General features: G+C 40.1%; 3 protein-coding genes and 1 long non-coding RNA gene across 6 annotated transcripts; 1 reads left to right on the top strand and 3 right to left on the bottom strand.

Moving 5' to 3' along the window:
• Positions 1-40118: 40118 nt before the first annotated feature.
• LOC125378190 lies at positions 40119-42793 on the bottom strand. 3 transcript variants are annotated; one of them, XM_048393161.1, is made up of 3 exons: positions 42479-42793; positions 41878-42088; positions 40119-41148 (listed from the first exon to the last, which is right to left on the bottom strand). In XM_048393161.1, exons 2-3 carry the CDS (start codon positions 41919-41921, stop codon positions 40119-40121), a joined length of 1074 nt encoding a protein of 357 aa, XP_048249118.1. In that variant the 5' UTR covers positions 41922-42088; positions 42479-42793. The 3 variants fall into 3 exon arrangements, with proteins under 3 accessions (XP_048249118.1, XP_048249119.1, XP_048249117.1); XM_048393162.1 differs by lacking the exon at positions 42479-42793 and having other exon boundaries at positions 41582-42230; XM_048393160.1 differs by lacking the exon at positions 42479-42793 and having other exon boundaries at positions 41878-42230.
• Positions 42794-45433: 2640 nt separating this feature from the next.
• On the bottom strand, positions 45434-49532 carry LOC124127510 (uncharacterized protein K02A2.6-like). Its single transcript, XM_048393177.1, has 4 exons — positions 49424-49532; positions 48476-49054; positions 46396-48228; positions 45434-45831 (listed from the first exon to the last, which is right to left on the bottom strand). The coding sequence occupies exons 1-4, from the start codon at positions 49530-49532 to the stop codon at positions 45434-45436; spliced, it is 2919 nt and encodes a 972-aa protein (XP_048249134.1).
• A 2032-nt stretch (positions 49533-51564) lies between these two features.
• LOC124127508 (basic leucine zipper transcriptional factor ATF-like) lies at positions 51565-60726 on the bottom strand. The gene is made up of 3 exons (XM_046490890.2): positions 60465-60726; positions 58596-58703; positions 51565-51885 (listed from the first exon to the last, which is right to left on the bottom strand). Exons 1-3 carry the CDS (start codon positions 60597-60599, stop codon positions 51727-51729), a joined length of 402 nt encoding a protein of 133 aa, XP_046346846.1. The 5' UTR covers positions 60600-60726; the 3' UTR covers positions 51565-51726.
• A 3016-nt stretch (positions 60727-63742) lies between these two features.
• Positions 63743-88980, top strand: LOC125378189. The gene is made up of 3 exons (XR_007220056.1): positions 63743-63871; positions 72902-72994; positions 86804-88980. It is a non-coding gene; the product is annotated as an uncharacterized LOC125378189 (long non-coding RNA).
• The last annotated feature ends 39327 nt before the right edge of the window (positions 88981-128307 follow it).

The raw sequence follows: 128307 nt of genomic DNA, 5'->3' as shown, positions 1-128307 counted from the left end.
TCAAGTTATCCCAAGCAACTTCACTAGTGTTTAAAGCCCAGCCCAAAAGGATGAGACAAATGACATTCCAACAAACTCATATCTAGCAGACATATCATTCAGCTAATGTTCCTTTAACTGATATAAAGGTCCATGAACAGTATGGCCAAAGACAAGGTCATTGGGTCTAAAACCTAGTGACTATTGAACTGACTCCCTCACAGCAAACAATTAGGAGATAAACCTACTGTGTTTTGAAATTTGATGTAGTCCCACTGTAGAGTAGATACCTGTTATTTTCATTTGGAACAGAGCGCTTTACATCAAATTTCAAAATACAGTAGGTTTATCTCCATTCTACTATGACAGCAACAAGGCTTTGAAAACGTCGCTCTCTCGCAATGCGTAACAACACAGGGTACAAAGGTCCACAATCTAAGAACATTCCGCAAAGTGGTCACAGATAGTTATATACAACAAATAGTACTCTTGTTCAAGATTAAGATCCCATAGTCTTGAGTAGGTCAAAATAAGTGTACAAAACACATAGTTTTTCACAAAGAAGTTGACAAATTACCCTCGAAACTTAGTCAAAAGATAGATGTTTTAATTTCATCACAACTTTTTGTGCACTGTTTAGAAAGCCATTGTGTGATAGCAATGAAACAGTTGTGGTGCAGAAATAGTGGGTCGTGTATGATTTTCTTAATTGCATGTGTTCTGAAATGAATTTCATCAAGTTTGACTTCAATAATGTTGGGACATTGTTTTCACCTTTCAGTGTTTTCTGATCGACTTTCATATAATCTGCAAAATCCTTATGATGGTGGTTGACGGAAATGGCAACGAATATCGATCACAAAAAAGTTTTTTTAACATGTTGTCATCAGTACAGTTTTTCAAAAAAAAATTATAATGTTATATTTTACTGTCATTTTCGGTTGTTTCAATAAGGAAATAGCTTCCGATTCTGGTCACCAAAAAATATGTCCCTATCAGATTCATAGACATTTTTTTGTATGCAAAAGATATGCCTTCAATAAATCTCTCAATGTAATCATCGAAGCAGTCAGGGTTGTGGCCTAGAACGCTCAAGACATCCGATTTCAAACTACCGTATTACCTCTATTGGACTGTATGCCGTCTATTCATTTCGCGAGAGCCGTTGACTCGGAGTGTATTTGAGACCTGGCTTGTATTAGAGACCCAGCGTGTAACAGAGGAAATAAAGATACGTTTTACAGTTCATATGGGGATGATCGATCGACAGCCATTTTTTATGAATCGCTATGTAGGCTATCTATGTATTCGTATGCACGTTTTTGTGTGAAAACGCTTAAAATATGTGGGTCTCGATCCGTAGCAAAAAGGAAACCCTTTTTATCACCAGTCAGAATCAAGCACTCATCAATGTCATGGTAGAATTAGGAGATAAACCTACTGTGTTTTGAAATTTGATGTGGTCCCACTGTAGAGTAGATACCTCTTTATTTTAATTTTGAACCGAGCGTTTTAGCCTTTTAATCTCTACCAAACTGTTGTACAATGTGGACTGACTCTCATTTTTCGGAATTTTGCGAGAGAGGTCATTTCTTGGAAATCGAACATGCCATGATTTCTACTGTAGGGGTGACGGGTTATAAAAAAAAGGTTTTGAAATGCTAAACGAATATATTTCTCAAACACACTTTATGAATTAACATTCTGTTATACCTTTACCACGTGTAAGTGTTATTAGTTAGTTAGAAATTACCCCCAGTCAACAATAATAAAATCAAAATAAATGCCTCTCCACCCCGAACTTGGACGTGGCAGAACTTGACCTTCATCACAATTACTCACACCTGCCAGCTGTCAATGGCTGAAAATCTTGTGTTTACATTCTCCGTAACGCGTTATAGAATGAAGCAAGATGACAACCCTGATCTATGATGTGGTTGAACATTAACATGTAGATTACCTGGGATTGATCGAGCCTGCTGGTACATCCATATGATTACCAATGTGACTGAGTATGACTGAACAGCCGCTTTGTAGGCTGCAGACGAGCCTGATATTTTGAAACGAGGAATCTGCATGGTGTGACCAGTCAATTTAAAGATTTCACGAATCCAAAGCCAGATTGTGACAGAACTTAGACATTTGTGGCCGAGAAAATGTAAATCGTGTATGATTATTTTAATTGTGCGTGTTCTGAAATGAATTTCATCAAGTTTGATAAGCTGTCATTTCAGTTGGGACATTGTTTTCGTGGACGTTCGAAGGGGGATGTTTTCTGATGGACTTTCAAATCCCCTCCTGCCAAATTCTAACGGTGGTGGTTGACAGAGATGGCAACGAATATCGATCACAAAAAGGTTTGTAAACAACATGTCATGAATAAAAACAATTTCAAACAATTTTTATAATGTTATATTTTACTTTCATTGTCGGTTGTTTGAATGAGGAAATAGCTTAAATTGTTCCGATTATGGTCATCATAGAACATTTCTCTAACAGTTTCATAAACATTTCATTTGTATGCAAAAGATATGCCTTCGTTAAATCTTTTAATGTTATCATCAAAGCAGTCAGGGTTTTGGCCTACAACGCCCCAAACATCCGATATCAAACTACCGTATTTCCTCTATTTGACACTACGCCATCTATTAATTTCGCGAGAGTACTTGACTCGGCGTGTATTAGAGACCTTGCTGGTATTAGAGACCCAGTGAGTTTTAAAGGAAATAAAGATTCCTTTTACAGTTTATGTGAGGGTGATCGATCGGCAGCCATTTTTTATGAATCGATATGTAGGCTTTCTATGTATTCATGCGCACGTTTTTTGTGAAAAGGCTTAATATATATGAAAGGGGTTTCCGTAGCAAAAAGGAAACTTTTTGTTAACCAATAAGAATCAAGAACTCATCAATGTCATGGTAGAATAACAAATGCATGCCTTCATCCCAATCCTTCTCGGTCTCAAAACCGTGAAGGTTCTTCACAAACTGTTATGGGTTTCAAAGGTGTCGCTGGGATTTTCTGATTAGGTTTGCCAACTATTTTATACACATTTTGCAAAATTCAGACACTTCAAGATTTGTGACCTTCCAAAGTTGTTTCATGTACCAAACTCAAAACATGTTTTCGATATACAGTAAACTACGGTTATAACGAACTCAAATGGACCACTAATTTTAGTTCATTATAACCGTAGTTTGTTATAAGCATATATGCAGCATAACTAGAGCAAATAGTCGGGACAAAAAAGTAAATTCGTTATATCCGTCAGTTCGTTATAAGCGTGGTCGTTTTAAGCGTAGTTTACTGTAAATTTGGAAAAACAATTTGATGGAAAACCTTCCATTCATTATCAGCAGGTACATTAGACGGCCTCCATTTCCTCATCAAAACACCAACCTTCAAATAATAGCAAACTGGAACCTTGTCAGCGTTTTCAAACCAGAGCTCTGGGTCTTCCCCCTGGACCTTAACGTACATCTCCCCTCCCAGAAATGGTTCTCAACAAACAAACTGTCAGAACTTTTAATACTCTCTGGAATCATCTCAGAAGAAGTTTGCTCTGCCATAGCATGAGTAACAACATTCGAAGGAAAAATAAGTGGAATTTCTTTTTCAAGATTTTCAGTACTTTCCGAAGTGCTCGTCCCAAGACAAACAACAGGACCAGCCAAACATCTTCCCTCTGCCAAATCATTCCCAAAGAGCAAGTCTACACCTTGAACAGGTAGAGGTTATACAACTCAGACATGCAATGGTTGACCAGCTTTATCGCCAGAGCTGAAATTTCTCTCTTGTGACTTTTTGTCATAATGTACGTTCATCTCCAACCCAGACATCAAATCTGTCTTCAAATTTTGAAAAAATGGAGGTGTGCACTGGTAAAACCAGATTAACCTTCTAACCAAATTTCAGAGTTCGCTGATGATTCCTCAAAAAGTGGTGAAATACCATCCAAAATCAGAGCACCCGTATCACTCAAAACGGTAGAGGACATTTGAACTGTCACCTCTAGCTGACATTAAACCTTTACTAATAAAAGGTAAGTACTCCTCTTTCACAACAACAGACTTTGATGACTGGTCTACAATAGCTAACTCCCCATTAGCTGAACCACAAAAAGGCTGTGACTTGACATTCACAAACGCATTCAGGGAAGAATTAAAATATCGATATTCCATCTGTGCATGTATAAATTGAAGGCTAAGTTACGTAATGGATTAGATGAGGCCATCCCGTATTAGCAGTATACATTTATTACTTGCCCGTGAAGAGATCACCTGTTAAATACACATACAGCTGTGTTACGACGTAAATTGTAATAAAAAGGTAAATTGTAATACTTGCAGTAAATTGTAATAATTTTGACGTAAATTGTAATAACAACGTAAATTGTAATAATATTTGACGTAAATTGTAATACGCAAATTGTAATAAAAATTGATGTAAATTGTAATAATCTCTACTTGCGGTAAAATGTAATAACATTTTACGTAAATTGTAATAACCTTATAAGTTTAGTGTCAAAGGCGTTAAATGACTATCCTTGTCAGGGTTGGTACAGGGTGTATCTTACAATCGTCATTAAAGTATGGGTGTGGGGGAAGGATTGAGGTCGTTATTGTACATTGTTGTATAATTATATGTATATATATAAACACATTGACATTTCATTTCTATGGTTGTCCAGAAGAGGATTAATAACTAGAATGAATTAGTTTTCTTATTTATTTGAGAAATACTTAATTGTAACATATCCTATTGACGATTTTCATCATAATTGTTCATATTAAACCTAATTGAATCATATTTCATTTGGCAAAGTAGGTAATATACACAATGGAACAATTATAACGTAACAAACTTACACAAATATATTGATGTGTAAATGTGGAAAGTCTGACTTTTACTGACTGAAGCAAATTTATTTATTTTGCAACTGTATATCTGTACATATTTTATGCGGGGAGGGGTTTACTAAGTTGCAAGAACTTGTCCCCAATACAGTTCTCATTTTGTTCTGTGAATAAAATATGTTTAAACTAAACTAAACTAGCAAATGGATGACACATGATGTCATTCTGCAATAGTCTGTGTGCAAGCTGATTTAAACATGTTCATATACATAATATCAATTTATTATTATTCAAGTTTCAATTTTTTAACGTTGCTCGGAGGATGTAAAGCAAATAATGACAATGTCCTGGGCGATGTACATGTGGATATGTGAACCCATAAGGACTACCTTTATCAATTATTTTACGTGCAGCTTGAGTCATGTCTGTATTGTTAGAATGATACTCTACTAACTGTACACAAATTTATGACTGAAAGATCCATCCTCGGGGACGTCTATTCGACAAATATGTGAATTGATTCATCATCCAATTGTAGCTTAGCTAGGAGTCCATTGCAATAACATTGAGTTACGAGTTACCGAAGAGAGCTCTGTGCAACCGGACCCTGAAATTATGTCGATTTGCATTGGAGGTTTACTTAATTTGATAAGGAACACATGACCGTTTCCTTGAAACAAACGAGACAATTCAATCATATTTATACATTATATTTTGACGAAGAATTCAAATACAACAAATGAGTGACAGATGTCAAAGGAAAAAAAAACAGTCGTCAGCAAATGCAGCATAGATTCCCCATGCATGGGAAAGGAGAATACTTAATACATACCATTATATACAATGTTTTTATTAATATCAAAAGAGGGGCGTGGATATTCTTTACCTACATTGCATATACTATTAGATATTGTGTATTCTCGATCTCTGTGAACTTCTCACAGATAAAGAAATAATAATAAATAAATGCAAACCATGTTAACTTATTCAATATTTGTAGCAATGTATGATTAACATATGGATCATTAATAGAGCATAAAATATTTGCTTTCATAGGAAGAAGTATATTTAATGAAATAAAAGAATAAATGTAACTGTCTGGATTCCTTTCATATTTCATGAAGAACTAACAACTTACTGACAACTATTGCTTGGATAATAACTCCTTGCCCCGACAACAAAAACAGAATCCATCATGATAACGGTACGAAATCATAATTCAAAGTATACACAAATAATATCCGGTATCTTCGGGCATGTATTGTTCAGTTTCAAAGAGCATCCGAATGTATAATAAATTTGTCGCAATCAATTATTGCTGAAATATATCTGTTTTGATCAAAATTGAAAGGATGGATAATCTATAATGATAAGGGTTTTGTCACTAACGTAAATATTCTCTTTGACCTTATACGAAGAGTATTCTAAGATCATTAAACTCGGCAATCGTCGGTGCATTGCGCCAAGCAACCTTAAAACCAAATTTGGTACCTCACGTATAATGCGGTACATAATTTTCGAAACAGATAATTACGTTTTTCATGTTATCACTAGTTTGTGACTTATATACGGACAAAAAATACCTCAGAAGATAATCTTCTCTGGGGTTTTAAGAGAATTAAAATAATTCCGGCTAACATCAAGCACTGTAATAAAATATTGAAATTATAGCATACCTTCTTAACATTCCAATGAAAAGAATAGTGACTAAGTAAGAAAACAAATTATATTTATCTCCGATACTATGCCCTCATCAGTATACACACACACATACATGTACATACACACATACACACAAACACACATATACACACAAACACACACACATACATACAAACACATACACACATAGGTATGTATGTATGTGTGTGTTTGTGTGTGTGTTTATGCATGTATGTATGTATGTATGTATGTATGTATGTATGTATGTATGTATGTATGTATGTATGGATGTATGTATGTATGTATGTATGTATGTATGTATGTATGTATGTATGCATGCATGTATGTATGTATGCCAGTAAATACGACCTCTATATGTCATTGGTATCAGATCTATGACTGCACTTCTACACATAGTTCCAAGTGAAAGATGAGTGACACTGCTATGTGAGAGGTCCCACAAAAATGCTGATTTGAGCAATTAAAGGTTATACAAAATGTAACAAATGAACAAAGTAAGATATTTTAAAAGATAAAATAGAAACACAAACCTGTAGATATACGAATTAGAATGTAGCAAATACATTAGATAAACGTATCTTCTACGTAGATAAAAGTATGTCCAACGAAGACATAAGTATATTCTTCGTAGATAATACCTTTTTAATTTTTTATCACTAATTTGAGACGGACAATAATCCCCTGAAAGCATAACGATTGTCGAGTTTAATGATCTTCATGTACGTTTCAAGGTCAAAGAGAAAATTAACTTTAGTGACAAACATCTTTTCATTATAAATGTTCAATTCCTTTCTATTCGGATACAAGCAGATATATTTCAGCAATTGATTGCAAGAAATTTATGATAATTCGTTTACTCTTTGAAACTGTACAAGAGTTATCCGAAGATACCGGATGTTATTTGTGTATGCACGGGATCTGTCAACTCATTTGTTGTATTTGAATTCTTCGTCAAAATAAAATGAATTGTATATATATGATTAAATTCCCTCGTTTGTTTCAAGAAAAGGATCATGCACTCCTTATCAACTCGTATAGCGTTTCCACTGCAAATCGACACACTGGTTGACCAGCCTGTGTTTGTACCCTTCGTCATCACTCGTTCAGTCGTGTCGGACTGGTCAAAGTACCGTTGAAGCAAGTCATGCAAAAAACATCTTTAATAGCCTTATAAGAGTATTGAACAATATGTCACAATTAAGTTATTTGTCGAATATACGGTTGTGTAACCCATCATTTTGAACCCGAGGATAGATCTTTCAGTCTTTTAAATTTATCGATGTTGACACCACCCTTCAATAACGATTGTACGATAAAGCCTATACCAACCATCCCTAACTTTACAGTTTTGTACGTTTGTCATCATACACAGTATTTTTCGAATTGTACATGTGAAACGCAAGCTCAACTGACAAAGATCATTTCTAGTCAATTGACGTCTTGGACACTACGGTAGTAAGGTTATTACAATTTACGTAAGAATTTATTACATTATACCACAAGTAGAGATTGTTACAATTTACGTCAGTTTTTATTACAATTCGCTCGTCAAATACCAGAACTATTCACTCGTTTCATAAACTTGGTATTACACGGGGGCTCGTTCAGTATTCTATATGGATCAACAATTGCCAAATGTGTAACACTTTTAAACACAGTATGTATCTAGACATCTTACCTTATGTGATTATGGCCTTTAAGTAACACAGAGTAAAATCTGGACATTGTTTCTTCTGCTACGAAGTCTGTGGTGCAGAGCCTTCAAGTTTCTCCCACAGCTTATGGACATGCCTCTAGAAGACCAGACAGTGTCTAGACAGATTCATAGTGCATTGGATACACGATACTCTATTGTACCCTGTTCTGTATCAAGTTACACCATTCTCGCCAGTCACACGCAATTCAAAGATTACCATGTCGTGCTCATAACTGATTTTCAGTCTATTCATATAATTTAAGCAGCTATTTGCCTTTTATGCACAGCGAAATACGGTTCTGTGAAAATAAGACTTAAAAGTTGCTAACAAACACGGTTTTACTTTTTAAATAAATAGCATAGAAGGACATAACTAAAGGGCCAATCACATGGTACAACTAGTTGTATACAATTTGCTGTATGCAATTAGTTGTACGTACTGAAGTTGTATACAACTCGGCATCCACACGGCGGCGAGTTGCATACAACTCGGATCTCGCGATATCTCTGACCACAAACTTGTGGATCACTACATTGCCGCTGGAATCCTGCTAGCGGAGGTAATTTTAAGACGTATAGTTTAGAAAAATCAACGCTGGTGCGAAAACTGCAGTCGCGCGGTACTAGGTCAACTATTGACTTTGCAATTTAACGGAATTGTATATTATTGCATTTTTAATCCCATGGTGGAAAATTAAAGACTGGTTTGAAACGCAAAATGTGCTAAATGTTCTTCAAGTTTCTGTTTTGCTAACGAGAAGGCCTGTAAAATAAATAAGGCGGCAAAAGAAAGTATAAGTCGAGTTCCATTATCGATAAAAAAATAACAAGAAGAGGTTTTGTTGTGAATTATAATATAATCTAGAGAGGGGTAACAGATGATTGATCAACAACAGTTTGAATGAAATTCTGCAATCACAGGTAATGTAAGCTCAAGGTAAACAATGGTGGGGTAAGAAATTTCATTTTCAAAAGTTGTCTGAAATGTCACCGAAACATTGTCAGACACACTACAAGTTCATTGTCAACACAGTTGCCTTCAATAGCATGTATGACCTCCAGCTGCCTCAATGCATGCTGTGCTACGCCGCCTCATCGATGACGTCAGTCTTCTGATGACGTGGACTGGAATCCGTTGCCACTCGTCTGCAATTCTTGTCTGTTGACGGGAGGCTGATGGCGTGCTCTAATCTGTCTGTCAAGATGGTCCCACAGACGTTCAATAGGATTCATATCGGGTGAGTGGGCAGGTCAGGGCAAAACGTCAACGTTCTGCTGGTTTAGAAAGTTCCGAGTCAGTCTTGTAGTAATAATCACAGCAAAAAAAATGCAGTTTCCGGTATCCGGATACCTGCCGGATACCACCGGACACTTACCCAAAACGCGTCCGGGTATCCGGTGGCAGATACCTTGCCGGATACCAGATCCGTGGTATCCGGCATGGACACCTCACCTGAAAGTATGCCACCTGGAATCCGGGTATCCGGCACCGGATACCTCACCGGATACCTCAATCTGGGTGTCCAAGGATCCGGCACCGGATACCTCATTCTGAGTTTCCAAAAACATGTCACAATTTGGGGGGTGCATTTTGTTCAATTAAGTGTGAAACACCTAAATATATATTGGAAACTAACCATGAAAATTGAACATTGCTGAAGGTATCCGGCAGGTATCCGGATGCAATTTTTCGAGATGTCTTATTTCTGGTAAATAATGTTAGCCTGGGCATATCAGATAGCTGTAGTAATGTTCTGTGTCATTTTAGTTGTAAGTATCCCCTTAAAGTTGAGATCTATGGGCATGTACTTTTGGAGAAGACAATTTTTTTCAATTTCATCTATAATTCTTTTTAGATGTTAAGCTGTTTAATGAACAAACATCAGTTCTAATACATGTATGATGATATCTTAAATTTCATGTTCAGACTTCCAGATTATTCTGAGTGAAAGTATAAACTCATCGACTGTGTGCTCACTTGGGCCTTTGGTCCTAGTGAGATGATAATATGATTATTTGTAAAGGTACAAGTACTTGTTATGAGCATACCAGCTTCATTTAAGTTTGAAACACAATATGCCTCACTCTGAGGGTGACATGTACCAGATTTCATCACACCACAGAGAGCTGTTCCTGTTACTGTGAACATTTTTACTGAAAGACATTGAAAGCTAATTTGACCTTCAATATCAGTTGCGACTATTTCAAAAACAATTGTAAAGTGCTTCATTCAGTGTAATATTGACAAACATATGACAATGATATACAACTACATGTATATGTATAAGAGTTATTTAGACTTCTGCAGGAAAAGGCACATTAGAGAACAAGAGTCATCAGAAAGATGACATATCCCCCCGGCAGCTGTCTGTAAAGTAACCACTAGTGCAATTCTGTATGTAATGAGTCAACAGTTGAATGTTCTTTAAGAAGCATACATTGTTTACCCACAAAAGATCCACCATGGTCGCATCCATATGAATGCCAAGTTTCGATCAAATACATTGAATGTTTTTCGAATTCTGCCCCAGAAATGAACCTCATCCCCAATTGAGTCTATGTCCAACTTCATTCCATAAAAAAAAATATAAAAAAAATATTAGAAAAATCCCAAAATTTGAAAGGCACCACTTCAGTATGTGCATGATAGCTTTGCCAAGTTTCGATCAAATACACTGAATGGTTTTCGAATTCTGCCCCGGAAACGAACCTCATCCCCAATTGAGTCTATGTCCAACTTCATTCCATAAAAAAAATAAAAAATAAAAATTAGAAAAATCCCCAAATATCAAAAGGCACCACTTCAGTATGTGCATGATACCTTTGGCAAGTTTCGATCAAATACACTGAATAGTTTTCGAATTCTGCCCCGGAAACGAACCCCATCCTCAGTTGAGTCTATGTCCAACTTCATTCCATAAAAATTTAAAAAAATAAAAATTAGAAAAATCCCAAAATATCAAAAGGCACCACTTCAGTATGTGCCTGATAAGAGTTGCCAAGTTTCGATCAAATACACTGAATGGTTTGGGAATCCTGCCCCGGAAAAGGAAATGATTACGGACAGACAGACAGGCTGATCGCTATATCCCCCGTATTATATGCAGGGGGGATAAAAAGTAAGTGTATGACCTGTTGCCAACTTCTATCCCTGCCCTAAGGAAGAGTTTGGCCATTAACATTTTTTTTGTCTGGCTGTGACATTGACCTTTGACATAGCAGATCAATGTGTTATTCCAAAGATGTCCAAGCAATGCATGGTTTCAAACTGAGGCAAAATATTGGAAAATCCCCATTTACACAGCTGGTTAAAGAAACAAACAACAAACAAATTATCAATTTCTTTCATTTATATGCATATATCACACATTGAACAGTGTTCACATAATGGTTCCTGATGCAGTATGCACTTTTCTCCTATTCTTCAATACTCATAACAGAGCGGGATAACTGTTCGCTTGAAAGCATCAGCAGACCATGCTCACCAGTTCAGAGTTACTTGCCCTCAAACATCCTTTTCCTTCTATATTGCCATGGAAAAACAGGAACCAGGATGAGGGGAGGCCAGATGGGCTCTATCCCTGTTGCATTGTGTTAGTAGAATTGTGAACATTCTATTTGGTGTTTGGGTCCACATTTATAGACAAGTAGTCGCAAACATCATTCCTTTCAAGTGATTACCACATGGCCAAAGACAATAATTCCTTCAACGTCCTTGAAGGGTCCCACTCCGACTTGGCATTGGTTGGTCTTCTCACATTAGCCTGACCACCCTTTGTGAGTGTGTCCCAGTGTCAATTGGCATATAACTTCTCGGTAGGCTCCCATTGAAATAACAGGACTCTCCTCATCGCTGTCTGCCAATCACTTCGGATATCTGGAAGGGTCCTTCCAGACTGTCAACCTGTCATCCGGGTATCTCAAGCTGGACTTCAGTTTCTGCAAAATTATGTATGAAGATTGTAGCAAAAGAAAAGAATTGTTGAAACATGTACTTACAGATAAAAGGCAGCAAATTCACTTAATTTATCATCTTTGAGTTTTGTTATATACCAAACATTTGAGATATATATTGTTCCATGCTGATGAGTTGAAACAATCATTAACTGACATCTCTTAAAAATGTTCCTAGCAACCTATGCTTGCCATACAAGCCAAAGTAATAGATGAGGTAGCAAGTTGGCTCATTGAAAGCTCGTAATCGTACCCAATAACGTGGGATGTTGTCCATAACAGTCATCATCGGTGCGTCTGGATCGAGCTCATAACATTAATCTCTGGTTTGTCTAGTTGAGATTTGAGATTTGATTAATTTATAATCCTTGTTATTTAGCCGAACTATTGCTGGATGTGGTGTTAAATGAGTGAAATGGGTTTAACGCCTCTTTGAACAGTATTCCAGTTATATCACGGCATGTCAGCTTGATGTGGGAAGAAAGCCCGAAGTGATGCAGGTCTTACATGTTTACCACTTTGATGAAACCCACAAGCAAGTGTATGATGCTACCCTCGATTCAAACCCACGACCATCGGTTTCTGTCAAGCCCAAGAGATACAACTATGCACAGCAAGTTGTGGTGCCTTTGATAATTAGGCCATCCATGCCAACAGGTGATAAAGAACAAGCAAACTGAAGAAATATTTGCAGAATAGCTACATGAACATGATGAACCAAACAGAATAATTTCAAATATTTACCACTCACTGCTACTCTTCTCTTCTCTTGTTCCTCATTGCTTCCCTTTTTCCATTGATGCTGTGCAGATGACTGACTCATTCATTCATCCAGACATTCTGCAAACATAAGTAGCATTCACATTACAGAAATGTCCAAACTGTACATGCTGTACATTGAATTCAATTGAAAAGGCCCCAGTTGAGTTTCCAACATAGAACTGCCCTTATTAAAATATGTCATCCCAAACATTCAGAGATAAAACATAACCCCATATTTAACAACTGTCAAACAATTATTTGACAACAAAGCCAGGGTCATTCAACATACACTTTACATAGGGAATCACTTGTTGCAAAAAAGATCCTCGCCAAGGTCAGAGTCATTCCTTGAAATATTGAAGTTATGAAGCTTATACAAAACAAGGACATAACAGTGTAATTATAACAATATCCTAAGCGTAAAAAAAATAAAGTCTTTGGTGGTCATTATTGTAAATTATAATCTGTATTAGCATCCCACGAAAGTTTAGAGTTAAAAATCGTTCCTAGATCTTGGTACTTTTCTTCATTAGGCTATCTATAAAAAAGCGGATCTAATTTGGATCATCTTGTTTTGACCACAAATCCATTACGCCCCTTATGCTAACAAACAGTTGACCATAATACTAAAAAAAGGACCCTTGGCGTTTACGGTAAAGTATGTAGAGCAGGAAAATATCTACATCAATGCGTTCCATAAGATCTCTGCACAGAAATCATAAGGTCTCGAAGCCCTGCTACGTACCTGGCAATGCCAATCGCCTTTCCAAATACTGTTGACTTCCGCGTTGTGGATGGCTGAGAGGAACTTCGGCCGGCACTTCCGTGGTGGAGGTGAATGAGAACAATGTATCGATACACGAGGTAAGCTTATCGTAATCAAGCATCACAGTGTATATCGATACGCGAGGTTTGTTTACATCCATGTTCTAAAATGGCGCCCTGGACCGTAGGGGAATATGGGTAAATGGCTTGTTCCGGGTTAACACTAAGCTGGGCCCCGTCTCTGATATCACATTATTGTTTGGCGCAAGTTGACGACGCGCATAGGGAGCCGGGAACCAGGTTAATACGACATAAGCTGGTTCCCGGCTCTCTATGCGCGTCGTCAACTTGCGCCAAGTTATATTAGAGACGAGGCCCAGCTGATACACTGAACACGATCGGTCATTTCGTCAAAACTGGCCAAATATTGAGATTGCAGCTGAGGTCATGCTGGCAGCTGAAGTGACACATTAAGGTAAGGAATATGTGAATATTACAATGATCACGTATTAAAGTAATTTACCACATGTAAGCCTGTCACATGTGACACATTAACTTTTATAGCCAACATGTAAGTAAATGTATAATTATATTTTTATATGACAAGAAGCCTGTCTATCATATGTTAGTATTTGCTTATGTATATAATGTAGAAATATGTTTACTTTAACTGGATAATTTGTATGCTAATGTGACTCACTGTCTTATTTCATATACTCCCTGTATTCTGAATGATTAATAGCCTCAACATATTTTTCCAGATGTGAAGAATCAAGAACAGCTTTAATAACAGGGAAGTTTTGCATCAGAGATCATCGTGAAGTGGAAGATAAGACATTTTAAGGGTATGAACATTTTCACTTGAACTAGTTGAACAATAACCATGATGACAACTTTATCATGGGGGAATTTTTGGTGGTGGGGTAGCCTAGCGGTTGAAGCGTTCACTCTTCGTGCTGAAGACCCAGGTTTGATTCCTGCCACATAGCTGCGTTATTGCTGAGTGTGGCGTTAAACATCAAACAAAGCTAACAGCCGCATACTTACTCACGTGGGGATTCCAGGTTGAAGTTAGTCCCCATCAACATGATCAACCTATGCTAGTTGTGAGAGATAACTTAATGGATCGGGTGATCAGGCTCGCTGACTTGGTTGATCCATGTCCCAATTGTGTGGATCGATGCTCATGATGTCAATCACTGGATAGACTGGTCCAGACTTGATTATTTACAGACCGCCGTCATATAGCTGGAATATGGCTGAGTGCAATGTTAAACAACAAACACCAACATGATTCTACAACCTGCTCTTGTGGATACCATTTTGAAGATCCTACACATAACTTCTTTTCGGGTCTTAACTATTGCAATATGTTCTACTACATGTGTTTTAAACATATATTTTTTTTATAGTGAACTGGAATTGCAAACAAGTCGATGGCTTATCTAAATTATGCTGAAATACAAAATAAGTATTAATAAAATACTAATTCTATACTATTGCAAACTATCAGTTGAGCAATAATGTAATCATCTGATTATAAGTAGATAATGAAGGAGAAGTCCATATTGATTAAATCTACCAGATTCTGAGATAAATGCACGTATTGATTGATTTATTTCAATGTTTTCCTGTACATAATTTTCAACAATTCCATATAAAGCTTTCTTATATCATATCCATGCTGTATAATAATACCTATTATTTCTAATAATAGCATAATTTGGACACACAAATAAGTAATGAATGGTATTTTTATAACAGGTCCCACACATGCGGGATAGGTCATTTGACATGAATAAGTTTTATGTGAATTTAAATCACTACAAGCTGATCTGAGTCATGAAAGGATATGCCTTCGATTCTGTGAAAATGGAAATGCTAAAACATCTCCCAATATACCATGCTATTACAGAATCTGTTCACTTGTTTTTGTATGTAAAATATTTTTGAACGATTCCATCCATCTAATGATTGTTTGTATGTGTGATATGCCAGTAGAGGTATATGTGTACAAGCATGTGCATACACGTAAAAAAATTATGTTTGTTTGGCCAGGTACCAGTATATGAATAGGTTGTTTTGTGCGACTTGTATATTAGCATCATCATAGTTTCAACAGACAGTATATGTATATCAAATGTTAAATGTCTTTGTAGGGAGAATTGCATATCAAAACTGTCATTATTTTATTACTTATGAGTAGAACTTTTTAAGTATCTGGCATGATACATTTCCTTGGTCCACAGAAACATGTTACCAGTAAACTGACTTGATAAGTAAAAAAATCGACAGAGTAATCACTAAAATCCAAACAGGACACACCAACCTAAATAACCACCTAAAATTTTTTAAAAAACACACTACAGGTAACTGCCCACACTGCAAACAACCAGAAACCCCAGAACACGCACTCATCCACTGCACACACTACCTAACACATCGAACCGCATTACAAACCACCCTCAATCTAAACAAGGCTCTAACTCTAGAAGCAATACTAAACCCACAAAATAAACTAGAAAACTTCAAGGCCTTAGGCGTATTCTTAATAAAAACGGAACTAATAAAACGCATCTAAAAACACAATAACCTACCAAATCAAAATCACATAAACAAACAAACATCCACCATACCCAGCTCCCTTAGTTCTCCTCCCCAATCCCATCGGCATCTATTCCAAATCTCAAAATTCCCAAATTCTATATAAGCAACCCCTAAAACCCCCCTCTTGGGTTGCACAGACCACCTTCGCCCCTTTCGGAAACACATTAAATGGCCTGGCCGGGCCCGTGTGCGAAATACGCATCAGTCGGAAAGCGCACGTTAAATCTCCAAAGTAAGTAAGTAAGTAAGTTGATAAGTAGCATAACAGTCAGTGTGGTTGGAAACTAACTAAGCCGTCACTACTCAATTAAGTAATTAACAGACAATTGCAAGTGATAATACCCACCTGACACTAATTGCCCTGTTAATCCCTAATCCACCATGAGTTGACATTGAGTTCATCTTGCTAATGAGCTGTTGTGAGCGTAACGAGATGATAAACATCAAAGGTGGGGCAGGCTTTGATCAAGTGTTCTGTAGAAGAGATTATGTTACTTGTTTAATGTTTATTTAGGATTAGCTACATCCCTTGATGCGACCAAGACCATACTTGAGATTATCAGACAGTTTGTCTGGATACAACCTGATGTCTCAACTGTAATTATTGGATTCTGCCTTGTAGCAAACTATGTGTGTGACAAGGGACTTTGACCACTCTGTGCAGATGCATAACAATGCATAATGAACTTGGGGTATGATTCAATTATGTCACACAAGTCAAAGATAGGTTCCACTGTATTTAGAAACAGACGATAGATGCAATACTGTGTAACTTTATAACAATCAAATGAGTATTCAAATAGGAATACACATATATTTACAATTACCCTTGAAAAGTTCCAAAACCAAATAGAACTACTTAAATTATCATTACACTTGACCAATATATTTGGCAGTTTTTGCCTTTATTGTTAATCTTAATTAAAGATAGGATAAATGATAAAAATATGACAATGCATATCACACACAAGTGTGTATTATACGCAAATAAATAAGTCTTGTATACATTGATTAATTGGAAAGTGTGCTAATTGGGATTGTTCACTAGCCAATATATTAGCAAATATTCCCGTGGGCGCTTATTAGAGCGAGGCGCTTATTACGTCAAATACGTTAGTTCTGTTTTTATGTATAAGAACCTATTTTATGCAATTTGCATTGCCTTGTTTACCTTTCCTTATGTTTTGATGTAATGCAAACATTTGAGAAAAATTATGGCACTACAGGAATTGTTTTCAGAAGATCAATTACAATTTTGTATTTCTGTAAAATTTACTGTTTGCTATGGCTTTTTTACATTGGTTAACATGGTTTGGTTAACAGTTGCTTGATAAATTGTCATTACCTTACTCATTGAGAAACCAACTTTTTACCCTTTGTCAATATATGTGTGTTTCTTATATTTTTAATAACAAGCTTTTAAAGATGTTATAAATTGTTTCAGGCACCTGGATTTCACAATGACACCAGATCAGACAAGTCATACAAAGGACTCTCCGGATGATGAATAATCCTCCCCAGAACAACTAACAGGTTCACCTCAGAAAGTGATGATTCTGAATGAATAATACCACATCAGTGTGATTCTGTAGGTTGTTTTATTACGACATTAATCAAGTATAAAGGAATTAATACCACAGCAGTGAGACTATGTTTCTGTGGTGTACACTGACGCTGACTATACAAATCTGAATAACTTTTGTGGTTTACTGCACAAACATAATTGACTTTAGATATTCTTCTACCTTGAAATTCTTCTGAGATTTGACTAATTTGTTTATTTAGAAAATGGCATTGAAGCATCTGTTTCTGTTTTTGAATGTTCTTGCAAACACCTCTGGTTACTGAACCAATGAAATGTCATAAAATCAATAAATATGATTTTTTATCTTAACAATTTTTTTGTTTTGCTTCTTTAAAGAAATATGATATTGATCATTCATAACATAGGTGCTAACATATATCAAATATACTAATGCCCTGAATGTTTTCCTACAATTAATACAGCTCACTGAACGAAGTTTTTAGTTCCATGTCAGTAGAAAAGTTACATTGATATTTTTATGTACCAGTACTTTATTAGGTGTTTTCTGTGGATGCCATTAGTCTTATGCACCCATTTGGGTTAATGATATTCTGTTTCGAACTTCAATGAAACTTGTCTGTCAAGATGTAACAAGTATTGATACAGTTCCAAAATAATCTTTTAATCTCACCAGGAACAAAGGCCCAAGTGAGCACATAGCCAATGACTTTCATTTTTTTGTCAGAGTGAGTATGGTGTTATGCCACTTTATGAGCAAAATTCAAACAATATCATGATGGGTGACACCAAGCAATGTACCGATGTGGTGAATCGAATGCTTCAACCACTAGGCTAGAACAAACTGGGAATATGAAGATGAAATGTAAGGATACCATCATACCAGGACTGAATGCTTTTCATTTAATACGCTGAACATCTAAATTGAAATATATATGAACTTGAAAAATGTTTTCACCAAAAGTACATGCCTATAGATCTCAACTTCAAGGGGATATTTACAACTAAAATAGCACCGAATATTACTACAGCTATCTGCTATGCCCAGGCTAACATTATTTACTAGGAGAAAGACATCTCGAAAAATTGCAGCCGGATACCTGCCGGATACCTTCAGCAATGTTCAATTTTCATGGTTAGTTTCCAATATATTTTTAGGTGTTTCACACTTAATTGAACAAAATGCACCCCCCAAATTGTGACATGTTTTTGGAAACTCAGAATGAGGTATCCGGTGCCGGATCCCTGGACACCCAGATTGAGGTATCCGGTGAGGTATCCGGTGCCGGATACCCGGATTCCAGGTGACATACTTTCCGGTGAGGTGTCCATGCCGGATACAACAGATCTGGTATCCGGCAAGGTATCTGCCACCGGATACCCGGACGCGTTTTGGGTAAGTGTCCGGTGGTATCCGGCAGGTATCCGGATACCGGAAACTGCATTTTTTTTGCTGTGAATGGGCCTGGCATTGTCGTGTTGAAACAATGTCCCCTGCTGCTGGTCTTGTAAGAACGGAAGCACAACTGACTGCAACACTTGGTCTCTGTACTGCACAGCGTTCAGGGTTCCCTGTATAATCACTAAATCAGTCTTCTGATCTCCACAAATACCGCCCCACACAATGACACCTCCCCCGCCGAATGGATGGACCTCTCGAATAAACGCCGGAGCCAAACGTTCCCCTCTGCGTCGATAAACTCGTTCTCTGCCGTCATTTCGAAACAAGTTAAACCGACTTTCATCAGTAAACAGCACTCGACGCCAATTTCTCACTTGCCAGCGTCGAACCTGCCTCGCCCATCGCAGTCTGAGGCGTCGATGTTGAGCAGTCAGTACCATTCCTCGGAAAGGACGATACACTCGGATTCCAGCAGCACGAAGTCGTCGTGGTACTGTACGTTTACCAATGGGATGTCCCAACGCTGTTGCTGCTGTCGCCGTCGCCTTTACGAATCTGTTTCGCAGGTGAATGAGCCGTATCTGACCGTCTTCCAGTGGTGTTGTCACTCGGGGTTGTCCGGTTCTAGGCATGTCCTGTGTCCTCCCTGTCTGCCTGTACCGTTGAATCAGCCTGGCAACTATCAATGGTGTACAACCAAACCTTCTGGCAATTTGGACCTGTGTTGTCCCCATTTCGGCCATACTGATGACTCTCTCTCTGTGCTCCTGTGACAGTCATGTGCTTTCATCACGTATGGTTATACCCTGCAGACGAACGCATTTATACAGCGAACATGCACGTGCAGTTTATGCCATAGGCGGGAAACCTGTTTCACCATTTTTTTGTCACCGCAAGAGCGACGTCAAAGGTGGTGGGTTCGGGTGAGGTGTTTTTTGGTACCTGTTCCTGGGCAGTCATATTCCAAATACCCACTTACCACTAGTTATCGCTGTTTTTAGGAAAATTACAAATTGCCAACCGATTCTTTCTTTTGCCGCTTAGTTTATGTAGCCACACCGTACATAGATAAAGTACAGTGCGAGAAAATGTTTCATTTCACAGCATTATGTAAACTGTGAGCAAACATAATACTGTCCTATATTCGAACAGCTTCATAACAAATATATTAGAAGTGTACGATTATGTATAACGTGACACATTCGATACGAAAACGTACTTGTTTTATGCGGCGAAAATTAGGTTTCCGCCATGACTTCAAAACACGAGCGGTCCACATGTACAAAAAGGGGCATAACTCCGCAATGCTTAACTGTAAGCCATCGTAACTCAGTATCCGTGTCCGTGGTGAGCATTTGAGCTCTGGTTCAGTACAATACATTCTAATATATGTTTGTTTATGTTTATCTACAAAGTTCCATCACAGCTATCGATTTTGATAACCACATCGGTTCCTTTTCTTGGACAATGAATGATGGTCATCCAAAATTTCTTGATGACATATTTCAGATTTTGTGATAATATAGACATATGTCCTGTAAAAATCCCGAAAGATTCCAATGGCCAGTTGAAACCAGATAATTTAGGTTTTATCCCAATTTATAGGAAACGTTAAAATCGGTACCACAAAAACGTAACAGTATATATGACTACTTATATTCGTTCATAATACAGATAATTTTTTATTAATGTTGGGTTTTATCAATAGAACAGCTCCACAACCCCACACCTAACAACCCCACACCCCACCAACGCACACCCAAACCCCAACTGACCAAGACCCGCGTCCATCCTTGAATCTCAAATGGTCGGCCCCAATTTTTTTAACGCGCACCTGATGCAATCTTTAGATGTTAATGTTCCGCAAATCCAACGATAAAATCAAAATGTGAAACAAAAAGTTTTGGCCACCCTTGTGTATACAATAATAATGATATAATGTAATGAATTTTCTTCAGTTAAACATTTACTTTACATCTAAGAAATGACGTGGCTATTTTATTTAACCTATCGATATAAATTTGCCACAATAAACAGTTCACGATTTTCCAAAGGAAATATGTATATGCTGCAGTGCGTTACATTCACAACGCATCTTATAGGAAGAAAAAAAGTGTCATCATGAATGTCATTATCTAGTTTCAAACAAACAGCTGATTATCAAGAGTTTAATTAATTCTAAGGCATTTTATATAATATCAGTAATAGTACAACATATATGTACCCATTTTGCAGCAGTGTATCATCTTACTGAGTGAAAAAGATATTCAAGCGATATCCAATTATAATTCAAGATTGAAACACTCAATGAATGCATTGTGTACTAATAGAGTTGTGGCCAGACCCTCAAACTGCAGCTGAACTGAATATTTATGAATACACTATTGCTGTCAGTACCCAAGGAGTGCACTAGTGTGATTATATTTGTAATTACATACATTATTCTTCATATGAGAAAGTCACTTAAACCACAAAACGCGTACAGTTCGATATGACTAGACTGTCAAATTTGTGACTACATTTGAACAACAAATGAATATGATCGAGATATAACCCTGTAGTGTCTCATGGCCTAAAAACAATATTGTGTCTATGTAGCCATGCTGCGTTCCAAACACACTTCTGCACTTGTAGTTCAAATTTAACATACCAAATTTATAGACTGTAATAATGTGTTATGGTATAAGACACGTTTAAAACATACTTAGCTGTAAACATGCTTCGGATTTATGTCGCTAAAAGGAACAAAGTCTTTGGGGTGTTTCAGCTCAACAAGTTAATGACATGTAGCACATGTCAGGGGCTCAATGTTCTAAATATCAACATGCTTTGAACATTACATGTTCATGAAAATTGTGGAATTTTGTTATTGGTGTCAATCATTAGTTACCCCCTCCCGCTCGCGAGACAACACGAGGTTTACATATATCTACCGTCGTAACAATCGGTATATCAAGAGGCTAGAAGAGTCAGAAGAGAAACGTCTACTGTTGTCCGATGTCCAATCGAAACACATTTAGACATTAAATACCTGATTATCTAAATATTTCATAACTTTGCTTTAAGAATAAAGCAGCAAGCAAAAGTCGAGCAAGGATTGTAGAAATGTTGAAGCTCTTGCTTGGGGTCGAGGTTGTCGTTTTGTAAACATCTCAGAGCAAGATACACCAAGTAACAAAGCTGTTTAGAGGGTTAGAGGGTTAGCGAGAGGGGTGGGTGGGTCGGTGGAGGATGCCCACCTCTAATATGAAGCCAGAGATCATATAAGATGACAAAATATTAGCTGAGATAATGATAAGGATAAGATCTTATGAAAATTATTTGAACTCACATTCTTGTATCACTTAAGAATACACTGCTTGGGGCCCAAGCTTCAATAGCGTAATTGCACTGAGTTGAGATAATCGAGAATGGGTGTTCTGTTATTTATTTGCAAGTGAATCGCGAAAGGCAGTTGCACGCTGGTAATTGTGATCTTGAAGAGCATTGTGAAACGTGATATTCTTATGGTGATGTTTGGTTATAAATTCAAAGAAGACAGCTTTCTCGACTTTGCTGACATATGTTAAAATGTTGAAGACCTTGTCAGTGTGGATTGAGCCCTCTAGAAGTGTTCCTTAACTCTGTTAGAGCATTCGTCCTCTTGATATACTTCCGAACACCCCGGGTGACTTAGGCTATGTACAGGCCTCCAACACTGACAAGGCAGTTACGACATTTCAAGTTTCAGACGACAATATGGCTGCAGATAAATCATTCATCTCATCTGCAGTGAGAGGTCATATGTCATATGAACCTGAAAGCTTGAGTGACAGTGGCAGTGGTGGCAGAGACTAAATGTATCTTACTATCTATCTTATTGGAGAAAAATGATGGATTTGTTTATGAATTACTGACAATATTGAAGCAATTGCATATAAGTGCTTCACATTGACAAGTTAGTCTAGTGGTAGAGCGTCTGCCCGGAGAGCGGAAGGTCCGGGGTTCGATCCCCGGTCGCGTCATACCAAAAGACGTTAAAAGATGGTACTTGTTGTTACCGTGTCTGGCGCTCGGCATTTAGGGGCTAAAACAAGAACTGGTCGGCTCGAAGTCAGTAAACTGTGTCTAAGTGGGATATTCATGTTAAACTGCGGCATGGTATCTCAGTGGGCTAGCACTATAAATCGGCATCAGTCCGGACTAGTACAAGCAGCCACACACACACACACACGTGCATGCACGTCGCTATATAAGTGCAAACATCTTGGACGCGACGTTAACCCCCATTTCACCTCACCTCACCACCCACCTGTGTGCAGCATTGTGAAGGTTGGAACTGAGGGCAAAGTGTTATTCGCATTCATGCATGGAGGCTATATTATTTACTCGTGTGTACGCACTTTCGTCAGAGACCAGCATCACTAAAGTAATCTGAAGAGCAAAAGAAAGTATACACCCTGGCTTGATGGTAGCTAAATATAAAACAAACGAAAAATGGTTATTCGATGGTGATGTACCTGGTATGGATATCATAGAAGTGTCTTGGTCCTACGTTTGCAGTGTTTCGCGGATGTTTCAGCCTCGAAACGTTTTGATAATGTTTGTAATAGTTTAACCAAATCCAGTTTTCAAGCGTATACTTTGTTTCTGCCGGCAGTTTATTTCAATTTATAGTAGATATAGTAATGAATAAAACATTACTTTAAAAACTACATAAAACTCAATGTTACTTTGGGTGTCTCTGATGGATGTGATTGGCAGTTTATTGACAGCGTTGATTAAAAAGGACAGAGTATTGTTACATAAGTTTTCACGTACATTCTTGCTCAAACAAAGAGTCCATGCTATACGCGGTTTAACTGCCTGTATCTACAGCTTCAACTAGCAAGACAACCGGCTTAAAGTCACATCACCCATCATTCAACTCTATTTCACAAACATACTGGCACTTTGAATTAAAGTTATTCTTAGAAATTATTTTCCTAATAATATTTTACAAACTGGTTATAATTGGTTGAGCTATATTGACAGCTTAATTCAATTTTTCAATTCCTTCTTTATTAATACTGGACCATCCCGTTAATGTTAAGGTAACAGTTTCTGGGCGATCTCCAAGGTTGTATACGTGTCTTTAAGAGGAAGACATGTATCCCTGCTGTATCCGTATGTTTGGAGGGAAACAATTAACAATGTATATCCGACACGTTTATCTTCATAATATGCATTCATGATAATCAATGTAATTGTCATTCCTAATTTGATGACCACGTACTTGTATTCGCGTCAAATCCAAATTTGCAAGATGGCCGACAAAATAATTTTTGAAACAATGCAAGAAGTAGTTGAAGATACTGACAATCATTTGTCAGTGTATAATCTGTATGTAATTCATTATGCGTTCTAGTTCATTCGACTGTACTTATAATTTGAAGTCCTTTAAAGTTTTCGTTATAAGAGTGTAGCAGGGCGTGGATTCTTTGGTCATGTGGACAAGGCGTTTGACCTCTGATCAGAAGGTCCGTGGTTCGAATCCCACGACGGGACTCGGAAAGTTCATGGCCGCTAAAAGAGTCAAGGAAGAATGGTGTGGTATAATGAATATAATTAAAATATGAATAGCGAAAACATTTAACAGTTAGTCATAAACCATAAGGGATATATATCTTGTCAACCTAAGTAGATAATTATTAATAACTAGAGCACCACCTAGGTGGTGCTCTGACGTCATCAAGGTAACGTGACTGTCAGTGTTTCATTAATATGCAGAATAACTCATTAATATTCAAATGTATGCATGACGTCACAGGTCAATTAGGTTAATAAAGGGTCAACTGACCAGATGCAATCATGCAATGAATGACTTGACCATTCGTTAATCGCAGAACATGGGATAGTAATGAATGTCCCTATATGGACATGTTACTACGACTGGGGTTGGGTTGGGTCTTGACTCACGCGGAATGGAATGTCATTGTGAGACCACTTTGGCACGAGAACATCTGGTGAACATTTGAACCTTTTGCTTTGAAGACATTTCTCTGTGCACATTCGGTGGCGGGCCATGTGTGGTAATATTTAAAAGCCCAGGAACAGGTTCATGTAGAAAGATCTCCCGATATTCAATTACGTTAATAAAGGGTCAACTGACCATATGCAATCATGCAATTAATTACTTGACCATTCGTTAAACGTAGAACAATACGTGTCTAAAAACAAGATGGCGGACGTTGCCATGAACGCTCACGGGCGTCACGTGTCCTCGGTTTGAATCTCGCGCCTGACCTACAAGTCAGTTCTATGGGGCCCCATTCCACATCTTAGGCTAAGTTGATCCATAAGTGCAATAACTCATTCATTGACAAATATAATCATGACGTCAAGGGTCAGAAAGAGTAATGAGAGGTCTGTTGTTCCAATGCAAGAAGGAAATGTGTTAATGAGTCCTTCATTAAGTGAGAACAAAGCGTAGTAATGAGTGTCCCTATATGGAAGTGGCTACTATTAGGTTCAAATGTGATTCACGGGGAAAGGAATGTCATTGTTAGACGTATTCCATTGACGCGTGTATTTCGCGTAGTAATGACTGTCACATGTGGCAAAGAGGGGTGTGAGTTGAATTTCTTAACTCTTCTAGTGTTACCTATTATAAGTTCCTTGTAACATTCAGTTGCCATGACAACTAAATAAAAAAATAAGGGTTAACAGTCTTGACTCCTAGCTAGAGGTCAGCTCGGAGAAATATAGAGTCGCTATCGTGAAACCGTGTGTTGAAGACTGTAATGTATGCCAGTCTGGTATAAGACGTTTTAATACTGCAAAATTCTATTCTTTTTCTAAAAGATGTTTGAGTTCAAAATGTCGGTTCAGTTTCATATTTCAATGGAAAAAATACTCGTTTAACCCTTACCAAGAATCATTTTCATGAGAGAAAATAGAGTGAAATAACATAGTTTCAAGAAATTTTATACGATATCCTTTCACATGTAAACATTTTTCAATGAAAAAGAAATCAAGACTCACGTTTATTTCATGGAAAAAAAATATACAAGCGTGTTTCAGTTTTAATGCTTAAAACTCTTGTTCTTATACAATCTGTGTGAAAAGAAACGGCTGTTTCAACAGGGGGCGTGTTAGGAGTATTGGGATGTAGCGGACACGCCTGTTGACTGAGCAATTAAATCACACGATGACTGATATTTCAAACATTAACCTTGTCAACAACAAAATCTAACAATGTAGTAATGTAAGTCCTTATATGGAAATTCGTTTACTACGCCTGTGTTTGGCCTCTACTCGCTAGAAAAGGGAATGGTTGAGAAACGTTTAACACTTTTTAGATTTCAAGTCGTTTGAGTGTTTTTTTTATGCATACTAAATTCCTTTAATTACTTGAGACAAATTCAGTAACTAACTTATAAATTTAAACCCACTTGTCACAACTCAACATCTAATTGATTTTCTTTTAAGTGAAACAGGTTTTCTAATACAGACTATACCATAATTTCGAAGTGAGATTCCAACTTAGATAACCTGAAAAAACACTGCGCTTGGTCGCAAGACCCCCTTTTCGTCTGTTTCATTGTTCCAAGCACTGTTTCACAAATGTATTGCTTTAATTGACCACACACACACATGAATATCCTTATATGGAAACTAAGGTCACCAATCACTCATTAATATGCAAGATAACTCATTAATATGTAAATATATGAGTGATGTATTAGGTTAATTAGATGAATATAGAGTCAACTGACCACATGGAATCATGCAATTAATGACTTGACCATTCAACTAACAAAGAACAATGGATAGTAATGAATATCCTTATATGGACACTTGACATCGTGCGCGAAATGGAATGTTATTGCGACTGCATTTTGCCGCCTTTTCGCACCTTTTCTCCACGCGCATTCGGGGGCTGCGTCTGCCATGGAGAAACTTTTCTGTTGGAAACTGTCAATTTCGGACAGGAAGTAGATGAAAATATCCTTCCCTTGATGAGATATATTAAAGTCTAAAATCTGATTTCTCAGACCTTGAGGATCATTGCCAATTTGAAATCTGAAATTCGATGTAGTATCATCAAAAGATTAATGTGAACGCCATGATTCGCAAATTCGCTCTTTTGAAAGAAACTTCCCTAAATCTTATTTAAAATATACGCAAAACTTATTATTATGCATGAGTCGAGATGAAATGCACCTTGTCGCCACCCATCTCAAATATATGAGAAAGTGTACAGATGTAAAGTGTTGCTTGTCTCAAGTTCTAGGGATGTGGATGCAAAGTCAAGATCCTTTCGACAGTAGGGAGCAGCAATAAGCTTCGAATTCGCAACATTTCAGAAAACACATCAGACGTATATTTACACGAACAAATAGGTTTGAAACAGTATACCCAATAAAGCAACAAAAAAAACACAACAAAACGTATGACAACGCTGCGGGGCTGTGTCTCCCGATATTCTTTACGACTCTTGAAAGCTGCAGGCTTACCGTATTTCCTCTATTTGAAGCCGAACAGCGAATAGAGTCAGCCTATAACAACTATAACCTACAATAGAACTCGGTTCTCTAATACAGACAAGCTTCTGATATTGAGGAAATCCGGTAGTTAGCGAATGTCAAACATGTAGTGTATACACATCTACACACATTAGGCTTGGGGCAGTCAGCACACTCATTACAGAGAGAATATTAAATTTGTGATTTTAGGAACAGACTAAGGGCTTTGCTAAGCATTGCAGGAGTTGATTTTTCTCAAAGAGTATAATATAACGGTTTCACTTATTTATCCGGTGATATAATCATGACGTGTGTCTGTTGTTGTTTATCCTTTTTTCTGTGTAGTTTGTTTTTGAAATTTTATTTATTTTTGTTTTGAAATAATTTGTAATTTTATCTTAATACATTTTATTTGAAAAACATGGATGGAAGGGAGATCAATTCTAAGCACGATTTGCATGGTGTACCCCTAAAAAGAATTGATTAATTCAAAAATGATATGAGTTTCCATGTTCATAACGATTTCATTCGAGGAGTAATTGGAAGAGGATGTGAGTACTATTTAGAATGTGTATTTGTAGTGAATACGTCACTGATCGCGACTGACTTTCGAACTAAAGAAATTTGTAAATATCTTATAGACACTAACGAAGGAACAAATCGAATTATTAACCAAAATTCAAACAAACCTGTGGCAATTGTTCCTCCATTCAGTGATATATATATATATATATTAATATTGTTTTACATAATTATATAGATATGCTACTGCAGCTGCGCCAGTGAGTTGCATGACTATATATATTATGCATCAAAGTGACCGTGTCGCTAGCTCTCCGTTGGGCTTCGATGACAGCACGTGGAGCCGTACAACCAATGTAAACAAAGGATAACTACGCAGAAACATGTAGATTTTCACGTATGAGGTTACTTTCCGAATGAACCGTAGCCATTCTTTGTCATTTGTTTATGAAAATGTGTAGACTTGTCAAACATGAAACGGATGAAAAGCATATGCAATATCTTGAATAGACTATGAAAGATGTGACGTTTCGTCACATGGCGCTGGCCTGTGGCAGAGGTACTATGTTGAGTGGCTACCGGCCGCTGTGTCTTATGAGAGCCGAGTCTTTTATAAGCGCCGGGTCTCTCTAATAAGCAATTTGAACAGTGTTTGTGACAGTTTTAATTAGATGCTGTTTCACAAAGCCGTCATAATGCTACGACAACATGATAAACTATGTCACTGGGCCAATGAATTCGGCTTACAAATACCAACCTTGTTATTAGCTGTGCACTTTTATAATAAGAACAAGTTCGACTTTAGCATTTGTAAACCAGACACAATGACCCAATATATCATAATACGTCCTTATTACATTGGGGGGTGTCTCTAGTTGTCACCCTCACTAAAAAACGCCTAGCATTAATTTCAGGGGTGTTAGCTGGAAACCTCGCCTCTGTGTGTTATAACAAAATCAAGTGGGAAACACGATATTCGGTGGGAAAATACAGCGTTGTGCACGAGAAATTAAAGTCAGAGAGAGGATGTCTTCCAAAGTATGTATCTATTATGCCTGATTCAGAGTATTTGTAATTACAGGAGAAACCAACGAACGACTATTTCACGAGTTGAAATTCGAGCATTTTACTTCAAACACTGCCCGAATGCATCTGACCCTTGACCTACTTACAGTATGAGTCTATATTCGTGTTAATTTGCAGTTATAAGAATAATTTTCATTAATAATGTTTATGTCTTATATCTTCCAAAGAGTATGTAGAAGTCAGGAGATCATCTCAGCAACATGTACATGATTTTCATATGCATCTTTCCCTAGTTTAGTTATCGAATAGCACTTGTACATCCGTACATACTTTTTTTGGATTTAATAAATACATCCATTTCGATTTTTAAACGAAAAGACTAATGCGAGTTCGTCTGCGAGTCGGAAAATGTAAAAAATCCATGCTATTTTACCTAATCAAAATTTCTTAAGTTTATTGATACCAGTTATTGTATATTTTTTTCTATTATTTCACAATGTCACATCACAGCGTTCATTACCTTTAACTCAAAACCTCTTGCAGCGAATATCACAAGGTTTATTGACTGTTTTGTATCAGGTTTGGGTATATGTTAAAAAACAAACAAAATGACAATACACTCACATCAAGAATATTTATTCCTTGCCTGTATACAAACGTGATTAAACAATAATATTTAACACTAAACAGTTTTACAAAGATTCCAATTTTCTAAAGTCTCCAGCACGCAAGATTCTCATTTGAATATAGTTCCAAAAGTTTAACCCCTTGAGTGCCAGGCTGGACATTTGTTCGTTTTAACAATCAAATTTCAGCCTAAATAGGCTATTGAAAACCTATCCTGTGACAATTTGTTGAAAAGAGCTCCACTTTTGTAAATGCTAACGTCAGAGCACCTCGAATGAAGTGGGATAGATCTATAATGTGAATCTGTACGGAGGGGCGGTCGGATAGCCTAGTGGTTAAAGCGTTCGCTCGTCACGCCGAAGACCCGGGTTCGATTCCCGACATGGGTACAATGTGTGAAGCCCATTTCTGGTGTCCCCCGCCATGATATTGATTGAATATTGCTAAAAGCGGCTTAAAACCATACTCACTCACTCACTGTAGGTTCACAGTTCTCGTTGAATTGAAGTGTTAACAGTGTGGTTTTACTATAGTTCGTGTTAGTAAATGTATGATACTAAAAAACGACAATAAAACCACAAGCAAACTGTCATGTGATCGACTTGTAGAGATAATTGCTTTCCAGAGGCACATTGACCATATGTATGACATCATAGAAATATGAATTAAAACAACAACAAAATATTAACTGTAATGAGGCTTTTATTAACAGCACAGGGTGTTATCTTTACAAGTGTAGAGTTCGAGTGATTTCAACGATTTACAAAATGATTAAAAACCTTGACGGTTCAATTGTTTTAGAAAAATTTTAAGTGTTTAATATCGACATGAAATACACCACTCAGATGCACCTGATGGAGACGACCATCTTTGTGACATTTATAGATGTGTGCGTCCCGGAGGTCCCAACTTGACCGGTCTCCTGATGTATACGACCAGGAGTTTCTTTGTCGCCAGGGAGCTGTCATTTAGAGAAATCTGTTTTGACTTAATGACAAGTCCTGTTTTCAATACATGGATAAGTCCAAATCTTCTTCCTTTACCTCGACTCGGTGACCGATTCTTCCGTGTCATTGCTTTGGGTAACACAAAATCTCAACTGAAGGGATGTAACACGAGAACAAGGTTTTTATTCTTGCTCGCTCTGCTCGTCATCGCCATCATCTGCGGCTGAGATAGATTCAGTGTCACTATCTGCTTCAGGTATGTCTACACGAGTCAGAATGTCTTTCATCACAGTTTTCGTGAAACGAGCGATCTTGTTTTTTATAATAGATTGATCAGTGCCAGGATCCATATCGCTCAGGCTGTCTTGGATGGGTTGAAATAGAGGCGCCTGTCTAAAATATTGGGAGAACTCTATGACACTTTTGAGACTGTCGGTCAATTCGCTTTCCCACATCTGTTTCATTTTTCTGTCAATCCATTCTTCTGTTCGACCCTGTTGTCTGTACTTTTTCCTCTTGAGTTTCATATCGTCGTGCTTGATGTTGTACACACGATTCCAGATGCGTTGTAAACCAACATTTTGCCTTTCCTCCGCATCCACGTCGGCGTTTGGCGGCTTCCAGCGACGACGTTTGACACCGAGACCTCCACCTTTCTTTTCAGGAAGTCGTTCCTCATTGTCATCACCGTTGTCGTCACTCTCGTATCTGAGACATTTTCTTTTGCATTTCAAGTCGTTGTTTGCTGGACACCATGATCTAATATGTCGCTGTAGATCATGCATATTGTCTATCAATACGCCGCAGTCAGTACACGCAGTGGCCATGGTAAAAGGTCCTATGTCGTCACTCGAGATGGATGCTGTTTCAACGTCGTCGTCGTCAGAGCTTAGAGACCTTTCTTTGGAAATTGAAGTGTGATCAGCACGAATGTCAGGAGCTGTCTGCACGTCTAATGCTAGTGAGACATCTTTTACCCGTTGTTGTTGTTGTTGTTGTTGTTGTAAAGCACTGTGATCAGGTTGATTGTCGTTGGTTGTCAAGACATTGACATGTAATCTGTTCTTCTCATTTGTACCGGGTTTGAGATCCACTGTAAGGTGTCCATAAGGGGTTTCAACAGCCCTTTCATAAATAGTCATAAATTTACCAATGTCTTCAGGAAATATTCTTCTGGCGAATAACTTCACCTGCTGTCTGTCCACTGGCGAATTGAAAAGTGTGACATAATGAGAATTTAGAGCAATGTCCCTGGATTCCTTACCTCTCGGGAAGAGGTTTTGCAATAGCAAAAAGATAATGACATTTTTGTGGTGGGAGGTTTGGGTAAACAGACGGGAAATCCGATTGTCATTCTTTGCTTCAGACAAAAAGTCATCCAACACCATCATGTTCTGATTACGGGCATCAAAGAAGTTTTCATCTTCCAGATTGTAAGGTATTCCTTTCACAAACCGTACTTGAGGTAAAGTTTGAAGAATGCTAGCGTAAAGCGGTTGCTACACAGTATAACACCAGACAATACAGTCGGGCAGGGGTTGAACGAATCCACGACGTAATAGGTTGAAGACAAACACCGACTTTCCACATCCACTGGGTCCAACAACGATGCTATTGGAGGGTATAAGGAACTTGAATCGTCCGTGTCGCTGATGTTCCCGAGATGAAAGCAAACGTGGAGATATTTCCTGATGAGGAGGAGGAGGGTGTTTATCGGGAGGAGGAGGAGTAGGAGGAGTAAGGTGTTTATCCAGAGGAGGAAGAAGAGAAGGCGAGTCTTGAGTTGATCTATGCACCTGCTTCTGATGTCTCTGTAGATTATCTTTTCGCGCAAAACTCTTGCCACAGTCTGGACAGTTGGTAACCTCCATAGTGAACAAATACAAGTGCGCGATAAGAGGGTCTGAACCATTCTTTAATACCCTTCACCCATGCAATGCTTAAAGACAGCTGGGGTTCATTTCACAGCAGCTTTTTATTTTCAACAAAGGTTTCCTGAGGAGGAGGAGGAGGAGGAGGAGGAGGAAGAGGAGGTGTTGGTTGTGGTGGAGGGTGTTTATCCAGAGGAGGAGGAGGGTGTTTATCCAGAGGAGGAGGAGGAGGAGGGTGTTTATCCTGAGGAGGAGGAGGAGGAGGGTGTTTATCCAGAGGAGGAGGAGGGTGTTTATGCAGAGGAGGAGGAGGAGGAGGAGGAGGGTGTTTATGCAGAGGAGGAGGAGGAGGGTGTTTCTCCAGAGGAGGAGGAGGAGAAGGGTGTTTATCCAGAGGAGGAGGAGGAGGAAAGAAGGGTGTTAATCCAGAGGAGGAGGAGGAGGAGAAGGGTGTTTATCCAGAGGAGGAGGAGGAGGAGGAGGAGGGTGTTTATCCAGAGGAGGAGGAGGAGAAGGGTGTTTATCCAGAGGAGGAGGAGGAGGAGGGTGTTTATCCAGAGGAGGAGGGGGAGGAGGGTGTTTATCCAGAGGAGGAGGAGGAAGAGGAGGGTGTTTATCCAGAGGAGGAGGAGGAGGAGGAGGAGGAGGGTGTTTATCCAGAGGAGGAGGAGGAGGAGGGTGTTTATCCAGAGGAGGAGGAGGAGGAGGAGGGTGTTTATCCAGAGGAGGAGGAGGAGGAGGAGGGTGTTTATGCAGAGGAGGAGGAGGAGGAGGGTGTTTATCCAGAGGAGGAGGAGGAGGAGGGTGTTTATCCAGAGGAGGAGGAGGAGGAGAAGGGTGTTTATCCAGAGGAGAGGAGGAGGAAAGAAGGGTGTTTAACCAGAGGAGGAGGAGGAGGAGGAGGAGGAGGGTGTTTATCCAGAGGAGGAGGAGGAGGAGGAGAAGGGTGTTTATCCAGAGGAGGAGGAGGAGGGGGAGGAGGAGGGTGTTTATCCAGAGGAGGAGGAGGAGGAGGAGAAGGGTGTTTATCCAGAGGAGGAGGAGGAGGGGGAGGAGGAGGGTGCTTATCCAGAGGAGGAGGAGGAGGAGGGTGTTAATCCAGAGGAGGAGGAGGAGGAGGAGGGTGTTTATGCAGAGGAGGAGGAGGAGGGTGTTTATCTAGAGGAGGAGGAGGGTGTTTATCCAGAGGAGGAGGAGGAGGAGGAAGGTGTTTATCTAGAGGAAGAGGAGGGTGTTTATGCAGAGGAGGAGGAGGAGGGTGTTTATCAAGAGGAGGAGGAGGAGGAGGGTGTTTATCCAGAGGAGGAGGAGAAGGGTGTTTATCCAGAGGAGGAGGAGGAGGAGGAGGAGGGTGTTTATCCAGAGGAGGAGGAGGAGGAGGTATAGTCATTTTCGCTTTCTTGGTTGTCATCTTTTTCTTCTTAGATGCAACCAGTCTCTTCGGCGACCCCTTTGATGCCATTGATTTTCTCCGATATGTTTTTCTCGACTTGGTCTTGCTATGCTTTGTGAAAATGACTGTAGGTCCAAATATATCCTCTGAAACTCTCTTCATTTTGAAAACGGACGTCTTATCTGTCAGCAAGGTTAGAGTGAAAATGTCAGTCACTCAACACTACCGTTGAGTTTTATAACACATATTGACATAGATCACACTCTTATTCCTGGGCTGATAATTTCAGCAGACACAGCCCCCCGAATGAGCATGGAGAAAAGGTGCAAAAAGGCGGCAAAATTCAGTCGCAATAACATTCCATTTCGCGTGCGATGTCAAGTTTCCATATGAGGATATTCATTACTATCCATTGTTCTTTGTTAATGTAAATAAATTGCATCTGGTCAGTTGACCCTGTATTCATCTAATTAACCTGATACATCACTTATACATTTACACATTAATGAGTTATCTTGCATGTTAATGAGGGATTGGTGACCTAAGTTTCCATATAAGGATATTCATTACTATCCATTGTTCTTTGTTAATGAATGCTCAAGTAATCTTATCTCTTAGAAGTTATCTACTAAACTACGTTATTTCACTCTATTTTTTCTCATGAAAATGATTCTGGGTATGGGTTAAACGAGTATTTTTTCAATTGAAATAGGAAACTGAACCGACATTTTGAACTCAAACATCTTTTAGAATAAAAAGAATAGAATTTTACAGTATTAAAACGTCATATACCAGACTGGCATACATTACAGTCTTCAACACACGGGTTTCACAATACCGACTCTATATTTCTCCGAGCTGACCTCTAGCTAGGAGTCAAGACTGTTAACCCTTATTTTTTTATAAAGTTGTCATGGCAACTGTTTGGTAAAAGGAATTTATAAGAGGTAACACCAGAAGAGTTAAGAACTGGACATGTGGTTTCTATGGAAATTTAACTCACTACCCTCTTTGCCACATGTGACAGTCATTACTACGCGAAATACATGCGTCAATGGCATATGTCTAACAATGACATTCCTTTCCCTGTGAATCACATTTGAACCTCGTAGTAGCCACTTCCATATAGGGACACTCATTACTACGCTTTGTTCTTACTTAATGAAGGACTCATGTCACAGGAACAACAAAGTTCTCGTTCTGGGCTGATGTTTTATTTATGATGAGTCCTGCAATTATAACAAAGCGACATGCTATATGGCTTGGTGGTCCGGCATGGTGTGTCTTGGGTTCCTAACACATGCTGACCATGTAGTTGTTTTTAACTACTATATTATTGATATTCATTTCAATAATTAAACAGTTATCTACTATATTATTGATATTCATTTCAATAATTAAACAGTTATCTACTATATTATTGATATTCATCTCAATAATTAAACAGTCATCTACTATATTATTGATATTCATCTCAATAATTATACAGTTATCTACTATATTATTGATATTCATCTCAATAATAAAACAGTTATCTGGTCTAATATAATTCACACAAGAATGAACCTATTTCAATAAAAAAAGATTAAAAGAGCATTCACACAACCCATTCAACATACCTGCAATTATAACAAAGCGACATGCTATATGGCTTGGTGGTCCGGCATGGTGTGTGCTGGGTTCCTAACACATGCAGTCTATATAGAGGACAGTCATGTGACCTGCCTCTACATCATTTGCAGGGACTGCATGTGCCAGGGCCCAGGATGTACCTGACAGACCACAGTTAAGGTGGCCTGTTCAAGCCAATATTAGATATGGGAACAAGTTGGTGACATAATTAACATATTAGTAAAACTTAACCTGCGACACCTTCCCCCCCTTCTGTAAAATGTCGTCCCCGACATTTCAAATACGAACAGCATCTGAAAATAAAAACCAACAAATTAGCACATAGATACAAAAAATGTCTGAACAACTTGAGAAAATCAGATAAAGATTTCAGTATCAGCCTGATGCTGCATGACCCAGTTGCCATCATTGAACCAGACAGGTGGTCTTCTTTCACGACTGGATCGCCGTGGAACAAATGGGCTTACATTTGAGTCAAGAGCCATATTCTGTTCCCGAGTTGTATTTCCAACATTGACCTCATTGGAAATCTGTGATGCAGTATTATCCGTCTCAGTGGAAGATGAAGTGATGGAAATATCATGGTTTCCATGACCACCCCCAACAGAGAAAACTACCATGTCTTCGCAATCACTGTCCTCCGTCGAGGAATGATCGGATTCAGGTATCTCACATTGACTTGGTTGACTTTGCCTAGGTTCCTGCTCATGTCGAACTGGAAGAGACATGTAAGGAAGCAACATATTTCTGTGCAAAGTTTTTGTGGGGCCTTTTCCATCTTCTCTTTTGACGATGTATACCGGGATGTCTCGGTTGGGCTTGTGAAGAACAACATAAGACTCACGAGACCAAAAATCTGCTAACTTATGTTTTCCCTTAAAACCTACATTTCTCACAAGAACCCTGTCACCTTCAGAAAGAACAGCTTCCCTCACTCTACGGTCATATCTCTTCTTGTGCCGACTGGCAGCCTTTCCCGATTCTGCGGAAGCAACCTTGTAAGCAAAATTCAACCTTTCCTTCAATTGTGAAACATAATCTGTCCCAGAACTTTCTTGCAAATCTTCAGAACCAATACCAAGAAAAGCATCCAAAGCTAAACGTGGATGGCGCCCGAACATAAGAAAAAAAGGTGAATAGCCTGTACTATCATGTCTGGTAGCATTGTATGCATGTACGAGAGCTGGAACATACATTGTCCAATTTTCCTTCTGATTGTCCTCCAAAGTACCTAGCATTTTGAGGAGAGTCTGATTAAACCGTTCTACCATACCATTTCCCATAGGATGATATGGTGAGGTGCTAGTCTTAACTGTACCTGCAAGCCTGCACAAAGCTTTAATGACCTTAGATTCAAAGTTGCGTCCTTTGTCACTATGCAGCCGAGCTGGAAATCCATAATGAAGGAAAAAATCAAACAATGCCTTGGCTGTTGTGTTAGCAGTCTGATTTCTGGTAGGAATAGCCTGTGCAAACCTAGTAAAATGATCAGTGATAACTAGGATATTACCACAGCCCCTAGCTTCCTCTAGTGAGAGATAATCTATACAAACCAACTCCATGGGTTGACTAGTAGTCACATTAACTAATGGAGCAGCAACTTGGTTTGGAGAATTTTTTCGTCTGATGCATCTCCCACAACAACGTACCTTTCTATCCACATCACTGGTTAAACCAGGCCAATAGAATCGTGATTGTGCTAAATCCAATGTTCTATGTTCTATCGCGTCCTTGGTGACCCATATCATCATGCAGTGCATCAAGAACAAGTTTTTGCCATTGCTTTGGTAAGATAAGCTGATGTCCTAAACTGTTTTGATGCCACCTCTTCCTGAAGAGGACACCATCCCTCAAAACAAACTTGGACCATTGTCCTAAGAGTCTACGAACGGTGTCAGTCTCCTTACTCAATTGACGTGACGTAGGTTTTCTCTCGTTCAAAACAAAACCTGCAACCCTAGCTATATCCGGATCCTTAGATTGTTCAAATGCCCAATCAACATGATTAAAAGGGACTTTGCTTTCCTCAACAGCTGGACTAACAGTCAAACACCTAACAGCATTCACGGTCTGACAGCAACAAACTGCTTTTACTACATCTGCCTGAATATGCTGAGAAAACTGAGGGTGACGAGATAATGCATCAGCATCCTTGTTGATTTTCCCTGCACGATAGACAATCTTGAAATCATAAGTGGATAAAGCAGCTAGCCACCTATGACCAGTTGCATCCAGCTTGGCTGTTGACAAAACATATGTAAGGGGATTGTTGTCCGTTCTTACTTCAAAACGACTTCCATACAGATACTCATGGAATTTGTCACACACAGCCCACTTTAGCGCCAAGAATTCCAACTTATGAGCTGGGTAATTTCTCTCAGGTTTCCTAAGTGCTCTACTGGCGTATGCTATCACACGTTCCCTACCATCCTGAACTTGATAAAGTATTACCCCTAGACCTTCCATACTTGCATCTATGTTAATGATAAAAGGTAAAGTGTAGTCTGCATAGGCTAGCACTGGAGGTGATGTAAGACACTGAATCAGTGTATCAAAAGCTTTCTGCTGTTCGCTATTCCAAGTCCATTTTCCCTTCTGTTTTGGCTTTCCTTTCTGCAGATTCCCAAGAAGTAAATCAGTCAAAGGTTTCGCTATCCTGGCATAGTTCTCGACAAATCTACGGTAATAACCAGTGAAACCCAGAAACTTCTGTAGCTCTTTAATATTCTTAGGAATTGGCCAATTTATCAGTGTTTCCACTTTCTCTGGATCTGTTTCTACACCCTGGGATGACACAATATGCCCTAGGTATTTAACCTTATTTCTGAAAAGCTCACACTTTGAAGGTTTCAACTTTAGACCATGTTCTCGCAACCTCTGAAAAACAGCCTCTACTCTCTCCAAATGTTGTTCAAACGTTTGTGAGAAAATAATGATGTCATCAATATAGATCAAGCATTCCTTAAGGTGTAAATCCCCCATACATCTTTCCATTAATCTCTGAAAAGTTGCTGGTGCATTTGTCAACCCAAATGGCATTCTATTACACTCATAGAAGCCGAGAGGACCTACAGAAAATGCTGTTTTTTCCTTATCCGGTTCTTTTAACTCTACTTGCCAGTAGCCAGAGCTAAAATCCAGCTTGGAGAACCACCGAGAACCAACAAGACAATCAAGAGTTTCATCTATCCTGGGTAAAGAATATGAATCTCTAATAGTCCTAGCATTAAGTTTTCTCATGTCAATGCATACTCTCAGACCGTTGTCCCTTTTGCGTACTAAGACAATGTTTGATGAATAAGGGCTACTACTTTCACGAATGGCTCCACACTCGAGCATGTTTTTAAGATGTTGCCTTACTTCTTCAAATAAGGCTGGGGGTATCCTACGGTATGGCTCCTTAAATGGTTTATCATCTGTGAGGTTTATTTCATGTTGGACTGTTGTAGTATGCCCTAAATCTAATGAATGTTGAGACATAATGTCTGACCAATGACTAAGCATACCCTCGACCTTGTGTTTCTGTTCACATGACAGTGGACTGCCCTCTAAATCAATGGTAACGGGAGGATTTTCTTTAACAGTACCAGAAGAAAACTTGTCTAAGTTCAACGGTGAACAATCCATCACCTGAACCTCCTGCAAATTACACAGCTTAGCTCTACCTGGGAGTGTAATAACCCTTGCGGATAAATTACAAACTTTTACATGAACTACAGTACTTTTGCCTTGAGCTCCTATTTCTACTACCCTTGGACAGATACCTAACCCTTGAGGTGAACTGCCATTATCTAACTGTTCGGTAACAGCGGTCATTCTGCCTGACTGGGTATGGACTATGCCTCTCAATGTAGCAACTGCCATGGGCTTAAGTGAAAAGGAATGCTTACTGGTAGACCTGACAATACCTACACTGGCATTCAAATATGCCAAGATTGCCTGCCAAGGTTCAGAGACAACATCCAGTGGACAATGGCGAAATAGTTTGAGAGCATTGGTACCGAGAATTACAGGAATTCTAGCATTAAACTCTGTATCCCCAACTACCAAGACTGGAATGTCATACGTTCTAGTATCAAATGCAACGCCAATAGGAACCTCAATATAACCTAAATATGGCAGCTTGTTACCAGTTGCACCACTCACTTCCAATTGAAACTCATCCAGACTGCGCAACTCAAGATCATTCATGTACGCATGATAAAACGTTTCTGCAACGGTTGTTACCTGTGAACCTGTATCAAGCAAGACCAAACATTCCCTGCCATTAACAAAGACATTAGCCTGTACACGTGGACCAACCATCCTAGAATACAAGTCGTTGGAGCTGGAAATATCAGTGACGTCTGTTTGCTCCTCAACAGAAGTCAAGACTGGTTTAAAGCCCGGTTACTGACCATACCTCTACCACGACCCTGGCCACTACAACACGAACTAGAATTTCCAGAGTTACTACCAGATTGAGTAACTTTTCCAACTTTGGACTCAAGTTTTGTTAATCTAGTTACAATCTCCCCAACATCCTTCTCCAATTTTGATGATTTATGTTGATTTGAACTTATCTGATTTTTCTCTAAGTTCTCTAATCTCTTGATAATATCCTTCAAGTATTGAGATATATCTGCATCAACAACCTGAGAATGAACTTGAGGCTTCTTCTGTTTAGAGTCCTTAACCCTATTAGACCCAGTGAGCTCTTGTTCTGTTTCTCGAACAACACGAAGCAGAGAATCAAAATCTGTACAATCATCAAATTTGTGACGCGTGGCATCCTTAAGCCTGTCATTTTTTAAACCACTCCAAAACTTTGTCTTTAGAATGCAATCCCCGGATCCTTCATTTATGAAGTCGCCCTTCATCTTAACTTTCATCAATGTGTCCTCAAGCCTACAAGCCCACGTTGCCACGGACTCACTATCCTTCTGACAATCAGTGAAAAAATCCTGAAGAAGTGTATCAGCTGAACTAACGACACCATATATGCTATCCAGTTTAGCCAAGATTTCCTCAACTGAGGCAGATTCTCCAAGTAAGAGAACAACTTTTCCAGCCTCCCCTTTAAGAGATTTCCGAACAGCCTGAGTTAGGATGGAAGTGGGATAATCTCTATCTCTAAGCAAGCATTTGACCTCAAAAACCCAACTCTCGAAGGATGATTCCCCCTTAGCATCACTGCCAGAAAATGTTGAAATACGAGGTGGCTGCACATAATGTGTACTAGGTGAAGAAGAAAAGGAATGACTTGCCACCTGGTGAGGTGTTGAACTTGGTGGAAGCACACGGTAGCCAGATGTTTCCATAAACCTGATCATTTTCTGGAGATCCTCACGGCCAATGTGTCCCTCTTCCTCCTTCAAGCCTTCCCAGTCCTCTTTCCCACCAGTAGCCATGGCTGCACTGGTAATCAACAAATAGAGTAATACAACAAAGACTTTCTCAAGCATTAGAAGTGAAAATATATCCATGAAGTTCACAATAATAAATGCTGGACCAAGCTGCTGTCTGAAAACAAACAAGTCATTATTAATGACATCAATTTGAATCAGTCAATATAAAATGTGTCAGTGAGTATTATTGCAATACTTGTTAAGGGATATTGAGTGAAAATGAAGTGCAGATAAACCTTCCATACAGTCAAAGATTCATTCTTTCCATTTTACTCACAGTAAACTGCTACCTGAATTTGTTTTAAACACCCAGATTATAGTACGCTAACCAAATAATCACACAAAGGTATTCCAAAAACGGAATTCATAGTCAAAAATTAACAAAATCGAACAACAAACATTTCAAATGGCCATGCTAGGTTCATAATCAAGAATGAACATACACAAACACAATCTTCACTTTGCCGACTAGAACAATGTCACATGCTGACAAAATTATCTAGCAAAGGTAATGCAAAGTCACATGCTGACATCACAATGTCAAGTAAACACAATGAAAAGTATAAAGTCACTTGCACCTCAGCGAAGTCCCTGAACAGAAAGTTATTGTCCTGGCACAAAAAGAAAAAAGAAAACCAAAAGAACAACAACCAACTTTGGAACGCGAACGCGATAACGCGAGTGTACACATGATGCCGGCGATGTCAATCATAATTTCCCCATGGGGTACGGGCCCTACCACTTCCAACTGAATATCTCAGCACGAGAAAAGAATTGCTCCATCCATGCGGAGACTGCAGCTGCTGTGATTACAACCACAGGGATACGATGACGTCACGGCCACACAAGCCACAGGTCTTCATTCCTACATCAGCCCCACGTTGGGCGCCATAATGTCACAGGAACAACAAAGTTCTCGTTCTGGGCTGATGTTTTATTTATGATGAGTCCTGCAATTATAACAAAGCGACATGCTATATGGCTTGGTGGTCCGGCATGGTGTGTCTTGGGTTCCTAACACATGCTGACCATGTAGTTGTTTTTAACTACTATATTATTGATATTCATTTCAATAATTAAACAGTTATCTACTATATTATTGATATTCATTTCAATAATTAAACAGTTATCTACTATATTATTGATATTCATCTCAATAATTAAACAGTCATCTACTATATTATTGATATTCATCTCAATAATTATACAGTTATCTACTATATTATTGATATTCATCTCAATAATAAAACAGTTATCTGGACTAATATAATTCACACAAGAATGAACCTATTTCAATAAAAAAAGATTAAAAGAGCATTCACACAACCCATTCAACATACCTGCAATTATAACAAAGCGACATGCTATATGGCTTGGTGGTCCGGCATGGTGTGTGCTGGGTTCCTAACACATGCAGTCTATATAGAGGACAGTCATGTGACCTGCCTCTACATCATTTGCAGGGACTGCATGTGCCAGGGCCCAGGATGTACCTGACAGACCACAGTTAAGGTGGCCTGTTCAAGCCAATATTAGATATGGGAACAAGTTGGTGACATAATTAACATATTAGTAAAACTTAACCTGCGACACTCATAAATACATTTCCTTCGTGCACTGGAACAACAGACCTCTCATTACTCTTTCTGACCCTTGACGTCATGATTATATTTGACTATGAATGAGTTATTGCACTTATGGATCAACTTAGCCTAAGATGTGGAATGGGGCCCAATAGAACTGACTTGTAGGTCAGGCGCGAGATTCAAACCGAGGACACGTGACACCCGTGAGCGTTCATGGCAACGTCCGCCATCTTGTTTTTAGACACGTGTTGTTCTACGTTTAACGAATGGTCAAGTAATTAATTGCATGATTGCATACGGTCAGTTGACCCTTTATTAACGTAATTGAATATCGGGAGATCTTTCTACGTGAACCTTTTCCTGGGCTTTTAAATATTACCACACATGGCCCGCCACCGAATGCCCACAGAGAAATGTCTTCAATGCAAAAGGTTCAAATGTTCACCAGATGTTCTCGTGCCAAAATGTACTCACAATGACATTCCATTCCGGGTGAGTCAAGACCCAACCCAACCCCGGTCGTAGTAACATGTCCATATAGGGACATTCATTACTATCCCGTGTTCTACGGTTAACGAATGGTCAAGTCATTCATTGCATGATTGCATCTGGTCAGTTGACCCTTTATTAACCTATTTGACATGTGACGTCATGCATACATTTGAATATTAATGAGTTATTCTGCATATTAATGAGACACTGACGGTCACGTGACCTTGATGACGTCAGAGCACCACCTAGGTGGTGCTCTAGTTATTAATAATTATCTACTAACCTAACAAGGCTTCAGGCTATCATAAAGTGACATGACAATAGCAATTAGTTTCGCAAACGTCCGCGGATATCTGCTGCAGTTCTGCGTCCTGTTGGCGAAAAAATAAACCTGGGTTTATGAAGCAGGGGAGATAACTCCATCAGCCCTAGTTCCCCACAATGTCCCCTTGCCCTGTCAGAGTACGTGAGAGGTGGAAAAAACAAGACGAAAGCATTGTGATGATTCTGGTCTGTTCGTTTACGTACCCACACTTTAAACAGAGCATGCATAAAGATTAACTGTCTGCAATATTTATTTCATATCAGTTTATTTTTGTTTTAATTAAAAACATCAACGCTAGACCTTTCATCCGACTAATCAGAGCATCGCTTACCAGATTATGAAAGTGACAGTCGGAATGTGATTTCTAATCATGCAACCTCTAAAACTTTAGCATGGGCCATTCCGAACGATAGTTACGGGGTTTAACGACTGAATCCATACAATCTAGAATATCTTTTATCCATTCCAGAATGTTATTTTGTTCAGGTTACAAATTTGTAATCGATAATTTGTCAAAATATGTTTCGAAGCGTAGTCGCCAATTTGAAATTAGTGCCGTAAAGCGCGAGAAAGCTCCCTTCTGATTGGTCAATCCAGTGGTCGGTCTGTCGTGCCCCATAATGGGATGTCCTCAGATCTTTGTTTAGCGGTAGCGAGAACTAAGATCCGATTTTAATGAGATTGCCTGCGATCTAAATAGAATAATCGAATCTGGACCGGGCAGAAAACAGAAGTTGATAAAATGATTACAGTCCTTGGCCGTTAAAGCAAACGACATCAACTATATCAACGGTTTTACTGACCAGCCGATCCAGTTACCAGTGGCAGCCCGGGACCCAGCAGGAGACAGGTTGGTAGATGCAATTAATCATAAAATTGTCAACTCAAAATAAAAATAACTCGACCATGGCTTGAGATGACCTTCCTTTGTCGAAATAATTTCCTGAGATTTCTAATCGATATGCATTTTCAAATGTTGATCTGTTATCTCTGGTTAGGAAACAGCGACGTATCATTTCTCCGGCTGCAGCCAGTTCTCGCTCCAGTGATGCGCGGGATAAAGCTGAGATGCTGGTCAGCGATTACATGTATGTTAAGCACACAGATTGGACATGTAAAGATCAGATTTAACATTAAGTTTCAATATTTGTGTAGTTAAATTACGGCCTGGCAGCATCATGTTCGAGGGAAGCCCATGTAAAGTTTGACATATTACCCTACGGCTTGATATGTCGATGGTGTTGTAAAAGTAGGTATGAAAAAAATAATATTTCAGTGACAAGTTTAAAATACGAGGGCTGGTCAAACAGTTTTTGGTAACCCTAGACTACATACAATCATATAATAAACAAGACAACCCAGTATTAGAGGGATAGTCAAGATGTACATGTATTTACTCTTCTTGAGTGTTTATATTCATGGCGGAAGCAGCCGTCGCGAGGGTTCCCAGAATTCCCTGCTAAGGGAGCAGTTATTATGCTTAAGTGGAAATCACGGGGAGTGGCTTATTGTTTAAACTGTTACTCTATGACACTCCTCCCCCATAGTTTTGTTGCACTTTAAACATAACTACCATAATGAATCTACACATGTTAAAAGAACTGACAATTGCTCCAGAAGATGTCATTAAAGTGTCTCTTCACACATCTCATTGGAACATTTTAAATGAAATTTAACCAATATTGTTCCAGATGTTATTTAGAGTCTCTCATGTCACACAATAACTGGAACACTTTAACTGAATATGCACTTGCATTAATGATTAAAGATAACTGGATATGCATCTGCTTATGTCTGAATAAGGGAACCAATGACAAGATCCAAAACTATCAATCACTGATGGTTCACTTAGGTGACAAATAGTGTGAAATACATCACATTCTCATTACAGTTCATAACTCAGCAGCAATCTTTAGATTAAGTCTATCCGGCGCTTTCCGGATTCTGGAAGAACGACGAAATTCTTGCGCACCACAAGAATCTGACTGAGTAGGAGATAGTGCCTCTGGTAAGACCTGCTGTGGCTCCGGCCTTGTAGAAGTTACTTCATCTTGCAGGTGAGGAGAACCCGGAAGTACTGGAATGTTGCCAGGTTCAGGCAACATAGGTAACTTGTCGGGTAGTTCTGGTAGAACTGATTGTTCATGTGTTGATGGAACTGTTTTATCATGTTGGCTTTCATGCGTCAGAACATGGCGCAACCGCAGGTGATCAATATGGCGCTTGACAACACTACCATTGTCAAGACGAACATGGAACGACACTGGACCGGTTCTCTCTGTTATGATTCCTGACAACCATTTGTCACCAGGACGAAAGTTTAAAACATACACAAGATCTCCAACTTGCAAGTGACGGTCCTTTGCATGTGCATCATGTACTGACTTTTGCTGTTCTTGTTTGTTCCTAACTTTACAGCTCATATCTGGATGAAAAAGATTGAGATGAGACTTCGGTCTTCTTCGAAGAAGTAATTCTGCTGGAGATAACCCCGTTGTAGTCTGCGGGGTAAGTCTGTATCTGAACAAAAACCGTGCAAGTTTTGTGTCCAATGTGCCCCGTGTCATATGTTTAATGCCAGATTTAAAGGTTTGTACAGCTCGTTCTGCTAACCCATTAGAGGCAGGGTGATACGGTGCCACACATGTATGAGTGATGCCATTACGTTTCATAAAGACAGAGAATTCCTCACTTGTAAAACAAGTGCCATTGTCAGTGACCACTTGGTCTGGCAGTCCATGAGTTGCAAACATATGTCTGAGACAATCAATTGTAGCAGTGGATGTGGCACTGTTCACTGGAAACACTTCCAACCATTTAGAATGTGCGTCAATACACACAAGGAACATTTTACCCAGGAAAGGTCCGGCATAGTCTAAATGCAAACGACTCCATGGATGTTCGGGCCATTCCCCAAAGTGAAGCGAAGCCTCGGCTTGTACTGGACGAGACTGTTGACACACAGAACAGGTTTTCACCTTGAGTTCCAATTCATCATCCATCTTTGGCCACCATACGAATCCACACGCTACAGACTTCATGCGCGAGATACCTGGATGAGCTTCATGCAACATGTTCACAACAATCTCTCGACCTTGTGGCGGCACAACAATACGATTGCCCCACAAAACACAGCCATCAAGGACACTCAATTCATGTTTCCTTTTCACAAAAGGAGTGAAAGACTCCTCTAGATTTATGCTTGGCCATCCAGAAAGAAGGAAATTTCTTACTCTGGAAAGGGTTGGATCTCTGTCTGTCCATTGTTTAATTTGCCATGATTTCACAGGAGAAGCATCCATTGCTTCCAGTAAGAGGATTGTGTCCCCTGGTAGAGGTGGATTTGGTGGTGTGTATGGTAAGGGAAGACGACTCATGCAGTCGGCATTCGCAAGGGAAGTACCTTTTCTGTACTCGATTGTATAGTTATATGCAGAGAGGGTTAATGCCCAACGTTGAATTCTGCTAGATGCCATCTGTGAAATGTCCTTGTCCCGACTGAAGATGCTCTCGAGGGGTTTGTGATCTGACAACAGAGTAAAGGAACGCCCGTAGATATACTGATGGAACTTCTTAGTTCCGAAGATAATTGCTAGAGCTTCACGATCCAATTGAGAGTAATTCTTTTCTGCTTGCGACAGAGACCTGGATGCGAATGCTATTGGTTTCTCTTCACCATCATCAGACTGATGTGAGAGGACGGCACCTACCCCATAGGGAGATGCATCACACCCCAATACAAGTTTCTTATGGGGATCATAATGCGTCAAGAGATCACAAGAAGACAAATGTCCTTTCACCATGTTGAAAGCTTTTTTCTGTTGAGCTCCCCATGACCAGGTAACTTCTTTCCTGAGAAGCCGATGCAAGGGCGCCAAGGTAGTGGCGAGATTAGGCAAGAAACGCTGATAATACTGCACGAGTCCAAGTAAGGATTTAAGTTCAGCAACATTGCGTGGAGCTGGAGCCGACGCTATAGCCTTCACCTTTTCATCAAGGGGATGCAAACCCTGCGCATCTATTTTGTGACCCAAATACTCTACTGAGACGACCATGAATTTGCACTTCTGTGCGTTCAATCTGAGACCATCCTTGCTAAGTCTGGATAGGAGTTCCTTCATGTTTTCCAAATGTTCCTGTTCAGAGGCCCGGGTGACGAGAATATCATCCAAGTAGACACAGACATGGGGAATGACTTTGAGCAAGCACTCCATAGTTCGCTGGAATACAGCTGGAGCTGCCGATATGCCAAAGGGTAAGCGCTGGTACTGATAGAGGCAACGATGAGTGTTTATGGTCGTGAGCTTTTGCGACTCCTCGTCAAGGGTTAACTGTTGGTAGGCTTGACTTAAATCCAGTTTCGTGAAAGTCTTTCCACCTGACAAAGATGCGAACAGATCTTCGATCCGTGGAATGGGGTAAACATTAGTACGAGCGACCTTGTTGACAGTTAATTTGTAGTCTCCGCAAATTCGTATGTTCCCATTGGATTTAACCACTGGTACGATTGGAGCAGCCCAATCAGAATACTGCACTGGCTTGATAATACCCTGTTTTTCAAGGCATTCAAGTTCATCGTCAACTTTCTGACGAAGAGCATAAGCAACATTCCTGTGCTTATAAAATCTTGGCACATTTGAGGTGATGTCAATAGTGACCTTTTGACCCTTGAATTCCCCTATATCATCTTGGAACACATCAGAATAAGAGTTCAAAATGTCTTGTAACCCTTCATTTCTCACATTCAAAATTTTCCCCCAATCTAATCTGATGGCCTGAAGCCAATCTCTGCCAAGCAAGTTCTCGCCATCACCTTCAAACCACTGTCAGCGGGAGAGTAGCCGACTGATTTCCATAATTTACTTGAACGTCTGTAGTGCCTACTATCGGTATTCTCCCTCGGTTGTAGGACCGAAGAATAGCATTGGTCTCACATAACTTGGGCCTGTCATCACCCTCCTTCCACACTGAATGGAAAGTACTTGAACTGATCACTGAAGTTGCTGCGCAAGTGTCTATCTCCATAGTTAGCTTTTTACCATTAACTAACACTTCAATGAGATAGGGCTCCACTCTGTGTCGCTTACCACTCAATCCGTTTTGAGCATGTTGAGTTTCTACCTTAAAAAGTCCATATTCATTGTTCTCGTCTTCCTGAGATACATCGTCAATACGATAAGCATGATTAGTGGAAGATCTGTTGTCCTTGTAATGGGTACCACGACCATGACAACGGCCCCTGTCGCGACCACGACTGTGACCACGACCTGAAGATCTATCATTCATGGCGCTTCGAGAGCGACAAGCACGCTGGATATGACCAACCTTATTACAGTTGTTACACACAGCGTTTTTGTAATAGCACTGACTACTGACATGATTTGAGCCCCCACAGCGATCACACTTCCTGCCTGCATTATTTCTCCTGTTAGCCTCTCTCATCTTGTGCACTGGCCTTGGCAACTGATCTCCCCCTTTAATATCATGCACTTCCTTAGCAGCCATTTCCATTCCTAAACACAAGGAGTAAGCCTTAGCAAAGTCCAATGTTTTCTCAGTTAACAGTCTTTTTTGCATTGCTTCATTGTTGATACCACACACTAGACGATCCCTTAACTGAGTATCTAAATCAGTGTATTCACATGTCGATGCCAAACGACGTAGCTCAGCCACATATGCCGAAACAGTTTCATTAGGCTGTCTATCACGCATATTGTACCTTCTCCTTTCCATCATAATAGTGGGTTTCGGGTGTAAATGTGACTTCATCAGGTGTACTAACGCATCATAAGAATGATCGCCAGGTTTCTGTGGCGTAGACAAGTTCCGTAACTTGTATGACTTCGCACCAATCACACTCAGCAGAATAGCACGCTTCCTACCCTGATCTGTAATTTCGTTTGCTTCGAAATAATGTCCAAGTCTCTCGACATATTCATTCCAGTCATCAGTCTGAGAATCATATTCATCTATTTTGCCGAAGGTAGCCATGTTGGTTTAAATACCGGGCGAACGCACGTGGTCTGACCAAGATCGTTGTTACTACTCGCCGGCACGACAAACGCACTAAATTGACCTCGTCACCAATATATGTGGTAACCCCAGACTACATACAATCATTTAATAAACAAGACAACCCGGTATTAGAGGGATAGTCAAGATGTACATGTATTTACTCTTCTTGAGTGTTTACATCCATGGCGGAAGAAGCCGTCGCGAGGGGTCCCAGAATTCCCTGCTAGGGGAGCAGTTATTATGCTTAAGTGGAAATCACGGGGAGTGGCTTATTGTTTAAACTGTTACTCTATGACACAGTTCTAAGCCTAACTTTCAACTATGGGCTTTTCAACAAAGTGAACAAGTGAATGTAGTACATTGTTTGAGTAGTTCATTGCAAATGTATTTGGTCTGTTAAACCGTTTGTATGTTAGTGAGAGCCACTTGAACGTGATAGGGGTCCAAATGGACACAGAAATGGAAACGAACGAGTACCGAGCAGTCACCATGTTTTTGACTTTAGAGAAAAGTACTCCCCAAGAAATTCACAAGTGATAGTGATAAGTGCCCTAGCTATTCATTCCACTGTTAAACGTTGGGCAGCTATGTCTAAGGCTGGGAGAACAAGCTTTGATAATAACCCTAGGTCTGGACGTCCCTCAACGTCCATCAATGAAGATTCAATGAAGGAGATCTTCTCAGATAGACGTATTACCATTGCTGAACTTAAGGAAGACACTGGTCTAAGCCATGGATCCATTAACACTTTTATCCATGAACATTTACAGATGAAAAATGTATCTGCTCGTTGGGTGCCTAGGTTTCTAACTTCTGATCTTAAGGAAAAACGAACTGACATTGCCAGAGAAAATATACAGCTAATTGAAGAGGATTGCGTCAAATTAAAAAAGAGATTAGTTACGGGTGATGAAAAATGGGTCTACCACTATGACCCCGAGTCAAAATGTCAATCCATGGAATGGCACTATTCCACTTCCCCGGCACCCAAGAAATTCAAGTCTTCAAGATCAGTGAAGAAAGTTATGGCCACTGTATTCAGGGATGCAAAAGGTGTGATCCTTGTTAATTATTTTGAGTCAAAAGACGATTACAAGTGCCTACTATGCTAATTTGCTTCGAAGCATGAGATATTCTATTGAAGAAAAGCGGCGAGGAATGCTGACTGCTGGAGTTCTACTATGTCATGCCAATGCCTCTTCTTACACCTCTCGGGGCGGTCGGGTAGCCTAGTGGTTAAAGCGTTCGCTCGTCACGCCGAAGACCCGGGTTCGATTCCCGACATGGGTACAATGTGTGAAGCCCATTTCTGGTGTCCCCCGCCGTGATATTGCTTGAATATTGCTAAAAGCGGCGTAAAACCATACTCACTCACTCACTCACTCACTCTTACACCTCTCAACTCGCAAAGGCTGCTGTGCGACAGTGTGGGCTCGCCGAGCTTCCTCACCCTCCATTCTAGCCAGACCTGGCAACAAGTGATTTCCACCTGTTTCCTAAACTGAAAGAACACCTTCGTGGCAAGCGCTACCACAACGATGACCTCAAAGCTGGCATGAATGGGTTGTCAGGGTGGCTTCGGAAGAGCTTCACTATCGATATGAGATTATGTTGAAAAATAAAATTAAAAACACTTTCACAATTGATGGTTTTGTTTGTTAGGCTTTGACCAGACCTCGTATCTGTGGCTGATATTGTGTAGGTTATTATTTATACATAAAAAAAACACATTTGCGAGACCAAGCTGGAAATGTGCAGCACAACATAGACAGTCGCATATACTGTACCGTTTTGTCAACCACGTCTTAAGCTGTGTCGGATACTCCCAGATAGGATCTTGTGATTATATACATATGGCAGGGATACAGTGCCCTATGTACACACCGAACTGTTCACAGAAGGCAAACGCGCTTGATGAACGAACATGGGTAAGGAACAGATGAATCCTGTCCTGAATAATAACCTAAGGTAACAACCAACTATTACAAGTAAGCATAATGCCCTATGATTTCGTTAACCATTTTATTGGCTTCTACATATCACAGAGAAGATACTGTATTTTTACAGTAAAATGGATGAACAGTCACGTGAACGTGTCACTTGCTATCTGGTGGTGCTGCCTTCTCAAAGATCTCCATGAAATGATTTCTGGCGTGTTCAGGTTTAATGTTTATTGATAAATGTCCAATTTCCTTTTGAGACAGTCACTGACACCGGGGCACGTGGTCGCGTGATGGAGCAGGAGCTGCTTCAACTTCTCCCGCTCCTGGTTCAGCCGCTGTCGCTCCCTCAGCAGCTGCATCCGCTGGGACTTCAGCTCCACAGCTCGCTGAAACACAGGGAGACATGATGAAACATAATCCCCGATCTACACTGAGAAGATGACGCCAAGAACAAGCTGTTGGGAACCAAGGCTGAGGGTCTGGGTAGGTGGTTGTCATACTTGTAGATAAGCTGGTTGGGTCCCAAGGCTGAGGGGCTGGGTAGGTGGTTGTCATACTTGTAGATAAGCTGGTTGGGAACCAAGGCTGAGGGACTGGGTAGGTGGTTGTCATACTTGTAGATAAGCTGGTTGGGAACCAAGGCTGAGGGGCTGGGTAGGTGGTTGTCATACTTGTAGATAAGCTGGTTGGGAACCAAGGCTGAGGGGCTGGGTTAGGTGGTTGTCATACTTGTAGATAAGCTGGTTGGGAACCAAGGCTTAGGGGCTGGGTGGGTGGTTGTCATACTTGTAGATAAGCTGGTTGGGAACCAAGGCTGAGGGGCTGGGTAGGTGGTTGTCATACTTGTAGATACGCTTGTTGGGAACCAAGGCTGAGGGACTGGCATGGGTTGGTGGTTGTCATACTTGTAGATAAGCTGGTTAGGAACCAAGGCTGAGGGGCTGGGTGGGTGGTTGTCATACTTGTAGATAAGCTGGTTGGGAACCAAGGCTGAGGGGCTGGGCAGGTGGTTGTCATACTTGTAGATAAGCTGGTTGTGACCCAAGGCTGAGGGACTGGGTAGGTGGTTGTAGATAAGCTGGTTGGGAACCAAGGCTGAGGGGCTGGGTGGGTGGTTGTCATACTTGTAGATAAGCTGGTTGGGAACCAAGGCTGAAGGACTGGGTAGGTGGTTGTCATACTTGTAGATAAGCTGGTTGGGAACCAAGGCTGAGGGGCTGGGTAGGTGGTTGTCATACTTGTAGATAAGCTGGTTGGGAACCAAGGCTGAAGGACTGGGTAGGTGGTTGTCATACTTGTAGATAAGCTGGTTGGGAACCAAGGCTAAGGGACTCGGTAGGTGGTTGTCATACTTGTAGATAAGCTGGTTGGGAACCAAGGCTGAGGGGCTGGGTAGTTGGTTGTCATACTTGTAGATAAGCTGGTTGGGAACCAAGGCTGAGGGGCTGGGTTAGGTGGTTGTCATACTTGTAGATAAGCTGGTTGGGAACCAAGGCTGAGGGGCTGGGTGGGTGGTTGTCATACTTGTAGATAAGCTGGTTGGGAACCAAGGCTGAGGGGCTGGGTAGGTGGTTGTCATACTTGTAGATAAGCTGGTTGGGAACCAAGGCTGAGGGGCTGGGTAGGTGGTTGTCATACTTGTAGATAAGCTGGTTGGGAACCAAGGCTGAGGGACTGGGTAGGTGGTTGTCATACTTGTAGATAAGCTGGTTGAGAACCAAGGCTGAGGGGCTGGGTAGGTGGTTGTTATACTTGTAGATAAGCTGGTTGGGAACCAAGGCTGAGGGCTGGGTAGGTGGTTGTCATACTTGTAGATAAGCTGGTTGGGAACCAAGGCTGAGGGGCTGGGTAGGTGATTGTCATACTTGTAGATAAGCTGGTTGGGAACCAAGGCTGAGGGATTGGGTGGGTGGTTGTCATACTTGTAGATAAGCTTGTTGGGAACCAAGGCTGAGGGGCTGGGTAGGTGGTTGTCATACTTGTAGATAAGCTGGTTGTGACCCAAGGCTGAGGGGCTGGGTAGGTGGTTGTCATACTTGTAGATAAGCTGGTTGGGAACCAAGGCTGAGGGACTGGGTTGGTGGTTCTCATACTTGTAGATAAGCTGGTTGGGAACCAAGGCTGAGGGGCTGGGTAGGTGGTTGTCATACTTGTAGATAAGCTGGTTGGGAACCAAGGCTGAGGGGCTGGGTGGGTGGTTGTCATACTTGTAGATAAGCTGGTTGGGAACCAAGGCTGAGGAACTGGGTGGGTGGTTGTCATACTTGTAGATAAGCTGGTTGGGAACCAAGGCTGAGGGGCTGGTAGGGTGGGTGTCATACTTGTAGATAAGCTGGTTGGGAACCAAGGCTGAGGGACTGGCATGGGTTGGTGGTTGTCATACTTGTAGATAAGCTGGTTGGGAACCAAGGCTGAGGGGCTGGGTGGGTGGTTGTCATACTTGTAGATAAGCTGGTTGGGAACAAAGGCTGAGGGTCTGGGTAGGTGGTTGTCATACTTGTAGATAAGCTGGTTGGGAACCAAGGCTGAGGGGCTGGGTGGGTGGTTGTCATACTTGTAGATAAGCTGGTTGTGAACCAAGGCTGAGGGGCTGGGTAGGTGGTTGTCATACTTGTAGATACGCTGGTTGGGAACCAAGGCTGAGGGGCTGGGTAGGTGGTTGTCATACTTGTAGATAAGCTGGTTGTGAACCAAGGCTGAGGGGCTGGGTAGGTGGTTGTCATACTTGTAGATAAGCTGGTTGGGAACCTAGGCTGAGGGGCTGGGTGGGTGGTTGTCATACTTGTAGATAAGCTGGTTGTGAACCAAGGCTGAGGGGCTGGGTGGGTAGTTGTCATACTTGTAGATAAGCTGGTTGGGAACCAAGGCTGAGGGGCTGGGTGGGTGGTTGTCATACTTGTAGATAAGCTGGTTGGGAACCAAGGCTGAGGGGCTGGGTAGGTGGTTGTCATACTTGTAGATAAGCTGGTTGGGAACCAAGGCTGAGGGGCTGGGTGGGTGGTTGTCATACTTGTAGATAAGCTGGTTGTGAACCAAGGCTGAGGGGCTGGGTAGGTGGTTGTCATACTTGTAGATAAGCTGGTTGGGAACCAAGGCTGAGGGGCTGGGTAGGTGGTTGTCATACTTGTAGTTAAGCTGGTTGGGAACCAAGGCTGAGGGGCTGGGTAGGTGGTTGTCATACTTGTAGATAAGCTGGTTGGGAACCAAGGCTGAGGGACTGGGTAGTTGGTTGTCATACTTGTAGATAAGCTGGTTGGGAACCAAGGCTAAGGGGCTGGGTGGGTGGTTGTCATACTTGTAGATAAACTGGTTGGGAACCAAGGCTGAGGGGCTGGGTAGGTGGTTGTTATACTTGTAGATAAGCTGGTTGGGAACCAAGGCTGAGGGCTGGGTAGGTGGTTGTCATACTTGTAGATAAGCTGGTTGGGAACCAAGGCTGAGGGGCTGGGTAGGTGATTGTCATACTTGTAGATAAGCTGGTTGGGAACCAAGGCTGAGGGACTGGGTGGGTGGTTGTCATACTTGTAGATAAGCTTGTTGGGAACCAAGGCTGAGGGGCTGGGTAGGTGGTTGTCATACTTGTAGATAAGCTGGTTGGGAACCAAGGCTGAGGGACTGGGTGGGTGGTTGCCATACTTGTAGATAAGCTGGTTGGGAACCAAGGCTGAGGGGCTGGGTGGGTGGTTGTCATACTTGTAGATAAGCTGGTTGGGAACCAAGGCTGAGGGGCTGGGTAGGTGGTTGTCATACTTGTAGATAAGCTGGTTGGGAACCAAGGCTGAGGGACTGGGTGGGTGGTTGCCATACTTGTAGATAAGCTGGTTGGGAACCAAGGCTGAGGGGCTGGGTGGGTGGTTGTCATACTTGTAGATAAGCTGGTTGGGAACCAAGGCTGAGGGGCTGGGTAGGTGGTTGTCATACTTGTAGATAAGCTGGTTGGGAACCAAGAATGAGGGGCTGGGTGGGTGGTTGTCATACTTGTAGATAAGCTGGTTGGGAACCAAGGCTGAGGGACTGGGTGGGTGGTTGTCATACTTGTAGATAAGCTGGTTGGGAACCAAGGCTGAGGGGCTGGGTAGGTGGTTGTCATACTTGTAGATAAGCTGGTTGGGAACCAAGGCTGAGGGGCTTGGTGGGTGGTTGTCATACTTGTAGATAAGCTGGTTGGGAACCAAGGCTGAGGGACTGGGTGGGTGGTTGTCATACTTGTAGATAAGCTGGTTGGGAACGAAGGCTGAGGGGCTGGTAGGGTGGGTGTCATACTTGTAGATAAGCTGGTTGGGAACCAAGGCTGAGGGACTGGCATGGGTTGGTGGTTGTCATACTTGTAGATAAGCTGGTTGGGAACCAAGGCTGAGGGGCTGGGTGGGTGGTTGTCATACTTGTAGATAAGCTGGTTGGGAACAAAGGCTGAGGGTCTGGGTAGGTGGTTGTCATACTTGTAGATAAGCTGGTTGGGAACCAAGGCTGAGGGGCTGGGTGGGTGGTTGTCATACTGTCAGATAAGCTGGTTGTGAACCAAGGCTGAGGGGCTGGGTAGGTGGTTGTCATACTTGTAGATACGCTGGTTGGGAACCAAGGCTGAGGGGCTGGGTAGGTGCTTGTCATACTTGTAGATAAGCTGGTTGTGAACCAAGGCTGAGAGGCTGGGTGGGCGGTTGTCATACTTGTAGATAAGCTGGTTGTGAACCAAGGCTGAGGGGCTGGGTGGATGTTTGTCATACTTGTAGATAAGCTGGTTTGGAACCAAGGCTGAGGGACTGTGTGGGTGGTTGTCATACTTGTAGATAAGCTGGTTGGGAACCAAGGCTGAGGGGCTGGTAGGGTGGGTGTCATACTTGTAGATAAGCTGGTTGGGAACCAAGGCTGAGGGACTGGCATGGGTTGGTGGTTGTCATACTTGTAGATAAGCTGGTTGGGAACCAAGGCTGAGGGGCTGGGTGGGTGGTTGTCATACTTGTAGATAAGCTGGTTGGGAACCAAGGCTGAGGGGCTGGGTGGGTGGTTGTCATACTTGTAGATAAGCTGGTTGTGAACCAAGGCTGAGGGGCTGGGTGGATGTTTGTCATACTTGTAGATAAGCTGGTTGGGAACCAAGGCTGAGGGACTGGGTGGGTGGTTGTCATACTTGTAGATAAGCTGGTTGTGAACCAAGGCTGAGGGGCTGGGTAGGTGGTTGTCATACTTGTAGATAAGCTGGTTGTGACCCAAGGCTGAGGGGCTGGGTAGGTGGTTGTCATACTTGTAGATAAGCTGGTTGGGAACCAAGGCTGAGGGGCTGGGTGGGTGGTTGTCATACTTGTAGATAAGCTGGTTGGGAACCAAGGCTGAGGGGCTGGGTGGGTGGTTGTCATACTTGTAGATAAGCTGGTTGGGAACCAAGGCTGAGGGGCTGAGTAGGTGGTTGTCATACTTGTACATAAGCTGGTTGGGAACCAAGGCTGAGGGGCTGGGTAGGTGGTTGTCATACTTGTAGATAAGCTGGTTGGGAACCAAGGCTGAGGGGCTGGGTAGGTGGTTGTCATACTTGTAGATAAGCTGGTTGGGAACCAAGGCTGAGGGGCTGGGTAGGTGCTTGTCATACTTGTAGATAAGCTGGTTGGGAACCAAGGCTGAGGGGCTGGGTGGGTGGTTGTCATACTTGTAGATAAGCTGGTTGGGAACCAAGGCTGAGTGACTGGTTGGTGGTTGTCATACTTGTAGATAAGCTGGTTGGGAACCAAGGCTGAGGGGCTGGGTTAGGTGGTTGTCATACTTGTAGTTAAGCTGGTTGGGAACCAAGGCTGAGGGGCTGGGTGGGTGGTTGTCATACTTGTAGATAAGCTGGTTGTGACCCAAGGCTGAGGGACTGGGTAGGTGGTTGTCATACTTGTAGATAAGCTGGTTGGGAACCAAGGCTGAGGGATTGGGTGGGTGGTTGTCATACTTGTAGATAAGCTGGTTGGGAACCAAGGCTGAGGGGCTGGGTAGGTGCTTGTCAAACTTGTAGATAAGCTGGTGGGGTTATGGATTGGTGATGATTGTATGGGAGTCTGGGTGATGATTGTATGGGAGTCTGGGTGATGATTGTATGGAAGTCTGGGTGATATGAGTATGGGAGTCTAGTGATGATTGTATGGGAGTCTGGGTGATATGAGTATGGGAGTCTAGTGATGATTGTATGGGAGTCTGGTGATGATTGTATGGGAGTCTGGGTGATGAATGTATGGGAATCTGGTGATGATTGTATGGGAGTCTGGGTGATGATTGTATGGTAATCTGGTGATGATTGTATTGGAGTTTGGGTGATGATCGTATGGGAGCCCGGGGGATGATTGTATGGGAGTCTGGTGATGATTGTATGGGAGTCTGGGTGATGATTGTATTGGAATCTGGTGATGATTGTATGGGAGTCTGGGTGATGATTGTATGGAAGTGTGGGTGATGATTGTATGGGAATCTTCTGATGATTGTATGGAAGTCTGGTGATGATTGTATGGGAGTCTGGGTGATGATTGTATGTGAATCTGGTGATGATTGTATGGGAGTGTGGGTGATGTTTGTTTTGGAGTCTGGTGATGATTGTATGGGAGTCTGGGTGATGTTTGTATGGGAATCTGGTGATGATTGTATGGGAGTTTGGATGATGTTTGTATGGGAGTCTGGTGATTATTGTATGGGAGTCTGGGTGATGATTGTATGGGAATCTGGTGATGATTGTATGGGAGTTTGGGTGATGTTTGTATGGGAGTCTGGTGATTATTGTATGGGAGTCTGGTGATAATTGTATGTATGACTGTGTGATGATTGAAAATTTGCACGATTGACTGGATGGGAAGCAATACACTGATGATGGTGTGGATGAATGGATGGATGGGTGGGAGATTGTGTGCGTATATCGGTAGACAGGTGACATTTGTGTGGTTAATTGCATACTACGATAGACGTTTGGATGGGTCAATAGATCACTGGCGTTTGCGTGGTTGATTAAGTTGATGGTATCAAAAGTGGCGTGATAACTTGATATTTATGTGAGAGACGAGTATCATGTTAACGTCACGTGATTAGTTTGGACGTGGCTAGATGGGCATTGCGCGACAGGACAAGTCTCACACACCTTTTCAAGACCGTCCAACTGATGTTTCTTCTTGAGACGACTTTTCTTGGCGGCGACTTTGTTGTTCTCCTTGCGTTGTTCTGACCTCTGCTTATCATCTTCTGTAGACTGTAGACACGCAAAGCAACACATTAGAAAACAGGAGCATATGGACACAACGCACGGAACAGTCAGACATACACCCTTCCCGTCGTGGAGGTGCGACCAGGTAGTGACGTCGTTGGCACCGACTTCCCATCTTTTACAATACGTCTGGCATTCCGAACCTCATGTCACAGAGCGACATTAAAATACAACTGTCGGAGATTTGTTTGTTTGTTTGTTGTTTAACACCGCACTCAGCAATATGATAACGAAATCTGGCCACCCGATCCCCTTAATCGCCCTTTCGACAAGCATCAGGTCAATGTCAGCGTCTAGATTTTGTTTTGTTGTTTGTTTGTTGTTTAACACCACACGCAACAATATTCTAGCTTCATGACGGCGGTCTCTAAATAATCGAGTCTGGAAAAGACAATCTAGTGATTGATACCATGAGCATCGATGTACGCAGTACGGACACGACAACATGCATCAACCAAGTGGGCGGGCCTGATCACCCGATAGCGTTATTCACCTCTTACGACAAGGGTAGGGGCCTGGGTTGTTGATGACTAATTTTAACCCGGATCCTCACGGGTCTGTGAGCACACTGAGAAATACGGTCAAACCGAGACAATGCAAGTGCCATCTAAACACAACAACTAATACCATGTATTTAGACTCTCTCTCTCTCTCTCTCTCTCCCTCTCTCTCTCACACACACACACACACACACACACACACACACTATTATCTTTTTATCTGTAGCGTACGTAACAGGACAACAATGCATGATCACATTAGCTTTAGATATACATATTTACTGTACATATATTTGGAATGATTGTGTTCGGTCAACTGTCAACACGTCGATGACTGTCAGCTGAATTCCGCTGATGTCAATTTTACTAGAAGTAGGTCATCTCATGATGGTATGCTTAGGTCCATAAATAGTGCTGACGTAACAAACAGAGCACTTCGGTAAACATGTAATCAGTGTGCTGGGCGGTTAGTCGAAGTGTTGACAGCTGATATTGACAAGAGTATAGCGCTTGGTAGTGACGCTACTGTGGGACACTCCCTCAGTCTAGACGGCGTGGTGTAGGGTGCTGGGTCGACTTTTAAACAATGTATTTCATTATACTAAATTCATGAATGATCTATTCATGACAGATTCATGACACTAACCTTATTCTTACATTTAACGTTTTATACATATATAGCTTTAAATAGATTATTATTTCCTGTGCTAAAGTAATAATACGTCTAACGATCAAATATCATATACAATGCTGTATAATACATTGTTACCTTGCAGAAACTGTACTTTGGAGTGTGTGTGTGTGTGTGTGTGGTTACACATGAGTTAGACGACATCAAGCTTGCATATGCAATATTGAGTTCGGCCCTTACTGCAGGTGCATGCGTTAGTAGCAAATGCATTTATTCTTTTGCATTTCAAACGCCTTCTTTCAAGCCGATATCACAGCAGGTAGAGTGTGCAGTGCCTGTGGCGTCAGGACGCTTGCGAGAAGAACGACACAAGTCATAACACTGCACACGACGCTATATTTACAACACGGCGTTCGTTTTCAACACAGCGACCGCCATTGTAGACCGCATCAATACACACCGGGAAACAACCAACAGCGATATGGAGGTCACAGTGATCGGGTCCCCGTGTACCGTTTACGGCAACAATCACTGGCTTCTCCATCCCTCCAAACCCGCCTTCCTAAAAATGACACGGGAACGATTTGTCCCCTCACTGTCCAACCGCATCCTTACCTCGTACTCCGGTGGTTTCCGCCATAATTCTTCCGTGTCGTATGTCCCGCCGCGTTGGTGTATTAATGATTTCAGATCTGTTCGCAATTCATCCCCAGAACTTGAACTAAACTCCTCAAGGTTTGGAAGGGACATAGTGGTTCGTAGGGTTTGCCTCGCCGGCCGGTATCCGAACGATAGGAGGTGACAGCTATTGCCTGGCGAGTTTTATATCGCCAACGCACTTGCGGATCGTGATGTGTTACTAAGAATAGACTATGATACAAACTCAGCGGCCGAGGTCACTGTCGGTGTAGTGAGTTGTCGGTGGATGTATACTTCCTGGGTAAACGGTTATGTTCTTAACAATTGTGTTGTGGTTTTGAGGGGACAGCTAATATTGTGAAAGAATTGAAAGCTAGGAAATCCCCTTGTATCGGGTTGGCTGTTGTGCTGTGCGCGTCATGTGAAGCAATCGATTCATCCCTGACTTGATGCTGAGCTGGAAATACTGAACCGGCCCCATGAACAGGATCTAACTGTACTCACAACAACTGAACAGGAAGTTTGTTCGAATTATTTTGAGACAATCACGATATCGATAGAAGTTGATTTGATATGATATTATTTGGGTAATATTATCTTCGTGAAGCGTATTTCGGGGAATTGTGGCTGAACTTTCGCACATAAATAAACAAAGAATTAACTTTCTCTGTCCATTTGGATGCAATGATTTGGTGAAACACACACATACACGCACACACGCGCATAGTGATTATCACTATTTGACTGCTTCGTTATCACTATTTGACTGCTTTGTTATCACTGTTTGACTGCTGTGTTATCACTATTTGACTGCTTCGTTATCACTATTTGACTGCTGTGTTATCATTATTTGACTGCTGTGTTATCACTATTTGACTGCTTCGTTATCACTGTTTGACTGCTTTGTTATCACTGTTTGACTGCTGTGTTATCACTATTTGACTGCTTCGTTATCACTATTTGACTGCTTCGTTATCACTATTTGACTGCTTCGTTATCATTATTTGACTGCTGTGTTATCACTATTTGACTGCTTCGTAATCACTGTTTGACTGCTTTGTTATCACTGTTTGACTGCTGTGTTATCACTATTTGACTGCTTCGTTATCACTATTTGACTGCTGTGTTATCACTATTTGACTGCTTTGTTATCACTGTTTGACTGCTTTGTTATCACTATTTGACTGCTTCGTTATCACTATTTGACTGCTGTGTTATCACTATTTGACTGCTTTGTTATCACTATTTGACTGCTGTGTTATCACTGTTTGACTGCTGTGTTATCACTGTTTGACTGCTGTGTTATCACTTTTTGACTGCTGTGTTATCACTATTTGACTGCTTTGTTATCACTATTTGACTGCTTCGTTATCACTATTTGACTGCTGTGTTATCACTATTTGACTGCTTTGTTATCACTATTTGACTGCTGTGTTATCACTTTTTGACTGCTTTGTTATCACTTTTTGACTGCTTTGTTATTACTATTTGACTGTTTTGTTCTCAATATTTGACTTTTTTGTTCTCAATATTTGACTGCTTTGATATCAATACATGTATTTGACTGCTTTGTTATCAATATTTGTCTGCTGTGTTATCACTATTTGACTGCTTTGTTTTCACTATTTGACTGCTTTGTTATCACTGTTTGACTGCTGTGTTATCACTTTTTGACTGCTTCGTTATCACTATTTGACTGCTGTGTTATCACTATTTGACTGCTTCGTTATCACTATTTGACTGCTTTGTTATCACTATTTGACTGCTGTGTTATCACTATTTGACTGCTTCGTTATCACTATTTGACTGCTTTGTTATCACTGTTTGACTGCTTTGTTATCACTTTTTGACTGCTGTGTTATCACTTTTTGACTGCATTGTTATCAATATTTGTCTGCTGCGTTATCACTATTTGACTGCTTTGTTATCACTATTTGACTGCTTTGTTATCACTGTTTGACTGCTTTGTTATCACTTTTTGACTGCTGTGTTATCACTTTTTGATTGCTTTGTTATCAATATTTGTCTGCTGCGTTATCACTATTTGACTGCTTTGTTATCACTATTTGACTGCTTTGTTATCACTATTTGACTGCTGTGTTATCACTGTTTGACTGCTGTGTTATCACTATTTGACTGCTTTGTTATCACTATTTGACTGCTGTGTTATCACTGTTTGACTGCTGTGTTATCACTATTTGACTGCTGTGTTATCACTATTTGACTGCATTGTTATCACTATTTGACTGCTGTGTTATCAGTATTTGACTGCTGCGTTATACGAATCCTGTTGAGTGATTGTTGTTGTTTTGACATGTTCAGTGCATCCTGTTATTGTTGTGAAGTCATCACGTGTACAGCTGAACACTGACAAGTTATGTACCAATTACGTGGCACTCAAACACAACAGAACTTGCAGTGCTCCTTTGGAAACCAAGAAATATACCAGTATCTATATTAAATATGAAACACTTAAATACTTAATAACGTCGACATTTAAGGGCACACTCAACTCGTATATGAAACAAAAAATGTTTAAATCAGTGCACTAGACCCAAAAGTAATTCTTCACTTGTGTAATTATTCATCACAACGGGACGATTTTTATTTAGTTCTTTGTGCCAGTACAGTAAACGTCGTAAACTCGAATACCTGAGGACTACCGAATATATATATATGTCGACTATCCATTTTCTACTTATCCATCTTTTCGAGACAAGCGGAGATGTCAGAGCTCGGTGGCGGTGCTTGGCTGGTTGCATGTCATCCTACCCCGACGGCGTTTGACGTTGCTCATAATATCAATCACTGGATTTTGTAATCCAGTCTCGATTATTCACAGGTAGGCGTCATTCTGCTTGGATATTTCTGAGTGTGGCATTTAACAAACAAACAAACAAACAAACAGCTGGTTAGTAGGAATCAAAATTAATCCAGATGGCCTGGCGGCAGTTCTGCTTTCTCTTCCCGTGTGTCAGTGTACAGCGTAGGGCGCTACGTGTCATGATCACATCTATGTTTGATATCTCATATACATGTAGGCAGAGCGTCATGTAGATAAAATATGCATTCAACCCAACATTCAAAATAAGCGTTGACGTCAGCAATTACTTGTTTCAGTATGAAAAACAGCTAGTTAACTGCATGAAGAAACATGTTCAAGGGATCAAAACATGTTATTGTCTCTGGCTATATCAACGACGGCTACACAAAACTGACCGACTTAGCAAGTCTATTGATAGTAACACGTCAGGAAAATTTGCTGGCGTGTGGTGGCGCTATCCTCGGCCTATCAATGACTTTCAATACCATATCGGACGGCAAGGTGACTGCGGGTTTGAATGAATGGATTCACTAAAACAGTTGGATTGTCATATCTTCAGGTAAAGCAATAATCTAATTTAGTTAATACCATTAAAAGCTAAGACCTTGATGTCTGATACAAGTTAACACACAAGACATGTTTCTATTGGTATAAATACGGAAGTTGATAGAGACGGTATTGTTCATCGCTCGATACTGGCATTGCGACACGACTGACGACACGTGACAAAAACTTCACACCTCCCTCCGTCCTTATTCAAATGTTGAATCACTGGTGATTTGAATTTTTTAGCCTTTTCCACTTTTTCCAAGTATTTCCACTCCCACGTGCATTGAGCAACTCATCACAGTGCACCCGTGGTTCTATTGTTGAGTCCACCGAATCATTCTCAGGGAAACTAATTCGTATGGGAAATCATTCTCGAGATGTTTTGTGTTTATTCAGGAGCTTAATTGTGTAAAATGGAACTAAGGTGTGTCAAGTACTCACGAACCGCAGGTGTTATATCTGTAGTCAGAGTGATCTGGAATATGGAAGATTGTAATGACGACAAATGTTCATGTAACTTTGATACCCGTGTGTTGTCCTGTAACTTTGTGTTACAGATGCGTATGTGTGTGTTTCCCTGTAACTTTGTGTTACAGATGCGTATGTGTGTGTTTCCCTGTAACTTTGTGTTACAGATGCGTATGTGTGTGTTTCCCTGTAACTTTGTGTTACAGATGCGTATGTGTGTGTTTCCCTGTAACTTTGTGTTACAGATGCGTATGTTTCCCTGTAACTTTGTGTTACAGATGCGTATGTGTGTGTTTCCCTGTAACTTTGTGTTACAGATGCGTATGTGTGTGTTTCCCTGTAACTTTGTGTTACAGATGCGTATGTGTGTGTTTCCCTGTAACTTTGTGTTACAGATGCGTATGTGTGTGTTTCCCTGTAACTTTGTGTTACAGATGCGTATATGTGTGTTTCCCTGTAACTTTGTGTTACAGATGCGTATGTGTGTGTTTCCCTGTAACTTTGTGTTACAGATGCGTATGTTTCCCTGTAACTTTTTGTTACATATATCAGTGTTCGAAATACCTGCCTGCCCGACCGTCCGAGACGGGTTGATTTCAACACGGGCTGCCAGATTTTCAAATCCCCCTGCCCGACGGTCGGGTTATATTTCATATGTGACAATATTCTAAATATTTCCCGATGATAATCATTAATTCACATGTAAAGATGAATGATAAAATGTAACCAAAAAGAAATCCCGTTAGCTAATCCTGAGAAACATATGATTATAGTGGGCAGGTAGGTTTTGGTCAGGGCTGGCAAGTATTTCAGCTATCCAGTCCTGTGGTCTGGCTGAAATGTTTGGGAGTTTCATACCCTGCATATATATATGTGTGTTCCCGTGTAACAATGTTACAGATAGCCGTCTATGGTCCTGTGTAACAGTGCTACAGATAACTGTCTGTGTTTCCGTGTAATACAGTGTTACAGATAGCTGTCCGTGTTCCCGTGTAACAATGCTACAGATAACTGTCTGTATTTCCGTGTAAAAGTGCGTGAGTGAGTGAATTTGGTTTAACGCCGCTTTTTACAGTATTTCCAGTTATATCACGTCGTGTCAGCTTAATGTGGGAGGAAAGCCCGAAGTGATGCAGGTCTCAGACGTTTACCACTTCGGTGAAACCCACGAGCACGGGTATGGTGCTGACAAACCTAGAAACATAATCGGGCCAAACCGGGATTCGAACCCACAATTCTAGGTTTCTCTCGTGCCCAAGGCACGCAACTCGGCACAGCGATTCCGTGTCATACATTGTTACAGATAGCTGTCTGTGTTCCCGTGTAACAGTGCTACAGAAAGCTGTCTGTGTTTTCGTGTAACAGTGTTACAGATAGCTGTCTGTGTTCCCGTGGAACAGTGTTACAGATAGCTGTCTGTGTTCCCGTGTAACAGTGCTACAGATAGCTGTCTGTGTTCCCGTGTAACAGTGTTACAGATAGCTGTCTGTGTTTCCGTGTAACAGTGTTACAGATAGCTGTCTGTGTTTTCGTGTAACAGTGTTACAGATAGCTGTCTGTGTTCCCGTGTAACAGTGCTGCAGAAAGCTGTCTGTGTTTTCGTGTAACAGTGCTACAGATAGCTGTCTGTGTTTCCGTGTAACAGTGTTACAGATAGCTGTCTGTGTTCCCGTGTAACAGTGTTACAGATAGCCGTCTGTGTTCCCGTGTAACAGTGTTACAGATAGCCGTCTGTGTTCCCGTGTAACAATGTTACAGATAGCTGTCTGTGTTTCCGTGTAACAGTGTTACAGATAGCTGTCTGTGTTTCCGTGTAACAGTGCTACATATAGCTGTCTGTGTTTCCGTGTAACACAGTGTTACAGATAGCTGTCTGTGTTCCCGTGTAACACAGTGTTACAGATAGCTGTCTGTGTTCCCGTGTAACAGGGTTACAGATAGCCGTCCGTGTTCCCGTGTAACAGTGCTACAGATAGCTGTCTGTGTTTCCGTGTAACAGTGTTACAGATAGCCGTCTGTGATCCCGTGTAACAGTGTTACAGATAGCTGTCTGTGTTTCCGTGTAACACAGTGTTACAGATAGCTGTCTGTGTTCCCGTGTAACACAGTGTTACAGATAGCTGTCTGTGTTCCCGTGTAACAGTGTTACAGATAGCTGTCTGTGTTCCCGTGTAACAGTGTTACAGATAGCCGTCCGTGTTCCCGTGTAACACAGTGTTACAGATAGCTGTCTGTGTTTCCGTGTAACAGTGTTACAGATAGCTTTCTGTGTTTCCGTGTAACAGTGCTACAGATAGCTGTCTGTGTTTCCGTGTAACAGTGTTACAGATAGCCGTCTGTGTTTCCGTGTAACAGTGTTACAGAGAGCTGTCTGTGTTTTCGTGTAACAGTGTTACAGATAGCCGTCTGTGTTCCCGTGTAACAGTGCTACAGATAGCTGTCTGTGTTTCCGTGTAACACAGTGTTACAGATAGCTGTCTGTGTTCCCGTGTAACAGTGCTACAGATAGCTGTCTGTGTTTCCGTGTAACAGTGTTACAGATAGCTGTCTGTGTTTCCGTGTAACACAGTGTTACAGATAGCTGTCTGTGTTTCCGTGTAACACAGTGTTACAGATAGCTGTCTGTGTTCCCGTGTAACACAGTGTTACAGATAGCTGTCTGTGTTCCCGTGTAACAGTGTTACAGATAGCTGTCTGTGTTCCCGTGTAACAGTGTTACAGATAGCCGTCCGTGTTCCCGTGTAACACAGTGTTACAGATAGCTGTCTGTGTTTCCGTGTAACAGTGTTACAGATAGCTTTCTGTGTTTCCGTGTAACAGTGCTACAGATAGCTGTCTGTGTTTCCGTGTAACAGTGTTACAGATAGCCGTCTGTGTTTCCGTGTAACAGTGTTACAGAGAGCTGTCTGTGTTTTCGTGTAACAGTGTTACAGATAGCCGTCTGTGTTCCCGTGTAACAGTGCTACAGATAGCTGTCTGTGTTTCCGTGTAACACAGTGTTACAGATAGCTGTCTGTGTTCCCGTGTAACAGTGCTACAGATAGCTGTCTGTGTTTCCGTGTAACAGTGTTACAGATAGCTGTCTGTGTTTCCGTGTAACACAGTGTTACAGATAGCTGATTGTGTTCCCGTGTAACAGTGCTACAGATAGCTGTCTGTGTTCCCGTGTAACAGTGATACAGATAGCTGTCTGTGTTCCCGTGTAACACAGTGTTACAGATAGCCGTCTGTGTTCCCGTGTAACAGTGCTACAGATAGCTGTCTGTGTTTCCTTGTAACAGTGTTACAGATAGCTGTCTGTGTTCCCGTGTAACAGTGCTACAGATAGCTGTCTGTGTTCCCGTGTAACAGTGTAACAGATAGCCGTCTGTGTTTCCGTGTAACACAGTGTTACAGATAGCTGTCTGTGTTTCCGTGTAACAATGTTACAGATAGCTGTCTGTGTTTTCGTGTAACAGTGCTACAGATAGATGTCTGTGTTCCCGTGTAACAGTGTTACGGATAGCCGTCTGTTATCCCGTGTAACAGTGTTACAGATAGCTGTCTGTGTTCCCGTGTAACAGTGTTACAGATAGCTGTCTGTGTTTTCGTGTAACAGTGCTACAGATAGATGTCTGTGTTCCCGTGTAACAGTGTTACAGATAGCTGTCTGTGTTCCCGTGTAACAGTGCTACAGATAGCTGTCTGTGTTCCCGTGTAACAGTGTTACAGATAGCCGTCTGTGTTTCCGTGTAACACAGTGTTACAGATAGCTGTCTGTGTTTCCTTGTAACAGTGCTGCAGATAGCTGTCTGTGTTCCCGTGTAACAGTGTTACAGATAGCCGTCTGTGTTTCCGTGTAACACAGTGTTACAGAAAGCTATCTGTGTTTTCGTGTAACAGTGCTATAGATAGATGTCTGTGTTTCCGTGTAACAGTGTTACAGATAGCTGTCTGTGTTCCCGTGTAACACAGTGTTACAGATAGCCGTCTGTGTTTCCGTGTAACACAGTGTTACAGATAGCTGTCTGTGTTTCCGTGTAACAGTGTTACAGATAGCTGTCTGTGTTCCCGTGTAACACAGTGTTACAGATAGCTGTCTGTGTTTCCTTGTAACAGTGCTGCAGATAGATGTCTGTGTTTCCGTGTAACACAGTGCTGCATATATATGTCTGTGTTTCCGTGTAACAGTGTTACAGATAGCTGTCTGTGTTTTCGTGTAACAGTGCTACAGATAGCTGTCAGTGTTCCCGTGTAACAGTGTTACAGATAGCCGTCTGTGTTTCCGTGTAACACAGTGTTACAGATAGCTGTCTGTGTTTCCTTGTAACAGTGCTGCAGATAGATGTCTGTGTTTCCGTGTAACACAGTGTTACAGATAGCTGTCTGTGTTTCCTTGTAACACAGTGCTACAGATAGCTGTCTGTGTTTCCGTGTAACACAGTGTTACAGATAGCTGTCTGTGTTTCCTTGTAACAGTGCTGCAGATAGATGTCTGTTTTCCTGAGTAACTTTGTGTTCCATTCAGTTTTTTTCACATATAACCGTAAGGCCACGGGTCCATAGTACAGAATACGTGACACTGTGGAAGCGGTTCTATATTTGTACAAAGATTAATTTCTTGATAACATGTCATGATGTAAAATAGAGATAGATTATGTTCATTCGTCATTCTGACACGTGACATTATACAGATATCCTTTATGCTTTTGGATGTACATTTTTGTTCAACATAATGTTTCCTTAAATTATCATATTTTCAACATTTACGAGCAAAAAGTACAGTTTCACCTTCGTCGACATTTAAGGAACATTGTCTACATAATCTTAAACATTTTGGTAGTCAAAAAATGTCTGTCTTATTGACGATATAAATACAGCATGATTCTCTAAAAAACGCTGGTTGTCTCAATTATAACCATACCACTGATGCACTAGACATCCCACTGATGCAGTAGACATACCACTGATGAAGTAGACGTACCATTGATGCAGTAGACATACCACTGATGCAGTAGACATACCACTGATGCAGTAGACATACCACTGATGCAGTAGACATACCATTGATGTAGTAGACATACCATTGATGCAGTAGACATACCATTGATGCAGTAGACATACCATTGATGCAGTAGACGTACCATTGATACAGTAGACATACCACTGATGCAGTAGACATCCCACTGATGCAGTAGACATACCATTGATGCAGTAGACATACCACTGATGCAGTTGACGTACCATTCCGTGTAACACAGTGTTACAGATAGCTGTCTGTGTTTCCTTGTAACAGTGCTGCAGATAGCTGTCTGTGTTCCCGTGTAACAGTGTTACAGATAGCCGTCTGTGTTTCCGTGTAACACAGTGTTACAGAAAGCTGTCTGTGTTTTCGTGTAACAGTGCTATAGATAGATGTCTGTGTTTCCGTGTAACAGTGTTACAGATAGCTGTCTGTGTTCCCGTGTAACACAGTGTTACAGATAGCCGTCTGTGTTTCCGTGTAACACAGTGTTACAGATAGCTGTCTGTGTTTCCGTGTAACAGTGTTACAGATAGCTGTCTGTGTTCCCGTGTAACACAGTGTTACAGATAGCTGTCTGTGTTTCCTTGTAACAGTGCTGCAGATAGATGTCTGTGTTTCCGTGTAACACAGTGCTGCATATATATGTCTGTGTTTCCGTGTAACAGTGTTACAGATAGCTGTCTGTGTTTTCGTGTAACAGTGCTACAGATAGCTGTCAGTGTTCCCGTGTAACAGTGTTACAGATAGCCGTCTGTGTTTCCGTGTAACACAGTGTTACAGATAGCTGTCTGTGTTTCCTTGTAACAGTGCTGCAGATAGATGTCTGTGTTTCCGTGTAACACAGTGTTACAGATAGCTGTCTGTGTTTCCTTGTAACACAGTGCTACAGATAGCTGTCTGTGTTTCCGTGTAACACAGTGTTACAGATAGCTGTCTGTGTTTCCTTGTAACAGTGCTGCAGATAGATGTCTGTTTTCCTGAGTAACTTTGTGTTCCATTCAGTTTTTTTCACATATAACCGTAAGGCCACGGGTCCATAGTACAGAATACGTGACACTGTGGAAGCGGTTCTATATTTGTACAAAGATTAATTTCTTGATAACATGTCATGATGTAAAATAGAGATAGATTATGTTCATTCGTCATTCTGACACGTGACATTATACAGATATACTTTATGCTTTTGGATGTACATTTTTGTTCAACATAATGTTTCCTTAAATTATCATATTTTCAACATTTACGAGCAAAAAGTACAGTTTCACCTTCGTCGACATTTAAGGAACATTGTCTACATAATCTTAAACATTTTGGTAGTCAAAAAATGTCTGTCTTATTGACGATATAAATACAGCATGATTCTCTAAAAAACGCTGGTTGTCTCAATTATAACCATACCACTGATGCACTAGACATCCCACTGATGCAGTAGACATACCACTGATGAAGTAGACGTACCATTGATGCAGTAGACATACCACTGATGCAGTAGACATACCACTGATGCAGTAGACATACCACTGATGCAGTAGACATCCCACTGATGCAGTAGACATACCATTGATGTAGTAGACATACCATTGATGCAGTAGACATACCATTGATGCAGTAGACATACCATTGATGCAGTAGACGTACCATTGATACAGTAGACATACCACTGATGCAGTAGACATCCCACTGATGCAGTAGACATACCATTGATGCAGTAGACATACCACTGATGCAGTTGACGTACCATTGATGCAGTAGACATACCACTGATGCAGTAGACATCCCACTGACGCAGTAGACATACCATTGATGCAGTAGACATACCACTGATGCAGTAGACATCCCACTGATGCAGTAAACATACCATTGATGCAGTAGACATACCATTCATGCAGTAGACATACCATTCATGCAGTAGACGTACCATTGATGCAGTAGACATACCATTGATGATGTAGACGTACCATTGATGCAGTAGACATCCCACTGATGCAGTAGACATACCATTGATGCAGTAGACATACCATTGATGCAGTAGACGTCCCACTGATGCAGTAGACATACCACTGATGCAGTAGACATACCACTGATGCAGTAGACATACCATTGATGCAGTAGACATACCATTGATGCAGTAGACATACCATTGATGCAGTAGACGTCTCACTGATGCAGTAGACATCCCACTGATGCAGTAGACATACCATTGATGCAGTAGACATACCATTCATGCAGTAGACATACCATTCATGCAGTAGACGTACCATTGATGCAGTACACATACCATTGATGATGTAGACGTACCATTGATGCAGTAGACATCCCACTGATGCAGTAGACATACCATTGATGCAGTAGACATACCATTGATGCAGTAGACGCCCACTGATGCAGTAGACATACCACTGATGCAGTAGACATACCACATTGATGCAGTAGACATACCATTGATGCAGTAGACCTACCACTGATGCAGTAGACATACCATTGATGCAGTAGACATACCATTGATGCAGTAGACATACCATTGATGCAGTAGACGTACCATTGATGCAGTAGACATACCATTGATGCAGTAGACGTACCATTGATGCAGTAGACATACCATTGATGCAGTAGACATAATGTCAAACATTTTGGAGAAAGACTTAGAAGCACAGTTGCTTTAGTGTTCAAATGTTTGTAAAATTCCCCATTGTCCAATTGTAACGCTGTGTTACAGCTAGCTGTGAGTGTCCACATGAAACGCTGTGTTACAGCTAGCTGTGAGTGTCCACATGCAACGCTATGTTACAGCTAGCTGTGAGTGTCTACATGTAACGTCGTGTTACAGCTAGCTGTGAGTGTCCACATGAAACGCTGTGTTACAGCTAGCTGTGAGTGTCCACATGAAACGCTGTGTTACAGCTAGCTGTGAGTGTCCATATGTAACGTCGTGTTACAGCTAGCTGTGAGTGTCCACATGAAACGTCGTGTAACAGCTAGCTGTGAGTGTCCACATGAGACGTCGTGTTACAGCTAGCTGTGAGTGTCCACATGCAACGCTATGTTACAGCTAGCTGTGAGTGTCTACATGTAACGTCGTGTTACAGCTAGCCGTGAGTGTCCACATGAAACGTCGTGTTACAGCTAGCTGTGATTGTCCACATGAAACGCTGTGTTACAGCTAGCTGTGAGTGTCTACATGTAACGTCGTGTTACAGCTAGCCGTGAGTGTCCACATGTAACGTCGTGTTACAGCTAGCCGTGAGTGTCCACATGAAACGTCGTGTTACAGCTAGCTGTGATTGTCCACATGAAACGCTGTGTTACAGCTAGCTGTGAGTGTCCACATGAAACGCTGTGTTACAGCTAGCTGTGAGTGTCCACATGAAACGCTGTGTTACAGCTAGCTGTGAGTGTCCACATGTAACGCTATGTTACAGCTAGCTGTGAGTGTCCACATGTAACGATGTGTTACAGCTAACTGTGAGTGTCCACATGTAATCTTGTGCTACAGATAGATGTGTGTGTCCCCATGCAACTTTGTGTAACATACAGTTGTGAGTTATCCCGTGTAACGTTATGTTACAGGTGGTTGTGAGTGCGATGGACAGGCCTGAGGCCACGCATGGCGCCTTCCGGCTGGAGGAAGCCGACACATATCGAAGAGAGGGCTGGGGTAGAGTAAGAATGATGTTTTAACTCAAAAATACCCTCAATCACTTCTTTACTGGGTGCACGGGTGACCCAATTGTCTGCGACGCTTCAGTTCCTTTTGCAGAGTTGCTTCCCCTAACAGATCGAATCCATATTCGCCTGGATTATGTCTCCAGCTCGCGATGTTAACGGAAGTAGTAAACGTGCACCGTCCACATCAACCCGACAAGCTGTGATATGACTGAAATACTGTGAAAATCCGGGGTAGAATAGGTCTTCAGCAACCCATGCTTGTCTAAAGGGCGACTAACGGAATCGGGTGATCTTGTTCGCTGACTTGGTTGATGCATGTGATCGTATCCCATTTGCGTAGATCTATGCTCATGATGTCAATCACTGGGTTGTCTGGCCCAGACTCTATTATTTACAGACTTCAGTCATAGAGCTGGAGTATTGCTAAAAAACAAACAAACAACAAGCAGCAAACAACAAGCAGCGGTAAATCTCATTCACTCATTTACCCGTTTCTTTAACCCTAAGCCATGTCCGTAGCTCTGACTGTGGATAGTGTCATGTGTCACAGCTTATTGTGCATTGGCGATTAACCTAGTCTAATGTGACGAATATCTAAGCGCGGATGTGACAAACAGCGGCATACCAGGTACCATATTATGCATCGTTGACGTGTTTTTTAGCCGTTGTGTACGTGATATTATGAGTCATTGATCTTTTTTTCGGATTTTATGTAACCATCATCGACATTCAAGGTCGTGTTGGTACATCTAGACGTACAAATAGTACATGAAAAAAACCCGGCAAAACTCGTCAACGTTTTGCACGATGCTCACTGAATGACAGTTACGAACACATCTCGCTTTCACGTGGAATGTCCAGTTATCGGGCCAAATATACGTATGTTCATCTCCAACAATGTAATTTATCTTGCCAACTCAACCGGTAAGCAACAGCTGGCACATTAAGTGCATACAACTGTCTAATTTTAGGAACACGTTAGTGGGTGCCGCGTGAGAATGACGTGTATGCAAACACTACAACACTGTGAACACGGGCATGCTGTGCCAGTTTGTTGTAGTACCGGTTGGAGCCGGTTGAAACCGGTTAAATAAGTTTTATTGAATATCATTGACGTTTATTATACCTATGGGTTTAAGGGGATACAAAGGACTGATCGTCTCGGAGTTAGTATACTGCGTCTCAATAGGGAATCTATGATAAACTACTGCACGGTATCACAGTATGCTAAAAGCTGGCATTGCCTAAAAGTCGGGCCGGGCCGGGCCAAGACGGGCCAAAGTGTTACTGGCTAATTACGTCATTATCGGCGATCATACCTACATATAATTGATGCACCATCAAACATGACATTAATGCACAACAATGACCAAACAAAAAAGTGCACCATAAATAAGTAATTCGGAGTAAATCGCTTGAAAACCAGAAAGTGGAGCTGTGTGTAAGCGTCGCTGATCTTGGTAACATGTAAAAGAGCAATCGTCGAACGAAATATGATTTGAAACGTATCAAATACTTCTAGCTATCGTGATACAATTTCCACCTGTCAGAATAGCGTTTATATTTATAGGAACGTACTATATCTAAGTAAATACCACTTTATAATGTCAGTGATCGTCGTATTTAAAGCAGACACGTTGGTTAAAGTCCTCGGCTTGGACACTCGCCCTGTGCAGACGTGTCCTCCCAAGCTCGCTAACCAACGCTCTACAATGAGAGACTGCCGAGGGAGCTAGTTGCCACCCTGGAGCCCCTGCTGGCCTACAGGGTTTGGGACTACTCCCTCAGGACTTTCTACAAGTCCAGCACCTCCACACTCTCCATCTCCTTTGACCTCGGACAAAGGAAGAGACCTCTGGTCAAGACCAAGTCCCAGGAGAAACCCACCCCGGCCCCTACCCTTGCTGCACCAAGCCCGGTGCAGAAGGCTAGGCCACCCAAAGCAAAGAAGAATTCACCAGTCTCCGTCATGGAGATTGAGGAAAGCCTTCCCACTACCCACTACTAATCTAAAGATGTGAATCCAATTGATGATACATCTGTGAGGTTTAAGTTGATTTTGACAGCCCGGGCCAAGTCAGACCGAACACTTCTGGCATAGATTTTCTTAAGAAAATACAGTAAAAATGCTTCACTGTGAGCACCTTGTTTTCTTTAAATACGATGTACCGTGACATTATAAAGTAGTATATAGGTAGATATAACACTAATCTATAGATGTAAACATATTTGAAGATACATCTGTGTGTTTAATGTTGATTTCGTCGGCCCGGGCCAAGTCGGACCCAACACAAGCCAAACACTTCTGATAGAGACTATGTTGAAAGTGTAGAGGGAAAAGGGCTTCACTTTGAGCACCTTGTTTTCTTTAAATACCATGCACCGTGACATTATAAAGTGGTATATAGGTAGATTTAATACTAATCTATAGATGTAAATACATTTGAAGATACATCTGTATGTTTATAGAAGAGTTTGACCGCCCGGACCAAGTCGGACCCAACACAAGCCAAACACTTCTGATAGAGAGGAAAAGGGCTTCACTTTTGAGCACCGTGTTTGCTACTGCAATATGAGACACTAAAGTGTTAAGGTAGATATAATACTAGTCTATAGATGTAAAGTATGTGTTGTAAAGAAGCGCTTTGACAGTTATTAACACGTGTCCTGTCAGCCTTATGACATTCGCGAATATCCACTTGCAGAAAACATCCTGTGTTGGTTTAACATGAATTAGTAAAGGTTAATTAGGGATGCCAAACACGTTAATTAATGAAAGAAGAGTAGTCAAAACACTGTCATTTCCTGCCCAGGACATCACACCCCTACACGCTAAGGTCGGTGAGAAACCTTCTCATCAAAGAAAAGACACTGTCAAGACACTGACTTTTCGGTATGCATTTCGATTCAAACTCAATTAAATGAGCAAAACTATACGTTTCTGGACAATTGAGATATCGATCTGCCTAGATATGCACGTTTCGTGTTATTATTCTGCAATCCATTTTTAGTATTACCCGCTGGCCCGGCCCGGCCCGACTTTTCTTGGCCCGACTTTTAGGCAATCCCCTAAAAGCTGCTGTATAAGTCCAATAATGATGAACGCGACTTTAAACCGCATTTCACCTCACCTCACTAAGTATTTGAGTTTTGGGAGAGGAAGGTACTAGCCGACTTGTTCCCGGAGGAGTGTGTTTCTGGGCCTGCAGACCTATACATAGCTTCCCCATAGATGCATTTGTAGGTTTGGGTCCGCGTGTTCAGTCTCGAATATCTGCTGCATTATATCAATGGATCCCTGACTATCAGTGACGACACCCGGGGTTCGCGACAAAGGTACGCATATTCTTCTCTACCTGTTGCACCCACCACTCGCGCAATGTCCATGGAAATATTAGTTTGTTTGTTTGTTGATTAACGCCACAGTCAGCTTAATTCCAACTGTGTGACGGCTGTTTGTCAATAATCGAATCTTGTCAAGACACTCCAGTGACTGACATTGTGAGCTTCGATGTACATAATTGGGATCGATGACATGCATCAACCAAGTCGGGGAGTCTGACAACCCGATCTCCTTCTTCGCCTTTGCCAGTTAAACATTGGTTGAAAAGCTTAGTTGCAGGCAAAAAGGTGATTTTCCTTGAAATTTAGATGAAAGTACCTAAACAATTTGCGCATTCATCTGATGCTAAAAGTATACTGCTCGACACGAAGGGGAAATTCGCCTGGAAAATAGAAATCAACCCTTTTGTATATAGGCTGCCATCATATTGAATTTATATGTATACAACCAGATATGACACTGTCTTTGATTTCCAACAGGTTACATGAGGAGAAGATACTTGGCATTGTTGAAATAATAGACAGACATATACATCTATATATCTGAATTTAAGGCTGAATATTTTGGCACCAACCCCTTCGCAAGTCCGTATCACATTTGTAGCCTTGCAAACACGTTGATTATATCAGACGGAAGCTGTTAGTTGGTGTTATCAGCGCTGCTGCTGCGACACTTTCATTGGAAACTCCTATCGCTGTGAGTTCCTGCTGCCCATCGATCAACGTGTTCCTCCATCAGCTGACATGGCAACCGTTTGTAAATCTATTTCACGCTGGATACAATATATAGCCGTCATATCACGACATCTGGAAAGGGGCATGCACAGAGAGAACCTCACTGATTGTCTTTTGATATCAAATATAGCAATTCAAGGCGATACAAATTTAAAGGTTCAAAGCTTATTGAAGAATAGTGATATAAACAGCCGAGTAAAAGAAAGCTTACACCCATGTTTAATGGTAGCTTAAATGAAACAAACACTACGTCGTTGTGACGTATTTGATACGGATATCAAAGGCGATATCACATGAATCATGTTAATACAATTATACAAGGATATTGGATACAAATGAATTTCGAGTGGAATTCTATTTATCATCCATAATCGCCCTTCCAAATATTTCAGTTTATAGATAATAAGAACCAGTGTCTTGAAGCGAAGCAACCGGATGCAATGGCCGACAGATAAGTGATGTAATTGATTGTGACGTCAGGGTAACCGATGACGTCACAATGATTTGTAAAGCCTAGGGGAGATCACTTGATATCCATCCAAGTGATATCGCATATGGAAGCCAGTTTTAGATGATAATGTAGCTGTAACGGTTTAGGGGGTGGGTATTGGGGTACAGCTTTGGGTAGCGAATTGTGGATCACTCCCAATACCACCAACCACACAGTTTTAATTATATAATTTTCAAGAATAATTTCACAATTAAGAATTGCACAATAACATTTATTAAATTACAAGAATATAATTATTCTTTTCAGTATTTCATTCAGTTAGGAAGATGTACATTAAATATAAAATACTTGAATGTCAACCCACATCTCTCGGCTTTCACTCTCGTATCAGAAAATCTACAACCGATCAAACTGTCAACAAAGTGACGTCATCCCTGAAGTAGTCTCTCGCACGAGGATACGGTCGGTGGAACGTGGGGAAATTGCACTCCACCAGTGACAGAAGTTATTTTACTTCGTGTCACGGCTATGTAGTAATATAGAATGCATTCAGATGGACTAGATGCACTTTTGTAGCCATACAAGGCTGATTTAAGCCATTATGCTACAAGAAGTAGTTTCGTGGAACAGACTCACGAATATAGGTGACGTCACACGAACTATCACATTGCAGGTGATTTAGAACGTGTTCACATTTTGTTTTTGCACATTAAACAAACAGTCAGTAAGATCAGTGGTGATATACGTTAATTCATGTAGCAATAACGTATATCTTTACGGTAGTATGCTGTATCACATACAACATATGCAATATGATTCATCTCACTGTCTACTGACCGAAATGTACAAAAGGCTTGTACATTACAATATTCCCCGTTTTTAAAATGTAACTTGACCGCGAGTTAAACAACAATCTAATGATAGTGGATATATGTCTAATACAATTGATATTACACAACAATATAATATCACGGAATATTCGTCTAATACCCTTCCTATTTCACATAGTGAAACATAAATTTTAGTATATACCTGTTACATACCAGTATACTTACGTATTCACTTACATTTCCACAAGAACATCCATGAATTAAAATACAGAAGAATAAAACATTTTACAAGTCCAATATCACAGTCTGAGAGACAATCCCAGAGTTCAACAGATACACTGTCTCACTTCTGCATGCTCAGGATATACGCATCAGCTTGATGGCGCAGGTTCAGCTATTCCATGAACCTCTGGTCTTTGGCCATGTGAAGAACTGACAGGGCCTCCCTGCCAGAATTGATGAAGATGTCCAGAGCTGGTCGTGACCGCGGGATGTCAGCTGCAGTAGGCCATGAGGGCGTTGCTTTGGCCAGTCGTCGTTGCAGATGCTCGACTTCCTGCCTGAGCATCTGAATATCCAGTTGGGCCCTGTCATAAGCCACCTCCCACTGCGTGGACTGGTCCGCCATCTGTTTGGATCTCGGCTCTGTGGCCGGAACTGCCTCTCCAGTGCTGAAGTTATGCTCAGCTTTGGGTATATGGTCTCCAGGTTTCACGGTTGCAGGTACCTGGGTAACCTGTGATCGTATCTTCTTCCCCGTTACGTTCTTCGTTGCGCTCTTCTTTGCTGAGTTAGTTGGAAAGACAAGATTGCCTGGGTCGACAAAGAATCTATTCACCATCACCTTTGTCCGAGCTCTTCTGCAGACCTGCATGGGGTTGGCCGGATTCCCTTTATGTCCGGCGTGCACCACACCACAGTGACGGGTCAGGTCAGCGAACCTGTTATAAACTGATCGGCACTCCCTTACGGGGCAGAAGAATGTAGTCAGGTGCTGAGTAGGGCGCATTAACCAGTGCCTGTCAAAAGCCTGTACATTTACAAACATCTCCTTATCAGGGCATGCCAGGCATTCCATTCCACTCCTGAAAGTAACAACTTCCAGGGATGTTGGCGACTGAGACGAAGCATCTTGATCAAAGCTCATATCCTCATCATCAAGGTCAAGAATATCCTCGTCTGGAACATTGGTCGCCCTGGGAGAATTTATAAGTTTGAATTTATTAAGTTAATTATGAATGTTTACATTTCGATATGATTGGCATAGGTGTAAATCAGAGATATCCATTTCCTATGTTATTACAACAATAACATTTCATATAAGTCTCGTTAATACTAACGGTTGATCCAACATCTACCATTTGGTAAAATAAGACATTAAGTCTCATGCGTTCTAAATGGTCATTCTCTGGAATATCTACTGGAAAGCGTCCAACACGCCCAAATTTTAAATCCAGATAGCATCCAGGATAAATAATCAATAAGAACCAATTAACAGAACATACCATATCTCATCAATGTTTACACCTTGGCATAGGCTATTGTAACTGCATTTGAATTGTTTATTTTTACACAAACTAATTCTCATCTCTGAATGTTTCAGGATGGCTCACTGGGAGGTATTCACTCAATCTTTATACTCAGGAGTCCACCATGTTGGTGGGTCATTACCATTGTACGGTAACAACCGGTCAACATGAACAACCCTGGAGGATCTATTTGGACCATTTTGAATATGATATGTGATGTCATCAATCTGCTTAGTGACAACCCAACCTTTACACCACTTCGAAATTAATTTGTAACTCAGTTTTGAGCCTTTGTGGGGGTTAAACAACCATACTGGCTGTCCGACTTTAAGTCGTGATTCCTTGCTCCCCAGGTCATATCGTTTCTTACGCACTTTGGAAGAATGTCTGAGATTTCTCCGAGCAGACTCAAAAGCATGTTCAAAATGTTGTTTGACCTCGTCGACATAGTCATTTCTCGTCACAGGATTCTCGATAGGATTTCCTGTGACCAGGTGGTAAGGCATTCGCACTTGCCTACCGAGCACCAACCTGTTTGGTGTATAACCTGTCGACTCATGCTTTGAGCTTCGATAAGCAGCCATTACGAAGGGGAGATGTTTGTCCCAGGACCTTGGTCTCCCTTCAGTATAAATGCTAAGCATGGCTGCTAATGTTCGGTTAAACCGCTCGACCTGGCCATTGGCCTGTGGTCGGAGAGAAGTTGTCCTAGTTTTAACAACTCCCAGCAATTTACATAGTTCCTGGAACAGGTTAGCCTCATACTGTCTACCTTGATCACTATGTATAAGAGCAGGGGTACCATAGCGACAGACCCACTGCTCGACAATCTTCTTTGCCACTGTTTTTGCCTCGATATTTGAAATCGCATAGGCCTCAGTCCACTTAGTGAACGAATCAGTGACAACAAGTATGTACTTGTTGCCACTGGCGGTACGGTCCAGTGGGACCATGATGTTGGTGGTGAGTCTCTCCATGGGTGAGCCTAGGCCTGTTGTATACTCTTTCATGGGTGCTTTCTGTTTCCTAGGACTCTTCCTGGCAACACACTTGTCACAACTGATGCAGTGCCGACGCACATCAGTTTTCATACCAATCCAGAAGTAAGACTGTTCAAGCTTGGCAAAAGTCTTGGAAACCCCAAGATGGCCTCCCAAAGGTGAGTCATGACACGCTTTGAGGATAATTCGCCGCTTGATGGATGGTACAACTATCTGCCAATGCCAATCCTTTCCATCCTGACTCTCCCATCTTCTGTGTAAGACACCCTGTCTTATCGACAGTCGATGAAACTGACCCCACAGCGCTTTGCATGCCTCAGAATATCCTGAAACAGTTTCCCATTCTGGTCGGGTATTTTGATCTCTAGCCTTGTATATTAGGCTGATATCGGGATCTTGAAGCTGCAGGTCGTGAATCTCCTCAGGACTGAAGGAATTTTCCTCAACTCTACCCAATTGGTTTGAGCTGGTACAGGAGGTATCTTTATCCTGTTTGGCAGTTTGTGGGCAGGTGATGGCATAACAACTAGGATTCGACTCTACCAACCCTATGCTGCACGGTCCACTCTCCCTCTTACATTGGGGACAGGTAGCCTGAGGTCTGCGACTTAGTGCGTCAGCATTCCAATGCACTCGGCCTGGCCGGTGTACCTCGGTCAAATCATAGTTGCCTAGCTCTTGTAGCCAGCGAGCCATCTGGTTGACAGGCCTCTTAATTCTTTTTGCCTAGACCACTGCAGAGTTGTCAGTTCTGATAGTGACAGGCCTACCAAAGACATATGGATGCCAATGGCGACATGCAGTTACTACTGCCAGCAATTCTCGACGTGTGACAGAGTGATTCTTTTCTGCCGGTGTGAGACTTTGGGTGTAGTAGCCAAGAACGACTTCTCTGCCATCTTGATTTTGTGACAGGACTGCACCTATACCTTCACCGGATGCATCTGTGTAAACAGTTATCTCGCCTTCACGCCTTGGAACCCGAGAACTGGTGCTGAGGTAAGTGCTTCCTTCAGGCTGATGAAAGCTCGATCAGTCTCCTCAGTCCAAAGAAAATCAACCAATGGACTGGTAAGTTTGGTCAGTGGCCTGGCAATTTTAGAGAAATCTTTTATGAATTTCCGGTAGTAGTTAGCCAGACCCAAAAACTGTAGTATCTCCTTTCGAGACTTTGGGGTAGGCCAACATCTTACTGCCTCTATTTTCTCTGGCTGGGTGTGAACACCATCAGCCGAAATAACATGGCCTAAGAAATCGACTCTCTCTTTAAAAAGGTGACATTTTTTAGGCTTTAATTTCAGGCCAGCTGAGGTCAGACGGTCGAAAACTGATTGAAGCCGGAACATTGTTTCTTCGAAAGTACTTCCAAAGACAATGATGTCATCCAGGAAACACCGACACTCATTCAACTGGAGACCTCTAAGCACCATTTCCATAAGTCTCTCGAACACACTTGGGGCGTTACATAGGCTGAAGGGCATGACATTCCACTCAAACAGTCCGTAACGTGTGACAAAGGCTGTTTTCTCTCGATCACAAGGATCCATTTCTACCTGCCAGTATCCTGCTTGCAAATCCATTGTGCAGAACATTTTGGCACCACCCAGACTGTCAATACAGTCTGCAATGCGAGGTAGGGGGTAGGAATCTTTCCGAGAAACCTCATTTACAAGCCTAAAATCACAACAATATCTCCAACGGCCATCCTTGCGTTGCACAAGAACTGTCGGGGAAGCCCAAGGAATATTCGAGGGACTGATTACACGTGCACCTTGCTCTAACATGCGAGCCACTTCTTTCTCCTCCGCCTCTTGCCTCGCCAGCATCTGAGGACGTGGAGCCTGTTTGATAGGTATCGCATCACCAGTATTGATGCGGTGTTTAACAAGGTTAGTTCGACCAAGATCATCATCATCTTTTGCGAATGTATCTCTGTATGAGCACAGGAGATCTCTCCGCTAATCCTGCTGCTCAGAGCTGAGGTTTGTTTTACTGCGATCAAATAAATCTGTTAAATGATCAGGCACCTCCAAGTTTTTAACACTAACTCGTGATACTTTCTTTATTTGCCTATCTGGTAATACATTGACACACTGACACTGACCAATAATTCTTCCCTTAGCTAAAGTGTATTTGGTATCAAGAACATTGATAACCTTAACTGTAGCTGCTTTAATACTATTTGTGACTACTGATTGTACCATGTGTGAATAAAATCTCCCTGCAGGGTTCTATCAGGATCGAGGACCGTTCCCGATGAAGTTGTGGCAAGCTCACTTGGATAAAAGATACAGACTGGGGCAGCAAAGAGACTGCAACGATAAAAGTGGTTTCAGCTCTCACAGTTGGTAACAACCTGCCCATCAACCGGACCCTTGACCCAGGGATGTCGATCAGACCCTCCAGTCTATCCAGTACATCTATACCCAGAATGCCATCACAATCATGGGAATGATCAACCTCTGCAACCCGGAATTCCTCCACAGTGGGGTTCATGTCATCACTAATGTGAACAGGTCCTTTGAATATTCGATGAGCCTCCAGAACCATGTCAATTGAGTTGACAGCTACTGAAGACGGCAAGCGCTTGCTTGAGGCTGGGGAAAGTAAGGTCACCTGACTACCTGTGTCAACAAGCAAAGTGAAGTAAATGTTGCCAATCTTGACATTCAATAATTGGCCCTTATCTCCTACTTTAAAACAAGCCTGGAAATTTGCATTCACCTTGACTGGGTCAGATGGATTAAGGGAGGAATCATGGGTTATCTCCCCTTGACCAGAAACCAGACAAATCTTTCCCTCTATCTGACCACTTGCTTTACTAGGTCTCACTTCCTTAGGATTTGAGGTTTCTATTTCAGAACTCTCCACCGAAGCCCGACCTAAGTCCGGGGCGGTGGGGTACCGTTTCCCTGACAACTATTTGTCTTGGAATTCTGAGGGCACTCGGAAGCCCAATGACTTTTCTCACCGCATGTGAAACAGGCAGTGGTTCCTCTCCTAGAAGCACTAGGGGATCGCGAATAACTACGCCCATTGGAATGCTCTCTCCTATTTTGAGAGGATTGAGGTCGCCCCTCATTCTTCTGAAATGTGTTGCTCTTATTGTTCTCAACAGGTCTTCCTCTACCAATGCGTCTTTGTGAGCGAGCTGACTGTACCTGCATTGATGCAAGCTTCTCTACTGTCGTTTGAAGATCAGCCAGCTGACTGGTCAGAGGAGTAAGTCTCTGGTTGACAGATTTCACCTCCAACTCTGAGTCAAAATGAACTCTCCTTCCTTGTGAAGGGTAGGGACTCAGTGCCTGCACCGACCTCTGTTAACCAGGTTTGCCTACAATTGACTCGTACAGCTCAGCTACATCCACCGCCTCCTGTAAGGTACGTACACCTCGGTCCATGAACCGGAGTCTCAAGTCTTGATCCCCAGCCCTCTTCAGTGCATCCAGAGCCAACCTCTCCTGAAGTTCATAAGGAAGATCGGCGTATGCACCTTGAGCAAGATGCCAGAGATCATCTCGTAAGTCGGCAATTTTCTCACCGGACTTAAGGCTTCGCCTCATCAACTCTTCACGTTTAACATCTGAAAGACTGGTTCCATACCGCCTGTGCAGAGTGTGTGAAAGCCACTGGTAATCCAGTCGCTCATGCTCAGGAAGGCCTGCATAAAACTGCTGGGCTACACCCTCCAGAGCACATCCCAACATTTGGGCTGCCTGGGTATTATCCCAGCATGACTGTGCAGCCAGATTATACTGTGCTTCGAAAGCACGATAATCTCCTTGGCCATTAAATTTAGGCAATTGGAAAGATATTCTTCCAATTGAATGATCTCCCCATGGGGGGTATCTGTCCAGAGTGTCAATCCTTTGTGCAAGACCCAGCACACTACTAGACAATTGTGACACGAGACCAATTAGATTTTGGTCTGAACTCACCATTGGTGGTGGAGCAAGTACTGGGTACCCGGTCTGACCAGTGTATGGGTAATCATGACTAGTCTGTGAAAACTGATTCTCAGGGTACACATTAGGAACATTTGGCAAACGATCTTCACTGTGTGACTTGGGTGGCAAGTAGTCACTGATCCTAGGGTCAGAATATTCTGGTCGTCTTGCTACCTGCAGATCATTTTGAAACCTACCTACTGAATTAACAGCAGGTGAATTTGCTGGACTCACAGCATTGAGCTGCTCAGACAATTCATGTCTGGATGGTTGACCAAAGTCAACATCTGGAAACCGAGTACTAGTATTTTCACCAGAACTTAGCTCCGAAATATTGGACTCTTGGCGAGAGCGTAAATTTCCAGCCGGACCATTAACATGATCCACTCTCCTTGACAGGGAATTGATAGATGAATTATTTTCCATTTTATAAAAAAATTGTCACAAAACTTTTATCTTATGGAATCTTATCAATTTGGAATTTTTGTGAAATATTATTCTTACTTTATTTATATATATGAGATCCCCCACGGATCCCACAGCTGCCACCATAAAACTGTAACGGTTCAGGGGGTGGGTATTGGGGTACAGCTTTGGGTAGCGAATTGTGGATCACTCCCAATACCACTAACCACACAGTTTTAATTATTTAATTTTCAAAAATAATTTCACAATTAAGAATTGCACAATAACATTTATTAAATTACAAGAATATAATTATTCTTTTCAGTATTTCATTCAGTTAGGAAGATGTACAATAAAAATAAAATACTTGAATGTCAACTCACATCTCTCGGCTCGAACCGGCTTTCACTCTCGTATCAGAAAATCTACAACCGATCAAACTGTCAACAAAGTGACGTCATCCCGGAAGTAGTCTCTCGCACGAGGATACGGTCGGTGGGACGTGGGGAAATTGCACTCCACCAGTGACAGAAGTTATTTTACTTCGTGTCACGGCTATGTAGTAATAATGCATTTAGATGGACTAGATGCACTTTTGTAGCCATACAAGGCTGATTTAAGCCATTATGCTACAAGAAGTAGTTTCGTGGAACAGACTCACGAATATAGGTGACGTCACACGAACTATCACGTTGCCAAATCGAAACAGGTGATTTAGAACGTGTTCACATTTTGTTTTTGCACATTAAACAAACAGTCAGTAAGATCAGTGGTGATATACGTTAATTCATGTAGCAATAACGTATATCTTTACGGTAGTATGCTGTATCACATACAACATATACAATATGATTCATCTCACTGTCTACTGACCGAAATGTACAAAAGGCTTGTACATTACAGTACCTATCACCGATGTAGAGCTTTAATAGTTGTCACTTTGTCATCCCAGATTTCATAAGGTCCATATGTCTGTCATAAGAACAACAAAGTTCGTGCTCTGGGCTGATGTTTTATTGATGATGAAGAGTCCTGTAATTATAACAAAATGACATGTTATGTGGATTGGTGGTCCGGCATGGTGTGTCCCCACACTGACCATGTAGTTGTTTTTAACTACTATATTATTGATATTTATTTCAATAATTAAACAGTTATCTACTATATTATTGATATTCATTTCAATGATTAAACAGTTATCTGGCCTAATATAATTCACACATGAAGAATTAACCTATTTCAATTTAGATAAAAAAAAGATTAAAAGAGCATTCACGCAACTCATTCAACATACCTGTAAATATAACAAAATGACATGTTATGTGGCTTGGAGGTTCGGCATGGTGTGTGCTGGGTTCCTAACACATGCAGTCTTTATAGAGGACAGTCATGTGATCTGCCTCTATATCATTTTCAGGGACTGCATGTGCCAGGGCCAAGGATGTACCTCACAGACCACAGTTAAGGTGGGCTGTTCAAGCCAATATTAGATAGGTATGGAAAATATTTGGTGACATAAATTATTAACAGATTAGTAAAACTTAACCTGCGACATGTCCCCAGAGCAGCAACACGAGAAGAAGGAACAGTTCTCAGATTGCCACTAGCAACAACCATGGCAGGACCTGGTCCATGTGTTACCCGTGACAACAGTTGAGTGGACAATATGAGAAGCAGGGCCTGGCCGACATGTTACCCGTGACAACAGTTCAGTGGACAGCATGAGACCAAGGACCTGGTCCATGGTTACCCATGACAACAGTTGAGTGGACAATATGAGAAGCAGGGCCTGGCCGACATGTTACCCGTGACAACAGTTCAGTGGACAGCATGAGACCAAGGACCTGGTCCATGGTTACCCATGACAACAGTTGAGTGGACAATATGAGAAGCAGGGCCTGGCCCACATGTTACCCGTGACAACAGTTGAGCGGACAGCGTGAGAAGCAGGACCTGGTCCACGTGTTACCCGTGACAACAGTTGAGTGGACAGCATGAGAAGCAGGGCCTGGTCTACGTGTTACCCGTGACAACAGTTGAGTGGACAGCATGAGAAGCAGGGCCTGGCCCATGGTTACCCGTGACAACAGTTGATTGGACAGCATGAGAAGCAGGACCTGGTCAACGTGTTACCCGTGACAACAGTTAAGTGGACAGCATGAGAAGCAGGTCCTGGCCCATAGTTACCCGTGACAACAGTTGATTGGACAGCATGAGAAGCAGGACCTGGTCGACGTGTTACCCGTGACAACAGTTGAGTGGACAGCATGAGAAGCAGGGCCTGGCCCACGTGTTACCCGTGACAACAGTTGATTGGACAGCATGAGAAGCAGGACCTGGTACACGTGTTACCCTTGACAACAGTTGAGTGGACAGCATGAGAAGCGGGACCTGGTCTACATGTTACCCGTGACAACAGTTGAGTGGACAGCATGAGAAGCAGGACCTGGTCCACGTGTTACCCGTGACAACAGTTGAGTGGACAGCATGAGAAGCAGGACCTGGTCGACGTGTTACCCGTGACAACAGTTGATCGGACAGCGTGAGAAGCAGGACCTGGTCCACGTGTTACCCGTGACAACAGTTGAGTGGACAGCATGAGAAGCGGGACCTGGTCCACATGTTACCCGTGACAACAGTTGAGTGGACAGCATGAGAAGCAGGACCTGGTCCACGTGTTACCCGTGACAACAGTTGAGTGGACAGCATGAGAAGCAGGACCTGGTCGACGTGTTACCCGTGACAACAGTTGATCGGACAGCATGAGAAGCAGGGCCTGACCCACGTGTTACCCGTGACAACAGTTGATTGGACAGCATGAGAAGCAGGACCTGGTCCACGTGTTACCCTTGACAACAGTTGAGTGGACAGCATGAGAAGCAGGACCTGATCCACGTGTTACCTGTCGCGACAAGCATGTACTGCTTGACTGTATTGATTTTTCCATTACAAGGAATAAGTATTTCAAAGTTTCATCCATCAAGGATCTTTTTAGTCAAATACGTGCTCATTTAATCATCGATTTTTTAAAAGAAATAGACTTAATAGATAAATTTTGATTATAATATATATAGCATAAAATACGTGATTTTTAATTTGGTAGAATGAATTCATTACTGAGATTGTTAGTGGCTGTATCTTCACAAGGGGTTGAAGTATCGTAAAACAATTGTACCCCTGGGTATCATTCAAAGTATCTTTTCCTTCTCTGTCATTTGAATCGTGGTATGACCATCGCCAGTAGACAGAGGGATGGTGTAAATCCTGCTGGGGCACCATGTAAATAGCAGAAGTACCGTACGTTTCCATGACCCCTAGTATGGTGGCCTAACTTTGGTTGCTGGCGATCTGAAGCCCGTTTTTATAATGTGTCGTCTGTTATAATCTGATCATTATATTGTTCCAAAATTAGTTTTACAATTATAATCTGTGATGTATTGCTAGTTGTTGTACTGTCCTTCGACGACAGGTTTTTATATATAATATAAATGCATAACTTGCTCAAGTCACGATATGGCTGAAATAGTGCCGATGTGACTTTAAATATTAACTTACTCACTATTGACTGAAAAGTAAGACTGCATTTTAGACAGACTGACTGAAATGAATTAGGCTCATTTATTCGATCTCCTCATTTTAATTTGGATCTATTTTGATCTTATGAAGATCAAAGTCAGTCATGTAAGTAATTAAAAATGTTTCCACCATGAATTGATTGGTTCTTCAAACTTGATAAATTACTAGAGTCCTTTTCTTATGTTGCTTACCATTATTGACATAACATGCAGTTCAGTAACAGAAAATGACTGCTAAAAAGTCATGCACGTGTAATCAAAACCTTGTACACATGCAAAAGTACACAAATATATATAAAAAAGATAATAACATTGTGCAATCCAGATATCTGTTGGTGTAAAGAGGAAAAAAATAAAACATTAATAATTTGCTTGTGTGGGAATAAGAATCATCATTTTTGAATACGGAAACATAAAAAGCAAGACCTGAAGAAATTAAGAATGAGCTTTTTCTGTATTACAATCACCTTATGAGCAAACCGGATGTAGACACTGCTGTGTTAATACAATCACCATTATAGAGATTGAAACTAAGTATGAATATAATCTTTTCACTTTATAGGATGAAAAATTGTAGTTGCTATAAGTACCCTTAAATATGTATCTAAACTCATATAGGTCTTCTGTGGCTGTAAAAAAAATATAATTTTCCAATCTTTTAAATTCCACAAATACCAATGTAATACATAAATAAATATGTATATATATATCTTTTATTTATCATATTGAAATATAATCATGGTAGTATTTGGCAACATCCAGTAACTATTCATCCATGCACCAATTAACCCTTAAATAACAAAATAGATTTTAGTGGTTTTCTTTTGATCTTGACTCTAAAACCTGAAGACATGTCCATTCCGCATTTGTACTGATTTCCAAAGCTCCATAAAAATCCGTACAAAGAGAGATACATGCTGGGTTCAGTAAATGTACCACCAAATCCCTGTCTCAAAGACTAATCATGATCCTTAATACAATCAAGGATGGACTTTCTTTATATTCAGATAAAGTATTTGAGACAAGTGGAATTAATACCATGTGGATTCTCAAAAACTCAAAAGATTTGCTTGACTTTTTGCAATCTCACAAAAGAACCAAGTTCCATTCTGTAATAACATTTTCTTCCTCATTGATAACATCTACGTATAATTTGGGGGTAAGACAATTATGCAAGAGGTAGGCATCCCCATTGGCACCAGTTGTGTTCACCTTCTTGCGAATATATTTCTTTATGCATATGAATTGAAATATTAATCGAGACTTACCTGTAAGGTGAAGTTTGATATAAATTCCACCGACCTATGGAGTACTGAGGGATTACGTGAGATGTGCGCATGCGCTGATTCATCAGTCTTTAAATTGGAAATGTGATTCCTTGTCATACCTAGGGTTGGGAGTGGAGGGCACGTAATCCCTCAGTACTCCATAGGTCGGTGGAATTTATATCAAACTTCACCTTACAGGTAAGTCTCGTTTAATATTTAAATTCCACCTCTCTATTCCGTACTATCGGAATCACGTGAGATGTTTAGAGTTGGAATCATATTTCCATATGGTAAACAACAGAAACGTGGTATGAAAATATACCTATTTAATGCTCAACCATGTTCATCAAAGTTTACAAAAGTAGCAATGTCAAAAATGTCACATAATATCTGGCTGGGTGCCAAGATGAATTAACCAATGTCACTGTATTATAGGCTAAAGTCTATGCCTTGCTAGGATCACATAGCTTTTATCACATAGTTTTCATTATGCACACTGGAGCTAGGCTACACACAAATTTCAGTTCAAATAGAACGATCTACACATTTCACTTCAAAATAGCTCTACTAAACTGACTAGCATATGAAACAGGTTTGTTGTAGTATTTCCCAAACACACAATCAGTGCTCCAACCTGCAGTATTAAGAATTGTCTTTAGAGGCACTTTTTGGCAACTCGCCTTACTGGTAGATGCTGCCCTAATGCTATGTGGCTTGAATATGTCCATGTTTATTCCAGCATTCTTAAGAACAGTTTTCACCCATCTTGCAATAGTGTCTTTTGAGACCCTTTGATATGGTTTCTTCGTTGTTAGGAAAAGTGCAGTTTCTGTGCCTCGGAATTCTTCTGTCCCCTTGATGTACAGACTAAGAAGGTTAACAACACAAAGCTTCTTGTCAGGAAAACTGTCTAAAGTCAGTTCCTCTTGGTGATATCCCGGCCGAGTTTGTTTTAGTAAATCTCCGAACCTGATCTTCACAGAAGTTTCTATCATATCAACAGTTCTGCAATCAATCATATGAAGTGCCTGAAGCCTTTGTCCTGACAGTAACAACAGAAGAGTTGACAGCTTCCTTGAAAGACATTTTAACGACACACTTTCATCAAATTCTCTCAGATAAGTGATCCCACATCCCAGGTGACGTTGTATCGAGGAAGTGCAGGTCTCTCATTAAACACACCATTCATGAATCGTGACACTGTGGTATGTTGTCCAAATTGCACATTCTGAATCTTCACTATTGTTGACAAGGCTGACCTGGCTGTATTAATTGCTGAGTAACTTAAGCCTTGCTTGTACAGCAATGCTAGAAAGTCTAGCCCCTGCCTCAAAGAGGGTGAAAAGGTATTGATATGCCATTTACCGCAACAAGACACCCACTTCTTGAGATATGACCCATATTGTTTGTGAGTGGAATTTCTCCATGACTGCAATATGATGTCCTCAGCTGGTTTTGAAATGTCTTCACTTTGTTGTCCTTCCCTGATAATTTCATGGCTGTAAGGCGTAACTTCTTGTGCAGTGGATGAGTCGCTTCTGGACGATTTCTCAGTTTCAGCAGACTGGTTGACCTGGGCAGCAATCTGGAGCAGTCTGTTAACAAATGTAGTAGCTTGCTGAACAAGGGTTGTGTCGTCCAAAGTGGTACTATCATTAGTACATCTGCTGCCTCCTCCTGAATCTTCCTCAGAGCTGGTCCAATCACACTAGAAGGGCAAAATATGTAGTTATAAGAATTGCCCCCAAAAAAGAGAAGGCATCAATTGCTGCTGCAGCCGGGTCAGGGTGCCAAGAGACATAACACTCAAGTTGTCTGTTTAGCCTTGAAGCAAAAAGGTCAATAGATGGGGTACCATATACTTCAGTCAGTCTGTGAAAAACACCACAATCTAGTTGCCATTCTTTGTCATCTGAAACATTTCTTGAATGCCAGTCAGCTTCACTATTACAAATCCCTGGCAAATGAGCTGCTGAAATCCATAGGTCCCTTTATGAACACCACTGCCATATCTCTCTAGTAATATTGTTGCATATCAACTTGGTACCCCCCATATGGTTTATGTAGGCAACTGCTGTGGTATTGTCACGCATAAGTCTGATATGAGCATGTGTCATATGCCAACACAGTGACTTGAGTTCTAGCCCCGTTGCTAACAGTTCTAAATAGTTTATATGCATTTTACTTTCCTCACTAGACCAGTGTTCTGATGCACTTTCACAATCAAGTACTCCCCCCACCCCCCACCCTGTTTTTGAGGCATCTGTTTTGACAACTATGTCAGGCTGATGTGGTTCTTGTGACACTCGACTTTTTCCCACATTGTCTATCCACCAGTTGTAGGTATTACCATCCCACTAGTAACTATAGACTGTAATGCTACAATCAACTCACTGTATTCAGCTGTAGGTATTACCATCCCACTAGTAACTATAGACTGCAATACTACAATAAACTCACTGTATACAGATGCAGGTATAACCATCCCACTAGTAACTATAGACTGTAATACTACAATCAACTCACTGTATACAGATGAAGGTATTACCATCCCACTAGTAGCTATAGACTGTAATACTACAATCAACTCTCTGTATACAGCTGTAGGTATTACCATCCCACTAGTAGCTATAGACTGTAATACTACAATCAACTCACTGTATACAGCTGTAGGTATTACCATCCCACTATTAGCTATAGACTGTAATACTACAATCAACTCACTGTATTCAGCTGTAGGTATTACCATCCCACTAGTAACTATAGACTGTAATACTACAATCAACTCACTGTATACAGCTGTAGGTATTACCATCCCACTAGTAACTATAGACTGTAATACTACAATCAACTCTCTGTATACAGCTGTAGGTATTACCATCCCACTAGTAACTATAGACTGTAATAGTACAATCAACTCTCTGTATACAGCTGTAGGTATTACCATCCCACTAGTAACTATAGACTGTAATACTACAATCAACTCACTGTATACAGCTGTAGGTATTACCATCCCACTAGTAACTATAGACTGTAATACTACAATCAACTCACTGTATACAGCTGTAGGTATTACCATCCCACTAGTAGCTAAAGACTGTAATACAACAATCAACTCACTGTATTCAGCTGTAGGTATTACCATCCCACTAGTAGCTATAGACTGTAATACTACAATCAACTCACTGTATTCAGCTGTAGGTATTACCATCCCACTAGTAACTATAGACTGTAATACTACAATCAACTCACTGTATTCAGCTGTAGGTATTACCATCCCACTAGTAGCTATAGACTGTAATACTACAATCAACTCTCTGTATACAGCTGTAGGTATTACCATCCCACTAGTAACTATAGACTGTAATACTACAATCAACTCACTGTATTCAGCTGTAGGTATTACCATCCAACTAGTAGCTATAGACTGTAATACTACAATCAACTCACTGCATACAGCTGTAGGTATTACCATCCGACTAGTAGCTATAGACTGTAATACTACAATCAACTCTCTGTATACAGCTGTAGGTATTACCATCCCACTAGTAGCTATAGACTGTAATACTACAATCAACTCTCTGTATTCAGCTGTAGGTATTACCATCCCACTAGTAGCTATAGACTGTAATACTACAATCAACTCTCTGTATACAGCTGTAGGTATTACCATCCCACTAGTAACTATAGACTGTAATACTACAATCAACTCTCTGTATACAGCTGTAGGTATTACCATCCCACTAGTAGCTATAGACTGTAATACTACAATCAACTCTCTGTATACAGCTGTAGGTATTACCATCCCACTAGTAACTATAGACTGTAATACTACAATCAACTCACTGTATTCAGCTGTAGGTATTACCATCCCACTAGTAGCTATAGACTGTAATACTACAATCAACTCTCTGTATACAGCTGTAGGTATTACCATCCCACTAATAACTATAGACTGTAATACTACAATCAACTCACTGTATTCAGCTGTAGGTATTACCATCCCACTAGTAGCTATAGACTGTAATACTACAATCAACTCTCTGTATACAGCTGTAGGTATTACCATCCCACTAGTAACTATAGACTGTAATACTACAATCAACTCTCTGTATACAGCTGTAGGTATTACCATCCCACTAGTAACTATAGACTGTAATACCACAATCAACTCACTGTATACAGCTGTAGGTATTACCATCCCACTAGTAACTATAGACTGTAATACTACAATCAACTCTCTGTATACAGCTGTAGGTATTACCATCCCACTAGTAACTATAGACTGTAATACTACAATCAACTCTCTGTATACAGCTGTAGGTATTACCATCCCACTAGTAACTATGGACTGTAATACTACAATCAACTCACTATATTCAGCTGTAGGTATTACCATCCCACTAGTAACTATAGACTGTAATACTACAATCAACTCACTGTATACAGCTGTAGGTATTACCATCCCACTAGTAACTATAGACTGTAATACTACAATCAACTCTCTGTATACAACTGTAGGTATTACCATCCCACTAGTAACTATAGACTGTAATAGTACAATCAACTCTCTGTATACAGCTGTAGGTATTACCATCCCACTAGTAACTATAGACTGTAATACTACAATCAACTCACTGTATACAGCTGTAGGTATTACCATCCCACTAGTAGCTATAGACTGTAATACTACAATCAACTCTCTGTATACAGCTGTAGGTATTACCATCCCACTAGTAACTATAGACTGTAATACTACAATCAACTCACTGTATTCAGCTGTAGGTATTACCATCCCACTAGTAGCTATAGACTGTAATACTACAATCAACTCTCTATATACAGCTGTAGGTATTACCATCCCACTAGTAGCTATAGACTGTAATACTACAATCAACTCACTGTATTCAGCTGTAGGTATTACCATCCCACTAGTAGCTATAGACTGTAATACTATAATCAACTCTCTGTATACAGCTGTAGGTATTACCATCCCACTAGTAGCTATAGACTGTAATACTATAATCAACTCACTGTATACAGCTGTAGGTATTACCATCCCACTATTAGCTATAGACTGTAATACTACAATCAACTCACTGCATACAGCTGTAGGTATTACCATCCCACTAGTAGCTATAGACTGTAATACTACAATCAACTCTCTGTATACAGCTGTAGGTATTACCATCCCACTAGTAGCTATAGACTGTAATACTACAATCAACTCACTGTATTCAGCTGTAGGTATTACCATCCCACTAGTAGCTATAGACTGTAATACTACAATCAACTCTCTGTATACAGCTGTAGGTATTACCATCCCACTAGTAACTATAGACTGTAATACTACAATCAACTCTCTGTATACAGCTGTAGGTATTACCATCCCACTAGTAGCTATAGACTGTAATACTACAATCAACTCACTGTATTCAGCTGTAGGTATTACCATCCCACTAGTAGCTATAGACTGTAATACTACAATTAACTCTCTGTATACAGCTGTAGGTATTACCATCCCACTAGTAACTATAGACTGTAATACTACAATCAACTCACTGTATTCAGCTGTAGGTATTACCATCCCACTAGTAGCTATAGACTGTAATACTACAATCAACTCACTGTATTCAGCTGTAGGTATTACCATCCCACTAGTAGCTATAGACTGTAATACTACAATCAACTCTCTGTATACAGCTGTAGGTATTACCATCCCACTAGTAACTATAGACTGTAATACTACAATCAACTCTCTGTATACAGCTGTAGGTATTACCATCACACTAGTAACTATAGACTGTAATACCACAATCAACTCACTGTATACAGCTGTAGGTATTACCATCCCACTAGTAACTATAGACTGTAATACTACAATCAACTCTCTGTATACAGCTGTAGGTATTACCATCCCACTAGTAACTATAGACTGTAATACTACAATCAACTCTCTGTATACAGCTGTAGGTATTACCATCCCACTAGTAACTATGGACTGTAATACTACAATCAACTCACTGTATTCAGCTGTAGGTATTACCATCCCACTAGTAACTATAGACTGTAATATTACAATCAACTCACTGTATACAGCTGTAGGTATTACCATCCCACTAGTAACTATAGACTGTAATACTACAATCAACTCTCTGTATACAACTGTAGGTATTACCATCCCACTAGTAACTATAGACTGTAATACTACAATCAACTCTCTGTATACAGCTGTAGGTATTACCATCCCACTAGTAACTATAGACTGTAATACTACAATCAACTCACTGTATACAGCTGTAGGTATTACCATCCCACTAGTAACTATAGACTGTAATACTACAATCAACCCACTGTATACAGCTGTAGGTATTACCATCCCACTAGTAACTATAGACTGTAATACTACAATCAACTCACTGTATACAGCTGTAGGTATTACCATCCCACTAGTAGCTAAAGACTGTAATACAACAATCAACTCACTGTATTCAGCTGTAGGTATAACCATCCCACTAGTAGCTATAGACTGTAATACTACAATCAACTCACTGTATTCAGCTGTAGGTATTACCATCCCACTAGTAACTATAGACTGTAATACTACAATCAACTCACTGTATACAGCTGTAGGTATTACCATCCCACTAGTAGCTATAGACTGTAATGCTACAATCAACTCACTGTATACAGCTGTAGGTATTACCATCCCACTAGTAGCTATAGACTGTAATACTACAATCAACTCTCTGTATTCAGCTGTAGGTATTACCATCCCACTAGTAACTATAGACTGTAATACTACAATCAACTCACTGTATTCAGCTGTAGGTATTACCATCCCACTAGTAGCTATAGACTGTAATACTACAATCAACTCACTGTATTCAGCTGTAGGTATTACCATCCCACTAGTAGCTATAGACTGTAATACTACAATCAACTCTCTGTATACAGCTGTAGGTATTACCATCCCACTAGTAACTATAAACTGTAATACTACAATCAACTCTCTGTATACAGCTGTAGGTATTACCATCCCACTAGTAACTATAGACTGTAATACCACAATCAACTCACTGTATACAGCTGTAGGTATTACCATCCCACTAGTAACTATAGACTGTAATACTACAATCAACTCTCTGTATACAGCTGTAGGTATTACCATCCCACTAGTAACTATAGACTGTAATACTACAATCAATTCTCTGTATACAGCTGTAGGTATTACCATCCCACTAGTAACTATGGACTGTAATACTACAATCAACTCACTGTATTCAGCTGTAGGTATTACCATCCCACTAGTAACTATAGACTGTAATATTACAATCAACTCACTGTATACAGCTGTAGGTATTACCATCCCACTAGTAACTATAGACTGTAATACTACAATCAACTCTCTGTATACAACTGTAGGTATTACCATCCCACTAGTAACTATAGACTGTAATAGTACAATCAACTCTCTGTATACAGCTGTAGGTATTACCATCCCACTAGTAACTATAGACTGTAATACTACAATCAACTCACTGTATACAGCTGTAGGTATTACCATCCCACTAGTAACTATAGACTGTAATACTACAATCAACCCACTGTATACAGCTGTAGGTATTACCATCCCACTAGTAACTATAGACTGTAATACTACAATCAACTCACTGTATACAGCTGTAGGTATTACCATCCCACTAGTAGCTAAAGACTGTAATACAACAATCAACTCACTGTATTCAGCTGTAGGTATAACCATCCCACTATTAGCTATAGACTGTAATACTACAATCAACTCACTGTATTCAGCTGTAGGTATTACCATCCCACTAGTACCTATAGACTGTAATACTACAATCAACTCACTGTATACAGCTGTAGGTATTACCATCCCACTAGTAGCTATAGACTGTAATGCTACAATCAACTCACTGTATACAGCTGTAGGTATTACCATCCCACTAGTAGCTATAGACTGTAATACTACAATCAACTCTCTGTATTCAGCTGTAGGTATTACCATCCCACTAGTAGCTATAGACTGTAATACTACAATCAACTCACTGTATTCAGCTGTAGGTATTACCATCCCACTAGTAGCTATAGACTGTAATACTACAATCAACTCTCTGTATACAGCTGTAGGTATTACCATCCCACTAGTAGCTATAGACTGTAATGCTACAATCAACTCACTGTATACAGCTGTAGGTATTACCGTCCCACTAGTAACTATAGACTGTAATACTACAATCAACTCTCTGTATACAGCTGTAGGTATTACCATCCCACTAGTTACTATAGACTGTAATACTACAATCAACTCTCTGTATACAGCTGTAGGTATTACCATCCCACTAGTAACTATAGACTGTAATATTACAATCAACGCTCTGTATACAGCTGTAGGTATTACCATCCCACTAGTAACTATAGACTGTAATACTACAATCAACGCTCTGTATACAGCTGTAGGTATTACCATCCCACTAGTAACTATGGACTGTAATACTACAATCAACTCACTGTATTGAGCTGTAGGTATTACCATCCCACTAGTAACTATAGACTGTAATACTACAATCAACTCACTGTATACAGCTGTAGGTATTACCATCCCACTAGTAACTATAGACTGTAATACTACAATCAACTCACTGTATACAGCTGTAGGTATTACCATCCCACTAGTAACTATAGACTGTAATACTACAATCAACTCACTGTATACAGCTGTAGGTATTACCATCCCACTAGTAACTATAGACTGTAATACTACAATCAACTCACTGTATACAGCTGTAGGTATTACCATCCCACTAGTAGCTATAGACTGTAATACTACAATCAACTCACTGTATTCAGCTGTAGGTATTACCATCCCACTAGTAGCTATAGACTGTAATACTACAATCAACTCTCTGTATACAGCTGTAGGTATTACCATCCCACTAGTAACTTTAGACTGTAATACTACAATCAACTCACTGTATTCAGCTGTAGGTATTACCATCCCACTAGTAGCTATAGACTGTAATACTACAATCAACTCTCTGTATACAGCTGTAGGTATTACCATCCCACTAGTGACTATAGACTGTAATACTACAATCAACTCTCTGTATACAGCTGTAGGTATTACCATCCCACTAGTAACTATAGACTGTAATACCACAATCAACTCACTGTATACAGCTGTAGGTATTACCATCCCACTAGTAACTATAGACTGTAATACTACAATCAACTCTCTGTATACAGCTGTAGGTATTACCATCCCACTAGTAACTATAGACTGTAATACTACAATCAACTCTGTATACAGCTGTAGGTATTACCATCCCACTAGTAACTATGGACTGTAATACTACAATCAACTCACTGTATACAGCTGTAGGTATTACCATCCCACTAGTAACTATAGACTGTAATATTACAATCAACTCACTGTATACAGCTGTAGGTATTACCATCCCACTAGTAACTATAGACTGTAATACTACAATCAACTCTCTGTATACAACTGTAGGTATTACCATCCCACTAGTAACTATAGACTGTAATAGTACAATCAACTCTCTGTATACAGCTGTAGGTATTACCATCCCACTAGTAACTATAGACTGTAATACTACAATCAACTCACTGTATACAGCTGTAGGTATTACCATCCCACTAGTAACTATAGACTGTAATACTACAATCAACCCACTGTATACAGCTGTAGGTATTACCATCCCACTAGTAACTATGGACTGTAATACTACAATCAACTCACTGTATACAGCTGTAGGTATTACCATCCCACTAGTAGCTAAAGACTGTAATACAACAATCAACTCACTGTATTCAGCTGTAGGTATAACCATCCCACTAGTAGCTATAGACTGTAATACTACAATCAACTCACTGTATTCAGCTGTAGGTATTACCATCCCACTAGTAACTATAGACTGTAATACTACAATCAACTCACTGTATACAGCTGTAGGTATTACCATCCCACTAGTAGCTATAGACTGTAATGCTACAATCAACTCACTGTATACAGCTGTAGGTATTACCATCCCACTAGTAGCTATAGACTGTAATGCTACAATCAACTCACTGTATTCAGCTGTAGGTATTACCATCCCACTAGTAGCTATAGACTGTAATACTACAATCAACTCACTGTATTCAGCTGTAGGTATTACCATCCCACTAGTAGCTATAGACTGTAATACTACAATCATCTCTCTGTATACAGCTGTAGGTATTACCATCCCACTAGTAGCTATAGACTGTAATGCTACAATCAACTCACTGTATACAGTTGTAGGTATTACCGTCCCACTAGTAACTATAGACTGTAATACTACAATCAACTCTCTGTATACAGCTGTAGGTATTACCATCCCACTAGTTACTATAGACTGTAATACTACAATCAACTCTCTGTATACAGCTGTAGGTATTACCATCCCACTAGTAACTATAGACTGTAATATTACAATCAACGCTCTGTATACAGCTGTAGGTATTACCATCCCACTAGTAACTATAGACTGTAATACTACAATCAACTCACTGTATACAGCTGTAGGTATTACCATCCCACTAGTAACTATGGACTGTAATACTACAATCAACTCACTGTATTCAGCTGTAGGTATTACCATCCCACTAGTAACTATAGACTGTAATACTACAATCAACTCTCTGTATACAGCTGTAGGTATTACCATCCCACTAGTAGCTATAGACTGTAATGCTACAATCAACTCACTGTATACAGCTGTAGGTATTACCGTCCCACTAGTAACTATAGACTGTAATACTACAATCAACTCTCTGTATACAGCTGTAGGTATTACCATCCCACTAGTTACTATAGACTGTAATACTACAATCAACTCTCTGTATACAGCTGTAGGTATTACCATCCCACTAGTAACTATAGACTGTAATATTACAATCAACGCTCTGTATACAGCTGTAGGTATTACCATCCCACTAGTAACTATAGACTGTAATACTACAATCAACGCTCTGTATACAGCTGTAGGTATTACCATCCCACTAGTAACTATGGACTGTAATACTACAATCAACTCACTGTATTCAGCTGTAGGTATTACCATCCCACTAGTAACTATAGACTGTAATACTACAATCAACTCACTGTATACAGCTGTAGGTATTACCATCCCACTAGTAACTATAGACTGTAATACTACAATCAACTCACTGTATACAGCTGTAGGTATTACCATCCCACTAGTAACTATAGACTGTAATACTACAATCAACTCACTGTATACAGCTGTAGGTATTACCATCCCACTAGTAACTATAGACTGTAATACTACAATCAACTCACTGTATACAGCTGTAGGTATTACCATCCCACTAGTAACTATAGACTGTAATACTACAATCAACTCACTGTATACAGCTGTAGGTATTACCATCCCACTAGTAGCTATAGACTGTAATACTACAATCAACTCACTGTATTCAGCTGTAGGTATTACCATCCCACTAGTAGCTATAGACTGTAATACTACAATCAACTCTCTGTATACAGCTGTAGGTATTACCATCCCACTAGTAACTATAGACTGTAATACTACAATCAACTCACTGTATTCAGCTGTAGGTATTACCATCCCACTAGTAGCTATAGACTGTAATACTACAATCAACTCTCTGTATACAGCTGTAGGTATTACCATCCCACTAGTAACTATAGACTGTAATACTACAATCAACTCTCTGTATACAGCTGTAGGTATTACCATCCCACTAGTAACTATAGACTGTAATACCACAATCAACTCACTGTATACAGCTGTAGGTATTACCATCCCACTAGTAACTATAGACTGTAATACTACAATCAACTCTCTGTATACAGCTGTAGGTATTACCATCCCACTAGTAACTATAGACTGTAATACTACAATCAACTCTCTGTATACAGCTGTAGGTATTACCATCCCACTAGTAACTATGGACTGTAATACTACAATCAACTCACTGTATACAGCTGTAGGTATTACCATCCCACTAGTAACTATAGACTGTAATATTACAATCAACTCACTGTATACAGCTGTAGGTATTACCATCCCACTAGTAACTATAGACTGTAATACTACAATCAACTCTCTGTATACAACTGTAGGTATTACCATCCCACTAGTAACTATAGACTGTAATAGTACAATCAACTCTCTGTATACAGCTGTAGGTATTACCATCCCACTAGTAACTATAGACTGTAATACTACAATCAACTCACTGTATACAGCTGTAGGTATTACCATCCCACTAGTAACTATAGACTGTAATACTACAATCAACCCACTGTATACAGCTGTAGGTATTACCATCCCACTAGTAACTATGGACTGTAATACTACAATCAACTCACTGTATACAGCTGTAGGTATTACCATCCCACTAGTAGCTAAAGACTGTAATACAACAATCAACTCACTGTATTCAGCTGTAGGTATAACCATCCCACTAGTAGCTATAGACTGTAATACTACAATCAACTCACTGTATTCAGCTGTAGGTATTACCATCCCACTAGTAACTATAGACTGTAATACTACAATCAACTCACTGTATTCAGCTGTAGGTATTACCATCCCACTAGTAACTATATACTGTAATACTACAATCAACTCACTGTATACAGCTGTAGGTATTACCATCCCACTAGTAGCTATAGACTGTAATACTACAATCAACTCACTGTATTCAGCTGTAGGTATTACCATCCCACTAGTAGCTATAGACTGTAATACTACAATCAACTCACTGTATTCAGCTGTAGGTATTACCATCCCACTAGTAGCTATAGACTGTAATACTACAATCAACTCTCTGTATACAGCTGTAGGTATTACCATCCCACTAGTAGCTATAGACTGTAATGCTACAATCAACTCACTGTATACAGCTGTAGGTATTACCGTCCCACTAGTAACTATAGACTGTAATACTACAATCAACTCTCTGTATACAGCTGTAGGTATTACCATCCCACTAGTTACTATAGACTGTAATACTACAATCAACTCTCTGTATACAGCTGTAGGTATTACCATCCCACTAGTAACTATAGACTGTAATATTACAATCAACGCTCTGTATACAGCTGTAGGTATTACCATCCCACTAGTAACTATAGACTGTAATACTACAATCAACTCACTGTATACAGCTGTAGGTATTACCATCCCACTAGTAACTATGGACTGTAATACTACAATCAACTCACTGTATTCAGCTGTAGGTATTACCATCCCACTAGTAACTATAGACTGTAATACTACAATCAACTCACTGTATACAGCTGTAGGTATTACCATCCCACTAGTAACTATAGACTGTAATACTACAATCAACTCTCTGTATACAGCTGTAGGTATTACCATCCCACTAGTAACTATAGACTGTAATAGTACAATCAACTCAATGTATACAGCTGTAGGTATTACCATCCCACTAGTAACTATAGACTGTAATACTACAATCAACTCACTGTATACAGCTGTAGGTATTACCATCCCACTAGTAACTATAGACTGTAATACTACAATCAACTCTCTGTATACAGCTGTAGGTATTACCATCCCACTAGTAACTATAGACTGTAATACCACAATCAACTCAGTGTATACAGCTGTAGGTATTACCATCCCACTAGTAACTATAGACTGTAATACTACAATCAACTCTCTGTATACAGCTGTAGGTATTACCATCCCACTAGTAACTATAGACTGTAATACTACAATCAACTCTCTGTATACAGCTGTAGGTATTACCATCCCACTATTAACTATAGACTGTAATATTACAATCAACTCACTGTATACAGCTGTAGGTATTACCATCCCACTAGTAACTATAGACTGTAATACTACAATCAACTCTCTGTATACAACTGTAGGTATTACCATCCCACTAGTAACTATAGACTGTAATAGTACAATCAACTCTCTGTATACAGCTGTAGGTATTACCATCCCACTAGTAACTATAGACTGTAATACTACAATCAACTCACTGTATACAGCTGTAGGTATTACCATCCCACTAGTAACTATAGACTGTAATACTACAATCAACCCACTGTATACAGCTGTAGGTATTACCATCCCACTAGTAACTATAGACTGTAATACTACAATCAACTCACTGTATACAGCTGTAGGTATTACCATCCCACTAGTAGCTAAAGACTGTAATACAACAATCAACTCACTGTATTCAGCTGTAGGTATAACCATCCCACTAGTAGCTATAGACTGTAATACTACAATCAACTCACTGTATTCAGCTGTAGGTATTACCATCCCACTAGTAACTATAGACTGTAATACTACAATCAACTCACTGTATACAGCTGTAGGTATTACCATCCCACTAGTAGCTATAGACTGTAATGCTACAATCAACTCTCTGTATTCAGCTGTAGGTATTACCATCCCACTAGTAGCTATAGACTGTAATACTACAATCAACTCACTGTATTCAGCTGTAGGTATTACCATCCCACTAGTAGCTATAGACTGTAATACTACAATCAACTCTCTGTATACAGCTGTAGGTATTACCATCCCACTAGTAGCTATAGACTGTAATGCTACAATCAACTCACTGTATACAGCTGTAGGTATTACCGTCCCACTAGTAACTATAGACTGTAATACTACAATCAACTCTCTGTATACAGCTGTAGGTATTACCATCCCACTAGTTACTATAGACTGTAATACTACAATCAACTCTCTGTATACAGCTGTAGGTATTACCATCCCACTAGTAACTATAGACTGTAATATTACAATCAACGCTCTGTATACAGCTGTAGGTATTACCATCCCACTAGTAACTATACACTGTAATACTACAATCAACGCTCTGTATACAGCTGTAGGTATTACCATCCCACTAGTAACTATGGACTGTAATACTACAATCAACTCACTGTATTCAGCTGTAGGTATTACCATCCCACTAGTAACTATAGACTGTAATACTACAATCAACTCACTGTATACAGCTGTAGGTATTACCATCCCACTAGTAACTATAGACTGTAATACTACAATCAACTCTCTGTATACAGCTGTAGGTATTACCATCCCACTAGTAACTATAGACTGTAATAGTACAATCAACTCACTGTATACAGCTGTAGGTATTACCATCCCACTAGTAACTATAGACTGTAATACTACAATCACCTCACTGTATACAGCTGTAGGTATTACCATCCCACTAGTAACTATAGACTGTAATACTACAATCAACTCACTGTATACAGCTGTAGGTATTACCATCCCACTAGTAGCTATAGACTGTAATACTACAATCAACTCACTGTATTCAGCTGTAGGTATTACCATCCCACTAGTAGCTATAGACTGTAATACTACAATCAACTCTCTGTATACAGCTGTAGGTATTACCATCCCACTAGTAACTATAGACTGTAATACTACAATCAACTCACTGTATACAGCTGTAGGTATTACCATCCCACTAGTAACTATAGACTGTAATACTACAATCAACCCACTGTATACAGCTGTAGGTATTACCATCCCACTAGTAACTATGGACTGTAATACTACAATCAACTCACTGTATACAGCTGTAGGTATTACCATCCCACTAGTAGCTAAAGACTGTAATACAACAATCAACTCACTGTATTCAGCTGTAGGTATAACCATCCCACTAGTAGCTATAGACTGTAATACTACTATCAACTCACTGTATTCAGCTGTAGGTATTACCATCCCACTAGTAACTATAGACTGTAATACTACAATCAACTCACTGTATACAGCTGTAGGTATTACCATCCCACTAGTAGCTATAGACTGTAATGCTACAATCAACTCACTGTATACAGCTGTAGGTATTACCATCCCACTAGTAGCTATAGACTGTAATACTACAATCAACTCACTGTATTCAGCTGTAGGTATTACCATCCCACTAGTAGCTATAGACTGTAATACTACAATCAACTCACTGTATTCAGCTGTAGGTATTACCATCCCACTAGTAGCTATAGACTGTAATACTACAATCAACTCTCTGTATACAGCTGTAGGTATTACCGTCCCACTAGTAGCTATAGACTGTAATGCTACAATCAACTCACTGTATACAGCTGTAGGTATTACCGTCCCACTAGTAACTATAGACTGTAATACTACAATCAACTCTCTGTATACAGCTGTAGGTATTACCATCCCACTAGTTACTATAGACTGTAATACTACAATCAACTCTCTGTATACAGCTGTAGGTATTACCATCCCACTAGTAACTATAGACTGTAATATTACAATCAACGCTCTGTATACAGCTGTAGGTATTACCATCCCACTAGTAACTATAGACTGTAATACTACAATCAACTCACTGTATACAGCTGTAGGTATTACCATCCCACTAGTAACTATGGACTGTAATACTACAATCAACTCACTGTATTCAGCTGTAGGTATTACCATCCCACTAGTAACTATAGACTGTAATACTACAATCAACTCACTGTATACAGCTGTAGGTATTACCATCCCACTAGTAACTATAGACTGTAATACTACAATCAACTCTCTGTATACAGCTGTAGGTATTACCATCCCACTAGTAACTATAGACTGTAATAGTACAATCAACTCAATGTATACAGCTGTAGGTATTACCATCCCACTAGTAACTATAGACTGTAATACTACAATCAACTCACTGTATACAGCTGTAGGTATTACCATCCCACTAGTAACTATAGACTGTAATACTACAATCAACTCTCTGTATACAGCTGTAGGTATTACCATCCCACTAGTAACTATAGACTGTAATACCACAATCAACTCAGTGTATACAGCTGTAGGTATTACCATCCCACTAGTAACTATAGACTGTAATACTACAATCAACTCTCTGTATACAGCTGTAGGTATTACCATCCCACTAGTAACTATAGACTGTAATACTACAATCAACTCTCTGTATAAGCTGTAGGTATTACCATCCCACTAGTAACTATAGACTGTAATATTACAATCAACTCACTGTATACAGCTGTAGGTATTACCATCCCACTAGTAACTATAGACTGTAATACTACAATCAACTCTCTGTATACAACTGTAGGTATTACCATCCCACTAGTAACTATAGACTGTAATAGTACAATCAACTCTCTGTATACAGCTGTAGGTATTACCATCCCACTAGTAACTATAGACTGTAATACTACAATCAACTCACTGTATACAGCTGTAGGTATTACCATCCCACTAGTAACTATAGACTGTAATACTACAATCAACCCACTGTATACAGCTGTAGGTATTACCATCCCACTAGTAACTATAGACTGTAATACTACAATCAACTCACTGTATACAGCTGTAGGTATTACCATCCCACTAGTAGCTAAAGACTGTAATACAACAATCAACTCACTGTATTCAGCTGTAGGTATAACCATCCCACTAGTAGCTATAGACTGTAATACTACAATCAACTCACTGTATTCAGCTGTAGGTATTACCATCCCACTAGTAACTATAGACTGTAATACTACAATCAACTCACTGTATACAGCTGTAGGTATTACCATCCCACTAGTAGCTATAGACTGTAATGCTACAATCAACTCTCTGTATTCAGCTGTAGGTATTACCATCCCACTAGTAGCTATAGACTGTAATACTACAATCAACTCACTGTATTCAGCTGTAGGTATTACCATCCCACTAGTAGCTATAGACTGTAATACTACAATCAACTCTCTGTATACAGCTGTAGGTATTACCATCCCACTAGTAGCTATAGACTGTAATGCTACAATCAACTCACTGTATACAGCTGTAGGTATTACCGTCCCACTAGTAACTATAGACTGTAATACTACAATCAACTCTCTGTATACAGCTGTAGGTATTACCATCCCACTAGTTACTATAGACTGTAATACTACAATCAACTCTCTGTATACAGCTGTAGGTATTACCATCCCACTAGTAACTATAGACTGTAATATTACAATCAACGCTCTGTATACAGCTGTAGGTATTACCATCCCACTAGTAACTATACACTGTAATACTACAATCAACGCTCTGTATACAGCTGTAGGTATTACCATCCCACTAGTAACTATGGACTGTAATACTACAATCAACTCACTGTATTCAGCTGTAGGTATTACCATCCCACTAGTAACTATAGACTGTAATACTACAATCAACTCACTGTATACAGCTGTAGGTATTACCATCCCACTAGTAACTATAGACTGTAATACTACAATCAACTCTCTGTATACAGCTGTAGGTATTACCATCCCACTAGTAACTATAGACTGTAATAGTACAATCAACTCACTGTATACAGCTGTAGATATTACCATCCCACTAGTAACTATAGACTGTAATACTACAATCAACTCACTGTATACAGCTGTAGGTATTACCATCCCACTAGTAACTATAGACTGTAATACTACAATCAACTCTCTGTATACAGCTGTAGGTATTACCATCCCACTAGTAGCTATAGACTGTAATACTACAATCAACTCACTGTATTCAGCTGTAGGTATTACCATCCCACTAGTAGCTATAGACTGTAATACTACAATCAACTCTCTGTATACAGCTGTAGGTATTACCATCCCACTAGTAACTATAGACTGTAATACTACAATCAACTCACTGTATTCAGCTGTAGGTATTACCATCCCACTAGTAGCTATAGACTGTAATACTACAATCAACTCTCTGTATACAGCTGTAGGTATTACCATCCCACTAGTAACTATAGACTGTAATACTACAATCAACTCTCTGTATACAGCTGTAGGTATTACCATCCCACTAGTAACTATAGACTGTAATACTACAATCAACTCTCTGTATACAGCTGTAGGTATTACCATCCCACTAGTAACTATAGACTGTAATACCACAATCAACTCAGTGTATACAGCTGTAGGTATTACCATCCCACTAGTAACTATAGACTGTAATACTACAATCAACTCTCTGTATACAGCTGTAGGTATTACCATCCCACTAGTAACTATAGACTGTAATACTACAATCAACTCTCTGTATACAGCTGTAGGTATTACCATCCCACTGGTAACTATGGACTGTAATACTACAATCAACTCACTGTATTCAGCTGTAGGTATTACCATCCCACTAGTAACTATAGACTGTAATATTACAATCAACTCACTGTATACAGCTGTAGGTATTACCATCCCACTAGTAACTATAGACTGTAATACTACAATCAACTCTCTGTATACAACTGTAGGTATTACCATCCCACTAGTAACTATAGACTGTAATAGTACAATCAACTCTCTGTATACAGCTGTAGGTATTACCATCCCACTAGTAACTATAGACTGTAATACTACAATCAACTCACTGTATACAGCTGTAGGTATTACCATCCCACTAGTAACTATAGACTGTAATACTACAATCAACCCACTGTATACAGCTGTAGGTATTACCATCCCACTAGTAACTATAGACTGTAATACTACAATCAACTCACTGTATACAGCTGTAGGTATTACCATCCCACTAGTAGCTAAAGACTGTAATACAACAATCAACTCACTGTATTCAGCTGTAGGTATAACCATCCCACTAGTAGCTATAGACTGTAATACTACAATCAACTCACTGTATTCAGCTGTAGGTATTACCATCCCACTAGTAACTATAGACTGTAATACTACAATCAACTCACTGTATACAGCTGTAGGTATTACCATCCCACTAGTAGCTATAGACTGTAATGCTACAATCAACTCACTGTATACAGCTGTAGGTATTACCATCCCACTAGTAGCTATAGACTGTAATACTACAATCAACTCTCTGTATTCAGCTGTAGGTATTACCATCCCACTAGTAGCTATAGACTGTAATACTACAATCAACTCACTGTATTCAGCTGTAGGTATTACCATCCCACTAGTAGCTATAGACTGTAATACTACAATCAACTCTCTGTATACAGCTGTAGGTATTACCATCCCACTAGTAGCTATAGACTGTAATGCTACAATCAACTCACTGTATACAGCTGTAGGTATTACCGTCCCACTAGTAACTATAGACTGTAATACTACAATCAACTCTCTGTATACAGCTGTAGGTATTACCATCCCACTAGTTACTATAGACTGTAATACTACAATCAACTCTCTGTATACAGCTGTAGGTATTACCATCCCACTAGTAACTATAGACTGTAATATTACAATCAACGCTCTGTATACAGCTGTAGGTATTACCATCCCACTAGTAACTATACACTGTAATACTACAATCAACGCTCTGTATACAGCTGTAGGTATTACCATCCCACTAGTAACTATAGACTGTAATACTACAATCAACTCACTGTATTCAGCTGTAGGTATTACCATCCCACTAGTAACTATAGACTGTAATACTACAATCAACTCACTGTATACAGCTGTAGGTATTACCATCCCACTAGTAACTATAGACTGTAATACTACAATCAACTCTCTGTATACAGCTGTAGGTATTACCATCCCACTAGTAACTATAGACTGTAATAGTACAATCAACTCACTGTATACAGCTGTAGGTATTACCATCCCACTAGTAACTATAGACTGTAATACTACAATCAACTCACTGTATACAGCTGTAGGTATTACCATCCCACTAGTAACTATAGACTGTAATACTACAATCAACTCACTGTATACAGCTGTAGGTATTACCATCCCACTAGTAACTATAGACTGTAATACTACAATCAACTCACTGTATTCAGCTGTAGGTATTACCATCCCACTAGTAGCTATAGACTGTAATACTACAATCAACTCTCTGTATACAGCTGTAGGTTTTACCATCCCACTAGTAACTATAGACTGTAATACTACAATCAACTCACTGTGTTCAGCTGTAGGTATTACCATCCCACTAGTAGCTATAGACTGTAATACTACAATCAACTCTCTGTATACAGCTGTAGGTATTACCATCCCACTAGTAACTATAGACTGTAATACTACAATCAACTCTCTGTATACAGCTGTAGGTATTACCATCCCACTAGTAACTATAGACTGTAATACCACAATCAACTCACTGTATACAGCTGTAGGTATTACCATCCCACTAGTAACTATAGACTGTAATACTACAATCAACTCTCTGTTTACAGCTGTAGGTATTACCATCCCACTAGTAACTATAGACTGTAATACTACAATCAACTCTCTGTATACAGCCGTAGGTATTACCATCCCACTAGTAACTATGGACTGTAATACTACAATCAACTCACTGTATTCAGCTGTAGGTATTACCATCCCACTAGTAACTATAGACTGTAATATTACAATCAACTCACTGTATACAGCTGTAGGTATTACCATCCCACTAGTAACTATAGACTGTAATACTACAATAAACTCTCTGTATACAACTGTAGGTATTACCATCCCACTAGTAACTATAGACTGTAATAGTACAATCAACTCTCTGTATACAGCTGTAGGTATTACCATCCCACTAGTAACTATAGACTGTAATACTACAATCAACTCACTGTATACAGCTGTAGGTATTACCATCCCACTAGTAACTATAGACTGTAATACTACAATCAACCCACTGTATACAGCTGTAGGTATTACCATCCCACTGGTAACTATGGACTGTAATACTACAATCAACTCACTGTATACAGCTGTTGGTATTACCATCCCACTAGTAGCTAAAGACTGTAATACAACAATCAACTCACTGTATTCAGCTGTAGGTATAACCATCCCACTAGTAGCTATAGACTGTAATCCTACAATCAACTCACTGTATTCAGCTGTAGGTATTACCATCCCACTAGTAACTATAGACTGTAATACTACAATCAACTCACTGTATACAGCTGTAGGTATTACCATCCCACTAGTAGCTATAGACTGTAATACTACAATCAACTCACTGTATTCAGCTGTAGGTATTACCATCCCACTAGTAGCTATAGACTGTAATACTACAATCAACTCACTGTATTCAGCTGTAGGTATTACCATCCCACTAGTAGCTATAGACTGTAATACTACAATCAACTCTCTGTATACAGCTGTAGGTATTACCATCCCACTAGTAGCTATAGACTGTAATGCTACAATCAACTCACTGTATACAGCTGTAGGTATTACCGTCCCACTAGTAACTATAGACTGTAATACTACAATCAACTCTCTGTATACAGCTGTAGGTATTACCATCCCACTAGTTACTATAGACTGTAATACTACAATCAACTCTCTGTATACAGCTGTAGGTATTACCATCCAACTAGTAACTATAGACTGTAATATTACAATCAACGCTCTGTATACAGCTGTAGGTATTACCATCCCACTAGTAACTATAGACTGTAATACTACAATCAACGCTCTGTATACAGCTGTAGGTATTACCATCCCACTAGTAACTATAGACTGTAATACTACAATCAACTCACTGTATTCAGCTGTAGGTATTACCATCCCACTAGTAACTATAGACTGTAATACTACAATCAACTCACTGTATACAGCTGTAGGTATTACCATCCCACTAGTAACTATAGACTGTAATACTACAATCAACTCTCTGTATACAGCTGTAGGTATTACCATCCCACTAGTAACTATAGACTGTAATAGTACAATCAACTCAATGTATACAGCTGTAGGTATTACCATCCCACTAGTAACTATAGACTGTAATACTACAATCAACTCACTGTATACAGCTGTAGGTATTACCATCCCACTAGTAACTATAGACTGTAATACTACAATCAACTCACTGTATACAGCTGTAGGTATTACCATCCCACTAGTAGCTATAGACTGTAATACTACAATCAACTCACTGTATTCAGCTGTAGGTATAACCATCCCACTAGTAGCTATAGACTGTAATACTACAATCAACTCACTGTATTCAGATGTAGGTATTACCATCCCACTAGTAACTATAGACTGTAATACTACAATCAACTCACTGTATACAGCTGTAGGTATTACCATCCCACTAGTAACTATAGACTGTAATATTACAATCAACTCACTGTATACAGCTGTAGGTATTACCATCCCTCTAGTAACTATAGACTGTAATATTACAATCAACTCTCTCGTATACAGCTGTAGGTATTACCATCCCACTAGTAACTATAGACTGTAATACTACAATCAACTAACTGTATTCAGCTGTAGGTATTACCATCGCACTAGTAACTATAGACTGTAATACTACAATCAACTCACTGTATTCAGCTGTAGGTATTACCATCCCACTAGTAACTGTAGACTGTAATACTACAATCAACTCACTGTATACAGCTGTAGGTATTACCATCCCACTAGTAGCTATAGACTGTAATGCTACAATCAACTCACTGTATTCAGCTGTAGGTATTACCATCCAACTAGTAACTATAGACTGTAATACTACAATCAACTAACTGTATACAGCTGTAGGTATTACCATCCCACTAGTAACTATAGACTGTAATGCTACAATCAACTCACTGTATACAGCTGTAGGTATTACCGTCCCACTAGTAGCTATAGACTGTAATACTACAATCAACTCACTGTAATCAGCTGTAGGTATTACCATCCCACTAGTAGCTATAGACTGTAATACTACAATCAACTCACTGTATTCAGCTGTAGGTATTACCATCCCACTAGTAGCTATAGACTGTGATACTAGAATCAACTCTCTGTATACAGCTGTAGGTATTACCATCCCACTAGTAGCAATAGACTGTAATACTACAATCAACTCATGGTATTCAGCTGTAGGTATTACCATCCGACTAGTAACTATAGACTGTAATACTACACTCAACCCTCTGTATACAGCTGTAGGTATTACCATCCCACTAGTAACTATAGACTTTAATACTACAATCAACTCACTGTATACAGCTGTAGGTATTACCATCCCACTAGTAACTATAGACTGTAATACTACAATCAACTCACTGTATACAGCTGTAGGTATTACCATCCCACTAGTAGCTATAGACTGTAATACTACAATCAACTCACTGTATTCAGCTGTAGGTATAACCATCCCACTAGTAGCTATAGACTGTAATACTACAATCAACTCACTGTATTCAGCTGTAGGTATTACCATCCCACTAGTAGCTATAGACTGTAATACTACAATCAACTCACTGTATTCAGCTGTAGGTATTACCATCCCACTAGTAGCTATAGACTGTAATACTACAATCAACTCACTGTATTCAGCTGTAGGTATTACCATCCCACTAGTAGCTATAGACTGTGATACTAGAATCAACTCTCTGTATACAGCTGTAGGTATTACCATCCCACTAGTAGCTATAGACTGTAATACTACAATCAACTCATGGTATTCAGCTGTAGGTATTACCATCCCACTAGTAGCTATAGACTGTAATACTACAATCAACTCTCTGTATACAGCTGTAGGTATTACCATCCCACTAGTAACTATAGACTGTAATACTACAATCAACTCACTGTATTCAGCTGTAGGTATTACCATCCCACTAGTAGCTATAGACTGTAATACTACAATCAACTCTCTGCATACAGCTGTAGGTATTACCATCCCACTAGTAACTATAGACTGTAATACTACAATCAACTCACTGTATTCAGCTGTAGGTATTACCATCCCACTAGTAGCTATAGACTGTAATACTACAATCAACTCTCTGTATACAGCTGTAGGTATTACCATCCCACTAGTAACTATAGACTGTAATACTACAATCAACTCTCTGTATACAGCTGTAGGTATTACCATCCCACTAGTTACTATAGACTGTAATACTACAATCAACTCTCTGTATACAGCTGTAGGTATTACCATCCCACTAGTAACTATAGACTGTAATATTACAATCAACTCTCTGTATACAGCTGTAGGTATTACCATCCCACTAGTAACTATAGACTGTAATACTACAATCAACTCACTGTATACAGCTGTAGGTATTACCATCCCACTAGTAACTATAGACTGTAATACTACAATCAACTCACTGTATACAGCTGTAGGTATTACCATCCCACTAGTAGCTATAGACTGTAATGCTACAATCAACTCACTGTATACAGCTGTAGGTATTACCGTCCCACTAGTAGCTATAGACTGTAATACTACAATCAACTCACTGTAATCAGCTGTAGGTATTACCATCCCACTAGTAGCTATAGACTGTAATACTACAATCAACTCACTGTATTCAGCTGTAGGTATTACCATCCCACTAGTAGCTATAGACTGTGATACTAGAATCAACTCTCTGTATACAGCTGTAGGTATTACCATCCCACTAGTAGCAATAGACTGTAATACTACAATCAACTCATGGTATTCAGCTGTAGGTATTACCATCCGACTAGTAACTATAGACTGTAATACTACACTCAACCCTCTGTATACAGCTGTAGGTATTACCATCCCACTAGTAACTATAGACTTTAATACTACAATCAACTCACTGTATACAGCTGTAGGTATTACCATCCCACTAGTAACTATAGACTGTAATACTACAATCAACTCACTGTATACAGCTGTAGGTATTACCATCCCACTAGTAGCTATAGACTGTAATACTACAATCAACTCATGGTATTCAGCTGTAGGTATAACCATCCCACTAGTAGCTATAGACTGTAATACTACAATCAACTCACTGTATTCAGCTGTAGGTATTACCATCCCACTAGTAGCTATAGACTGTAATACTACAATCAACTCACTGTATTCAGCTGTAGGTATTACCATCCCACTAGTAGCTATAGACTGTAATACTACAATCAACTCACTGTATTCAGCTGTAGGTATTACCATCCCACTAGTAGCTATAGACTGTGATACTAGAATCAACTCTCTGTATACAGCTGTAGGTATTACCATCCCACTAGTAACTATAGACTGTAATACTACAATCAACTCATGGTATTCAGCTGTAGGTATTACCATCCCACTAGTAGCTATAGACTGTAATACTACAATCAACTCTCTGTATACAGCTGTAGGTATTACCATCCCACTAGTAACTATAGACTGTAATACTACAATCAACTCACTGTATTCAGCTGTAGGTATTACCATCCCACTAGTAGCTATAGACTGTAATACTACAATCAACTCTCTGCATACAGCTGTAGGTATTACCATCCCACTAGTAACTATAGACTGTAATACTACAATCAACTCACTGTATTCAGCTGTAGGTATTACCATCCCACTAGTAGCTATAGACTGTAATACTACAATCAACTCTCTGTATACAGCTGTAGGTATTACCATCCCACTAGTAACTATAGACTGTAATACTACAATCAACTCTCTGTATACAGCTGTAGGTATTACCATCCCACTAGTTACTATAGACTGTAATACTACAATCAACTCTCTGTATACAGCTGTAGGTATTACCATCCCACTAGTAACTATAGACTGTAATATTACAATCAACTCTCTGTATACAGCTGTAGGTATTACCATCCCACTAGTAGCTATAGACTGTAATACTACAATCAACTCACTGTATACAGCTGTAGGTATTACCATCCCACTAGTAACTATAGACTGTAATACTACAATCAACTCACTGTATACAGCTGTAGGTATTACCATCCCACTAGTAGCTATAGACTGTAATACTACAATCAACTCACTGTATTCAGCTGTAGGTATAACCATCCCACTAGTAGCTATAGACTGTAATACTACAATCAACTCACTGTATTCAGATGTAGGTATTACCATCCCACTAGTAACTATAGACTGTAATACTACAATCAACTCACTGTATACAGCTGTAGGTATTACCATCCCACTAGTAGCTATAGACTGTAATACTACAATCAACTCACTGTATACAGCTGTAGGTATTACCGTCCCACTAGTAGCTATAGACTGTAATACTACAATCAACTCACTGTAATCAGCTGTAGGTATTACCATCCCACTAGTAGCTATAGACTGTAATACTACAATCAACTCACTGTATTCAGCTGTAGGTATTACCATCCCACTAGTAGCTATAGACTGTGATACTAGAATCAACTCTCTGTATACAGCTGTAGGTATTACCATCCCACTAGTAGCAATAGACTGTAATACTACAATCAACTCATGGTATTCAGCTGTAGGTATTACCATCCGACTAGTAACTATAGACTGTAATACTACACTCAACCCTCTGTATACAGCTGTAGGTATTACCATCCCACTAGTAACTATAGACTTTAATACTACAATCAACTCACTGTATACAGCTGTAGGTATTACCATCCCACTAGTAACTATAGACTGTAATACTACAATCAACTCACTGTATACAGCTGTAGGTATTACCATCCCACTAGTAGCTATAGACTGTAATACTACAATCAACTCACTGTATTCAGCTGTAGGTATAACCATCCCACTAGTAGCTATAGACTGTAATACTACAATCAACTCACTGTATTCAGATGTAGGTATTACCATCCCACTAGTAACTATAGACTGTAATACTACAATCAACTCACTGTATACAGCTGTAGGTATTACCATCCCACTAGTAGCTATAGACTGTAATGCTACAATCAACTCACTGTATACAGCTGTAGGTATTACCGTCCCACTAGTAGCTATAGACTGTAATACTACAATCAACTCACTGTAATCAGCTGTAGGTATTACCATCCCACTAGTAGCTATAGACTGTAATACTACAATCAACTCACTGTATTCAGCTGTAGGTATTACCATCCCACTAGTAGCTATAGACTGTGATACTAGAATCAACTCTCTGTATACAGCTGTAGGTATTACCATCCCACTAGTAGCAATAGACTGTAATACTACAATCAACTCATGGTATTCAGCTGTAGGTATTACCATCCGACTAGTAACTATAGACTGTAATACTACACTCAACCCTCTGTATACAGCTGTAGGTATTACCATCCCACTAGTAACTATAGACTTTAATACTACAATCAACTCACTGTATACAGCTGTAGGTATTACCATCCCACTAGTAACTATAGACTGTAATACTACAATCAACTCACTGTATACAGCTGTAGGTATTACCATCCCACTAGTAGCTATAGACTGTAATACTACAATCAACTCACTGTATTCAGCTGTAGGTATAACCATCCCACTAGTAGCTATAGACTGTAATACTACAATCAACTCACTGTATTCAGCTGTAGGTATTACCATCCCACTAGTAACTATAGACTGTAATACTACAATCAACTCACTGTATACAGCTGTAGGTATTACCATCCCACTAGTAGCTATAGACTGTAATGCTACAATCAACTCACTGTATACAGCTGTAGGTATTACCATCCCACTAGTAGCTATAGACTGTAATACTACAATCAACTCAATGTATTCAGCTGTAGGTATTACCATCCCACTAGTAGCTAAAGACTGTAATACTACAATCAACTCACTGTATTCAGCTGTAGGTATTACCATCCCACTAGTAGCTATAGACTGTAATACTACAATCAACTCACTGTATACAGCTGTAGGTATTACCATCCCACTGGTAGCTATAGACTGTAATGCTACAATCAACTCACTGTATACAGCTGTAGGTATTACCATCCCACTAGTAGCTATAGACTGTAATACTACAATCAACTCACTGTATTCAGCTGTAGGTATTACCATCCCACTAGTAGCTATAGACTGTAATACTACAATCAACTCACTGTATTCAGCTGTAGGTATTACCATCCCACTAGTAACTATAGACTGTAATACTACAATCAACTCACTGTATACAGCTGAAGGTATTACCATCCCACTAGTAACTATAGACTGTAATGCTACAATTAACTCACTGTATACAGCTGTAGGTATTTCCATCCCACTAGTAACTATAGATTGTAATGCTACAATCAACTCACTGTATACAGCAGTAGGTATTACCATCCCACCAGTAACTATAGGCTGTAATACTACAATCAACTCTCTGTATACAGCTGTAGGTATTACCATCCCACTAGTAGCTATAGACTGTAATACTGCAATCAACTCACTGTATTCAGCTGAAGGTATTACCATCCCACTAGTAACTATAGACTGTAATACTACAATCAACTCACTGTATTCAGCTGTAGGTATTACCATCCCACTAGTAACTATAGACTGTAATACTACAATCAACTCTCTGTATACAGCTGTAGGTATTACCATCCCGCTAGTAGCTATAGACTGTAATACTACAATCAACTCACTGTATTCAGCTGTAGGTATTACCATCCCACTAGTAACTATAGACTGTAATACTACAATCAACTCACTGTATACAGCTGTAGGTATTACCATCCCACTAGTAACTATAGGCTGTAATACTACAATCAACTCTCTGTATACAGCTGTAGGTATTACCATCCCACTAGTAGCTATAGACTGTAATACTACAATCAACTCACTGTATTCAGCTGTAGGTATTACCATCCCACTAGTAACTATAGACTGTAATACTACAATCAACTCACTGTATTCAGCTGTAGGTATTACCATCCCACTAGTAACTATAGACTGTAATACTACAATCAACTCTCTGTATACAGCTGTAGGTATTACCATCCCACTAGTAACTATAGACTGTAATACTACAATCAAGTCACTGTATTCAGCTGTAGGTATTACCATCCCACTAGTAGCTATAGACTGTAATACTGCAATCAACTCACTGTATTCAGCTGTAGGTATTACCATCCCACTAGTAACTATGGACTGTGGACAGTAACTTACCTCCCTTGACATACGGGTGTGTTTCAAATTCAGAGAGGAAACTAATTTGAAAAAAATCAACTTTGTGGTGTAGATATACATCAAGAAGAACATCCAGCACTATGGGAATATCTGCAGAAGCATGGAGAGCTCGGATCGGCATGTTTGTGCACCATAGAGGTCACAGGCAAGTAGAAAAGATTTTCCCCTACACCCCTGTGTCAGACTGGACGGGGGGCACAACAATGGCGTACAGGATTTTGTTGTGTACAACTGCTCTTGTCACAATATGGACTGTGGGATCGATCTCTGCATCATCTATGGAATATGCGATGTCTACATTGGATTTTGTGCCGCCAACGTGTTTCAAAGGTGAGATATGTATGAATGTACAGGACAAGGCAACCTTGTTTACAGACCCAAAACTGGACAGTATCCACGAAGTTAGGAGACACCCGTTTGTTTCACTGCTACTGGTTGCCGGTGACATAGAATTGAACCCGGGACCTACTGGTGGGGACTTCGCAGGATTGGAATCAGCCATTATAAATCAGATTAAGGAATCTGAAGACAGGCTATCAAGAGACATACGATCTTTGAGAGAAGAAGTTCATTCGATCAAGGCAGAGGTATGTGAACTAAGAACAGAAGTCAGTGTGAACAGAGAAGAACAGGCTATTCTCAGACTAGATTTTGACGAAGTATCCAACAAAGTAGATGAACTGTATTACTGGTCTGACAGTATTAGTGAGCTAGAGTCTAGAGTAGAACATCAGGAAAGACAGAGCAGACGAAATAATTTGATTGTATATGGGGTACCAGAGGGAGTAGAAGAATCTTATAAAGTGTGCAAGGAAAAGATACTAGACATTTTTAATAGAGCCAGGAATAAGAATCCTACATATGGGGAACTTGCTGATAGAGACATAGAACGTGCACACAGGATATCCAGCAAAACAACAAATAAACCCCGCCCTCTTATAGTGAAAATGGCACATTGGGATGATAAAATCCAAACACTTGGATTTAGGGATACCCTGAGAGAAATGGGATATGGTGTGGCTAATGACTTAACATATTTCCAGCGACAAGAGCTAGGCAGGTTACGACGTGAAAATCCAGATAAGAGGTTTTTTTATAAAGGAGGCAAACTTGTCGAGGATGTGAAGAAGGATAGTGAGATGAGAGATAGCCAAGAGACACCAGAGAGAACTACAGCACACAGACGAGAGAGAAGGGATAGCCAGAACATCAGAACATCACCCTCACAAGGACATAGACGGGGAGGTTCACACACAGGACCACGACTTCTGAGTTCTCGCGCTAAGGCCTGGGACAGGACAGCAACCTACTAGGGGTGCGACGAGACCGAGCGTGATTGTAGGACGCCTCATGTAGATACGACAGATGATGTCGATGATTGTACATTTAAAAATCGAACATTTGTTTTCTGGAATGTATCAGGACTTAATTTTAAATTAACTGATCAGGATTTTACCGATTATTTAAACTCATTTGACTTCATCGGCATAACAGAAACATGGATGAAAGATATAGACATAAGTTTGATATTCCCAGGATTCAAGCTATGGATCAAAGAAGCTGAAAAGATTTCCAACTTTGGTAGACTTTCTGGTGGTATTGCCATATTAGTTAGACAGCAGCTTGTTAAATATGTAAAATGGTCTAAAGTTTACGACAGTGGCATTTTTATGCTGTTAGATAAAACCGTATTTGGATCTAAAAAAGATTTGCTATATTCATGTGTCTATGTTCACCCTGAATGTTTGACTTGGTACACCAACCCTTTGAGGCAATGCAAAAATGGTATACAAATATTACAAAATGACTTACTTGATACACTAGCACATTGTGATGATGTTTATTTGATGATTGGGGGAGACTTGAATGCCAGAACTAGCACGGAATCTGATTTTGTAGAAGATGATATTCTTGAATATCTCGAGGGTCATGATAACAGTGTATGGGGATTTCTGTTAGACAATTTCAGCTTAAAAAGATTTTCTGTGGATTTATCTTTGAATAATTTTGGAAAGAGCTTACTAGATTTATGCAGTATACTAAATATACATATTATGAATGGAAGGTGCGGGTCAGACGCCGGGGTGGGAGATTTTACTTTTATAGGAAATCAGGGTGCGAGTGTGGTGGATTATGTTATTGCCTCGTCCGAGTTGTTTGATATGTGCCATAGCTTTGACATTCCGTCTCGAGCCGAGTCACCACACCTTCCTGTCACGACTAGTTTACGTACGCTTCTAGTAAATGACCCTATGCCACGCAATACACGTAACAATGCTTCCTTCAAATTTGTGTGGGTTGAAGAGAAGGCTGAACAGTTTAGAATAAACCTTATTTCTGGGACTGCGAATGATTTACTGGAGAAGGCTGTAGATGTAGCATTTGTTAATGTTGAAGAAAGTATTAGGAATATCACTGAAGCTGTTATTATTGCTGCATCAGATATGAAGAAAATGAATAAGGACTGTAAATATGATCAACAATGGTTTGATAGCGAATGCCAGCTACTTAAAAAGGAGCGATGTAGACGTTTGAATAATTTTAGAAAGAATAAGGATAGAGGATCACTAACCGACTATAATAGAGTAAGAAATCAGAACAACGATGTTTGTAGGAAAAAAAAGACAGAATATTTCGAACAAAAACAGAAACTGTTGGAATCAAGCATAGATAATTCTAAAACATTTTGGTCATCACTAAAAGCCATTAAACCAAATAGATATTGCAAAAATGATATTGATATTCAAGCCTGGTTTGAGCATTTCCAGGAACTGTTTTCAGTTCCATTTAGCCATGACAATAACAATTTATTTGACATGGAATTCATGGAAGATAAAGTTGACAGCGTAACAGATGATATTCTTGAATGTCCAATATCTAGAGAGGAATTTTTTGACAGCGTATCCAACCTTAAAGATAATAAGGCATCTGGAAATGATAATGTGATAGCAGAGTTTTTTAAACATTCCTCAGACATTTTAATACCATATTTGGAACTCATTTTTAATATCCTTTTAGAGAGATCATATTTTCCAGATAATTGGACAGTTGGCATTATTGTCCCTCTTCACAAACAGGGCGCAACCAGCGATGTTAATAATTACAGAGGCATAACTCTCCTAAGTACATTCAGTAAAATATTTACTTCAATTATTAACAAGAGACTTGTTTTCTGGGCGGATTCTTTGGATAAGATAAGTGAGTCACAAGCAGGTTTTAGAAAAGGATACTCCACCACTGACAATGCTTTTATCCTATATTCTATAATTCAGAGATATCTATCAGTGAAACGAGGGAAGCTATATGCTGTATTCGTAGATTTTGCAAAAGCTTTTGACTCTGTGAAAAGGGATAACTTGTGGTCACACTTTCAAAGACATGGGCTAAGTAGCAAAATTGGAAAGTTATTATGCTCTCTATATAAAAATGTGAAGGTATGTGTACGGAACAATGGCGCTATATCGGATACTTTTGTAAGTAGCAGGGGTGTCCGACAAGGGTGTATATTAAGTCCCTTCTTATTTTCCTTTTTCATAAATGATTTGGCATATCAAATCCAAAAAAATTGCACTGATGGAATACAACTGCACCCCGAAACTATTAAATTATTTCTGCTTCTTTTCGCTGACGATATAGTCATGTTCTCGAGCACAATACCTGGCCTGCAAAAGCAAATACATGTATTAGAGAGTTATTGTGACGAGTCAAAACTTACTGTAAATATGGATAAAACCAAAGTTGTAGTTTTTAAAAATGGTGGTAACATATCCAGAAAAGAAAAATGGTTTTACAGAAGGAAGCCTGTAGAAGTTGTTCCATTTTATAAATACTTAGGCTTGTGTTTTACAAGTAGATTAACTTGGTCAAGGAATGCACATAACATTTCATTGCAAGCCAAGAAATTTTTTGTAGGCATATTAAAAAGTCTTAGAGTTCTGGACAATGTTACATATGATGTTTATTTTAAAATATTTGATACAAAAATAAGCCCGATGCTATTGTATGGATCCGAAATTTGGGGCCTAGAACATTTGGAAGTTATTGAGAAAATACATTTATATGCATGTAAACGGTTCTTGGGGGTAAAATCAAGCACAGAAAACGCAAGGGTATATGGTGAATGCGGACGGTTTCCCATGTATATTAATAGTTATTTAAAGGTTATTAAATACTGGGTTAAGATATTAAATATGCCATCTTCAAGATACCCGAAAAAATGTTAAAATATGATGCTTCTCTACGACAGCCATGGGAAACAAAATTGGGCATCAAAAGTTAAAAACATGTTATACGAATGTGGATATGGTTATATTTGGTTACAGCAGCATGTAGATATGCCACAACATTTCTTCTCCCGTTTGACACAGACTTTAAAAGATATGTACATTCAAAAATGGCATTGTTCTTTGTTTAGTTCTAGAAAAGCAAACTATTACTCTACATTTAAGACTACTATTATATTAGAACCTTATCTATTAAGTGTAAATTTACATAAGTTTAGAACAGCTCTTTCTCGATTCCGTTGTGGCTCACATGATCTATTTATTGAAACAGGCAGATATGAAGGTATTGCAAGAGAACACAGACTTTGTAGGATTTGTAAAACTGATTGTACTGAAGATGAATATCACTTTTTATGTGTATGTCCAGTGTATGCAGATTTAAGAGCAAAATATCTAAATAACTATTTCTACCGCAACCCAAACGGTAACAAATTTTGTAAATTAATGACTTGTGATTGTACAGAAACTATTAGAAATCTATCAATGTTCATTTATCATGCCATGAAACTAAGAAAATGTATGAATTTGTAACACGCCCCACACATTGTACTATAGGCCTTTGGCCTCATAAGTACCATGAATAAAGATTGATTGATTGACTGTAATACTACAATCAACTCTCTGTATACAGCTGTAGGTATTACCATCCCACTAGTAACTATAGACTGTAATACTTCAATCAACTCTCTGTATACAGCTGTAGGTATTACCATCCCACTAGTAACTATAGACTGTAATACTACAATCAACTCACTGTATACAGCTGTAGGTATTACCATCCCACTAGTAACTATAGACTGTAATACTACAATCAACTCTCTGTATACAGCTGTAGGTATTACCATCCCACTAGTAACTATAGACTGTAATACTACAATCAACTCTCTGTATACAGCTGTAGGTATTACCATCCCACTAGTAACTATAGACTGTAATACTACAATCAACTCACTGTATACAGCTGTAGGTATTACCATCCCACTGGTAACTATAGACTGTAATACTACAATCAACTCACTGTATACAGCTGTAGGTATTACCATCCCACTGGTAACTATAGACTGTAATACTACAATCAACTCTCTGTATACAGCTGTAGGTATTACCATCCCACTGGTAACTATAGACTGTAATACTACAATCAACTCTCTGTATACAGCTGTAGGTATTACCATCCAACTAGTAACTATAGACTGTAATACTACAATCAACTCACTGTATTCAGCTGTAGGTATTACCATCCCACTAGTAGCTATAGACTGTAATACTACAATCAACTCTCTGTATACAGCTGTAGGTATTACCATCCCACTGGTAACTATAGACTGTAATACTACAATCAACTCTCTGTATACAGCTGTAGGTATTACCATCCCACTAGTAACTATAGACTGTAATACTACAATCAACTCACTGTATACAGCTGTAGGTATTACCATCCCACTAGTTACTATAGACTGTAATACTACAATCAACTCACTGTATACAGCTGTAGGTATTACCATCCCACTAGTAACTATAGACTGTAATACTACAATCAACTCACTGTATACAGCTGTAGGTATAACCATCCCACTAGTAGCTATAGACTGTAATACTACAATCAACTCACTGTATACAGCTGTAGGTATTACCATCCCACTAGTAACTATAGAATGTAATACTACAATCAACTCTCTGTATACAGCTGTAGGTATTACCATCCCACTAGTAACTATAGACTGTAATACTACAATCAACTCACTGTATACAGCTGTAGGTATTACCATCCCACTAGTAACTATAGACTGTAATACTACAATCAACTCACTGTATACAGCTGTAGATATTACCATCCCACTAGTAACTATAGACTGTAATACTACAATCAACTCACTGTATACAGCTGTAGGTATTACCATCCCACTAGTAACTATAGACTGTAATACTACAGTCAACTCTCTGTATACAGCTGTAGGTATTACCATCCCACTAGTAGCTATAGACTGTAATGCTACAATCAACTCACTGTATACAGCTGTAGGTATTACCATCCCACTAGTAACTATAGACTGTAATACTACAATCAACTCACTGTATACAGCTGTAGGTATTACCATCCCACTAGTAACTATAGACTGTAATACTACAATCAACTCTCTGTATACAGCTGTAGGTATTACCATCCCACTAGTAGCTATAGACTGTAATGCTACAATCAACTCACTGTATACAGCTGTAGGTATTACCATCCCACTAGTAACTATAGAATGTAATACTACAATCAACTCACTGTATACAGCTGTAGGTATTACCATCGCACTAGTAACTACAGACTGTAATACTACAATCAACTCTCTGTATACAGTTGTAGGTATTACCATCCCACTAGTAACTATAGACTGTAATACTACAATCAACTCACTGTATACAGCTGTAGGTATTACCATCCCACTAGTAACTATAGACTGTATACTACAATCAACTCACTGTATACAGCTGTATGTATTACCATCCCACTAGTAACTATAGACTGTAATACTACAATCAACTCTCTGTATACAGCTGTAGGTATTACCATCCCACTAGTAACTATAGACTGTAATACTACAATCAACTCACTGTATACAGCTGTAGGTATTACCATCCCACTAGTAACTATAGACTGTAATACTACAATCAACTCTCTGTATACAGCTGTAGGTATTACCATCCCACTAGTAACTATAGACTGTAATGCTACAATCAACTCACTGTATACAGCTGTAGGTATTACCATCCCACTAGTAACTATAGACTGTAATACTACAATCAACTCTCTGTATACAGCTGTAGGTATTACCATCCCACTAGTAACTATAGACTGTAATACTACAATCAACTCTCTGAATACAGCTGTAGGTATTACCATCCCACTAGTAACTATAGACTGTAATACTACAATCAACTCTCTGTATACAGCTGTAGGTATTACCATCCCACTAGTAACTATAGACTGTAATGCTACAATCAACTCTCTGTATACAGCTGTAGGTATTACCATCCCACTAGTAACTATTGACTGTAATACTACAATCAACTCTCTGTATACAGCTGTAGGTATTACCATCCCACTAGTAACTATAGACTGTAATACTACAATCAACTCTCTGTATACAGCTGTAGGTATTACATTCCCACTAGTAGCTATAGACTGTAATACTACAATCAACTCACTGTATACAGCTGTAGGTATTACCATCCCACTAGTAGCTATAGACTGTAATACTACAATCGACTCACTGTATTCAGCTGTAGGTATTACCATCCCACTAGTAACTATAGACTGTAATACTACAATCAACTCTCTGTATACAGCTGTAGGTATTACCATCCCACTAGTAACTATAGACTGTAATACTACAATCAACTCTCTGTATACAGCTGTAGGTATTACCATCCCACTAGTAGCTATAGACTGTAATGCTACAATCAACTCTCTGTATACAGCTGTAGGTATTACCATCCCACTAGTAACTATAGACTGTAATACTACAATCAACTCTCTGTATACAGCTGTAGGTATTACCATCCCACTAGTAACTATAGACTGTAATACTACAATCAACTCTCTGTATACAGCTGTAGGTATTACCATCCCACTAGTAGCTATAGACTGTAATACTACAATCAACTCTCTGTATACAGCTGTAGGTATTACCATCCCACTAGTAACTATAGACTGTAATACTACAATCAACTCTCTGTATACAGCTGTAGGTATTACCATCCCACTAGTAACTATAGACTGTAATACTACAATCAACTCACTGTATACAGCTGTAGGTATTACCATCCCACTAGTAACTATAGACTGTAATACTACAATCAACTCACTGTATACAGCTGTAGGTATTACCATCCCACTAGTAACTATAGACTGTAATACTACAATCAACTCTCTGTATACAGCTGTAGGTATTACCATCCCACTAGTAGCTATAGACTGTAATACTACAATCAACTCAATGTATACAGCTGTAGGTATTACCA

The sequence above is a fragment of the Haliotis rufescens genome, unplaced genomic scaffold (assembly GCF_023055435.1).
Source record: "Haliotis rufescens isolate VD_foot unplaced genomic scaffold, xgHalRufe1.0.p SCAF_116, whole genome shotgun sequence".
Lineage (NCBI taxonomy): Eukaryota > Metazoa > Mollusca > Gastropoda > Lepetellida > Haliotidae > Haliotis > Haliotis rufescens.
The sequence above is the reverse complement of the archived record's forward strand: the minus strand, read 5'-3'. Positions and strand labels throughout refer to the sequence as shown.

Bases quoted from the DNA above. Each gene is read 5' to 3' on its own strand.
- LOC124127510 (XM_048393177.1), bottom strand. From the start codon at position 49,532: ATGGCTACCTTCGGCAAAATAGATGAATATGATTCTCAGACTGATGAC. The intron at 49,055-49,423 runs GTAGGAAGCGTG...CCTTGTGTTTAG, and splicing joins AAACGAAATTACAGATCAGG to GAATGGAAATGGCTGCTAAG. The intron at 45,832-46,395 runs GTAAAATGTTCC...AATGGTTGTCAG, and splicing joins CTATGCCGGACCTTTCCTGG to GAATCATAACAGAGAGAACC.
- LOC124127508 (XM_046490890.2), bottom strand. From the start codon at position 60,599: ATGTCCCTTCCAAACCTTGAGGAGTTTAGTTCAAGTTCTGGGGATGAA. The intron at 58,704-60,464 runs GTAAGGATGCGG...GCGTGTCTACAG, and splicing joins GGAAACCACCGGAGTACGAG to TCTACAGAAGATGATAAGCA. The intron at 51,886-58,595 runs GTGTGTGAGACT...CCTGTGTTTCAG, and splicing joins AGTTGGACGGTCTTGAAAAG to CGAGCTGTGGAGCTGAAGTC.
- LOC125378190 (XM_048393161.1), bottom strand. From the start codon at position 41,921: ATGGAGCAATTCTTTTCTCGTGCTGAGATATTCAGTTGGAAGTG. The intron at 41,149-41,877 runs GTAGGGCCCGTA...GTTGATTACCAG, and splicing joins GAGATATTCAGTTGGAAGTG to TGCAGCCATGGCTACTGGTG.